The 111,418-nt window shown below is 38.5% G+C and overlaps 7 protein-coding genes across 11 annotated transcripts in view; 4 read left to right on the top strand and 3 right to left on the bottom strand.

Moving 5' to 3' along the window:
• The first annotated feature begins 6,237 nt into the window (after positions 1–6,237).
• cep70 (centrosomal protein 70) lies at positions 6,238–14,617 on the top strand. 2 transcript variants are annotated; one of them, XM_067583336.1, is made up of 17 exons: positions 6,238–6,346; positions 6,739–6,760; positions 7,218–7,317; positions 7,548–7,671; positions 9,223–9,403; positions 9,521–9,696; positions 9,932–9,991; positions 10,645–10,726; positions 10,807–10,874; positions 10,965–11,042; positions 11,477–11,576; positions 12,129–12,275; positions 12,497–12,649; positions 12,741–12,909; positions 13,026–13,134; positions 13,760–13,839; positions 14,323–14,617. In XM_067583336.1, exons 2-17 carry the CDS (start codon positions 6,752–6,754, stop codon positions 14,385–14,387), a joined length of 1,701 nt encoding a protein of 566 aa, XP_067439437.1. In that variant the 5' UTR covers positions 6,238–6,346; positions 6,739–6,751; the 3' UTR covers positions 14,388–14,617. The 2 variants fall into 2 exon arrangements, with proteins under 2 accessions (XP_067439437.1, XP_067439436.1); XM_067583335.1 differs by lacking the exons at positions 6,238–6,346; positions 6,739–6,760 and adding an exon at positions 6,804–7,110.
• A 5,355-nt stretch (positions 14,618–19,972) lies between these two features.
• LOC137177151 (ankyrin repeat domain-containing protein SOWAHC-like) lies at positions 19,973–25,211 on the top strand. Its single transcript, XM_067583280.1, has one exon. It carries the CDS (start codon positions 20,177–20,179, stop codon positions 22,043–22,045), a length of 1,869 nt encoding a protein of 622 aa, XP_067439381.1. The 5' UTR covers positions 19,973–20,176; the 3' UTR covers positions 22,046–25,211.
• Positions 25,212–27,500: 2,289 nt separating this feature from the next.
• Positions 27,501–46,983, bottom strand: dhrsx (dehydrogenase/reductase (SDR family) X-linked). Its single transcript, XM_067582934.1, has 7 exons — positions 46,865–46,983; positions 39,193–39,300; positions 38,142–38,210; positions 34,256–34,357; positions 33,918–34,125; positions 33,030–33,237; positions 27,501–30,718 (listed from the first exon to the last, which is right to left on the bottom strand). Exons 1-7 carry the CDS (start codon positions 46,962–46,964, stop codon positions 30,545–30,547), a joined length of 969 nt encoding a protein of 322 aa, XP_067439035.1. The 5' UTR covers positions 46,965–46,983; the 3' UTR covers positions 27,501–30,544.
• On the bottom strand, positions 39,691–46,989 carry LOC137176903 (E3 SUMO-protein ligase ZBED1-like). Its single transcript, XM_067582933.1, has 2 exons — positions 46,865–46,989; positions 39,691–43,453 (listed from the first exon to the last, which is right to left on the bottom strand). The coding sequence occupies exon 2, from the start codon at positions 43,402–43,404 to the stop codon at positions 41,359–41,361; it is 2,046 nt and encodes a 681-aa protein (XP_067439034.1). The 5' UTR covers positions 43,405–43,453; positions 46,865–46,989; the 3' UTR covers positions 39,691–41,358.
• Positions 46,990–62,573: 15,584 nt separating this feature from the next.
• cd99 (CD99 molecule) lies at positions 62,574–81,254 on the top strand. 4 transcript variants are annotated; one of them, XM_067582633.1, is made up of 13 exons: positions 62,606–62,885; positions 66,237–66,269; positions 66,576–66,620; positions 67,452–67,520; positions 68,349–68,438; positions 68,963–69,052; positions 69,249–69,302; positions 69,520–69,606; positions 70,693–70,713; positions 71,655–71,675; positions 77,154–77,270; positions 77,418–77,471; positions 78,370–81,254. In XM_067582633.1, the coding sequence occupies exons 1-13, from the start codon at positions 62,822–62,824 to the stop codon at positions 78,396–78,398; spliced, it is 774 nt and encodes a 257-aa protein (XP_067438734.1). In that variant the 5' UTR covers positions 62,606–62,821; the 3' UTR covers positions 78,399–81,254. The 4 variants fall into 4 exon arrangements, with proteins under 4 accessions (XP_067438735.1, XP_067438737.1, XP_067438736.1 ...); XM_067582636.1 differs by lacking the exon at positions 68,349–68,438 and having other exon boundaries at positions 62,593–62,885; XM_067582635.1 differs by lacking the exon at positions 68,963–69,052 and having other exon boundaries at positions 62,599–62,885.
• Positions 81,255–83,189: 1,935 nt separating this feature from the next.
• On the top strand, positions 83,190–99,855 carry gyg2 (glycogenin 2). The gene is made up of 9 exons (XM_067582873.1): positions 83,190–83,481; positions 85,574–85,712; positions 85,986–86,160; positions 89,285–89,447; positions 91,149–91,275; positions 92,100–92,274; positions 94,009–94,110; positions 96,385–96,504; positions 98,060–99,855. Exons 1-9 carry the CDS (start codon positions 83,475–83,477, stop codon positions 98,183–98,185), a joined length of 1,134 nt encoding a protein of 377 aa, XP_067438974.1. The 5' UTR covers positions 83,190–83,474; the 3' UTR covers positions 98,186–99,855.
• Positions 99,856–111,045: 11,190 nt separating this feature from the next.
• The window catches only part of mxra5a (matrix-remodelling associated 5a), an 18,633-nt gene continuing 18,260 nt past the window's right edge, over positions 111,046–111,418 (bottom strand). Inside the window, exon 8 of the mRNA XM_067583028.1 lies at positions 111,046–111,418. This exon is cut by the window's right edge and continues 6,644 nt beyond it. The gene's annotated coding sequence lies outside the window, so the exon portion shown is untranslated.

Genomic DNA, 111,418 nt, shown 5'->3' with positions numbered 1-111,418 from the left:
GCTTTTTATCAAGGCCACAATTCCTTCTCTGCTGCTCTGAAGTGATTTTTTTTATTACAGTTTTCCTTTTTTAGGAAAAGTGCAAGTATAAAAAAAAAGTATTTAAAAAAAGTGCTTTTTACACTCGATCAGTAGTTTTGATTTGAGGGAAAAAAAACTGACAGTGCAGTGAGATGAATGATTCTCTTTCTTTGTAAACAGAACATTCCAGCTGAAGAAGCAGTTTTGGTGCTGAGCCCGAGCCGCCCTCCCTCCATCAAACTCTCTGGCTGGGTGGCTGAAGTTGTCCATCCATTAGGACATCCTCTCATTTGTCACAGCTCGTTTCCCCGACAATCAAACCCCATTAAACACTTAATGGGCCTTTGCATGAACTTAATGTACATACAGTACGGCAGCACTCAGCAGATGGTCAGAAAAATGCTCCAACCGCAGTTTTTCTTTTTTTCTGAGATGTAAAGTGTGCTGTAAAAACACAACAAGCACTGAAAACTTCTATATATTCTAACTTTTATCAACACGTGTGCCAACATCAGTGTTTCACTTAAGTTTTCTCTTAAACAATGGTCAAATTATATTTCCCCCTATAACATGGGAGGCATTTGGTTGTCTTATTGGCCACTTCCTGTATTTATTAGCTCTGCTTTCTGGTGCACATCTTTCGCTCAGGCCTGGCAAGATGTCCTCCAGTAGTTGCCCCCTCTGTGCTCAAGAAATGAACATAAGAACATTTAAGACAACTTAACTAAACAAACTAGTGTGGTGACTTTACAAAAGTTAACTAAATGTGCGTGCTACAAAATACAGCTACTAAATTTGCTGTCAAAACCGCTAAATAAAGTATAAGTATGATGTATGAAACAAAACTTATGTGTCACGTCATTTATTTGTTTGTCATGTGCAATGTGACGTGTCTAAGATAAAGTTAACCAGATTAGGACAAAATGAACTACAAATGTAAACTATACAGACACTAAGGTGTGAGTGCCAGAGTGTTAACCATCACAGTCATAGAAGTAGAATGCTACTCCTTGGCATCGAATGTGGTAAGTTCTGACTTCTTGTCGCTTGAAGACTCTGGATAGATGTTCCGACAGTCTCATGGCATTCCACTGGGACCTGGTCTGCTGTGTTAGGGCCACTCCTTGTTCCTGTTGGCCTGGAGTCCCTCTCTTTATCCTCCTCCTCACTGATAAGATGTTGCAGCTCACTCTGTACAGGAGTGTCCTCAACTCTGATCTTTGATTTAAGTGGTGGTTGGAGTACAAATTGAGATGATAATCAGATGGAGAAGAAACAAAGTGAACCTTGTGTTTAGAATAATCACAGATATGTGTTCCCAAGGTCAAGAATGAATCTTCACACTCAGTATACAACTATTTTCACAGGCTGAGTTGTACTACCTATGACCAGTCAACTGGGCTTGTCTACCTGCTTTTGAGAATCGGATAAAACTAATACATTTAGTTCCGCTAATGTTTACAGAACTGTGGACTACATGAACAGATAGTGAAGTCTGAGCTCAGTCAGTGACAATTAAAACATAAAACCTGTTGTGGTGGCAATGAGAAATCCTTGGAATCAAATGTGGCACAGAGACGGTTAGCCTCATTAACACTGAGAGACGCCTCATTGCTGTTGGCCCTGGCAGAACCGCGGCCAGTGATCTGTTTGCTTTGAATCACTGCCCTGTAACCAATCCTTCACTTTCCCTTGGGAGGTTATTTTTTTCAAAAATTGATCCTTTTAATTCCTTCCATGTGGCTCCAGCACTGTTAATATTTTACTCTCATATGCCACATGGAAGAAATATCATGGATGACATTATCGTTAGACTCATATGTCTGCGCTGACAGTGTAATATTTTGTCACCCGGTCTTGTAAACATGGAGACAAACAGTTCTGTCTGTGGTTGATTTTGTGCCGCAATTCTTTTCACACTGAGCACCAGTTTCACCTGACTGCACACCCAATGCTGCTGCAGTACCTGCAGATCCACTGATGGCACAACACAAGATAATGAGTCGTGTGTAACGCTGTGCTCGAAGGATGAACTCATCATCTTTCTGAATAGTTTTTGATATCGTTGGCCAGTATATCATATGTTTAGGCTGAAAAACACTTAAAGACCCCCTCAAGACATATATCAAGACATATGAAAATACAATAATGTGTGTCTGATATGGTTTTTCCACAAAACAAAAGCATAACTTAAAATCAGATTTTCAATGAGCACAGAGAAATTTTCCACTTTCAGCAGATGAATGTGAAAACAGACTCTGCATGTACATCATTCTGCACAGTGACACTCAAACATCCAACGATGGGAACAAGAAGAAAAACATATTTTTGATTGCAGGTGGACTTTAAAGACTGTGCCCTAAAGCACTTCATAATAAATAAAAGAGCAGAAAGAACTGATACCCTGAAATCTCGTATTTTCCAGCTGTGGAGTGGATTGCTTTCACACCTGCTGTGACCTGCTGGAAGCAGACATCAAACCTCTGTTTTCATCAAAAACATACTTTTCTCTCCATTTTTTTTTTTTATTTGTACTACCTGTGTCAGAAACTGACCAATGGCTAGGCTTACCGCAAATCCCTTTCAATTTCAGTTAGATGCAACACAGAAGACATTGTTTTACAGAGACAGAAAGTATTAAACTTTAAAGTTACAGTTAAGTGACATCAGCATAGTCCATCTTTAACACATTATGTATCAGATGTATCACTCACCATTTATGTTCCAAAATTTACCAGTATGCATTTTTTCTCCTTTCATAATAATGGACAAACTCTGTTCATATGTTCTAAAGTTTAATTGTAATTATAATTTTCAAAAAAATTAAGTATTTGCCATTGACTTTCCAATGAAATCCATAATAATACAATCATATTCATGCATGTTGTGTGTGTGGATGCTGATCAGAATCTATTCATTTTCAAGCTGTAATAATTATGTGTATCAATATATGCAAACAAACATCATACAGAATAGCATGACACAATAGTCAATATACAACTATTAATGACTGGCCTATATTTGCCTAATGTGTCACTAACAGTTTAATAATGATTTTTACATTCAGTCAAAGACTAATAATCCATAAAAGAGGATCAAAGCAATATTATAAACACTGTTTTGAAATTGATGGTTATGAGTTGGAGCATCCACTGAGCTCAGTAGACCAGGTACCATCAAGGTGATGTAATCAGCCGCCATAAATCATACAGCGCAGGTCAATGGGACCCTCGACTCTGTTCAAGGCCTAAATTTCCATTTTAATTTTCTGCTCAGTGGAGTTGATGTATGCAGGGACACAGTGAGTAGCCAGGGCTCTTCACACCCTTCCATCCATTATTAAATGACGATGACCTTTCCTCACTGGATCTATGAAAACTAGACTCTCTCACAAGAGGAGACAGGTAAGTGTGTGTATAACAGTGAGACCAGACATTTCCTGTGCGGTGTGGAGAAATGTCAGGTTTATATTTAATTTCAGATGCTGCAGCTTGGGCTGAAATCGTGATGCTGTATGTAGTTTCCTGTGTTGACCTGGCTGTGGAATTCTAAATAAGAGCCATGTTTAATAAAGTCATTAACTCCTAACTTCCAGACAGGGTTTCACTTCACTGCAGTTCATTGTGAACCGAGATGTACTCCACCACATAGAACAGCTTTTTTGTCAGTCATGTCATGGTCCTATTGTACTGCAGCTGTGGGCAGAGACAACTTTCAAAAGAGTTGGTAGCTGATGACCTGATTCTTTTAATTGGCTGTTTGGTACTAATGATGGGAACCAATACTTCTTTTACATTCAGGGCTTGTATTGTTGTAGCCTGATAATCATATTGAATTGTCACTTCAATATTCAGTCAGGCGTGTTCATGTTAGCTGATTTCTGCTGAGAGGGAGGTTAATTTGTTTTTATTTTGCCCTAATCAGCTAGAAGCAAGTGATGTCATATTGACTCCCCCTAAAGTCATTCTCAGTCAACACAAAAGCTCTTGTCTCAACATCCAAAGAAACATGCTGATTTAAGATTGAGGCGACCTGAGCAGCTATGTCCATTTCATCCATGCTTGTTGACATTTTGTGTCCATTTTTCTGTCACTAATTTTAGCCACACTTGTGGCCTGACTCTAGGAACGACTGGTAGTTGGTTGGTTGGTCCACCACTTTGGCCCAGACTGAATTTTCTCAACAACTATTGGATGGATTCTCATGAACTTCAGTACAGACATTCATGGTCCTCAGAAGATAAATCCTACTGACTTTGCTGATCCCCTGACTTCCAAAAAACTAGTTCAGACATTTATGTGGTATTTCTATTCGAATGTGTGTGTTTAATCATTTTTAGTCTTGTTCTACATATCACAAAACAAATACAACAACAAAATGATAATAACTCTGTGTTCTTAAAATCTACTGCAATAGAAATAATACAACTGGGTTTAGACTGCAGTTTGTTAAATAGGGTTTAAGAGAACAAGTGATTGTGTTTCAGACAATAATGTTTAACCTTAAATCTTAAACTAAAGCTGAGCTAATGACAGAGCCTCGTTTGTTTCCTGCTGTCGACACAGCAGTATCACAGCCATTTATTAAAAATGATGTTCAGTTAACAAACATAAAAGATCAGTCATTTCTACACTCTGTGAATACCTGAAATGTATATATTAAAAAGTACTGATTGATCCATTAGCCTTAATCAGATATGATATTAAAAACAATAACAGGTAATATTTGCATTTGCATTGTATGTTTGACCTTTCCACCCAGTCTGATTGTCCACCGGCGGTAGAGATCCCTCCGCTTGCAAATGTTCAAGATAAAGCGGTGACATCCGTGTGTGTAATCTCAGTGACATTAGAATAGTCGACACCCATGACAAAGTCAATCAATACTGGAATATTTACTGTACCGAGGGAAGGTCTGTCAGAACTGATATGTGAGATTAATATGAGTTATTTTGACGTTTTTCTGCCTTCTACTAAGAGATGTTTGTCTGAGTACATACATATGTTAAAGTAAAATAAACATGCATACAATATTTCATAAATAACAGAAACTTCATGCTTCCACTACAGACTCCCCCTGTAATTTGAACATTAATGAGTAAAAATTAATTTTTATAAAACTGCTTGTCTGTAGTGGATAAAGGTGCAGTAAATGTTAATATAAACATGAAAACAAGCACAAGTCTGTCTAATTAATGCATCACCCAGCTCACATAATAATTAGCATGCTTTGTTTAACAGAATGTGTGACAAAAGGCAGTTCCAGTCTCTTTGGTTTTAGATATGGGGGTCTAATTAGTGTGTGAGCCCTGAGGTGACTGTTGGATGCCATCTGATATCATCTATGCATGCAATCCTGCAACCACAAAGACACAAAGACAAAGACTGACTTCATAAACTCTGCTGTTCATTAAAATAAAATAGTTTTTTCTTCAAGCATATCCTGCATTTATCATGCAGCATGCTTAGTTAAATGTTTTCAGTGGTCAGTAATTAAAGAACATTGGTGAATTGGAACAGTTTGACATTGAGTGGTGTGATATACTCTATTTGATCATTACAGACAATGTTGCATTGTGAGCAAGTGCTGAACCATATCTGCCATCTTGTGGTTGCTAATGTTTAGTACAACAACAGTTGGACTGGGACCTGCTCCTGCATGCCTTTGTGTATTGATAATACTCATCAATACTGCATAGACAGGAAACATTAATTGTAATTAAATTCATAAGTAAATATTTACATCATAATCAATATGCTTTGCTCTCAGAGTGTCTGAGTAGTTCAGGGAGATCCAACAGTTGGTACTTACAGGATCTTATTCCGTTTTTGTCCCATGCCCTATATCATTAATGTGTTATTGAACTTTTATACTCTGTTTATTGATTTTTATTTCTTGTAGATACTTCATATTACTGACATTCATTTTCTAAAAAGCACAGTATTTTAGATATGTTTTCCTAATTGTGATGGTTAGAGTTAGGCATGCTTTTTATGCTATACAAAGTCAACTGACCAAGACTTGAAAGAAATATATTTAATCATACATCCATGCTCACCAGTAAAAAACATCATGTAACTGCAAAAAATATATATATAATGTATAATGTACTATTTTTGTCTTAATTGTTGATAGAACTACAAATCTTGGACCGTTCAAACACTCAACGCTGATAGGTCAAACAACAGCCACATCCCATTGGTCTACGCCGGTGACGTAACCGCGCACTTGTTTGAATGACGGAAGGGGCGTATCGTGGAGTAAATAGTAAACTAAATAGTGAAACTACGTGCTGTGTGAGTTGAACTGTCGGAAAGGTTGGCAAGTAAGAGTGACAACAGTTTACACACTTAGTAATTAATAACGTGTCTTTCACTTCTGTTAAAATGCAAAGTCCGCTAATAGTAGAAAATACACAATACTTAGCCGTAACGCTAACATGGTTAGCTACAGAAGCTAACCGAGAACCCCAGTCAACATTTGACAGTTTAATGTAATTTTTTTATATAAAGGCCGTGGTTTGTTTATCACTTGTATGCCGAATTGACCAGAATAACTTAAAGATTTGGAAAATAGTCTTATTTGTAAAACTTATTTGTCGAATATTGTTAACGAAGGTCCAGTAGCTTTAAATTGATAGTTTTTTAAAACGGAGTTCAGGGAATTAATGCAAATCTATGGATACTAACGACGTGCATATTGTTTTATTTCTTGCAGTCTTGGTGAAACGATGGAACAGGTAAGTTACCGTAGCAGAATACTACAACAAAATATGATTTGCACCACACACAGAGGCTGGTGGGGCTTGTGGGTGTCAGAGAGATCAAACAGTGGATCATCTTTCATTCACTGTTGTGCTGCTGTAGTGGCAGCTCCTCTCAGTAGTGGGGACAGCAGAAACCTGATCAGTGGTGGGTTTTGACGGGTGCCACATCATTGAAGAAAGACAAGGACCTGAGTCCTGCAATGATTAGAACTAGTGCTGCTTTTGAGGGACTTTCAAGTCAGGACATGGACAGCAGGACCGCTCATTTTTCACAATCAAAAAATAGGACTTATGTTTATCTGTGGACCAACAGGCAGTTTCAGGTAGAACTAAAACCTCAGATATCTCCAATAGAATCACATTTTAACTGCTGCACTGTAATGTTTGTTTGACTGCATTTTTCTGATTGATTTTTTTGTTTGTGTTGTAGCAGGAGCAGGTTGAATGGGATGATGTGAATAAACTTCTGCAGCATCATGGTTTTAAACCTGTGTACTTTGCTGATCCTGTTGAGAATAAGAACCTTTTAGGTAAGGCTCAGTGGTTCCAATTCCTTGGAGAATGTTACATTTATAATGTGTTGTGGTGAGAATCAATCTTTTATATATTTTTTGGCATGAAAATGGTAAAAATTTAGTATTCAGCTTTTGCCAGGATGGAATTCCTTTTACAGGTATAAGTTAATAATGTATTTCGAGGAGCTTGCAGATGCCTTGTTTTTGAAGATACCTCTATTACATTTTCGTCCGTGTGTCCTTAGATTTAGTTCTGCTGGACAAGAAGTCAGCTGGTGAGATCAGGACGACTCTGAAGACAATGTTAACAGACTCTGAGAGGAGACAAGCCCTCATCCAGGAGCTCATCAAGTCCAACAACCAACTCAAGTAAGTCAAACAATGAAGCAGTCAATAATTCTCTTTAGATATGTAGATTTCCATGGAAGATATAGATGACATTTAAAATCAACCATATCTTATTCCAATCAGGATCTTGATTAAACTAAATAAAAAATATGTTAAATCTTGCATTGTTTACATCCATGTTTGTTAGCTTGCAGTCTTCTTCACTCCGTTGGTGAATGGCTACATTTGTTGACATGTCACTGCTTCCAGCTTTCAATCAGCAGAATTACATAAAGCCCAAATGTGGACCTGCTAGGGTCAAAAACTCCACAGGGTACCTTTAATGTCTGTGATGTCATACTTGTGCAGAACATTTATTAATCCAGATGTCCTACAGATTTGCTCTCGGGGGGACATTAAAGTTTCCAAAGTCTAATTTTAAGAATAGGGCTTTAAAGAAAAAAAAAATTCAACAAATCCCATGATCAAAAGCAACAACATGTTAGTCTGTCTCTCAATACTTTCTGACTTACCTACCCTGTCTGTGGCTCCAAGCCCAGTGGTTCTTACGGAGGATGTAAATCTTAAAAAACACAGCTCAGCAGTCAAAAGTTTGGACACCTTTCCATTCCCTTGAATGAGAAATATGTCCAAACTTTTGACTGGTACTGTATACATTTCATTTTTTAAAAAGCCGCAGTAATTCCCTGGAACAGCTGGTCACTGTACTTTTTAACAAATGTTACTGAAACAGGAGGAAATAGTGCATTTTTTGGAGACTGTTTACATTGGCAGATTAATCCACATTTTGGTGTTCTAGTGAATATTTCTGCCAGCAGGATGGTGTGTCTGGGATTGAGTCAAAGTAAACTGCAGTGTGTGTTCATGGTGGTGAAGGAACATGTCAGCCACTGTAACAGTGTGACTCAGTAGTTTTTGGACAACGGTGGAGCTTTATGGCACAGAGGAATAAGATATATCAGGCTTTTGTTGCTTGGCACATTGCCTGCAGTATGTATTACTATGGGTGTTTTGCGACTCTATCTATTCAATAATGTATATGCAGTGCCGTGCCGACCACCTGTCCTCCTGTCATCTAATATCATCAGCATCAGATGAGTATCACAGGGATACATACACCTCCTGAGCTGTATAGCTCAGTGCAGGTATGAAGTGTAAACCTGAAGATGGGCTGCAGTCAGCTGATCATCACCTCTCCAGTGACAGCTTCAGTAAAAACAACCTTTCTGTCAAAAGAAATACAACATTTTGCTGTGTTATATCAATGATAAGACTGTAGTCCTACTGTTATCTGCTTAATGCTGAAAGATTACAGTAAATGCTTGGCTTTACCTACTGTTTCATCAGATATTTTGTGATATAAGTGATGATTTTGTTAATTCTATACTAAATTCAATACCAAACTTGAATATACCTAGCCCTATTTGAGATCTACTCCCATAAAATGTTCAAATCTTGGATGAACTTTGGTAGAGGTAAAGGAATAAGTGTAAAGTGTGAGAAGGATGAAGTAGGTGAAGATAATGCACTTGTGTTGCACTTTGAGATTGAACCTTCTCTGTGTGTCCTCAGAGAGGAGGTTCAGGAGCACATGAGTCAAGCGGCTCATCAGTCTCAGAGGGCCACAGAGCTCGAGGGGCTGCTGGACGAAGTGAAGGCCAGAGTCCAGGACCTGGAGGACCGCTACCTGGGCAAGGCCGTCCAGCAGCACAGCCAGACACAACAACTGCAGCAGGAGAAACAAGACGCACAGGTAGGTCAACAGTCTTCTTCACCTGTTTCAAAGAACATTCAAGGGCACCTCAGAGGGAGTGACTTTTCAAAGCAGTCATTTTGATATTTGCTTTTTTTCCCCTTTTCATCTCTCTAGAGACGGTGTCAGGTTTTGGAGCAGAAGCTGTCTAAGCAGAGGGAGGAAGCAGCCCAGATTCAGAGGAAACTGTATTTTACCATCAAAGAAGAAGAACGACGATTAGCTCGTCAGAGTCAGACATTCCAGCACATCTGCAAGAAAGTCAGCCAGCAAACATCTGCAGCAGACCAACAGTAAGAACATGAACATTGAAAGCTTACTTAAACATTCAAGTCATAATTATAATACATTAGACTTGGTTTTTAAAGTTATAATCCTTAACAATTTTATTAAATCAAGCATTAGCAATTTTAAAGTTGGAAATCTAAAAGGAGTATTGTGGTTCAAACTGAGTATTTTAAATGGTAACTGAACATCAGCACTGTGTTGAATTCTTTGCTACATCTCTCCGTGTTCTTGTACCTGCAGGCTGCTGGATGTGATCGACTTCTATGAGACTAAGATGACTCAGCTACTGGATGAGCTCAGGTAAGATCTGCCTGACTTCACGTTCAATGTTGTTACGCTGATGAAATGTCTAATCTAGATTCTTGTAAAGGATATGACATGTGAAGTAGCTGACTGCATCGCTGGCTCAGTTTGCTCATCCAGCAGAACCTGGCAGTGTTTGATAATAGCAGAAATCTTGTCTCTTAGATGTATAGTGACAAGAATGGTAGATAAAGAGCTTTGCAAAGTGGCTGCTTTTAATTTTAAAGGATAGGAAAATCTGTCTTCATAAAATACTGACATGTCCACATGTATGATGAAATGGTTCTTGACTACAATAAAAATTCCTACTCTTCATACTGACTCTGAAGATATTCCCCTGAGCAAGACTACACTGTAAAAGATGGAGGACAGCTAGAGCTAATATGAAGCTTCGGCAATATTAAGTTTGCTAAGTCAGGATCTTTCAGTGTGGTTCTTTGCCAAGCTGTGGCGGAGGGATACATTCTGATGGTTGTGTGTAGGTTTGTTGTCGTTATCACTCAAGGTGTACTGAGGGCAAATTTCAAAGTGATTTTTTTTTCTTATTAAGACAGGTTTTAAAAAATGTAACATATCCTTTCATAAAAGAAAAATGCTCACCCTGTGCATTTGTGCCTCTGTTTATGCTACACTCTCCATTTTCACCACAGATCTGTCAAAGGAGAATCAGGAGATCAAACAAGAAGTAAAACTTCCAGCAATGCTACCCCGGCTTTCAAAACCATTCTCAAGGTGGCAAACTTCAATTGATTTTTCAGAAATGGGTTTCACTGTAGCAACAATGTAGCTAATACCTTTGCATTTCATCCCAGGCCTATGAGAAACAGCAAAAGGAAAGCAAAGCTCAAATAGAAGAGCTAAAGCAAGAGCTGGAAACAAGGTTTGTGCAAATGTATTCATTTAGTTTCCATCAGTAGACGAGCGTGTGCCGACATGTCACTAATCATGTTGATGATGTTCTTCTTTAAAGGCCCACACTGAAAGACGTGAAGTTCTACAAACACAAACTCCGCCGTTTGGAGGGATTAAACAAACACAATAACACGAGGTAGGAACACTCAATTACTTTGGAGTTTGGCTTAGTGGTCGCTATAGCCAAGGTTTGATCAGATGATTGGTGACAAAAGTCTGTTTGTGTCTTTTGTACATACAGTATGTGCTCATGTTTACTATGATCATGAGAAAGTCAGTTTGTACCCACTTACTACTTTTAATTCTGCTCGCTCCTTCCTCCCCAGCATATTTTATGGCCCTTAGAGAAAGTTTCAATTCTAAAGCAGATACATAGAAGCTAATTGTGCAGAAAAAGCAGTTTTTACATAGAATGTCATATACATGTGATGTGTGTGATTATGTGTTCAGTGCAAAAAAAACTAGTATCTATTCCAAGCATAGTGTACCCAATACTCAATCATGGTGTCATGCTGGTCAAGTCATCTTGGTATTGACCTTGTGTCAATCATGTATCAACCGTCTTTGCAGACCGCCAAAAGAAGACAACACAACTGACCTCCAGAGGTTGGAAGCTGGAAACATCAGTGACCAAGACAGAGAAGCCACTATGTGTGACCACTATCATCATGTAAGCATAATGTTTGACTCCATAATGTCCAGTAGATGCTGTCAACTGGAAATGTCTTCAGGTTGGTTCTTGATCATAGGATGTAACATAAGACCTTGATATGCCCTTTTTTATTGTGCCTTGTCAGTAAAGTAATATATTTTGTTTGTCCTTATTCCAAATATTTAAAGATCCCCTGCAGATGTATTCTAGTATGTAAAAATACTCATCATCAATCATTTGTGTCTATTGGTTTTTCCAAATTTAAATCTGGATAAACTTTACAGTGTCAGCTTTTGGTAAAATTAGCTCTCCAAACTGTTAACTCTTACCAAAATGTCTTTTTTAATGATAACGTTTTGTTTGACATGCTCCTGGTGAACATTGATTCTTTTCCTTCTTTTAAAAGCCAATAGGATTCAAGGATACAATACAATATTACATCCATTCATCATCAGAGTTGAAAAACACTGTCTGGCTAAGGTCATATTTGTATCTTAAATCCGGGTCTAAAAATAAATAAATACATACAAACATCTAATTTCCTGTCCTTTGTCCTCATCTGTATTCCAGCTGTTGAACGAGATCAGCGCCATTCTGACCAATCCCAATGCTCCGCTACGACTGCACAGACCCTCCTCTGTTGCTCTGAAGCCAGCTGAGTTCCAGGCTGTCCTCCCTACACTGGAGGCCTGGGCCCAACAGCTCCACCTGCTGAAGGTAAACACCACCACCACAAACACTGCCTGCACACTTCAGTCTCACAAACCACTGGAATTAATAAATAGTATCTTAGTGCACTCTCTCTCTAATCTTTCTCCCTAAAAACTATTGACACATCACCCAAGTCCGGTCTTAATCACCTGCTTTGATGTCAGTGAGTCAGTGAGGATGTCATGACACATGGACTGACTGGAATTGCTATGTGTGCATGTGGTTAGGACCTGCAACACAGTTTAAATAAACTGACTGCCAGACTGATGGTGGGGCAGCAGTGGGACGGTGGACGTCATGCTGCAGAAGCTGTAAAGGTGGAGGACATGATGTTGCTAGTGGACACCATGCTGGAATACACCTCTACTGATGATCAGAAGGTAGGAGCAGATAATATGAAGTGCTGTCTTTCAGATTATTTTTGTTTGTGTTGACAAAAGGAGATGTAGTAACATATTGTGTGCACGGCAGGTGCTCAGAAGCCCCACCCGCTTCACTCTGGGCTCCATGGTGTCTCACTTCCAAAAGCTGTTTGACGTGACCTCCCTCAGCGGGGTCTACCCACGTATGAACGAGGTCTACACCAGGCTGGGAGAGATGACCAACGCCATGAGGAACCTCAGAGACGTTCTAGAGCTAGGTACCCTGCAGACACGATCCACGCTTCATGTCTTCATTCTGTTTTTGTACAGTTAGGCAGGAATGAAATAAGAGAACGGACTAAAAGTGATGTTCATGTTGGTGGTGGTATGTCAGACAGCAGGGTTCCTCCTGCCGAGGTGGTGAACACGGTGGCCAGACTGGTCTCCTCCTCTGAAGACACAACTGGGATCCACAGTCTGCTGGGAGACGCCGACATTGACAGGTTCATAGATACAATATGTAGAATAAAGTGAAGCACATTTTCAAACTGGCCAAAAGTAGAGTTTCAGCGATAAGTTGGTTAATCAATTAGTTGATTGACAACTACTTTTTTCACAATAAATTAATAATTTTAGTCTTTTTGTGTGCAAAAACCCCAAACATTCTCTGTTTCAGCTTCTCATATGTAGGGATTTACTGCTTTAAACTTGAGTTGTCTTTTGTTTTTGGACTGTTGGTCGGACAAAAGACATTAGAAGTTGTCTCTGGATGATCTCTTTATTGATTTTTTTTACTGTTTTATGACATTTTATACACAATTATCAATGGAAAAAAGAGACTTTGGATTGTTTTTAAAGCGTTTCTGTCCAGAACAGCAGCCTAATACAGCTGTGTTGCTGACAGGACAGCTGCTTCAGAGATGACTGAATGAATTTATGTTTTAGTAGCATTTACGTCTCACACCAGGAGCCAGATCTCTAAAACTCTGTGTAGATTCTTGACATTCGAGCTGTGTTCACACAGAGCCAGAAATGTGCCGACTCATCTTGTTGTCAGATTCATAAAGCTGTGTGTCATCCAGATTTCTACCTGACGTGTGTTTTTCATCCTTTGCTCTTGTGTTTCAGTATCATCGTCAAGGTGAAGCAGCACGAGGAGTTCTTTCCCGCCTTTTATTCTCTCATTCTGGACATTTTACACACTCTGGGTAAATATGACACAACAAACACCAAGATCACACTGCTTGTTGGGTTGACAGCGGGCTGCATGTTGTGTGGGAATATGGCATCATACAATATGGATAATATGGACCACAATCATAGATTTTGAAATTCTTTTTCATTTTTAACTAATTTGTCATTGTGCAGCTCCACAGCCTTAACAGGCTGCTTATTGTTCTAATTCAGCTTTAGGTTACTTCTAAATAAAACCTCTGACTTTGAAGGACATTTAAGAATAATTTTCCTAATTAGAGGAAGGGAGTGATACATTCCTGGCTAGTAATGGAAAGCAGTATTAGACATACAGTGGCCTAAATCCCTTTAATTTGTGCTTTTGGGGTCAGGAGGCAGCAGAGATGGTGTCACCTCACAGCAGGCAGGTCCTGGTTTTGACTTCTGTGTTGTGTGTTTCTCTCTCATCATGTGGCTGAGAATGCTGACCCAGCACTTAATCTGTGTGTGTGTTTCAGGAGTCAGTCGTCTGGACGACATCCTTCCAGCTCTCAAGTCTTTGAAACAAACTGACAGCGACTGAAGTGTGTGCTGCAGGGTTTTATTTTTTCAATGTCATGACTGTAGAGAGGGATTTCTGTTTTTAAGAAATCATCACATGATCATGATCCACATGCGGGTAAAGCTACACAATATTGACATGACTGTTTTTTATTGTGAATAATAACTATATCAGACACTCATTGTATCAGTACTGAATCTGTTCTAACTTTTTGATATGAACGACTACAATAAAACTAGCTGAAAAACTAACTGTGAAGTTGAGAGATCACTTACTGAATTAAATGTATGGAAAATATTAAAAAAGCACTGCTGGTCTGTGATCTTTTATTTCAACATTCTTCATAAACTTGTATAAAGCTCAGTCATATTGTTGGTGGGGTTGTGAGACTTTGACTTATCAAATTCCATCATCATGGCACAATTCATACTTTAAACTTCTTCACTTCAACCCCCCCTTCACAAAAAGCTTAGCAACCTACATAACATGAAAGGAATTGAAACACATCTCCCAATAACACACACAGTAAAGTCCTCAGGATGGATGAGTTTGCAGGTTGTGGAGCGCAAAGTTTTCTTTACACCTATAAATTTATAGAGTAATACTGATAATGTATTAATAATGCTTTACTCACCAAGAAATTTCACGTACTGGCTTTTTAAAGGAAAATACTGATATTCTTTAATGTCACTGCCCTTAAATTTGACTATTAGGCAAAAAATACAATGAATGGATATTTATTTTTTTCAAACACAGCTTAGGAGGGTGGGGGGGTTACTAGCTGGGTGAATCTGGACTCCCTGATCTCAGTATTTTTAAAGTCCTGGCTGGAAACAAAGCTGCCACCACTGCTATACAGTTAAGTCACAGCAAACCTGAGTATTGACCACACAGGAATATGAGGGTCTTTGTAAGCAGATCTGTAAGAGAATAAACTAAGACACCAATTTTATCAGGTTGTCACATCACTAGACAGAAACCAGTTATGTCTTTTATGACGCCTAAATGAAGGATAGATTTACAATTTTTTAAGTGTCTTGAAACAACAAGGTTTTCCTCTCTGTAATCATTCCTCCTGTTCATACTGGCTATTAAAAGATCCCTTGAAATGTGCGTTCAATGTAAGTGATGGGGGCCAAAATCCAGAGTGTGTCCACACAGTCATGTAGCAGTCACCCATTCCTGGGACTTGCTGTTATTTCTTTGTTCCGAATTCATGTAACTGAATGTCGTAATTCCTCTGAGTTGATTGGAGGGTTATTCAGATCACCTGTTGTGCAGGGTGTGGGGACTGGCTCCCAAATAGTAATTGAGAGCAGGTGGGTGCATTCCCCTCTCGTCCAATCAGGGTATGACGACGCCCTTTTTCTGGGGTTTAAGAGAGGAGAGAATTTGCACAACTAGGTCACTCTGATCTTTCCTCAACTTACTGCATTTGAGCAGAGACTGTTAGCCAGAAGCTCTGGTCTCCTTTGCTGTCATTTGCATTTCTGATTGAGGGTGACTTTGAGCGTTCTGGAGCTTAGCTTGAGGGAATATTTAAAAAATAAACCTTTCAACGAAGTTACCTGCATTAGGGCGGAGTTTTAGTGCTATTTGTGCAAGAGATTTTGCTTGCCTAACGATAGCCTGCAGGCTTTATTTTATTATTATGTTTATTTTATAAAAACCCTCCTATATACATTATTGAAGAGGCATTTGTTATGATTGAAGAGGCATTTTTTCATTATAATTGAAGAGGCAGTTGCTGTTGTTGTTAAGGGACATTTTCCATTGTGCAGAAACTTGTTAGGTTGTTTCTCCAACTAAATGTTGTTATTATTATTATTATTTTTTTTTTTTTGTGTGGTTGGGAACTGGTTCTCAGGCTTCTTCCCAATCACCTGAGGTCTGGAGAATCAGTACCACCACAGTTGTTTTGTGCAAAAATGCATTTAAAAGTTGATGTGAAGCTTATATGAGTCTTCAGCAGTCTGAGTTAGTCATATCAAGTGGATATCTGACACATTTACAGTCTTTTTAGCATCAAATTCCCTCTTTGTGTTTCCTCGGACAGTGTTTCCCTGTTGAGCTGCGGTGGAAGTATAGTAACAAAAAGAGGAACTTTGGCACTAAAAAGACTAATGTTTCCATTTAGTGTCTGAAGTTGCATTGACTAAATAAATTGTTACAATGAGCATCTGCAGCTTTTCTAAACCTAGTATCTATTCAAGTCACAAATAGCCAGTACAGCTTTTCCACCAGTAGATGGCAACATTTTCCTGGTTAATGAACAAACTGTATCTTCACCGGGTCTGCAGCGCTCTCTGCCATGCAAGTGTATATATGTATGTATGTACATAATCAGGTGCTTAAAGATACACAGTACTTTAGTGAATGGGTTTGACCATTACAGCACTACTTCACATTACTGAGAACCATTTTCATAAGTGTGTATGTGTTTCCCATCTTCAGGCAGCCACTGACTCCTAATCATTTTACTGCAGTGTGATTGAACATGCAGAGGCTTGACACTTGACTTAGATAATCCATCACAGTTACCAACATGTCTACTTATTTATTTTTCCTTTTTCTTAACGATCAGTGGAATTCCCCAGAAGGAGAATAGAGATTTGATACTTCAAAGCTAGCATTTATTAAGAAGACATTGAGTGTCTAATTAAAGTCATTTGGATTTGAATGCACTACAAAGTATACAGAGGTGAAAAGAGGAGGCTTTACTTGAACACCCATGAACTCTGCAGAAACTGAAGCCCTTTATAACACCTTCCTCTAGCATAACAAGGGCTGCAGCTGCTATACTGGTCATTGAATATGGATGTGAACACCACTAAACATCCTGAGAACTACAAACTACAGAAAGCCAAAATAGTGCATTTTGTCCAAAAAAAAGATTATAAACTGCTGCATTTATGTACAATCTCTTCACAAAGAAGGCTGTTTTATGTCCAACTATCAAGTGTTGGTTTACCTAGCTTTTTTCTTCACTATGTTACTTTTGTACAAAAACAAAATATACATTATCAAGTCATTATCATTTGCATTTTAGCTACAATTTCTATAGTTCTAATAAAATAATGAAAGCCTTTATGTATTTGACTTTTTGGATTACTATAAGTTATCATTACCTATCTAATTAAGAAATCACTATAATTATAATATTCAGTCACTTCCATTATTTGTCTACTGATGTTGTCATTAGATCTTTCAAGCTCTGATATATACAGATACTCTCCTTTGAGAGGCCACCTGCACACTTTCAGTGAAAAACTCAGTATGTGGTGCTTTCAGAACATTGTCCATTTACTGAAAAGACACAAGGTGTTTGAATGTGGTTTCAGTGTGTACACTATCATTATGCATAAACCAACACAGTTTGTAGGGTAATGTGTTGAATATAGTTCTTATACAAAAACAAGAAGCTTAAGGGACGTCTTAGGATCAATTTCCCCATGGGGATCAATAAAGTACTTCTACAAAAACAACACAGATTCTTAAAAACCAACAAGGAAAAATTTGATCAAATTACCTCAAAATGTGTTAATGTGCAGCATTCCAAAACAGAAGGTAAGATGGATATTTACAAATGGAAGCTTTTACTGAATGTAGGCAACACGCAGACATTAATTCAACTGGCATTTGTAGGGCACAGGCTGAGGTACATGTGGGTGGGCGTCCTGCCCTGGAGGCATCTTCCCCCATCTTCCCCTTACTCAGGGGTCAGCAATTAGGTTCAACCATGGGCCAGTTGTTTTCAGGATTTTTCATTGCAGGGTTGTTGGTGCAGTGGAAAGAAAGGTCTATATTTTTTGTTTATTTCTTTTATTTCATTTAAGAATAAAATAGATTCGTAACACTGTTAATCACTACATCTGAGGGGGAAATGGCATAAACACACATTTCTGTTCGACTGCCAACCATTTGTGTTTGTGAAGAACAAATCTGTTCTGGTTGCACAGGCTAAAGTTGTGGAATTCACAGATTAAACTTTGAGTTCTAGTGGGTCTATGAGAATTAATTTCAGCACCATGCACTGTTCAAATAGAATGGCGCAACCATAGTTTTAATGCCTCCCCTCGTGTGGGGGCAGGATTAGATGTAACACGATTATATTACAATAACTGGGATTCACAGGAGCTTTGTGTTCTGCAGGGCCAGATTAGGCCCACAGGCCACTATTTGCCTACCACCGCCCTAACTCAAGGCACAGTGATTCACAGTGATAAAACAGCCAATAAGATAACCCATCAAAAACATTGCTTCATGATAACTGTGTGTTCCTGCACATGACCCAACACATCCTTTCTTTAGAAGTGAAATAGAACATTACCTGTTGGTTACCTGAGGTACCAAGCTGATTCAGCACTGCAGTGCCAGACTTGTTCAGCCCATCTTATGCAACATAGCAACCACTCCCTGTTTTCCAATAACAAACAGTTGTACACACATGATTCACCGATAATTAATAATAAAATAAATACAGCGTTCTCTTGGATATTAATATTTATACATTCATTGAATTTAGTGGAAGAAAGTAACTAGTAAGTAAGAAAGTAAGTACATTTACTCAAGTGCTGTGCTTAATTTGAGGTACTTGTACTTGAGTATTTCCATTTGATGCTACTTTATACTTCCACTCCACTACATTTATTTGACAGCTTTTCAGATGGAGATTTGACACAATGGATAATATAACAAGCTTTAAAATACAACACATTGTTAAAGATGAAACCAGTGGTTTCAAACCTTTTTGGCTTTTGAAGTCTTACAAAAAGCAGTGTGTAGTCGGGGTCACATTTCAGATGAGTTGTTAACAGCTCCACCAAATAGTGATTTTTCCCTCTAAACTTCTCACATGCTTTCATTTCAATAAATGTTCAAATGATCCAATATTTCACCAAAAATCAAATATTAGAGAAAAAGTCTAAAAATTGAAAACAGATTTGTTTTTTCTTCTTTCCTCTCCCATTAATCATCTCACCACCCCTCAGATTTATCTGCTGACCCTTTGGAGGGGCCCGACCCCTAGGTTGGGAACCACTGGACTAAACTAGCTAACTGTATATAAAGTAGTGTAAACTAGCTCCACCTCCAGCAGCTACAACAGTAACATGCTGCTCTAACACTGATGCTTCACTATTAATAATCTAATGATGTCATATATAATAATATATCAGCCAGAGGGACCAAAGCACTACTTTTACTTTAGTAGGATTTTTCATGCAGGACTTTTACATGTAATGGAGTATTTTTACATTGCTGTATTGGTATTTCTACTGAAGTAAAGGATGTGAATACTTCCACCACTGATTGAACTGATTTGTTTAAGTAGCAAATTGGATTTTTCTCAAACAGATGGCATCGCTGCAAATCTTGCAGTACGATGATGACTTTGGTCAGGACAAAACCAAAAAGAGTTGATACATTGTTATTATCAGCAATGTTTTCGAACAAAAATCACCTTTACAAGTGAATATGATTCGTTAAAAAAATACATGCTTTACAACTTTATAACTCAATGCGACATAAACTCTGTTTTTAACCAGTCAACCCCCTCATTAAATGGTACGGTCCGCAACTGCCACTTGGTTGCTAGGAGGCGGAGACGCTAGAAGTAAAACGCAGTGACTGGCTCTGCCCCACACTAGTGCCTGAGCAGCATTAATAACGGTTCTGCGTCACTCACTGCTGGGATAATTCGGTGGATAGTTCGATATGGGACGATACGGCAGGAAAGCACGTTGACATGTTTTTTATTTTTAACCGTTATCCCGCCGTTTGACAGCTGAAACTATTAAAGAATCTTATTTATGTTGTTGATAATGGCTGCCGAGTGCACTCAAGATGCAGTTCTGGACTTTCTGAAGGAGAACGGCGGCAGAGTGAAAAACGCGGATTTAATTGAACATTTTAAGGCCGTATTCCCGGAGCAGCCGGAGAAGAAAGCGGCTGTCCGGCAGAGATTTAAAAGCTACGTTGACAACATTGCTTTCGTGAAAACCGAGAGTGGAGTTAAATATGTCTGCCTGAAGAAAAAGTTTCGAGGTTCGGTGAAGAAGCAAGAAGACACGAACGTCAGTGACAACACAACCGAGCCAGGAACGGAACCATTACACGTTTTAAATCATGAGAAAGTCATTTACCGTTATCCCACCGGCTCACACCCAGCAGACAGCGGCCAGGTTGGTGCTGACGCCGCTGAGGAGGAGCCAGCACCGCCGCATGAAGTGCGACAACAAATACCACCTGGCTCAAGTTACGGAAATGACAGCCAGGTGAGAGTTCCGCATGATTTCAGTCCTGCAGCCATTTTTCCGGACAAACAAGAAGACAGAAGTAAGTGTCATGAGTTTGTTTGCATAGTCGAGCAAGTGGACAACAGCTCAGGTGAGATGGGAAACAGAGAAAGCTTTCAGAGAGAGAAGACGGACTCTAAGGACCCTAAGGTGGAGCAGGTTGGAAAAGCGCCAGACATACCTAAGATTGCAGTGATTGAAGCTTCGCCTCTCCCTGCTGAGGGCTCCATGTTCACCCTGCCTGGGCCTGTGCAAACTGGTACAACAGGACAGGTAGACACTTCTCAAGCTGGACTCAGTGCCAGAGACAGACAGGTTGAAACTGAATCTCAGTCACCAGAGGACCAGAAGGAAGCGGACCAGGTTCAAGTGGTGACCAGGCGACGAAACTCTAGAGCATCCCAGCGCAGATTTCTCTCCAGACAGACTGAGTCAGGTGACAGGGAGAATGAGGGGCAGCTGGATGCACAGAGCCTGTCCGGCAGTGAGGGTGACATCACCCCGAAAGGCAGTCGCAAACACTTCATCGAGGTCATGATGAACAGTTCTCCCCAGGTGAGGCGCAGCATGGTGTTACGCAACTCGGTCTACCTGTCGTCCAGGAGCGACAGCGACTCGGCCTCCTTGGTGTCCTGCAACCTGGACGATGACAGGACCTCTGTCGCCCTGGACCCCCTGGAGCATGAGTGGATGATGTGTGCTTCAGATGGGGAGTGGGGCAGCTTACAGCGCCTCCTCACCACAGAGCCCAGCCTGGTCCTGAGGAAGGATTTTGTGACTGGTTTCACCTGCTTGCACTGGGCCGCCAAGCACGGCAAACCTGAGCTGATAGCTCTGATTATTAACTTCGCCAAGCAGCACAACGTCCCCATCAGTGTCGACGTTCGCTCCAACACCGGCTACACACCTCTGCACATAGCTGCCATGCACAACCACATGGATGTGGTCAAGCTGTTGGTGGGCGCCTACAACGCAGACATTGAGATCAGAGACTACAGCGGGAAGAAGGCCTGCCAGTACCTCACCGATAGCGTGAGCTTGGACATACGGGACATCATAGGAGCGTACGAGCATTCTGACTCAGAGAACTCAGACCGCAGGGACGGAGGCCGCTGGAGGTTCTCCAAGGTTCTCCAGTCCAACCTGAAGGCCCACTGGCTCCTCAACCCCAACGATGGTGACTCTGTGGACGGGGACGGTCGTCCCAAAGAGAAACTCCTCAGGAGGAAGTCGTCTCTCAGCAAGATGAAGCCCGCACTGCAGAAGCTCCGCATGAGGACGTCACAGATCGTCCACAGCACTTCGTTCCGTGACGCAGAGGAGCGAGAGGGGTCTAGAAGAGGTTCCTTTAAGTCCAGACCTAAGACGCATTTCTTTGGGTGAGATCAGCACAGACAGGAAATGATACAGGGATGATGACAGTAGTTATTGCAACATTGTGGCAAAAGACATTACAGTTTTAAGACTGGGCTAAAAGTACAAATAACAGCAGTGTGGAGCTGGGGTTCAAATTTAATAATTTTCTAAATTGACTCTTGATAGGGTGGAAGATCACTAAAACTCCATTCTACCAGTATAATAAATAATCACATAAATTCATGTGTTAAGGAGAGGGAGGAAAATTATTACATTTATCTCGTTATCCAGCAAACATTTGTTGTCACAGAATGTATTGTGTATCAGAGGGTTTAATATTTGATAATGAAATACACAAAAAAGTCTTCTCTGTGACTTTGCACAGTAGAACATATCAGTGTAACCGTGAAAGAGATGCTCAGGCAGTTTGAGACTCAGGAATACAGGTGATACAGGATCTACAACCTAGATTAGGATCACTAACAGTTTGACTGTTTATGCTAGATGTTCATTTAGGCAAGTTTTCCTCTTAATTAGTTTTGTAAGAACCTTCTAGTGATAATAACGCTAACTGGCCACCACTATGTCAAATATGCATCATGTTAGCGTGGTAATCCATTTGAAAAGTTAACCTAGATTAGATGTACAAACACAGATGGTGACATTTGTTGTAATGTGACTGCAGGTCAGGCTGCTTCTCTCTATCCGTCCACAGCTCCACACTAAAGCCTCTCGACCTTGAGTCTGTAATCTGGATCACTGCGGGCAAGATTTCATGTCACAAGGTTTTAGTGTCAGACTGAGTCAGCGGCATTTACAGTATGAGGGCTCCCACTGGACTGAATTTCTAGAAAAAAATTCCACGATATTGTGAATTTTTAAAAGTATCTGTTATGGACAGACTGGGGAATTCAGACAGGTACTTTCTTAAAATAAAAAAGCTCTTTAGATGGCGCCAGTGTAGTGTGGAGGAAGTCTGATCTGTTCACACTTTACAAGACCGGAATTTAAATTTGTCCAAGCAGACAACAAACAACAGTTTGTACTTTAATTACCTCATTTTTTTTACCTCAACTCTCCTGGTTCCTCTTCAGCCTCAAATGACTGATTTCTGACAGACCTCCCCTTGATACTCATGCCATCCTGAGAGAGTTAAGTCCAATAAATTGGCTAAATCGTCTTTTTTAAAGCACTGTAAAACAAGAAAGTTTACAAATAGTTCACTTTTTAAAAAAATGGTAGATGTTTCATAATGTATTGCATGAGATAATGGATGGAAAACAGCATAAAAGAGTTTTAGAGCGTGGACTGAAGTATGGTAGTACATAGTCATGAAATTTTACATTAGTATGTCTGTGACAGCAGGGCTCTGAATCACACGCACAAAAATATTCATTTAATCCACAGCATGCTGCTTCTTGTCAGAACTTGCCTTTTACTCGCATAACTGTACAAGCTTCTCATGTCAAGATCAAGCTGTGTTCAGGTTCTTAACAAGAGGCCTGCGGAGATGACGGTCGATTGCCTGGTTTTCTGTGAACATTTAATCGATTATAATTCCCCACGATGGTGTATAAATTCAGTGATGTTTGTAAGGAAAGGCTGGTTTGTCAGTGAAGCTCAGAGGGGAAATTTCATCTTGCTTTTTTGAATCTTTTCAGTGTTTCTATATAAAGAAGCCAGACTGTGTGCTTTAATGACAGTGCACAGTCACTGTTGTCCGACCACAAGTTTAAACTCTCACCATTTTCACTGTGCACTTGAAGTATCTACTCACCACTGTTCATTGACTCATACGCTATTTTGATTTTATGTTGTTTCCTTTCCTTTGGACTGCACACAACAGTTTGTCTGAGTTGTCTCCAGCAGAGCTTGACTGATAATTGTCCAATTTTAGCTTGTATCTGCTATATCACTATCAGTGTTTATGTCAGCTTGGGCTGCAACTAACAATTATTTTCATTATCAATCATTTTGTTTATAAGATGTCAGAAGATACTGGAAAAGGCTTGGTATAATTTCCCAGAGTCAAAAGTGGCATCTTCAAATGTGTTTTGTCTGACTAAAACCCAAATGCAGTTTACTATCATGTGTGACAAAGAAAATCATTACATCATTACATTTGAGATGCTTAAACCTGCACATTTTTGCATCTTTGCTTAAAAAACGATTGAAACAATTATTTGATTATCAAAATAGTTAATTTTCAGTTCTATCAAATAATCTTAATTGTTGCAGCTCTGATATCAGCTGATAAGTAATAAGACATGTCAGTAGAGAAATGTCAAAGCTGTTCAAGGTAATATATAAATTTCCTCCATTCCATAGTCTGTCCACCAGAGGGTGCTGACAAGCTTATTTTTACACTGTATAATATCCTGCAAACTACAGACTTTGCTCACTATTCTTTTAGGACAACATTAAAGGAATCCTTATCAAAAATGTTATGTTTATGTTAAACAAATGTCTACTGATATATCTTCAAACATCTTTATTTGTATTGGCCTCAAACATCCAGAGTCAATCAGGCTGGTCCTTTTTAACTGTTCAGATCATTTGTTTTTAGACAGGCCGTAGTGTACTGCATGAAAACCCATCCCTGCCAGTGTTCATTAGTTATTGGTAAGATGAAAAGTTTATAGTAATATAACAGTATGTTCTGATTACAGTATGAACTCTAGAGGATGTATATTTTCATCATTCCTAACTTTTTATTTGCTTATTTTGTTTTGCATACTTGAGCTTCCATACCTGAGACTATTAAGTGGTTCTTAAAGACCACTAGTGTTTTGTCCACCAGAAAGTTCTGACTGCTCTGATTGTATTTAAGTTGTAAAATGAACAAATGCAGTGTGACATGGTATTTGGACATAGTTTACTGTAGGTTCTTGTTGCCACTTCTACATATCTGAGATTCATTTAACATTGAAATGTCTTCTTTTGAATCTAGCAAAAACCTTCTTTGACTCAATGGCACCTTTTACTTACCATTCATTACATCCTTTGCACATTTTAACAAAACAGCTCTTGGATTTGTATTTGCACGTTATGATTTGTTACATAACACTACATCTTTTAAAGGGCTAGAGCAATCGTAAATATGTACCTTAGGTGCCTGTAACTGGTTATGGGGATTATTTTGATTGTTTCTTTTTACTATGATTCAATAAATAATACAGTATTGCACTATAAAGGACTGTGTCTGATTTCTTTGCTCTTGGTAGGTGTAAAGTGAAAAAATAGTTGCTATTTTATGTCAACTAAGAATAGTTAATAAAAAGGGAGGGCATTGTAGGGGTCTTGAGGGGGTCCCAGTGGTCCTTGAGGGGGTTTTGTGGGGTCTCCAGGAAAAAGAACATGTTCTATGATCTGTAATCTGACTCTTCTTCCAATTAGAAAATTGTAGTTTGACAAAATATGTTTTTAGTCACATCTTACAGTCTTCATTAGTGAGTTGTGACATGCATCAGAAAGCTCTAGAAAAGGCTACAATAAACCTCAGTTTTCACCACTATTATCTACTTGATAAGATGAAATTTGATGTGATCCTCAGCCTCAAGAAGTTATGAGTTGAGCCACTAGATGGCACTATATTAAAGGCCGGACTGCAGCAGAAGCCTCCTCTTCTCACTGTGTCATTGTGACTCACCAGAGTTGGATCGTACAGACTGGATTCTCCACAGGGAGCGGAGGATAATCAGTGGCTTCTGCACATAATGACAGTTTTTGTTGAATGAATGCTTTCCACTGTGTCCAAAATTCTCCCGCAAGGAGGTAAATTCCCAGAAATCTGAGAAAGATTACGTATCATGCCTGCTAAATGTTTTTGTGTGTGTTTTGACTATCAGCAGGGTCAGAGGTGTGTGTCTTAGAGAAAAAGAGCCTGGTTTGTCTTTTTAGCCTACCCAGACACAAAAAGGATTGAAGTGTCTCCTCAAATGTCTCTCTGTCACTCATGATGTATCACTCTGCTCTCAGGATTAGCCTCTGCACCAAATCCTATTTTCCTGTCCAGAGAGGCTGTTTTGAAACATCCGCCGGGCCATGCTCAATTTAAGAGAGAAACGCACAGATTTGTCAGGGTTATTTCTCTGCATTAGGTTGTTTTACACGCTGGCCATGTTGCTTAACAATGGGAAGATCAAGCTGCAGTCAGCTGAACCCCCCCATCCCCCACCCCCAATCTCAAATTTTATCATTATTGCTCAATGCCAACAGGACAAAGCATTACCTGATTAACCCACTAGGTTGAGCCCTGAGCACCTGTTCAGTCCCCCGGTTCCCAACTTAGTTTGTTTTTAAGTTCATTTAATATCTGAGAATATGCACCATATAAGCATAATATCAACATAACTGTACTAAAGGTATTAAAACTTAAGTGTGACAAAGGGCCTCTCTATAAAACAAGGCTTTAAGATTAGTTAAAAATACAGGAACTGCCTTGAGGCCTTTTTAATTTCGGTTTGTATGATTCAAATGAACACAAACTAATGACCTTGTTGTAAATCTGGGGCCTATGGGGCCCCCCATGGTCTCAATAATGAGAGGAGAGCTCATAATCCAGCCTTGGAGCTAAGAGTGAAAATAATGTTTTTTGTGATTTTGGTGAGCTTCAACTTAGTGGTTCTCAACCTGGGATTGGGATCTCTTCAACGAGTCACAAGGTAAATCGGAGGAGTCAGGTGATGATAAACTGGATAGAAACAAAGACAAAAATGGTGCAGCTAGGCTACAATGTAAAATCCCTCCCTGACTAAGGCATATGCACCCTGTGACAAGGGCTTACAAGTAAAACATCGCTTTATTTAAAAAATGTTGAGCAATGCTTCTTTAACTCTTAAACCCTCTGTGTTTTTCCCTGAATCCACTTTAAATACTAATCTATAGGTCAAAGAGGCCTCATCATTGTTGTATTTCAGTTTCATGTTCACATCTAAATCTAACACACAGCTACAACATTAACATTTCTCATTGTGCTCCTTGCTCAAATGACAGGCCATCACGTGTCTACTTTGAATGTAATTTTACAATAATCACTTTGTCCCCATTTCAATCTAATCACTACAATTCATCACCCTGTTCTCTCTGTCCTTGTTAAAAAGAACAACATCTCATGATGTGTTCAGGTTACAGGATCACTCATCTGTGTGTGATACAGCTGATGATGAGAGCTCCTCTCATCGTGGAGTACAGGAGGAGGACTTAATGCTGCCTATTTCAGTGATGGAGACTAATCACTGCAATCTAACACACTCAACCTGGCCAAGTACAAACACTCTAATGTATGGAAGCCCAGGGCCGCTGATCCTGGTAATGTCTTTTGATGGTTAAAATATTTACATTATAATATGATGTATATGTGTTTAATATGTGGAGTTTTGTTGTTTTATGTGCTTAAAATAATTTTGAAATTAATAATAATTAAAAAATAAAAATAATAACTGGTTACAGACCTGGAGTCAGTGATAAAACGACAGGTGGCTCAGTCTCTCAGAGGCAGTTTATTTATTAGTGATTAACATGTTCTTGTCACAAGTGGGACATCTTTCTCAATCTGTAGATACAATAAAGTTTAAGAGACTAACTTCACATGATTAAAGTAAAACGCACTTTAAAAAGGCGTTGCAATACATTCACTGTGACCATGGTAAATCATTGGTGCAACACAATCAATAAATTGGACATTTGCATGGAATAGTTTCCAACTGAAGTGTATATGACACATTGCACAAGGTAGAGCTGACCGAACAATAACATGTTTATAGAAATACCAACGATATGTCTTATGATAACACTTTTTATACAAATATAAAGTAAAACATCGTCATTCTGGACAACATGGTCATTAACACCTACAAGTGCTGGATGAATGAAGTCAAATTTAACATTGACAGCAGTCTGGCTGATGACTTTGGGAAGTCTTTTGGTCATTTTGGCATATAAAGCTATTAATTAAAAGGGGAACTTCACCAGTTTTTGTATTTTGTACTTTCTTTGTTTCCACGTATTGGTGAGTACGACTGCAAATTTGAAAAAAGCAGTATAAAGCCTTTTGTGTCTCCAGAGGGAGCTGTGTGAAATCTCCCTCAAGTGATGTCACTTGAGTCAGCTGAAGACTACAAGTTTGAAAATGAAAGAAATCTGGGGGTGTGGAGTTCATCTCTGCTTGAGGCTAGCTGCTTAAAGCTACATTAGCTGCTACCACCATAACACACCAGAATCACCGACTAAACTGTTGGTGGCCAAGTTGCACTGTGGGTAATGTAGGTGCCAGGTTTTGACAAGGAATAAAAAGACAATCTGTTCTGCTGCATCAAGGCACTGCACCTTTAAATATAAGGACCAATCAAACTGTGTCAGCTTGCAGTAGATTAGCTAGACTACATGGAAAGATAGGCAATTCCTGATAATTCCATGTATAAATAAGAAAAAATATATTTTTCTTAGATTTCAGCAACCACTGAGCCACACAACACTAAGATTAATATATATTATACTTATTGGTTGGAAAATTCTCATCCAAAATTCATTAGCTGTTATGAGTAATTATCTGAAAGATACTTCTATACATACATGACTTCACACTTTTTCATAAAATATTAGTTTCACAGTGAATAAGAGGTGGCACAACGTTTTTAGCAAACATTTTGGATGGATTGGATGGACATTGCACTAAAAATGTTAAAAAAGTAAGACTTATTAGACAAATATAGTGCTTATCTTATCAGATCTGGTCCACACAGTACCACTTAATTCTAGCATAGAAATAAACACATTAAAAACTTATTTACACTTAATTTCAAAAATATGCTTTTTGATCAAAAGTGTAAATGAAGTCAATCTCAATGAAAAATCACCAAGATGTTTGATTGATTTGTTCATCTTGAACTTAACGTCCATGGTTACAGTATTATACACATTACATTATATCATACACAATCACAATTATGGAAACATACAGTACATGGAGACAGTGCAGGAATATTTAAAAAAAATCAAAACAGATCAATACTGCTAAGGCATTTAGGTTCCACATGTGCTTAGATTGTCTGTGATTATTTAACATAAAGTTGAAAGACATCAACACTTAAAGAAACTCAGTCAGTTAACTGATTAAATATCAGGCACCAAAGTCATCCACCATCGCCTGACCATCATCTAAAACATAAAATACAAATGTGGAGCAAAGCTAGAGGCAACGTAAACTTAACAGAATAATTTGACATCTTGGGAAATATGCCTATATGAAAACTAATTAGATGAGAACAACCACCACAACAACAAAAACAAAATTAAACACAAAAACCAAAGTGTAGCAACGGCAATTTGCCGTTTAATGGCTAAGTTGAGTTAAAATGGCAAATTGTCATTTTTACACTTGGGTTTTTGTACAGATTATGAAATGAGATATGACATGTTTTAATTAATGAGCTTTTTGTTAGAGGCACTGGGAGGCAGATTCTGTTACCTTTGGACAAAACCAGGCTACTGTTTCCCCTGGTTTCCAGTCTTTATGCTAAACTAGGCTAAGCTGCTGCTGGCTTCAGCTTCATATTGACAGTACAGCCATTAAAATGATATCAATCTTCTCATCTAACTCTTGTATTTCCCAAAATGCCCAACTACTCCTTTGACGGCTCATGGTTCGAGTCAGTATGAGCACACCTTAAGTGAGGATGATTTTGTGTGTCCATGTTTATTCACCCCTAACAACCAATGTAACAACTGTAGTTAGTTGTGGTTAGCTAACCCTGCAGGTTCATTAAGTGGATAAATCCTCAGGATGTTGTGTGATGTTTTCACTCAAGTAGAAACATTTTAAACTTAACTGGAACCCAGTTCTGCTCGAGGTTTCTTCCCATTATTCATGGGGGAATGTTGGGTCTCTGTAAATTAAGGAGTACGGTCTTCCTGCTCTACGTGAAAAGTACCCTGAGATAACTTCTGTTGCGATTTGGTGCGATATAAATAAAACTGACTTGACTTGAACTTCTGTTACTCAGAGCAAGCTGTATCTATTTGCATCTTTGCATCTTATAAAGCACTCCTAGTGCAACCTCTAAGCTTCACTTTGCCTTCAGTCTGAACACACCTTTACTTTAGCTGTTTTAGTAACCTACAATCACTCAACCTGGTGATAAACCTGATATTATCACTACATATTAGGGGTGTAACGATTCTCCAAATCCATAGTTCGGTTCAGATCTCAATTTTTGAGCCACGGTTCAGTTCATACCTCTGTTTTTTTGGGCGAGCGAGGTCGGGGAGAAAGATGTGGTCTAATAAACGATAGAATCAAGTTGCATTGTGGGAAATGTAGGAAGTAAAAGATATCTCAGCCTCTGCTGCTTTGATTTTGATCATTCTTTTTTTAATCTGTCACTTGCATTGCAACTTTATGGAATTGCAATATGAAATTGCTGGAGTAACCCTTTTATCTATGTGGCTTCTGCTGCTGTGAAAAACTGAAAAAGTGTGATGGAACTATTCCACCTGTGAGGGTCATAGCCCGGTATGTCATGCTGCCTACAGGCCTACAAGCTCACAGCTCTTTTTCCACATCTCAGCTTGTAGCTCAGAGTCGTAGGAGCTGTCAGAGGACTTTGTCTTCTGGCCATTGTACAGGTAACAGCCACCGACCCCCTCCATCTCAGAGGCAGTTGCAGCATAGACGCTTATGGAGGCTCCCTCTGCTGGAGTCTGAGGAGGAAATACAATGCAAACAGTAAGTATTTGGACAGTTACATATTTTTTGTTCTTCAGGCTCTGTGCTTCAGCACACTTAATTTGAAATAAAGTAATACATGCTACATTAAAGAGGCAAGTCTTAGCTTTAATTTGAGTAGGTTTTTGTTTCATCAGTCCAGAACTCTGATGCTTTCTGGCCTCTCTGTTTTAGTGGCTTACCAGGGTTGTGCATCATATTATGGTCATGAAGTCTTCTCTTGATGGTTGACAAGGAAAACTTTGTGCCTACATCCTCGAGAGCATTCTTGACTTGCTGTGCAGTCATAAAGGACTTTTTCCTTCACCATGCAAATGATGTTCCGCTCATCCACAATGCTTCTGCTCCCCAGTCTACCAGCTTGTTTTGACATTTTCTATTTCTCCTGTGTTCACCTGCTTTTATAAAAAGTACCTAATTGTTATAACCAACTACCTTTGATATCTCTCTGATAGATTTGTGCTTTTTTATCAGCCTCATTATTATCTTCTTCACTTGCATGCTCACCTCTTTACTCCTCATATTAACAGACAACTCTAACTCAATCTAAATGGCAACTCTAAATCAACTCTGAGACACGTGTGAGCTTTTTTGTGCTGAACTAATGTTGAAACGACACACAGCTGCTCAGAAACATTTAGTGGCCAAGTGTCCAAATTACATCTGAACATAGATATCAAAGGCTCATGTACACTTTCTCCACTGAGGTGCTGACCATTGCTCATATCTCCAGAACAATGATAACTGGAATCAGTCTTGGCTGCCACAGAGAAGGGAGAGTCCTCATATTGGATGAAATACAGTCTCACAAACATATTTTTAGAGGTCTGTTCCAGGGTCAAGCAGAAATTTAGTGTTAATTCTTATTGTTGACCATCTTTTATATGTTGCCCTTTTAATTCTAAGCCATTTTACATATCTCTGTTGCCAAGATCAAATGCATAAAAGCACCAAACACCTCCATCCACAGATATACTTTGCAATCATTTTGTCACACCAACAGTTCACACCCACCTCTCTGAATACCGTAATGGAGACAGTGTTATATTTGCCACCTTCTTCCAGTCTTTATGATTGCATTTCTGCCTGATTTCTTAAACAGGTTCTGGTTACTGTTTTAAGTATTTTAAGAATAATTCACATAACATTGTGGCTCTAAAAGTCAGTCTGAGATAAATTAGAGGAAGTCCAGAGGACTCCTGAGTCATTGAGACCTGCTCACAATCAGTCAGCTGCTGCAGGTAATGAGCCTTGTTGTGTTGACATTTTTGAAAAATAATTAACTTATTTAGATGGCGGTCAAATTAAAAAGGATCCAATCATCTCAACAAGAAATGGAAACAATTAGTAACACAGGAGATAATGGCCGTCAGCAGTCTGTCAGAATTATTCATCAAACCAAAAATGTGCTCTTCACACCCGAATTTGTTCAACAGAACGCAGATGGTGTTTGATGCCAGATACAATCCATTGGACAAGTCAATTTCACTTTTTTTTTCATGAAATCTGTCACAGCTTATAAAATATTATATATCTGTAATGGAAATCTATCCATCTCTCAACAAACTCTGTGCAATAACTCATCTCAGAGCTGTCTTTTATTTAAAAAATGTTAGAACAGCTGCTGCCGCTCACTTCATTGAATGTTGAACTTGACCTTGAACTTTTGTTGGAGGCACAAAAACTGCTTCTGTTCGAAAGATGTTGTTATGCATGCTGACTCTGGAGATATCTGAACTTTGGTTTAGCTGGATCTTAAGTCAGTTTTTGATACAGTCATGGGATCCACAGGAATATTTTCCTGATGATATGTCTGCTGTTGCTGTTTTGATGTCTGGAGTGCCTCAAGGCTCTATTGCTGGCCCTCTTTTATTTTCTATCAATATGCTACCACTGGGCCTTTTAATATATCTTTTCACCTTTATGCTGAGGACAAGAAAACTTTCTCAAATGAAATGGAGGATAACATAATTATTGACTCAGAGAGCGGTCAAAAGACCTTGCAGCAGTCTCTGTGACCTTTAACCTCTAATATAAAGCTGTACACTGAGAATTTAGGTGTTACATTTGACTCCTGTCTGGATTTTTCTGTTCATATTATGAAACTTTTTCCAATTAAGAAATATTAAAGATAAGACATATTTAATCTTTTGAACATGCAGAGAAAGGAATCCATGCTTTTGTATGTACACCTAAATGTATACTTACTTACTTATAGGGTAGGCCATCTTACAAATCACATGATAAAATAAAAAAACAGGACAAGTCGTGTAAGAGAAGATGTACCCTGAATAGTATCTTGGCTACTGGCTTCTTGAGCGCCTGTGCGAGGGTCCACAGGTTGTTGTACAGTGCCGTGTCCACCATGCCGGGGTCCACAGCATTGACGGTCACCAGGAAGCCGCCGGCCATCAACTGCTCCTGCAGGTGGTAGGTGAAGAGGACCAGAGCCAGTTTGCTTTGGGAATAGGCACCATGGGAACTGTAGCAGACCCTGGAGACAGGAGAGTGTGCAGGTAAACTTTGAAGTCCTGCTGCATCAAAAAAACAGCATAAATACATAGAAGCTGATATTTTACCTGCACTGTGTAGCAATTACAAGAGACTATCTACAGACACAGAATGTCTCCACTGAAAACATATTTGAATTGAGGCTGGTTTCACTGTGTCAAGTAAAATTCTCCACACCAGAGCAGACAGATTCAAAAATAACATTGACATTGATTTCATAACATTTTTATATTCATGTCCTTTAGTGCAGGTTTTAAAATACCTAAAGCAGCATGCCTCCCTGTATTCCACACATGCACAGACACACACTCATCTCCTGACATGTAGCAATGCCATTGATCAGATCTCACGGTGCAGACGAGGTGCAACACCGTGTTGCCCTTCAGCAAGGACTTCTTCTTTGTGCCATCTATGAGGCAACATCACTATGAAAAGCAATAACTTCAGGATATCCGAAGTTTGCTTTTCCAAAACACATAGACCGACTCTAAGATAGAAGAATACAATTATTATAAAGCTATTTATTATTATTTTTCCCCAGTATTTTTTACACTTTTGAAAATGTTTGGTTATATGTTATGTCGTTTTTACTTAAGGCGAGTTTAACTTAACTTAATGTGTAACAGCTTTCAACTGGCCGGTGACCTAAAGAGTTCCTCTTACCTCCTGTTTAAGTCATCCATGTCTATAACGCCGGCATAATGTGTTGCAGAGGACATGTTGACGATACGGGAGCAGCAGCCTGGTCGTCCCGACCTCTTCAGTATGTCCAGCAGCAGGTTGGTCAGCAGGAAGTGGCCGAGGTAGTTGAGACAAAAGTGGAACTCAAAGCCGTCCTCCGTCTGTCTCTCAGGAACCAGCATGGTCCCGGCTACACAAGAGACCGGAGAGCAGAACAGTTTTTAGAGTTAGCATGGAGGATGAAATCGCTCACTCACAGTCAAAAACATGACACTCATATGACCTTTCATGCATTCACAGTGATGGTAAAAGCAGCCTACCGTTGTTAACCAGAACATGGAGGGGGAGACCTCGGGCTTTGAATGTTTGAACAAACTGTCGCACAGATTTCAGCGAGGTCAGGTCCAGGAAGACAAACTCAGCTGTGACAAGGAAAACAAGTTAGCTCTGACAATGGACCAATATAAATATGATTTGTGTACAAACAAGTATATAAATTCAAATAAAGACATGATAAATATATAAATTCAACAGCTAATTGGTTAATTAGCCAAATAGTCAGTGTGTCCTGTTTTTAATGACGACTCCTGAGATGAATTTTTGCAAAAAATATCCACCAATATCCAATCTTTGAATTATGTTATATGTGCTGAACACACAATCTGCAGCTTCAAATCAATTCACTTTTGGATTCTGAGTCACTTTTAGATTAATTCAGCAACATTGGCGGCGTGTTTTGTTCAAAAATTCAACAACATTCACTGCAACTCTGATTGGCTTCTTCTCCATTGCAACAGTGGCCGATGCTCATGGGTATTGTAGTATTTAGAGACATCTGACATGCCAAAATGACTCAACATGACTTCTCAGAAACAATGTTGAAATAATTACAACTGGTGGTCATAACATTTCAAGCTAATCTAGGTGTGACTGCACATATTATAAGCATGCTTAGTATTACTGTGTAGTGCAGATCATCAACTCATTGAATATCTTTCTTAATAGCTGTTTCATCATCATGCATGATCACATATAATGGCCAGCATATAGCCAACAATGAAATGACTACCATTAGAGCTAGAGCAAACAAAGATGTCAACATAGAGATAAAGAACTTGGTTTTAAAACCTGTTTTTTTCTACTGTTTGTTCTATAACTGTGGTTGCTAAGGTTGTTGCTAAGGTTTTTCCATGTGTTGTTTGCATTGTTCACTTCCATATTTCAGATCTGGTTCTGGCTGGAACATGTACGGATGGATTTGAGAAGTTGACATTTTGAATAAAGAAGGAGAAGTATAGTTTGTTTCATGGTTGATTGTCATAGCCACCTGAGCAGCTGGAGGTCACTGGCCGCTCTGTTCTGATTGGTTAGCTTCAGGAACCAATCAGAACAGAGTGGGCTCATTGGGAGGGGGGCCTTAAAGAGACAGGAGCTAAAAACGGCCTGTCTCAGACAGAGGCTGAACTGAGGGGCTGTGTAAAGGGTCAGTATGAGATAAATAAGGAGTTTTTTAAACTGTAAATCATGCAGAGATATTCCAGTACAGCCCTAGATTAAAAATACCTGGAAATGTGGAGAATATGTCCCCTTTAACAAGCTGAATTTATTGGTTTTTGGCCACTTGGGGGCAGCGGAACAAGCTGAAAACACTAATCTGGCAGAGCAATGTTGGCATTCATTTGGAGTTTGTGTCCACCTGCTGAATGTAAGTTAGATAATTAAACCAAAACAATGAGCTGGTGATAACGCTCTGTAGCTTCATCACTACTGGTGACACCTTTCTCATTACACATTGTTAAAATAAAACTATTGTTCAGTGCAGCTTTATAGTTACTAACTAGGCCTGAATAATAACTGCACTCAATGTGGCTTGGGGATAAATTCTCTGCACAGCTTTGAATCTGGGATTTGTTCCCTCTGAACTCTGGTACAGTCACATTTCTTAGGAACTGCAGGCGTGTTATTAATGAGTCACTTGCCACTGCTTGTGGCTTTTGTGAACTGACTGCTCAAGCACCTAATTAAATCAATTAAACTCCCACATTGCAGCAATATTCTGCATTACACTAATTGAGATGCCTCACCAGAGAGAAAGTGGTGTTTTTCAAGTAACATCGTGCTACAGAGTGTCCATGTAAAGAAAAATAGCCTACTTAGGATTCAGCGAATCAGGCGTCCAATTAGTAATGTTTCTCACACACAGCCTGACTGAAACAAAGAGCTCTTTGTGTGAGCATTTTATGACTGCTGGCCTATTTATGCAACACACTCTCCTGTGTTAAAGAAGAAATCCACACCACTGATGGACAGATCCTCACTTTTTAGGACGTGTGCCTCGACATCACTTCAGTCAGTTTATGAACAGCTGGCCCACTCAATGAGCTCCCATTTAAAGCTGCTTTCATCAGCACTGTTCAGGCCCTCGGGCGCAGATCAGTGCAGTTTGGACTGTTCAGTATTTTAGAATTGGTTTTCAGAATGAAAAGAAATAGGTTAGCTCTCTGCAGACACTGGCCGACTTTCTGTTATAAGCACAAAAGAAAAGAGCTCTTTTCAGGTCAGAACAATTGAGTTCAAGCAGATGAACCTGTGTGTGTTTCCTGGAGATATTTCCCTTCGTACACACACAGTATTTTCATCTTACTGAGGTTAGTTTGTGCCACAGTAGCAAGTAATTTTGTTTGACATGTTTCTAACGTTGTTTTCATGTGTTGTTGAGAGTGGCCTGTTGGTGTTTTGTGTGTCAGATGCTTCCATATCATTTTTTGGGCAGTCTTCTACCCTGTGGATCATAAAGTTTACTAATGAGCTCCATCATTTTAAAATAACTTCTACAACTTTAATGAATTAATAATCATTTCATGGGATCCAGCATCAAAAGTCTGTTCTTGTCACATGATGACAACTGGGCAAACTCTACACTCTAAATCCCAGTTCGCTCACTCTACTTAAAAGTTTACTGGGAACAGCTTGCACTCCAAACTTTTAGTTTAGTCCAGTACAGTAACAAGAAAGTTTTGAGTACACTTGACACAAATTAACCAAATAACATGATCTTCATCTGGCTGGAAATTTCTGTCAGTTAAACAGAACTTTTTAAAACACGTAATGAAATAATTTGTGTTTTTAGAGCATAAAATTCTGTCATATTAACAGGAACTATAAATCTTATATAACATGAAATTACTAGCTTACTGAATGTTTATTTTTGTTTACTAAACACATATAAAACCATCTCTCACACTAAAAGGTTTTCTGAAAGCCAGTAAGTGGACCTTGAGTTAAGATTATTATGTCTACTATGTCATTTGGTGTTAGTTACAGGGAAAAGAGACACAGTTCTGAGAACGCACACACAGTAACTCACTTATGTCAGTTTTTAAGAAAGAAGCAAGAAATGATAAAGAATGTAACTGTTTATAAGTAGAGGAATTTCCTTGAAAGCGCTGTGAAAATCTTAATGACTGCAAGAACTGACAGATCCATATAGACCAAAATAAATATTTATTGAATGGAAACATTGTTCTCCATATTGGTTGAATAGTATACTTGTCTGCTGCTCCGTATACTGCTGTATACACTAAACATACACTAAATGACTAGCAAGTCAGTTAAATGGAGTAACAAAGATTCTCCAGTGTAACTACCAGATGAAACCCTTCCAGGAACCTTTCTATGAATTTACATACATTTGCTTGGTTTGACATTTCTGGGCTACTGTACAAACATGGCAGGCTCTGTGGAAGAGGCCTTGCTCCGTATAAAGGGCTCATTCTTAGGCAACAAAAACACAACGATTTTTATTTTCAGGTGATTATACGCTAATTAAAACATACTTATGAACATTATATTAGTGCGTTCTGCTAGATGCCACTAAATTCTACATACTGCACCTTCAAGTGCAACAGCAAGTCAGCCTCCCCCTAAAATTGTTCAACCCTAACAAAGTGCTGCTCTGAGTGCCAGAGAGGGAGAGTCCCGCAGTGGTGATGGAGTGCCAGCTGGAGGCTGCACAGTAGAACACACACATGCATGCATGCACATCTTGCTTTAATGGTTGTTAAAAAGCTGGCACCCATCTGGTTCTATGATTTACACATCGTGCATCGTGTAAAAGATTTTGTTTTAGTGCTTTGGCTGAAAAAGTTGCAAAAATGACCGAATGTGATCAAAGACAGAGAAAGATGGAGACAGACAGATTATTACCTTTCCCCTCGCTGCCTTCTTCATGAATCTTCCTGACAGCTGCTCTGCCTTCTTCTCTCTCGTTCCCAGCTGATGATGGAGATCAGAAAGGCTTGGTGGGCAGATGTCCAGCAGATATCCACTTCAACAAGACTGGCTAAAGCTCATTTCATCTTTGTTTACAGCTGTACTAATCAATCATTTATCCTGAAATTAATCTAACTGTCAAAACTGAACCTGAATCTATCGTTTACACTGCTTATACTGCAATCACAAAATAACTCCCAGTATTTGTGCATTAGCAGAAAGAGTTTTGAAAAGAAGACGATACAAATGATTAATTTTGGACTACATATGCCTTGTCCCATGTGTTTCTTTTTGTGTTATTGCTAGTGTTGGTTCTTTTTCATTAGAAAAGATCAATAGAAAACATAAAGTAGCAGCTTCTCATTTTTAGAGAACTGTCTGGTCACAATAACAGACATCCCCTGCAGCAGATTAGATCAACTACAGCTCATTAAAATGAGTTTCATAGCAGCTAAAATGAAAAGTTTGTGCTCTCTGCAGCTGGTGTCTATATTCAGACAAAGACTGTGAATTAAAACACATCAGTCTGTACTGTGAACATTAATTAAGCTGACACTAAAAACGGTTGTGTTGCTGTTTCTCAGCCAACAAAAGAAGATTAGGCATCTTTGAGCTGTAGTTATTTTAGCCTTTAGTTACTTCAAAGGTAAACCTATAAGATTCTATAAGTTGAATCAATACTGGATACAGATATGATAAAATGGTATTAAACCCATCCCAAGTTGTAGCACACATTCCTAATGTGTAGTATGCGATTGAATGGCTTTCATCCAACATGCAAACTGAGGCAAGACGCTTCAGCTACAATCTTTACAGTAAAGACTTCATTAAAACAAATTTTTTAAAATCAAAGCTAGATTTTGCAGTTATACCACAGAACAGACATTTATTTACAGTGAAAAGTCTTTATAATCTGACTGTTCAAACAGCCAGTACTCCTGTAACTGCTGACTGAGTGAAGGCATGTGATTGGACAGTAGCCTACCTATGATAACATGCATGCCAAGGCTTGCCAGGTGTCTCGCTGTCTCAAAACCCATTCCTCGGGTACCCCCAGTCACAATGGCAACCCTTCCATTTTGCTTGGGCAAGACTGTGTGGGAGGAGAGAGGGTACCACATGAGGTCATCATGCAAACTTTCTTATTCTGATTGTTTTGGAATCAGTATCAATTATGTGATTTTGTCAATATTAATAACAGGTAGTGGAATTTAAACCAACAACAGAATGGAAATCCAGTCAGTCCAGGTCAGAGTCTGTGAGTCTGCAATTAAATATGGACTTTATTAACTGTTCTACATTGGACAAACAGAGAGGTGAACCACATAGACTCTGGCAGTTGGATAGAAAGGTCTAACCTGTAATTAAGATAAGGATCCATGAATTTAAAAATCAGTTGCCCTGTCGAAGATGAACAATTACAACTGTATTAGAAAAGTTAATATTGCAATAAAAGTTTGGACATCAACCAGTCAGGCAAATGTTGAAAACAACATCTTTACTTTCATAAAGTTCTTTTACAACATCTTTAATCCCAGTGTTTTGCAGAGCATGACATTTTCAAATATCATCCATTGTTAATGTTAGCAATATCCAGACAGGTATTTACAAAAGACATCTCAAGCAAAACTAAAAAAAAAGTAAAATCAGCCAGAAAAATTAATTTAAAAATGAAACAGAAGAGTCCAAAAAGACACAGCAGAGCTGATTACACAAAGTGGTTGCTTGTAGGAGGTGTAACATGATGGACAGTTAGACACACAGATAGTGACAGACAACACAACATTACTTTTCTATAAATAAGCAAAATTATCTTTGTTTTTGATAATACATCTGTTATGATATCTGTTATGATCTAATATGAAGAGATGAGAGCTGGTTTCATATCGGCTTTGTTTATGTAAATCAGAGGTTTTCACACACTGTCAGTTTGAAATCCCGTCTTAACTCTTAATTTTCTTAGATTTTATACAAAAAAATTCCAAAGTGTTATGATAAATCTTTCTATCTGAGATTGAGATGAGAAGATTGCTATCAATCTCATGCTGGAGTCAGGACATGGTTAGCCTAGCTTAGCATTAAGACTGGAGGCAGGGGGAAACAGCTAGCCTGGCTCTGTTCAAAGTGAAAAAGCTTAGAAACACCTCAAAAGCTCACTAATAAACACAATCTGTGTCTTGTTCAACCCGTACATGAAAAGAAATATAACAAGATTGAAAGTCTCTGTCTGTCTCTGTGAGGCTGTACTTAGACACAGCAGTGATTTGAATTAAATGCTTACATCAGCATGCTAGCTTACTCACACTGACAATTCTAACATGCAGATGTTAGCAGTTATAACATTTACCATGTTCATCATCTTACTTTAGGGTATTGGCATGCTAACATTTACTAGCCTATCGCATACTTGTCGAGACATTTCACTAAAGAACAAAAATGTCAACCTGCGCTAGAAGACAAGTTAGAGGATCATCAAAGTCGTTAAGAGTCATCCTTCTGGGGATGATTGGATGTGTGTTGAAAATGTGATAATTTATCTAATAGTTACTCGGTTGTTGTTTTGGCTTGGACCAAAGTAGTGGACTGACTGACCGACTGACACTGCCACACTGTTAGGCTGGCTGGTTTGTGATTTTAGGGTGAATTACGTGTTGGAGCCATTTTTTAAGCAACAGCTCTACAGTTTTTACGTTTCTGTTTATGTACAGATTAAACATATTAGCGTTAATTACGGAGCTTAATAGGTGTTGGGAGAACGTATTAATGAAGTTTGGACAGAGGCAGGTTGGCTGTTTCCCCTGCTTCCAGTCTTAATGCAATCAAGGTTTATGTACTGGCTTTAGGTCTTTAGCTCAGACACGAGATTGATATCAATCTTCTCATCTCACTCTTGGAAAGAATAGATAAGCTTTTCCCCCTAAATGTTACACTGTTCTTGAATGGGTTAGATGGCCTAACTCTTTTCATACAGATTACAGGCCACAACTAAAAGTAAAGTTATCATAACAGGTCCATTACATTTTCACACTACTGACTGAAACACCTTCATTATACTTTTTAATGTTTCAGCTGGTCTCACATGTAGGCTACCAAGTATACAGGCAATAAAGTTGTAGAAATTCTTTGATATTTTGTGATTTTAAGCACAAAGTCACTCAAGTGGCTGACCTAGACTACGTTTTTCTTCCCAGACATTGTCCAAATCATCCACACAGGGTTCAGGCTCGTAGTAACTCCGTGAGTTCTCATACAAGAAAACTTGTTGATCTACTAGTGCTGGAGCTAAACGGTTCCTTTTCCCACACAGAACAGTCCCCGAGGAGCTGAACAGCCTGTGACAAGGGACACTTGTGGCCGGAACACACCAGTACTTCTGAAGCACCTTGGGAAGGGTGGGGAACAAGGCTGCATGACTTGACCACCAAAGTAAAGGGTCTTCATTCAGACCTAGGACTCTCTGTGATTTGTAGTTGCTTAGCTCCTCTACCACCTGAGCATGCAGCTCCTCCTGACTCTGGTCTGCATCAGACTGACAAAATATGGCAGCCAAAGGGTTGTCTTGGGTTGCGCTGCTGGTTGAAGATTCTCTCAGAGTCTGTTTTTTGCTAGGAGGCTCATCAGACACCACAGAAAAATCATCAGGGCATGGCCGCTCTGCATTCTGCTTCTCAAGGATTGCTTTTGCCTCCTCAATGATGTTACTCTCAACTTTGGAGCGTTCCTGTGTGGACAGGAAAGGCAACTTCTTGTACCGGGGATCTAGAAATGTAGCAATGTTGAGGAATGTTGAGATCTCTTGCGACAGTTGTGAATTCTGTGAGTAGGTGCTTGATAGGACCTTGGAGATTACCTCTTTGGTCATGCTGATCTCTTTGAGGTCCCCTTCTTTAACCTTAAGGGTGGTGCTCAAAAGCATATGAAGCACAGGCCTTACCATGCTAATGGTTGGGTACCTGCAAGAAGTGATCATGTTTGCCACAACTTTAAAAGGTTGGAGGACTTCAATCAAGCCCTCCAACAAGGCCCAGTCAGGACCATCAAAGCTGAAATGATGGCTGCTGGAACTCTCTATAAGCGTTGCAGTTACAGCAACCTGCTGCTCTTTCAGTCTTTGTAACATTGCCAATGTGGCCAACCAAGACCTACCCCTGTCTGTGATGAGTGCAGACTGAGCAAGGCCATGCTGCTTCTGTTTTTCTCTCAGTAGATACATTGCCGGTTCTCTGAAATGATCAACAAGTTTGCGGCAACATCCTAAAAAACTGTCTACTCGCGGCAGCTGGAAGGCTTCGTCCACTGCGCGATTGACGGTGTGTCCAAGGCAAGGCATTTCCACAGACAGTTCCAAGAGTGAGCATGCTTTCACAATATCCACTGAACCATTTGTGGTAGCACCACTGACTTTATGAATTATCCCCCACTCAACAAAGGCTTCATACATCGCTCTGGTGATATTCTCGGCCGTGTTGTCCTCTTGTACTTCAAATGTTTTAAGGCACTTGTTGGTCATAGAGAACCCAGCTGTACTATTGTAGTTAACCGAATGCATAGAGAGTGAAATATATGTTCTGTTCTGGGTTTGGCTTTGCCAAAGGTCTGTAGTAACGCCGCAGTTCACAACCCCACCAAGATCACTGAAGACCATATCCCGGGTACGGCAATACATCTGAGGAAGCATTTTAACTGCCAGGTCACTTTTGCTTGGTGGAGAGTATCCAGGATCGACTGTACTCATTAACGTCTTGAAAGTAGGTTCTTCAACTACAGATACAGGGTACAACCCCTCGCAGATGAAGTTGATGATGGCTATTGTAAGATCATTATGTCGTCTGTTTTCATAGTTCAAGCTTTGCCTTAAGTTTGTGTCCAGTGATTGCTGCACTTGTAGACCTGAGGGCTCTGTCTTTATCCTGGAGAATGCTGTGGCGAATGCCTCACGCATCTGATCTGTGTTGCTCTTCACAAACTCACTGAACTCTGCAGGATGGTTCTTTTCTAGGTGGTACGACAGATTGGAGGTATTTCCAGAGTAAGCAATTTGGCTCATACATACACGGCAGTATATCCTTTTCCAGTGTAATATGCACCCATCTGCATCTGTGTCAAAGCCAAAGTATTTCCAGACTTTGCTTTTTGCTCGTGGGTGTGCGACCAGATTGAGGCCAGAGCATGAAGGTCCTGAACTTTTACCCTCCATTGGTTCCTTTGGTAAGCAAACCACTTGGATGCCTTCACTTACTGAGTACCTAACAAGAATAGTGAAATACACATTTGAGGATGTTTGCAGGTTGTGAAAAACATTACACCTATTTGTGAACCTACAATACGATAGGATTTCATTCAGAAATCAGCTGAATCCCAACCAGTGAAATATCCCATTCACTGACTACATTTACCCTACATGCAAAGAAGAGTCCCTCTAATAAAACTGGGCAAACTGTATAAAAACCTCTATCATGATTTACATTTATTTGATATCAATATATATCATGATATAGTCAAATTTCTGATCAAAAATCAATTAAGAGACTGTTCATGGATAAAATACATGCCGGTAAAGCATATTTTTGACTAATGTAGCACATTAAATACCAGCCAAATCAAAGTACATGATCAAGATACATCATATTGATGCTAAAATTATGTGAAAATACATAATCTTAATAAAACAATTTTGCTCAGCACCTATTATGCTCTGATATACCCAGAATATTAAGGAACTAGCTACCACGATGTGTTATGGTGTCCTGGTACAAGAAAATAACAATTGTGATGGAGGCAAACAATGCTATATTGCAATGCTATATTTTTTCTATATTGCAACACCTCATAATATGGCACTCTTAAATCCAAACCATTCAAGCCAAACCTAAGTATTGAGTTATTATTAACTGAACTATTGTTTAAATAAACATGGTTTAATATGTGGCAAGAGATACTATTCAAGCATGCCTAACCAGCTGTTTCAAACAATACAATGATGAATAACACTTTACAACAGTGTGTATTAAACAGTGTTAAATAAGTCCACTTTTTTATTACCTCTAGATAATTTTAACCACTATATGAAGGTGAAAACAAAACAAGATAAATAGCCTACACAATCTGTTGTGAAGGTTGTTGAACTCTTAGGTTGTTAGAGTTACTTTCTGGTTCAGTTTTTAACACTACTTAGTTTTACAATGCAGTGGGGGATCACAACAGAGACATTACCTTTTAATGTTTATTTCTGAATAAGTGGTTTAAATAAGTGGCTCAAACTCCTGACTTGTGTAAATTTCATCCATTACCAGCAACACTAATGGCCAAAACAACAAAAACAAAAGCACAGTTGTAAAAAGCAGGATTGTTTGCTTCATGAATAATGAGCCAATCAGTCTTTATCTTTTCGTCATGGTTTGGGATATTACTTGTAAATAACAAGAATTTAGAAAATCCCCTTACATCTGGTTAAACAGCCTGCATTCTTGTCAAGATTACAAGAGTGTAAACCCCAAGACTAACCCTGTCTATAGACAGTAACCTCATTGTGTGACAGTTCAATGCATTAGTGATTTCTAACTCTACTGTCACATGCTTTAACACAAATTTTCCGTTTTGTTTTATGACTTGAAACTTGAATGAGATACACAGAACAGTAATAAATAAAACACTATCATGCAAGACTTCCAAGTGATGGTTCATTAAGAGAATTACAACAAGAGAGTTGTTTGACTCTTGATATTTCGCCTAGCAGCACCTGTTCCCTATGTTGACTGCTCTCACTTGTTATTTCCTAGACTTTTTTTTTGCTGGATGCCACCCTTAGGAAAATACTGACATTTAGTTATAAATAACCTTCTATGCCTATTAATGATGGCATGGGACTCCTTTGGCAGTTAAAAATAAAGCTGAAGGTGAAGAAAATAAACATGTGTGACATTGTATTCTTACTGTTCTTTTGAATTTTGCAGTCTAAAGAGAATATAGAGTACTCTTCCAGCAATGATGCTGTGATCATTCAACTCATGTCACAATTAGAGAATCTGCATTCTGCAGTAAAGAGTATTTACCTGTACAGTGCTAAGTTTTAGAGCTTTGACTCCATACATTTGTTTACTTATAGCTGTGATAAGCACTGCTACTAATGATCATTTTCATTACATTATTGATTACTCGCTTTCAATACAGTGAGACTGAATTATTTTGTGTGACCAATAGTCCAAAAGATATTCTATAACAGTATATAAAATATATTATGATATAACACATATAGAGCCATCAAATACTCATATTGGAGAAACCAAAAACAGCTATGGACTTGCTTTTTTTTTTTTTTGCTTCATCAAAATGATCAAAAATGCTGTAAAACGGTAAACAAAAACAAAAAAGAAAAGTAAAATAATGTCACAACCCCTGATTCATGTACAGAAAAATGTCTTCACACTCAGTGTCACTGATTCTAGTTTTTGAACGGCTATTAACTACTTCTGTAGTGCATTTGAACAGATTAACTAAGGCACACACAGCTGCTTTAATATAACAGAATTGCATTTGGAAAAGGCTAGTCTCTTATGTGTCACAAAAGGTATTTGTAACCTTACTTAGTATTATGTCATCATGAATAGAATGTAAGGATAAATGTATATTTAAAAGTCCAGGAGGAAGGTTTTATCTTCTGCTCAATATGCCAGCACTTTAAATGACTGACCTTACATTTAATATAGAATGGGCCAAACAGTGTGTGTAAAAGCAGCCACATTTTCACTCAAGTGGATATTGTGTTTGAAGCCTTATCCATAGAAAGCTAACAGTTTTCAATTCAGATTTTCCAGGCATTTACATTTACTGCTGAGGCTCGAGGGGGAACAGCTCACAGCAAATATGCAGAGATGTTTGGCTAACCATGATAAATGAAACTAATTTCAATGCAAACATCCAGTTTCCAAAGTTTGGATTTCAAAGTCACATGATGTGGAGTGAGTATGTAGTCTAAAGGTCACAGCCTTCTAGTTCACTGTGTAACAAGGAAATGTGCATGTAGAAGCAGTGAAATTTCACCTAATTTGAATGAAAAACAGTGTTATTATTGTATCATTACACTTACAGGTAGACATAATATTAGACATCACTGGAAGTTAGAGGTTTATGAAATTCTGGCCAGTTAACATTACTGACTGTCACCATAATTGTGAAAATACAGCCATGACAGACAGACAGTGACACCAAACTCCTTTCAAAATATTCCGTATTTAACGTTGCTTTGACTAGTTAGTTACATTACATTTAACAATGAGAATATGGCTTTATCTCTTTCAACAGCTGCTCCTCTAGTTAACTCCAAATACATGTGATCCTTCGGCTAACATTCTCTCTACTACAATCACATTTTCCAGATCTGGTTCACCTGCAGTTATTTTGGTGTGAAGTTATAAAGAGTGAATGATTTAAACTGGACGTGCTGTGTGTATAAGATGTATGCCGAACTCAACAAAATATGCCATTATTAAAACGTCCCAAGCCAAATTCCATCTTTTTATTTATTTTCTTATAGATTAAGGCAACATTATCAGAAATTGTCATTTTTCTAACGGAATCCTGCATTCAGCGGAAAACACCGATAAATCAGAACTTTAAAAAATACAAATATAAATGTGTGAAATAGAAGTATACCTGACCTGGTAGCGTAAAAGATCTGTTGAACATCTGATAGAGAAGGACTTTAACTCCGCATAAATACAGTTTAGCAAGAGGCACCAACACTGACAGCAGCCACATCCTTCTGCTTCCGAGTCGAGCTGTGCTTCACTCTAACGGGTCCGGGTCCGAGGCTGGAAGGGAAAAGTCTGTCTGTGGTTCCGCCCTCAAGAAGATTGCGTCACGAGAGGCCATAAAAAACACAGATTTCCTGTGATGGATATACTGTAAACTGAATATTCTTTATTCCCGTGATTTCTGTGGTCTAAACAAATATTTTTCATTTATTTTTCCATTGTATGTATTCCAAAACATTTTGGATTGATATAAAAGACTTTCCATCCAGGTAGTGATATTTTAATTTGTTTTGAAAATAACTCAATGGAGATCAATGTTAGCTTTTTAATCCATCTACTTATATTTTTTGGCAAATTCCATATACATGAAATGAACCAATAGAAAACCAAACTTATTTCTAATTGATGTTGAGCTCTATTACAATTCTGGTCAAACTGCAAAACAAAAAAGCAACAAAGACCCAAACAAATTTTAAAACATACAAAAGTATTGACTAATGTTACCTGATTATTAATCTGTACCACTTTATTTTTTTCCCTCCTCCTATGTGTTATTTTGTTTTTATTGGATGTAAAAAGCACTTTGTTTCTTGCTCTTCATACTTGTTTATATGCTACTGTTTTTTGAATTTGACTGTTTCCATTAAAGTTCAGAAAAAATGATTTACTGTTGAGGGAAGAAAGCCCATTAAAGGGCTGCCCTTTTTATTCTAATACATTTCTGAATGTATTTCTTTATTGTATTTATTTATTGAATGTATTAATTGCAGGCCAAAGCTGTGTGTTATTCCTAGAAAACTGTAGTTAGAGCTACTGGAGGGCGAACTGGAGGGTAAATCAACATAAACTTATTTACCACTCCATTTAATTTGCACAATGGAGATTATGAACATTTTAGAGACTATTATGACATGCAGCCTTGTGTCTCTACCTCTGAAATAAATCTAAACTCCCTAATAGATAATCATCTTGAAATTTAGACAGTATGGATCACGTCTTCTATGTAGGCTACAACTGTCCTCTTCCTCACCCTAACCCTTAAAATGACATCTTCTCCCTCACTGAATATTCCAGAATCTATAAATATGCAAAAATAATTAATTTCAAAGGTTGAACTGCTGGACATCAGATGTATCCCACGTCACTGAAAAGCCCGTTTTCAGTGAACATACACTGTTGGTCTGGATGAATCAATATCCACTATTGAGTCATTTTGCATGCTGTACAGTCACAAAGATACACATTCAGTCATGTTGGGAAGGGGGAAAAAGGTCTGCGGTGGAGCGGAATAATTCTCTGTCTTCAGGATATATTTGATGTTTGGGATACTCCACGGTGGAGTGGTGGTTGATGCTCAAAACTCTGTTGTTATGTCTTTGCTGGGAGCGTGAGAGGAAAATCCAGATTTCTGACTCACTCACAGGGGAATATCTGGAGAAAAGGGAATTTTTGCCCTATTGAACTGTCAGTTAGCTACATATCAGAAAACTATTAAATGCAGTATGGATGTTCAGGGTCTCCAGAGGCTGACCCTTATGATTATGGACTGCAGACTACATCAGTGACCTCCTCATAGTTTTTGTTTATGCACATCTCTGGCACCAACTTTTAAATGCATTTTTGCACTAAATGACTGTGTGGACACACTGTGGATTTTCACCTCCATCACTTACATTGAAAGCACATTTGAAGGATCTTATAATATCCAGTATGAACAGGAGGAATGATTACAGTGAGGAAAACCTCTTTCATTGTTCATATGGACACCTGACTGTTGTTTTAAGACACACTTGAAAAACTGTGAACCTGTCCCTAATTTTCCTTTCAGACTGTTAAGGGAAACTTGCTGCATATTCCATATTAGCAGATAAAAACACTTCCCGACACCAGCACTAAAAACAGCTCAAACTACACACCACCAAACTCTTAAAACCCAACTCCCTGACACAGAAACCTCCATCCATCCAGAAGAACTAAAAGCAGGAGCTGCATAATTCCACTGACAGACAATGAACACCTAAAGATTTGAGCATCTCAATGATGGAGAGATCCAACAATCCTCATGATCTGAGCCTCAACCAGTGAAGAAGAACAAGAACATCAATGCCACTACTGAACCAAACACAAATGAAACCCTCAAAGAGGTATGCAGACCCAGCGGTGTTACTACATCCAACTCTCTGGTGAGTTGGTAGGCTGATTAGCAGGATGGGACACACCTGGTCCCAGTGTGACTTATGTAGAACACTGGAGAAGCTGCCAGTTCACACTCTCTCTTCCTGCGCTGATTAGTTCTTTTTCCTTTGTTCCACCCTACAACACCCATACAGCATACACTCACTCATCCATTCCCTACACACTCACCCCACCAATTTGTTATTTTGGTTTGCTTTGATTACTTATTTTACTTTTGTAATACAGAATACCTGTGTGCCAAAGTCTAGAGCCGGGCTTCTACTAAGGAGTAATCAAAGACACATTTCCACTATACATTAGTAGTAGTGTACGAGTTGTCATACTTCCACTGAGCTTAATTGAATTCAGTTCAAACTTGACTGAACAGGGTTCTGGCTGAACTGACTGAATGCTGGGAACTCATTATCTGGGAAGCCATGTCAACAGTAATACATGCTTCTGAAAACAACATGCAAACAGTCTGGATATGGTGTTCAAGTTTAACAACTTTAAACCATTGTGACACTAAGTGATACGGAATGAATGATTCTCACAGCAGGAACTGGAACCTGCCAGGAATGATGATTTGTGCCAAATTTGTGTTTTGACCTGTTGCTCAAAACTTCTAGAAGGTTCAGTCATTGTTGGTGAGTGCTGCTTAGCAGGTATTTTTGAAAAAAGAGACCAGTTTATACATTTATTATACATCAAATCTGTGAGATGGGATGGATTCTACTCTGTCTTGTAGCCCTGTTTCATAACTTTGCCTGATGAGATGGATGTAGTTTAATGCCAACTACTTATTTTCAATCCCAATCAAGTCCCGTTATACAATACATTCATAGTGAATAACATATACGAAAACAATGTAAATAATGCAAATCTGAAATGATTTTTTATTTCTCTTCATGCCTTTTAGACAGGTGTTGTTTTACCTCTTCTAATTCTGAGTTCCTTTAGCAAATGCTTAAGAGAATCACCTCTTTATTACTTCATGACTCATGACCTCAGTGTCCCTAATTTTGTAACTTGATGCCTATAATGTGAAATGCTACATCAACTGATGAAATTATACTGAGGAAAATACTCTTTACTGCAGAATGCAGATTCTATAATTGTAACATGAGTTGAATGACAACAGCAATACAATGTCACAGATGTTTATTTCCTAAACCTTCAATTTTATTAGCAACTGCCAAACTGCCAAAGGGGTCCCATGCCAACATTAAGAGGCATAAAAGGTTATTTGTAACTGAATGTCAGGATTTTCCTAAGGGTGGCAGCCAGCTTAAAAAGTCTAGTAATTAACAACAGTGAGAACACTCAAAATAGGGAACAGGTGCTGCTAAATATCAAGAGTCAAACAACTTGCTCGTTGTAATATTAACGCATCTTCACATTGGAAGTCTTACATGATGTTTTTTTTTATTACTATTCTGTGTATCTCATTCAAGTTTCAAGTCATAAAACAAAACGGAAAGCATGTGACAGTAGAGCGGGAAATCACTAATGCATTATACTGTCACTGTCTCCTGACAGTGAAATGGGTTGGTCTTGGGGTTTATACTTATAATCTTGCCAAGAATGCAGGCCAATTTAGCAGCCCCTGTGGACAAAAGTGGTAGTGTTTTCCCGGAATGAAGCCTGCATTTCCCATGAGCACCACCGCCTCGTTTCATAAAGATCTTGGCTAGCGTGTGCATTGGTTTTGGAAGCGTGTGAAAGAAAGACAGTACTTATTTTTAAAGAGGCCAAATTATACTCCTTTTCCAGAAGTCCCACAGTTCCCTGGGGTCTTAATAAAATGTATCTGACATGCTTTGGTTTAAATACCACAAGGATCAAGCACCACTGCAGCCTTCTCATCCTGTCTAAACAGCCCTGTTCAGAACGTCCTGTTTGAGTGTAAATAAACTTAGATTTTGCTGTGATTTAATCGCAATAAACTGATCAAAAGGATACAGAAATAACTAAATTATGTTGTCAATTAATAAAAAAGCCTGAATCATTTGTCATGTCTGTCCGCAAGCAAACAATTGTTAAAATGCTTGTTTTTTGAATGGAGTTCAGATCGATCAGGGGTATGCAAACATTGTAGCTGCTCCATCCTCACTCAAAATAACGTCATCTAAAGGCATAAATACGGCAACAATGTTATTGTTTATACATATTTATTTTATTTTATTTTTTTTATTTTGTCTTTATTTAAACTCGCCAATCATTGATGGCAAAGACCTCATTAACAATGACGTTGAGCAAGAAAGAAGAAAATCAATAAAACAAACATAAAAATACAATTAATAAGCAGAATTACAACAAAATCAATTAAAAACAGGTACAAACAGAAGTTAAAAGGTTTGAGATTGTGGATCTATATAGATATCTTCATACTGTGTAACTTTAAAATTATATAATCTCACAGGCATTTAAGATGTTTATTTCTGATGACAGCAGCGGAGGTGGAGTGTGACTCTGGTATTAGCTCTGGCTAGGTTGAGAGGTGAGATTGAAGATAAATCCACTTAATCCCAAAAGTTAAAAAAATAAAGTCTTCCCGCCGGTAAACTGCTCTGGATCAGAGCAGAATCGGGTATTTTTTCCTTCAGAAGACATCAGCAGCAGCAGTGACGCAGGGCTCTTTGGCTCTGCTCCCTGGCCACCTCTCTCTTGCAGAGCTCTCCAGGCCTCAGGCCAGGCTCAGCAGGGCTCTGTCCCCCAGTCCAGCCCTGCGTTACAGGCGAATTTTTTGCCCTTGGCTTAGCTTAGCTTAGCTTAGCTTAGCATAGTTTTGCCCCATGTGACATAAAAAGGGGCATCAAATCTGAATGGCTTGTTGAATCACATGAGAGCAGGCCAGCCCACACCAAACTGACTGGGTGGTCTTATTTCACAGCTTGTGTGTTAGTAGGCTCATCAGAGACCCAAATACATACAGACAAACACTGAAAAAGTGAGTTTTTCATAATATGTCCCCTTTAATAATACTATTTTTCTCTTTAAAACACAGCTGTTTGGAGGATGCATAGCAATGATGTATCTATTCGTGGCTATAAAAGATTAAAAATTGTAATATGATGATGGTGAAGCAAAGTAACTTTGTTTTAGTGACATTCATACAGTGAGGAAATAACGTTTTATTTCTCAGATTCCTTTATTCTTGCGACACTGCCGCTCGCTCTCTTCATTCACTTTATAGCTTGCACAACCACCGCTGCTCTCTCTGCCCTCAACTTGCTCACGCTCTCTCTCTTTTTCTCTGTTTCTGTTTTTTTTTTAAAAAAAGTCAGGAAGCCGACAACAAGTCTGATTTTACTTCTAAAGTTATCTTCCCCTCATCCTAGTAACGCCTTTGTATTCCCTCATGCTACAATGCTACATGTAATGTAAACATAGCATCTTCTGATCTGCCTGCCGTAAATCGTTTTGACTGATTTCGCAGGGCAGACATTTAGAATAACTATACAGAAACAACCAATCTTCTCGCTGACGGTCTCGTTTGCTTATGTAGGTCATCTAGAGTCATCAGAGGCATCATGAGACTGTTTCATAACCAGTTAAAAGTTCATTGTAGTAACTTTAACCAGATGTAAGGGGATTTTCTAAATTCTTGTTTTTTTGTTTTTTTTACAAGTAATATCCCAAACCATGACAAAAAGATAAAGACTGACTGGCTCATTAGTCATGAAGCAAACATTCCTGCTTTTTACAACCAGGCTTTTGTTTTTGTAGTTTTGGCCATTAGTTTTGCAGAGTTCAGTGAGTTTGTGAAGAGAGAGTTTAAACTATGAAAACAGATGACACAGTGATCTTACAGTAGCCATCACCAACTTCATCCCCTCTATCTGTAGCCTAGTTGAAGAGACTACTTTCAAGACCACCCACACACACAGCTGTCACTGCCTGACTGCAGGTAAATAACGAGAACGGGGGGTCACCTGAAGGTCCGACTCTCTTCCTCCTCCTCCTCGGCCATCACATGCCGTGGTCACAGTCCACGTCCCGGCAGATGTACCATAGGATCACATAGAGGATGAGCAGGATGGCGAAGATGAAGAGAGCCACCAGGATCGCCTTGGACACGGGAGAGATGAGAGACTGCATCTCAGCTGAGGGGATCCACCGTCTGCACGCGCTGCCTGTGTCGGTGAGGCTGCAGACACGCGCGCACACAGCGGGAAGTCTTCCTGACGTCCGCAGACGCTTGTCAGCGCTGTCAGTGTACCAGCTGGTACTGCTGAGACATGTAGTCAAAATCTTTCTTTCTTTCTTTCTTTCTTTCTTTCTTTCTTTCTTTCTTTCTTTCTTTCTTTCCTTCCTTCCTAAATGGTTAGGGGAGACGAGGACTGGTTGGCACAGTTTTCTGGGCTGATAAAATCTGAAGCAGGTGTTTTTACTGAGGAGTATTTTTCTAAATTTAAGATTTAAGATTAATATGAATATCAGGGAATGTTGCCTGAACAGTTTTGGGTTTATTGGCACAACAGTTTTTAGAATACCTCAATATGCTTATATTTCTAAATTTGTCATGCTTTATGAAACCCAGAACAGTTTTAAAATGTCAATGCACATATTTTTGCAGAAGTAGGTTAGATGACACATTTGAGCTGTATGTACATATCTTAATAATGTTCATGAAACGTTTAAATGAGGATGAGAGACGGAGTCATACGCACAAATCATAAGCATCAAACATCACTCACTATTTTTTATATAATGCTGTTCTCCATATTAAAAATGGCGAATTAAGCTACATGATGAATGAATTACTGAATGTTCAGAATGTCACCAGGCCAAAGTCCCGTGGATAAACAGGGCATTTTCATTGGCTCAATAAATATATAAATATGAGGCTGCAGATCCTACTGAAGAATATGTGTGCACAGCATGACAGGACGTGTTGCCTGAGAAGCCCAGCTCAGGGCAAAAATATTAAACTTATCAAGTATGGAGCATCTCAGATGAGCTCTGCCAGTATCAACTCTTAAATCTAAATATCTAATTCCTCCTTTGTTTTATTCAACTTCCCCTTACCTATGTTTTATATGTATACTGTATTTTATTATTGACCGTTTATCAATCATAGCTTTTTATTCATTTCTTTCCCACACATCTTTCAGTGTAGTCTCTTTTGCATGTTGTAACTGTGTTCAGCAAAGTGCTCTGTAAATAAAAGTTCATAATTTTAAAAAAATATTTAAATAGTTGTAATTATATCATAGCCTATATATTAATACATATATTTACTATATGTTAATTATAGTATTGGAATGACTGGTAAATTAAAGAGAAATAATCGTTACTGCAAACATAAAAAGTTATTTCACAATAGTTTTTAAGTATTCTGTAAGACATGCAGGTATAAAGTGCCCGCTGGGAGGTTACCTGTTCTGTTGACAGACTGACATGAATCATTCTCACCACTAATTGTGCCTGATTGTACTTAATGAACCTGACAAAAACACATTACTTAAGATTTTTTGCAATGTGCTTTATGTGATGAAGCTCTGACAGGCCGACAGACACACCCAGTTTATTCTTTAAAAGGTAGGAGTCAGACTGCAGCTGCACCTGACTGCTACATCTACTGTACCGCCACTGACTTTCATTCTGACGTTTTAACTCATAGCTGTGAGACATTACAGTCAATATGAAGTTTGGCTTGAGGATCGCTTTCCTTCTATTTCTGGTTACTGGAACAGTAACAGTAAAAGGTAAGGTCATTTTTACACTGTTATTTAAAGTTGCTTGTAATGATCAGTGCATGCTTATAGTATGGATTTACCATCTGAATGTGATACCTGAAAGTCTGCAAATGCTCAGTTACTTTGCAGCAGGGTGGTATTACCTGACCTGAGATACACCTGCACACAGTTTTGCAGGTACTTGGCAGGTCGGTTGTTCTTGCATGTTGGAGAAGTTGCCACAGTTCTTCTTCTGTCTCTTCATGTAATCCCAGACTGACTCCACGATGTTGAGATCAGAGATCATCTGTTGCAGGACTCTTTGTTCTTCCTGCTGCTGAAGATAGTTCTTTATGACTCTGGCTGAATGTTTGGGCTCACTGTCATACTGCAGAATAACTTTGGGACGATCAGACGCCTCCCTGATAGTGTTGCATAATGGATAAGAATCAGAAAGCACATTGAATCTAAAATGCCTAAAACTTTTGCACAGTACTGTATATTATAACGATACCCACTATTACATAATAGTTAGTGTTCCAGTTTAAAATCCATTCAAACCAACACACTTGGAACATGATAGGTGGTGTCAATGATTTTTTTAAAAATGTATATTTATTTGAGTAGAGATTTTTGTATTATTAATGCAAAAAAATATGATTAATACTTCATTATAAAATAGAATTATCTGTGGTATTCTGATGCTTGTTTCATTAAAAACACTTTGAACAAAAGCCTTTCTTTAAGCTTGTTTTAACTCCATTTTAAGGAGCTGCGACTCTTGAAACACCAATTAACTTTAGCTTGAGAATGGAGTGAATTTACTCCATCATCAAACATGCACTCACATCTAAAAAAAGCAATTACTGGAATCAAAATCAACTTTAAAGACAAACATCGGCGTGAACAAAAATGGTCTTATTTCTGTCTGAAAGCCTGGTTGACATCTTCCGGTGATGAAAGAGCCTCCACGCTTGTAGAAATACACTCAGTCTGGCCTGTAAACACAAGATGAAGGGCTGGTAAAACAAACCAAAGAAAGGCAACGATAACTAAAACGGTGAGGATGTGCAAGACTGGGATTTGAATTAATAATGAAGGAATTATGTGTCTTCATTACAGAATAAAATGAATTCTGGTTGGGTTACTTGCGAACAGTTTTCCAACATCTTGGTTAATAAGTGGCATATGTTTCTATTGGGATACTATTTATAATAACTCATGGTATCCGAAGCATCAGTCAGTGCTACATAACAACTACAAAACTGACTGTATGACTCCCTGCAACACCCAAACAGTGAGCCCATGTTTGTATTGCTGGCTGTAGAGGTGTACTGAAGGTCACACACTGATGGACAGAATGATAACCTGATGGTGATTTCTAATGCTGGATTGTCTTCCTCATGCAGGATCTGATCTCTCTGATGCCCTGGATGACAGTGGTGAGTTACCTTCACTTTAATATCGCTGTTTAATGTTTAACACCATTAAAAGATAATATACACATATATAATATTAAAGAAATATTAGGAGTTATAGAGTTTAACTGAGTGAGGAGTTTGGTGATTCAGGACTGCTTCTTGTATATCCAGAGGTTTTCCATCCAGACCTGAGGGACTGGCTGTATAGATGAATGCATGTTCAGTAAAAGATATGGTTCTAAATAAGAACAGACAAGATACTGTATAAGGCTGTTTCATCAGCAGAACATGAAAAAACACTTGGGCCAAAAGATGAAACATGTGAAGTTCTAGGAATCCTAAAAGCGTGAACTAAAACTGTGACGTCGTGAGAGGATAGATATGAAATGAAAGGTGTGATGAGATGGTGAAATAGAGACACATCAGAGCATTAGCATGAGTCACACTGTGATATCTAACTCTGCTCCTAATGAGGATGAGGACCGGTGGACAAAGACAAGCGAGTCCAAACATGTCCTGCTTTCTGATTGAGAAATGACCGCTGATCTCATCAGACGTCTTGGTTAACACCTCTTCATTGCACCATTTGTCCTGCCACCCTGGTATTAGACATGTCACACAACTAATCACCACACCACCCTTCTATAAGGCCCCTACGCCCCAAAACTTTATTTATAGATCAGCTTTATGAATCTAGCCTCCTGCATTTTTGATTAATTTACATTGAATTCAAATACCAGTAAATATATTCTTTATATCAACCTTTTACTGCGGTTGGGAGTCATTCTTGAAACTGTATTAAAACTGAAATTGTATTCAAAAAAGATTTTAACACAGATCCCCTCTTTAAATCCACATTAGGACCTGTACCAGTTTAGTTTTTAATTGGGCATAAACATGCAGTAAAAGGCAGGTTATCAGCTCATGATTTTACACATAAATGTATTAATGCTTTGTATAATCCATAAATGCAACACGTTTAGGTTGTCAGGTTGTGGTAAATGCATTAGACTGCTTTGTACTGATACAATGATCTGTTCTCACAGATTCCAACCACCAAACTGCTGCTAACCGACCAAAGCGTTGGAGTGGTGAGTGTGCTAATGCTTGAGTTGTATCTTTTTCATACCATGATTAATAATGTAGTCGGATATAATAAAGCAAAAACATAGGAAGAAGCATGTAAGACCGACTTTATTTCTGAGGGGTTTAAAGATACATTCCCTGATTATGTCAAAGCCTTCAATAATAATCACAAATCCTGAAATATCTTCCCAGCTTAGTGTTTTAACCTCAACTCCTTCTGATGGAGTTTCACATCATGAAACTCAGTGTTGGCTGCAGGGAGGGGATCTTATTTTGTAATGGTTCTCAATGTCTTTCTCAAACAGGACTTCATTTGTTTGACTTTCTTCGTGGTGACGGTGAGTGACTTCAGATGACATTAAAATGGTAATGACAGCGTGCTCATTGAAAGTTCAGGGATGTGTTTTAAGAGTCAATCAGGACCAATTTAAAAGCCCTCTGGAGGCTTAGGTTGAGTTTTGTGACACATTTTAAGGCAGATTTTAGTTGAAGTTTCACAATTCATCAGCTACTTTAATGTTTCCAACTGTTACAAAGTTAGTTTTTATTAGCATGTTTCCTCTTTTCATTTCTCATTTATTAATATGTAACAGTTTAGTTTCTTTTTCTCTATGTTAATTGAAAAGATGGAAAACTAATTGGGAAAAATGACCAAATGTATTCATGTTTATGTGTGACCATTTTCCAAATAAAAAAAAGTCAGGATTGGACTTCTTTTAGTGATATCACTGATTTGTTATGTTATAAAACCCAATTATATGAGTCACAGGTTTGCAGGAATTAAGACACAAGGTAAAAAACTGTGAAGCTTCTATTCATGCATCTCTATATTACAGGAAACTTTAACACGTCACCTAAACCTACTTATCCCACTTCAGGTGAGTCTACAAACTTCATACTAATCCATTTCTTCCCTCTTTATCACACTTCTAGTAATTCAATTATGTAAAAGAATCAGAATCACTGCAGTACATACAGTACTGAGGTTTGGATCAACATATTGACATACTTTTCCTGTTGATCCATAGATCCCATACCTTCCAGTACTGCTGCAGGAAGTGAGTCCACACATCTTCCAACTGGTAATTTCTTGCCTCTTCTTGACATACAGATATGTGACAAACAACATGTAGTGTGAACAGCGTCAGTGTTCTCTGTCATAGATTATTATAAGTCAACTGGAGGGATGAACAGCATTCTTCCAAAACATAATCCCTGTTTCTATGTTCAACTGGGTTGAGATTTGTTGACTGTGGAGTTCACAGCATGTGGTTCACATCATTAAGTCGGTTTTTTCCTTTAATCTGTCACCTGTCTGTAGGCATTTATTGGGTTATATTTAATATAATAATAATAAAGTTTAAATAATAAAGTTTTGCCAAGAAGACATTCATTTGGAGATGTTTGGTAAAGCTAAAAAAAGTTAATTTTAAACTTTGTGACATGTTTGACTCCTAGATGACTTTGGATTCAGTCTGGACGATGCTCTGCATCCAGGTAAAGTTGTCTCATATGAAACTAGAAAAAGTTCTAATTAGGGCTTAATTTGATCATGGCCACCAAAAACAAAAGCTTTATTTCCTCTTCAATTTGATATTGTGCATCATATATTTGATATGTTTATACTGTTATTTAATATTTTTCATGCTTTTGTACTCTTATTTTATATCTAAGCATCTGATTGGAGACACAACTGCTACTTTGTTGTCACAGTTGATGATGATGAAGCTGAAACATTCCAATAATGTAGACCAGTGACTTTATCAGGGGGTTATAAAAAGTCTGGAGAGTACCTCAACTGATTGGAAATAATAGAAATTACAATGTAATTTAACAATGTTTTGTGACTGAGAGCAAATGAAAACTAGTTAGAAAGCAGGATCCATATTTCACTTACATTCTATAGGCATATAGCATTTCTGACATTTCACCTATGAAATATAATTCTTAAATAAATGTTATCTAAATTACTCACTGAAATTCTTCACATAAGCTTGTTTTGTTTGTTTTACTGTGCAGTGTCACATATAGACTCCCAATGTATTTTGGATAAACTCTATATTCCTGCACACATATAATCCCTAATCTGAACAGGGAGTTTTGTGGAGCTAGAAGGTAATAGTGGAGTCAGATTATAAAGCTGCTGCTGTGATCAGTGACGTGTTAGAACATGATGATTACAATCAGTGACTCACAGTAGCTGATTCTGGAAGTCTGAAGAAGAAAGTAATCTAGTGAAGCATAAACATACAGTATTTCACACAGATGTATCTGAAGTCTTGACCTCCCTGTTAGGGAACCACTTAGTTTGAGGATCAAGTGATTAAATTGTTGTGTGGACAGCACCACCATGTGTTTAGGTTTTGGCAAAAAAAAAAAAAAAAAAAAAAATGCTGAACCTTGAGTCAAAAGCCTTTCCTCTGACAAAGTTCACTCTAGCATTCTAGCAAATTAGAAAGAATTAGACCATGTTGAACAATTGCAACCATATTTCGACGGCTACAGTAGATGTTAAAATAATAAATTCAGAGGATCATGCTGCCACTCTGTTAATGTTCCCACAGCTGTGACACCTAGTGATGAACCCGCTGGAGGAGGTGAGTTACTGACCTCTTCTTTTCAAGCTTCAGACATTTCTGTTTCCTCTATTTTTACTTTGACTAAGGTGTAGTGTTGTAATTTCTTCCACACAATTTAAAACACATGTTGAAGCATGTTTGCTGAGTAATGTCTCTGCACATTATTATTTATTTAACATGGTATCCTTCCAACAAGCTATTTCAGGAACAAAATAAATGAAACTTTTCAAATCTCTTCCTCAGATTGCCATGGCGACATGGTCCAAAAACTGAGCACAATCATTGAAAATCAAAATCAGGAACTGCTCCTGCTGATGCAGCTGGTGGCTCACTCATTTTCACAGAATGTGCACTAAGTGACATTTCTGGGACCTCAAGGTGAGTGTGGGGATACAGCAGGAGTAAAAAATATATGATTTTCATATATATTTTCACCTTTTCATTAAATAAAACGTTTCTTGTGGCCTAAACAGATCTCTCCAGCACGGAGACAGGAAGAGGAAGGGTTGGATGATGACGACTTCCTGAATATGCCTGAACTTAATCCTATTACCTGAATATTAAACATTTACAGTCATTAAAATAATTCTTTCAGTGTGTTCAGTAATCTATTGTATTTCAAATACACGTTATGATACTCTATGTCTCCATCACATCTAAGCATAACAAAAACTTAAAGAGACACATATTGCAGGGTAATGATGGTGACTGGTGGAAGACACTCCACTCCATTTGCCACTTTTGGCAAATTAATAAAGATGATCATGAACTTTGTGTCCATTAATTTGCATTAAGCTTAATAGTGAACCATATTATTTGGGTCACCATACACTGATTTGGAATCATTGGTTCCAAACTGAGAGAGTAAGCCCCCTGGTGGGGTGCAGAGGTAACTGCAGTTCACAGCAGACATTCTGACCTGTCAAACACACATAACATTATTAATTACTGCATCTTGCTGTCATTAGTGCTGGAATATTATTTGTGTAACCTGTGCTTTTCCTACTATAAAAAGTTTATATAGTTATTTATTTAGAAAGTGAAGTACATGATGGGCAGATTTATGACAGGGACAGAAAGCTGAAGAAGCTGTTTTAGTTTCAAGGTCCTGGTGTTGTGCACGCTGGCTCACTGTCACACTATCATGACTTACTGGGACAAAATATCCGCTGCGAAAAGTCCCATTGCTGTGACTCCTTGACTCTTTCCTCTGTCTCACAACAGACTATCATAAAAATCAAATGTGAACACTCTCCAAAGGATCTCCACATTGTTTTGGTCATTAAGTGGCCCTTCCTCCTCCTCTAACCTTAGACCAAGTTATATACTTTTTATACAAAAAATGAAATTGACTTTAATGAATCTAGTTGATTTAGGTTATCTAGCTTTTTAACTGTATATGATATGAATTCATATGCAATTGAAGCTAATTCGTAATCTTTATTTTATATTTACATTTGCACAGTTTATTACATGATGAGTGGAGACGATTAATGTGAAGTAAACATGGTTTATAATCACACATATAATTTCTTTGGGAAAGGCAATGCAAGAAGTTCAGGACAGTTTTGTATATATTATCTCCATGGATATATTATTTTTTATTTGTTAGCAAAATTTACCTTCATATCACAACACCTTTGCATATATTTTCTAAATTTCTTTGCCATTTTCATCATCATCATCATCATCATCATCATCATCATCATCATCATCTAACCAAAACAAACACTTTTGCAGATAACCTGTAATAAATCTGAGGCAATAATTCCAGATGACATTAGATCCACATACACTAGATGGCACACACGTTTCAGTAGGAACTGTTAGTTTATATTAGGCCAGCTGGGCAATATGCCACACCCTTGTGCTACCCTGTTGCCATCTCCTCCCACAGACCTTTCATGCACACATTGCAATAGTTACAATGTTGCATAAACGCCCTTGAACAAAACTCCTAAAAAAAGTGATGCAAAGTTGCCATTTCTCTTTTTAGACACAATTTTGTTGATTTGTCTGATCCCATTAAGTGTTATTGTTCCTCTCAATAAGGTTTTATCATTATTATTCATTACTGTTGGGCGTTAAGTGAACGTATGAACCGTAAGCCAAATGTCGTTCAAAACTGTGTCTACTTAAGAATTCCTCGCTTGTCAGGAAAAAATGACAATGTTTTAAAATCTTTCCACTTGGTTTAATAATCAGGAGACGCTACTGGTGAATTCGGCTATAACTGAGTTCTATCAAGTAGCACTTTATTTCAACTAAAATGCAACTTTTTTCACTGATCGTTGCCGCCATAGCGACGCTGTTTAGGTCCGGACAGTGTATGAACAAAAAATGAGAATGGGATATGAAAATTGCTATTTTATCAAAATTAGAGCTTAACTAAAAGTCGAATATATGCCGAATCGAGCAAGAGATTGTACTAATTTGTATGCAAACTTATATCACGTTTTGCGAGGTTACATTTTTGTTGACAAGCAAGAAAACTATAAACGGCGTCTTTTGTGAATACAGTTCGGCGTCGCCCTAAATAAACGAAACTTTTTTTTTTGTAGCGGTGGAATAATTCAATAAAAAGTTAGCTATTGGTGGGCTTGCGTCGTCTTTATCTCTTTATGACTCTGCTCACAAATAAAGTAACACGCTTAAAGGTTAATTTATCATTCTTTAATACAAACGTAGGCTAAGATGAGAACGTCGACGCCCTCAGAGGCTGTTCTGTTCCTCACTGACAGAGTTGACTCATTGTAACTAGACACTAGACGGGCTTTGCTTTGCAGTCTGGACATAAAGCTGTGTCCACAAATACCTTTTAGCTATACGCGCTAACACGCAGCTAGAAAAGTCTAGCTGCAACACTAAAACTACTTAATTTTTTCCCCCCGGCTACAGGAAAGAAAAGTTACAGTCAACATGGAGTCTTGGTTGAGGATTGTTTTACTTCTTTTTCTTGTTAGTGGAACATTAACACAAGAGGGTAAGTGTATAATTATTTATTTTAGTATCAGAAATGAGGTTATATAAATGACGGTTATGTATTTTAGTGGTCTTTCCTTTTAAGGTAGTGGCTTCTGGCTAATTTAAGGCTTAAAGTACCCCAAGTTTTGCTAGCAGTGAGGGCATTATTATCCCACCGAGGACATGAGCTCATAAATGTAACGTTTGTATGTTTTGTAACAGCCTTCTAACCGGGAGATAAATGGTTACTAGCTAGTAGTTACCTCACAATGATGTATCTTTTCCCATTTTCCAGCTCCCCACAGCCTGAAGAGTATAGAGTTGAGAAGTTTATGAGTGAAAGTTTATTTTAACTACTCTCCTCGAATGTCACTGAAAATGCCTTTAAAAAAGTCAATAGAAAACTCCTCAAATATTGAATTAGCTAACATATACCTCACGCGCAGGTACATGAATATCCTGACAAGCTCACACCTGGATCAGGTTCTCATGGCTGCTGTGATAGATAGATAGATAGATAAAGAAACAGATGCAGGCTGTGCGGTTCATTGTGTTGGGTTTGTTGTGGTCATATAAACCGAGCAGTGAGGTGAGATTTGCAGGGACTTTTCCTTTTTTGGGTTGCTTTGGAATATTCGCCTGAAATGGAAATAAGTTGTCATGAGTGTAGCTGGTGTACAGCAGTGGAATGTAACTAAATACAAATACAAGTACTCAAGTACTAAGTATTTCTCAAAACACCAAAATGCAACCTAAAATTTTTTGTCTGACCAAGAGTCCATAACCCAAAGATACTCAGCTTACTGTCGGATAATATTTACATTTGAGAAGCTGGAAGCAGAGAATTTTTGTGTTTTTTCTACAGTGAAAGTCAAGGTTGCCTGCAATAATGAGATTTGAATAGGTTGAGATCATGAGGCGAAATGAGATAAGAGGGTGTAGTTCAAGGTATTGGAATTGGGATTCCTTGGAAACTGTTTAGAAAAGGGCAGGCACTTTCAAAAAATACTTGGCAGGTGATTAGATGAACCATCTATCTAAATCACTGCCAGTAGGATGCTGATTGGTTCGAACCACCGTGGTTTGGCCACAAGCGTATATAACTTGAAGCCTGACAAGCTGCATCACAACGGAAATAACCCATAAACATACACACGATGTGGCCTTCGGTGTATTTTTAGTCTGGGTTTTTACTTCCTGGTTTGGACCCCTTAGTTTAATGAAGAGAAACTGTCATGCTCCCACATGCTGCACAGTGATATTTTAGAGTCTATGTGTGTCCCTTTCCCCATCCAACACCTTATCACCCATCATCAGTGTCAGACCTCCCCTGATGGGAGCAACTTCCTGCAGCCAGGTTCCAACATCTGCTGGAAAGCCTGAAACCAGAAGGGTGGAAGCACATGTAGCAGTGGATCAACGCCCTAGGTGTCTGAATGTCACAGTTAAACAGGCAAAATGTTTGTGTGTCCACATAGTTTTGGCCATATAGTGTAACTTACATGATTGCTGCAGGGAAATTTTGTGAAAATTCAAAAATTGAAGTTATGCAGAAAAAGAATGAAAACACATTAAAGAAGAAAGCAATATAAAATGAAAAATATAGTATACAGAATTCCACATGACATATAAAACAAACTAAAAGACACAAAAAAAGATAAAGTCCAAATACAGATCAGATAAAGTACAAATACAAAGCACAGTTCCACTCTGCAGCTTCCTTTGTCTGTCTCTCCTCTTCCTCTGCTTCCTGTCGCTGACATGCAAATCAGATGGCACGCCGTCTATCTGGGTTAGACAGATGTATTGTAGCTTAGTCTGAGCTGGTGCTGACATTCTGCTAAATTTGACCATTTTCTTAAATATCTTATTAACTTTTCAGCAAGACTTTTCCTTTGTCCTGAAACAGCGTCTGCGTAGTACATCGTAATAACTCTCCACCGAAACCACAAACATGTGGACAAGTCTCACAAAGGAAATGACAGCGACGGCTTGAATACGAATAGCCTGTAGACATCTGTGTTGAATACAGCCCCGTTCCCTTCGCCTCGTTAATATTTGATCAGCATTTTTGTAGTTTTTCTGGAAACAAAAGGATGGAAAGATGGAGCTATCAAACATGTTTACAGCCGTGGCTTTAGTTGAATAGGTTTCTATTGAGGCGACAGCAGCTGTGTAATGAGAGTTTCTGACATTAAACGTGTGTGGAGATGGCTCGCTGGCATAAGTATGGAAGGATTATTAAAAGTTTTTGTCTGGTATTGTTTTAATGGTAGGTTTAATAAGCTTCAGCCTAAAGCTTTTCAGTCTGTAGCTGCAGTGATTTTTTTTTTATACTATGAAAATATATTGTGAAGCTTGTATGAGGATGCTTGTTGTCTGAGTGTCCTGCGTACAGTCTGTCACAGTGTAATGAGCTAAAACACAGTGTGCGGATTAGCACGTCAGGCTGCGTTTCACAGTATCAGCCAGTCTGCTGTTCTGTTGTGTTTTACAGTCTCCTGGGCAAAAGAGTGTCGACTCGGACTTTTCTGTAGGGGGAACCACTCAGTAGTGACTCATGCTTCAAAGCCGCTCGGTGTGTGTCAGTCAGCGTTGCCGTAGCAACCATCAAACACACTCCCTGCAACACCCACACACTAAACACATGTGTTGCCGCTATGGAGGCAAAAATATGGAGTCACAAGCAGCTATTCAGTCACAGTCAACCACCTATGACCAGATATTATGAAATGTGCTATGTTGGGTTTCTTCAGGCTCTAGAGACAATTACACAATCAATAACTGGTAGACAACATTTTTAAAATGAATGAATACAGACTGGAAAGACTGGAAATAGAAAATATTGCAGGAGGAATGCAAAATAAATGATTTTTTATCAATAAGAGAAGTTTAACTTGAAGTTTTACCGCAACTGTTCCAAATCTCATATCCAAAGTGGAAGAATAGTCCAAGAAAAGTCTGATATTACACCACATATTTCATATATATTTCAATATACAACCAATAAAGACAAACTTGTAGAAAACAGGAAATATACAGTAGCATAGCCTAACATTAAACAATATGCAAGGCCAGGAAATCCAAATATATAATAATAATAATGATTAGCAGAAATCCTGTCCCAGAAAACAATATTCATATAGAACCTTTAAAAAGACTTGTGTACCCTGTTGCACAAGACATGCAGGATCTACTCGATGTGTTGGTGTAAACATCAAAAGTCCCGGGTTAGAACCTTTCCTTCAGTGGAATGGAAATTAGAACAAGATGATACATCTTTCATGACGCTGTCATGATTTTACACAAACTGCTACAAATGATGAGCTGCTGTTGATTTGTAATGGTGTTCCATGTCTCCCTCATGCAGGATTCGATCTGTCCGATGCTCTCGGTGACCCAGGTGAGTAACTTTCACTGGATATTTTAAAAAACATTTTTAAACATTGAGCGTTCATAATGTAGGCGATAAACTCAATATAATCAGCTTTTAATGTGAAACAATCGTGCAGGGATCGTGGGGATCAGATCAGATAACAGGAGCTCAGTGAGGGTTCCTACTAATCAAAATATACTTATTAAAGCAATGAAGGCTTGTTTCTAATATAAGCCTGATCCTCCCTGCAGCTGAGCTACATAAAGGGCCAGTGTTTGAGAATTACAGTACTGTAGACACTTCTTAAGGAGACATTGTTTTTTCTTCCTATAGATCCGACAGATGCGCCCAAAGCCCCAGAGAAGCCTAAAATTGAAGGTTTGTATCTTTTCACATGCAGGATAACATCACACCCACTCATTATAATCCATACAGAGGTTAACAGCAAGACTGTAGGTGTGATTTCAGAAGTCTGAGTTAAGTCAACTGCATGCATATAGTTACTGCTGCTGTTGTACCGATAGTGAGAGCTGTTACAAATACCATATTTTCTGTCGTGTGAAGCCTGGAGGGCTTGGTATGATTGGTGATAAAATACCTCATTTCAGCACTTGCGATTTTGAAAGTAACGATGTCTGCAGTAAGTTTGAGAGCGTCTGTAAGGAAGCTGTGGTCGACACACTGCACGCCACAGCACATCCATCACACGCACTGTAGTGTAGTAGGAGATACCTGTAGTTTCCTACCTGAAATGTACATTCACAGGGATAAAAGTAGTTGTAACAAGGTCTGACGTTGCTAAATATTACACAGACCTAGGTTGTGATTTCCTAATTCCTTTTAATGGAACATCAGTTTAACGCTTTGTCTGGACTAATCTGTTTAAAGCTATATTTTGACCATATTGCTCACTCTAAGCTGCTCTTCTAATTAGCTTTGTTAGTTCATGTATTGCTCATAATAAATACGATGAAAAGTACACAAATGTAGAAGGTTTGATTTCATCCTTGGATTAAAAAATGCGTCAGCTGAAATAGTTTTTGTGTTATGAGTGTGAGCTGCAGTTTGAGGCCTGGCAGTTAGGCATGTTAGAGAAATGTCACATTCACCTCCCTACAGTATGTAGAATACAGACATTTAGAACAACAGCGATTGTTATAAAGATGATTTGTTGTCCTTGTCTAAATAAATCATTTTTTAATAAACCAGAGCCTGTAAAACCCAAGAAACCGTCTGGAGATGACTTCGGGCTTGATCTGGAGGATGCTCTGAAGCCAGGTAAATCTGTCAAAAACTAGAAAGTTCTAACTTAGCATCTGACCAGCATGGGTGTTTAATGGCTGATGCTTTGATGCTTTTAAAATGTTAGCTGTAACACTAGCATGTTCAGCTCACTAACTAGCCCACAGCAGTAAACTACGGTTACTTCCAGTGTTATTGTAAAAAAAAAAAAAAAAAAGCTCATCCACTGTCAGAGTAGGCTAAAGTTAAACTGTCCTACTGTCGTATTAGATGTGGGGAAGTTGAACCTAACTTGTTCAATTAGTCCTCATCTCTTGTAACGTTAATAATACTGTTAAAGCATAGATCTGACGCCTGTCTCTCATTCCATGTCTCCTACACGGATCATTAGCTGGTGAGACTTTTTAGTCAGGATGTGAGTTCTAAACAACTCCTGTTATCTGATGTGTCTTCTAACACAGTATCATGTTTGTAGCCATCAAAATTCTTTTACAGATTTAAAATGAAATTTGTATCAAAGAGACACTCATGGAGCTAGCGTTAGCTTAGCGTTAGCTCACTACAGCTGAAAAAAATCAGCCAGAAACAGTTGTCATTTCAGCTGTTTGCCTACTTATGTCTAAAAATAAAAGACCCATTGTTTTATCTATTTATTTATTATATACAGTATGATAGTATAATATAAAAGGGTAACATTATAACGGTAAAATATTAATGGACAACAAATAGTGCGGTCCAGTCCTGCAAACAAAACTGACTAGACTGTATGACTCCCTACAGTATGTAGAAAACAGGCATTTAGAACAACAGTCATTGTTATAAAGATGATTTGTTGTCCTTGTCTAAATACATATTTTTTGACAGATAAACCAGAGCCTGAAAAACCCAAGAAACCCACCTCTGGAGGTGGAGGAGGGGACTTTGACCTTGATCTGGAGGATGCTCTGAAGCCAGGTGAATCTGTTGTTATAGATGATGTTGGGGAGTTTCACTGATATGAAACAAAAAATAGTTCTGACTTAGGGTCATGTTCATGGACAACAAATAGTGTGGTCTGACTGACAGACTGTATCCTGCCCATCATATCAAAAGTGGATGAGACTGATTGTCAAGTATGCAGTTATAGATAAAACCAGTATATTCTCTGTATTATCTTGGTCATTCCTGATTTTTGGCTTCCAGCTTTGCTTTTGGCTCATTATCAGTTTAAAATGATTCAGTCTGCTATTATAACCTGCTACGTGCAAAAAACACCAGACTTTTATGCTGCACACCATAAATCATCTGCTTTCCTTTAAGTGTGAGCTGCAGTTTGAGGTTTGGCAGTGAGGAATCAGGCATGATGCTTCTGTGTTTTGGCACCTTAGACAAATCTCATACTGTACATTCAACAGCATGTAGAATACAGGCATTTAGAACAACTGTGGTTCTTATAAAGATTTTTTGTTGTCCTTGTCTAAATACATATTTTTTGACAGATAAACCAGAGCCTGCAAAACCCAAGAAACCCACCTCTGGAGGTGGAGGAGGGGACTTTGACCTTGATCTGGAGGATGCTCTGGGTCCAGGTAAATCTGTTGTTATAGATGATGTTGGGAAGTTTCTCTGACTCAGCCTCCAGATTTTCTTTTGGTTCATTATCACTTTAAAATGATTCAGTCTGATAGTATAACCCGCTACATGTAAACACTGGACTTCTATGCCACAACGTAATTGATCTGCTTTCCTTAATTATTTATGCTCATCAAGTCTTTGTACCCACAGATCCCAAAACCACACGTGCTCCTGGCAAACCTGTTAAACCAAACGCTGGAGGAGGTGAGTCTACTAATGCTTCAACTCATTTATTAACTTCACCACAGCCGCAGATGTGTGGAAAAACTATGTATAGCAACCAAAGCAGTTCTTGTTCAGAAGATGTTTAACTGAGAAAGTGGTTGTGATGTGCTATAACATTTCCCGATGTGTTGAAAAATGTAACGTACAGTTATGAATAGCATGTAAGTGGAATGACTCATTGTGTTATTTTTTAAAGGTGGTGGATCGTTCGACGACTCTGACTTGTTTGATGTTAGTGGCGGGGACTACAAGCCCGACGGAGGCCGCCACAAGCCTGACGGAGGTAAGACATCCCCCTAAACATTTTTCAGTTTTGATTTAGGTTTTGATCCCACTGCTGCTGCTCTTTTTGTCCTTGTGCTTGCTGTTCCAGCTGATTGATCAAATGTCACCTAAATACATATACATACATGTGTTGACACTGCAGGCCGTCATGGTTAAATATACACAGCACCTACACATCCCTAACAGCTGAGATTGAGGAGAATTTTGGTGATGTGTAATAAAATCAGGGATTTATTTCTGGTTTGTTGCTGATATGTTAGTCTAAGCTGTGGAACCTGTTTATTACAACACTTTGGTTGTAATTTGACTTCACTTCAGTAGCTCAGTTTTCCTTGTTTCTCCCTCTTTTCTTTGTTGTATCTTGTTGTCCTTCACTACCACTGACTCAGCCGAGATGAGTGTCTCAAGAGAATGGCTCAACATTTATTTAATGTCATGGTAACGCTTACAAATTCTGACCTGTATTAGTATTATCTATTAGCAAAGTCATTTGTGTCATTTATATGTTGTTATGGTTTGTTATGAATTCTTAATCGTTATATAACATGGAATAATCAATAGGCTTTGTTTTTGCTGATCATATTCTTTCAAAAATGTCAAAGTTATACCTCCAAACCATGAAATAAACTTTTTGCATTGTTCCGCATTTAAAAGAATCATACGAGGACGCAGAAAGCGGCCGCTGTTTTGGAATATTTGTCTTTGTGTAGTGTGAGTATGGAAGGAATTAGCTGTTCTTCTTCCAGAGGAAGGAAAAGGAATAAAAAAAAAAAGCCACAAGCTCTCCAGTGTAATTAGAGCCACATGGTTGGTTTTCAGATGGGATTGTGCGTGATCGTGTACAAGAAGCAGCAGTGTGGATATGAGCTGCACTAACCTGTTATTGACTACAGCTTACAGTACTCTGCTGGGATTTTACTCATGCTGAAGGAAAAGCAGCTTACTCAGGAGAGAGGAAGCACACTGATACTGATCTGATATATTTCGATTTACTTCTACAGTACTTTCTACTGGATGGAAAAAAATTAAAAAAAAAAAAAAACTAAACTAAAAGGTCTAATATGACTTTTTTTTTTCTTTTCAGGCTCCGGCCATGATACTCAGAGTAAGTGTTTTTTATCCTTCTTTATGTCATGTGTATTAGTTTTAGTAAATATACAAGAGCATTGCAGAAAGGTTATTCTGACAGTAAACCCAGAATAATGCTGGTCATGAGTTACGAGACTGTACTGGGACAGTTAATCTCACCAAACCATAGACGCAGCCCTCTTCCTCTTATATTTCACTTTGATGAGGACGAGCAAACGAGGCCACATTGTTTTTGCCATGTTTTAATTATAGCTCCATGTGTGAAGTTCTTCTGACACACATACACATACAGTGTGTGAAATGTATCACAATGGGGGCATCCAGTCGTGCAGTATTCACAACACAGACCAGGCCTCCAAAATAAGAGCCGAAGCAACTTTTCCAAAATGATTCACCATATAAACTTTATTGTAGTCTAAATGTAGATGAGTCATGTTTTAAAATATATTCATTGATTTTAAGAACTGTTTTTTTGGTTTTGAATAATGGATCGGTGGCCTGGCTGTTGGTAGAACTGCATTTCTAATTATAAGTGATATGACAACTGTTGCCAGCAAATTTACAAAGCTTAGCTGTGGTGCTGGCATACATGCAAACAGATACAGTGTAGCTACTACTCTGGCTGTGCAGCACTTCCCACAGCTGGAACATAAACTGGCAGGAACTACTTGAATGTGTAACAGACACACAGTGGATGCCCCTCTGCGTTAAAATGATGTAAATGGGATGATTACAAAAATATTTTTCAAGGATTTTTGAAGGATGAAGGATTTCATGCAGTTAACAGTACAGATAAACCCAGAATATTTAGTGAATAGTTCAGATTGTCTTCAGGTCTTTGGTGCTTTACTTGTCTTACAGAAATAACTAAGAGAAATACTGAAGCCCTAGACAGTTATGGAAATAAAATATAATAAAATATATATGTAGATTAATTCTGTTCTTTGTTCCTCACAGGCGATGCTGACCAGCCTCAAGGTAAATCCATCTCTGATTGTGTTCTCTCCTCTTCCAGATGTGTGTCCTGTCTTTGTCTCTGTACTCTGTCGGTGTCACTCTGGGCATCATTATGTCTCTCTGCGGAATCAATCTTTACTTAACTTCTTGTTGGGAATTTCCAGTTTCCTGACCTAGAGGAAGTTTTGTTTCCCGCTTCTGTGTGTTTGTTGGTCCAACAGTTGTTGTGTTGGTATTTTATTCATTCCACCTGCCACAGATACTGATGTGTCGTTACGCTTGTGGCTTTGAAAGCACCAAAGGATCATTACTGTGATGTATTTGTCAGAATATTCGTATCTTGAGATTAGAGCTGTCAGCTGAGTCTTTAAGACTTAAGACATTTGATCAGTTGCATTTTAAAAAGGAGTCTCTGAGGACTGATCTGGCAGTTAGTCTGAGTTTCATACTGGTATGATCTTCATATTGGTACCCCTGGTCTGCTCTCTTTGGCTAAAACGCTGCTTCGATTGTGTGTCGTTGCAGATCCAGACCTTCTGTGGGGCCAAATCCTGGAGATGCTAAATGCTAACATGCCAGAGGAATTCTTTATTTGGATGTCCAACTTAAGGCAGATGTTAGAACCTCTGATAGAGAGGGCCATGGATCTGCTGCAAGCTATACCATGAGCCTCAGTGTGCCACAGGAAGCCATCAGTCCATGTACTGTATGTTCTGATTGGCTGTCAGGTCTTAGGTTACACCCTGACCTTTCCTTTACAAATAATGGTTCAATGTCTGACAGACTTGACAAAAAATAACATAGCAGGGTGTTTGGAAAGTCAGGCATCAGAGAGGAAGCACGTTTTCCCAGATGATCAGATGGTGATCAGTGGTTTTTATTTTTCTTGCAGTTTTATAAAGTTATATTGATGGGTTTGGTTGCAGCAGTGACATTTTGGATCCAGTTTTCCCCTGTGTGCATATTTCAACTTGAGCTCTGGCCTTCAACCACAATTACAGAGTGTGGACAAAATAACAAAAACACTTCACATCATAAAAAACTTGAGTAAATAGTTATTTGTAGGATTGGATTCTTAACCGGCAATGATCGCAGTTTTGCTTCCAAGCTAAACTAAGCTCGTCTTCGCTGTGAAGCTGCTGACTAATATATACATTAATAATATGATTAATATCTGGTGCCAATGTTCAATGTTGTAACCACACATTGCCCTGACCTTTACCAAACCATAGTTGTCATGCACAGATACTTTCACAGTGTTAAAACACGTTTCTGTTATTTTGTCCACCACCTTTATGAGTGCAAAAATGACAACTAGGTGGAGACTTTGATCTAATTTCTTTTGAACCACCATCCAAAACTCTTTACCCATGCTCCCATTCATTAGATCAGTTTACAGCAGCTGGCTCATGCGTAACACTCCCCTTGGTCCTTGAACCTCTTCCTGTCTCAGCTCTTATCAGCTGCATTGTTTTGAGCTGCATAGTAAAAGTGTATGAAAGCAGCATTGACTCCCTGTGACTTACCAGACACCCTGAGTTTGGGTGTGTACATACATTCCTTTACCCTTGCACTCTTCACCCACCATTGCCTGTGTATGAAGTGCCAAGATTCATGACGTGTGTTAGTTTACAGCATAATGTTACAGTAGAGCATGTGCCTTTCTTTTGAAAATACAGTATGTAGGTTGGGTACTTTTCTGAAAATATGAGTTGTTGTTCATGTTGGATGCTTGTAGATGATTATTTACCACTAAATAAGCTTATGACAGGAAATGACTTGATGAGTTACTGAATAGACTGCTCTGACTCTTTGTCGCTGGTAATAAAAGAGATCTCAGGACTCGTACTTTCAATCTTGATCTTGCTTTTTTTTTTTTTTGCATTTGAAAAAAAACATGCATCTGTGTGAAGCAGTCCGTGTTCCCCGAGTATTTTCTGCCGTCAGCACCTCGTGTCGGGACACGCCTGATTTCAGCCTGAGAACACTCCCGTCAGTCCAACCACCTGGGATCCTCCAAAGCAGCAGTCTGAGCACATTCTTATCATAGCCAGAATTCAAAGCACTCTGCTGACACATCCAACATGCTGAGGTGCAAACCTACAAGAAGATTTTTCTTCTCATGCTGAAACATCTCATTGTCTCCGATAAACTTCACATCTAGATATTTGATCAGATGATGATTTTCTTCCCTTTGGCAGTTTCTAGCTTATGAACTGTTCTTTGTGTACTAGTTAGTAACTGGCAGCATATTTATTTTTGGTGGGGTTTTATGTATTTTAGATTCTCTTAAAGGATAAATCAGTCCTCCTCTCCATATTGGCCATGACGAGATCGCTTGACTACATCATGAGTCATGTTGGGCCGGAGTTGTATTCAAAAATACATTCTGAAGTTCAGCAATGGGAATTCAGCAATGTGAGTCCTCTCCCTGCTTGCAGTCATGTGTCAGTCCTTTCCTGTTGCTTTTTCCTGACAACAAACCTACATGTAACTACCAGGACTTCTCCCTGCACTGCTGCTCAGCAAGGAAACACTGTCTGTGTTGACACAGTTGGTACTGAGATACACTATTAATTTATGCTTTAATGATGAGGTACAATTAGTAGAGCTACAACAATATATTGTTTATGTTAATGTTAAATGACTAGTATATTCTTATCAGATGTTTTTTCATTCTTAAAATATGGGTATCAGTATCAGTCTCAAAAATCCAGTATCGCTGGGGCTATAATAATAAAATTGTCTTTTCAATTGGATTTTAGGGTATAATTAATGGATAGATTAATGAATTATAATATATGACTATATTTTTACTGGATTATCTGCACGGTTTAAGGATTTTTTTTGTAAAAACCACTTAAAATTGAGTACATGAAAATTACTGCTCACTTTGTACCTTAAGGGAGCCTTACTTTTCAATTAAGGTCTAAAATTAACTTCATAATTGAAAAGTTAAAGGTATACAATGCAGGATTTTCCTAAAAAAAAACAATGTATAGACTCATACAAAAACAATCCCTCTGGATTTATGACCCTCTAGAAGTGTGTGGCGGTGTATGTATCTACAGAGACTCTGCCTGTATTTTCTCATTTTCTTATTATTTTGCTGTGTTCAGGACCCCTCTGGGTGTCAACCTTTGGGCAGTGGGTGTGTCGCCCCCAACCAATAATAATGCACAGGGTGTGAGATATTTGCACTTTAGAACATAACCACCATGAATCAATCAGAAAATAACATTTTATTTATCTGATTCACGGCTTTGTTTTCGCCAGTGTCACTTGCTCTCTTCACTCACTCACTAGCTCGCTCAACCACCACTGCTCTCTCTCTCACATGCTCGCTCTGGTATCAAGCAGGGGAGGAGGGGCCAACTTTGAATGCTGTGTGTTTACAAACACCAACCAACAAATCTTGTATAGTATACCTTAAAGAAAAGAAAGAATAGGTTCACATTTTTTCAAGTCTATATTAAAAAAGTACTCAAATACCCTTATGAACATTGTTCCTGCTGTCCATTCTGGCCACGAAAACCTTTCGAAAGAGATTTCAGTACAAATGATGGGGGACAAAATACACAGTTACGGTAAAACAATAGCACTTTGTAAGATAGAGTACGTGTTTAAAATTAATGAAAGCCGAATTTGAGGTGTAACTACCTGAATACTGTTTGGAATATAAATCCCTTAAAATGTCATAAAAGAAATAGTTTGACAGTCTGTTTTTGTATGTATTACAAAAAAGAAATACAACATGTTAATTAGTGACATTTAAAAGGTATAATAGAGTGTTTTTTTTTAAACAATTTTTGACAGAGCCAAGCCAGCTGTTTCCCCTTGCTTCCAGTAGTTATGCTAAGCTAAGCTAAGCTAACCTGACACCAGCTCTGTACTTAACACACAGACATGAGACTGACATCAATCTGAAAGTACTTCCCAAAACTCTTCCTTTAATGTAAACCAAAATCCTAATAACTCCAAATGATTTCTTGAAATAAAACATCAAATATCTGACTTAAATGATCTTCAGCTGACAGTGACAGACACAAAGTGACTGTTTAAAAGGCTGTATGGACAGAAGAGACCATAACTCTCTGAACAGTTTGAACTTAAGAGGTGTGAGGCAAATGTTTCTCATTCTCTGTCCGTGTGAATAAAGGGTGCTTTGATCTCATGATTCAAATGGCTCAGATACTTCAGGTGTCCCACATTTACGTGGGAAAGAAGAGTTCTGTCCACGTGCTTGGCATTTTCCAGCAGTAAGTCATGCTGTACGCTGGCATCCTGTTTCAGTTTTTCTGAATGCTCAGGCAACGCCCTATTTTTGTATACTGTACCATCACAAGACACACCTCTCCCTCATGACTCACCGTGGTTTTGAAGTTGTGCCAGTTAACAAACAGAACAGCCAGGCTAATCATGCACGTTATTGTACTTTTGTGTGCTCCCCTATGTGCTGAGCCACACCCTGCCCTGGAGCTGGGGGGTGTTGGCGCTCAGTTTTTAATCCATCTTCATGGAGCTGTTCTCTGCTTTGTTCACTCAGTCTTTAAGCTTAGTACTACCACTACTGTTCTGTTTTGACTGAAGCTGAGGATACTTTGTCTTTGTGTTGCTTATACATGTCAGCTTCAGCTTTTTCTTGCAATACAAGTAGATTTTGGCATCATTAGAATCTGTTGACCGCCACCCTGTGGAATACTGAGGTGATGACAGTTCACAGTTTGTGGCCTATCAAATCAGTCAGATCCATTTTAGAAGTAAAAAAAAGTTCTTCAGTGAGATAAATGTTAGAAGTTAGAAATGATTATCAAGTGACTAACTCTTACTTACAGCAATAAATGATCAAAGCTCAGAGCAGGAATAGCCAATCAGAAACAAGAATTCATCCCAGTGCTTCATTTATGAATATCCTCCAGTATATTCTTGTTGTTGGTTTGTGCTGTTATTATTTCCACTGTACAGTGATGTTTTATGAGTAGTTTCAATCGTTTCATTTTTAAGTTATTTGATCTCCATATATGTGTTAAAACATTTCTTTCCATAGAAGATGCTCACCACCACTGGGTTTATACATTTTAAATCCTCTATATGTCCAGTTCTGCCTCTATACCACATTACTTTAGACATCTTTGAATTTTGCTGCAGAACAGCGCACCTGGAGGGTAGAGCTGAAATAAGAGAAATAATAATTCATGTCATGTCATGTCATTGTTACAAAATCTGCAGATTGGAGACTGTTCAAAACCCTGTATATGTACAAGCAGCAATTTTTTCGTGGCGAAAATTCTGTGCAGCAATTTGAATTGAAATGCTTGCATATGGAAATCTGTAGTTGTTCCATGTAACATGTTATAGACTGAAATCCATGGTAGAGGTATGTTGAAAATGCCTTTCCAACAGACCTTTATTCTTTGGAAAAATAAGATCTTTACTACAGTATATGAAAGCTCAGCCTGCTGTAACGTGTATTCTTTCTCCTCTGGTTTTGTCCTGTAGGAGCTGGATCTGGACAGATCGCAGGGATTGCCAGCGCCATCGGAGTAGCTCTTTTGGGAGCAGCTTCAAGTTACTTTGCTTACCAGAAGAAAAAACTCTGCTTCAAGCTGCAGGGAGGTCAGTGTGCTTCACTGCATATATCACAACATGATTTCTGTTTGTGAAAAATATACTAATAGACTGTCACAGAAAACAGGAGGTAGAGTACTATCATCATAACAGTTGTTGTCAAAGGGTTAAATGATGAAAATGTTCCATCTTCAGGTGCAGACCCAGAGAGTGGAAAAGGCCAGCATGGTACTCAGTCTGAACCTCAAGGTAGGTTTCTTCTTTTTTTAAACAACAAATTAAAGGCCATTTTACTGTGAAAAAGTGATATCACTTGCATTGCTAAGGTACATTAACACCTGTTATGTGACTAGAGTGTAGACAGAGTGATACAAGAGTCAGAGATCCGGTTACATTGATACACAACCACAGATACGACCAAAATTCAGAAAAAATACTGTTAGATAAAAACTTCTGATGAAGTATAAATATCATCTTCATCATTTATGCTCGTCAAATGTAATTTTTGAATGAGACATAGAAGATGCAGCTCTCTAAAACAGACTCTTGACAAACCACATGAAGGTGAGATTTACACTTTATGGGGAGTGTTTTCAGACAATAGTTTTACTTTTACATGGGAAAAGACTTTAAGGATGTGGGCCGAGTGTTTGGTTTGGTTAATGTACTGTTGGTTAACTTCCTCAGCTCCACTGAGCTGTTTTATGGGAACCATTTGGAGGCTACTTCCAACTGGCCTCTGTATTTGAAGTAAAAATTGAATAAATCATTGATTTATTTTAGTCACATTATTATTATAAAAAAAGATCAAGCACTAATACTAATTGTCTGAATCAAATCAGCTTTGAACCAAAGTGTATCAACTTGTTACAAATTTATCTGATTCATTTTTGTATCACATTGTTCACTGTGCATCTAGATATGTATCAGATGACAGCCCTAACATACAGTATGTTATTAGCATTGTTCATGTTGTTAACAGATGAATAACCAAACTAAATCCAGACCTGTGTGTAGTCTGACATCTAGTGGTGAACAGCAGGTAGTGAACTCATCATCATGCTGTGGACCTGCTCTGGGTTTGGGGTTCTGTTACTCTGTAATCCACTCACTCATTGCATTCATGTTCTGTTCTTTTCAAATTCAGTTCTCAGCAACCTGCTCAGGACGTCCTAGACAACTCTGCACTCGCACAACACAAGTCAGAACTCAACTTTATCCGACTTTCAGTAAACTGTCATGTGTCGTCTTTGGTCGTAAGAATAAGACTCTCTGAGTCTCTCGTTGATGAAGCTTCAGCCTGATGAGTGTAAAAAATGGATACAACTAAAACTTAACTTGAAAACTGTAAAATAAAAATCGGCCCTGTTTGGTTTATTTTTACGTTCACATTTTAAAAAACTACAATTAGTTATCAGAACAACTGAGTAATGATTTAAACAGATACTACTGTACACATGAACACTTTGTATAGTTTTTTTTGTCTTTTAAACCTGACTCTACCACTATAGTAACTACATATAAGTGTTTACATAGTTGCTATATGGGTGGGGTGTTTGTTACAGAATAGACTCCTTCCTGCCATCCTCTAACCTATAACTTCAGATTGTGACTGTGGCAGACCTCACCCAGCTGGCGTCTAAGAAGGATCGAACAAACCTTGTGTATTTTCATGTGTACATCCTCAAAATGGATGTACAGTATTTTCCTAAGCACCTTATATTTTAAAGGATTGGCTCACCCAAACCACAACAGAGAAAAAAACAGGGGTTGTGTTTTACTTTACCAAGTTTTTAGATATATGTGTCCTCGATGATCCCACTGTTTTTTTGCAACATTGGTGAACTGACCCTTTAATGCACACCTCAGAGTCTCCCTAAACCATAGATTGTAAATTCTCAAATAACAGCTAGAGGCGTGTCCAGCACAGATAAATAAAGGCAGTTAAAAACAATGAGTAGGGGGAGGAACTTTACTGTAAGTATATTGAATTCAGTGTTATATACATTTCTACAGCACTAATTCCATCAGTCCTGTGATACTCACTGCTACTCTCACTTTCTCTTTTATCACAAATACTGTTTTCATTCACTGTTTACCTCCGGTCGGTTCCACTTTGCCATTTTTTTGAGCACTGTTAAGTTGCAGTCAATAGGATAGAAAATCTTGCGGGTAGGTGCATCAGATCATAAACTGTGACTGTGAAAGGACCAAAAAATACAAATTTAAAAAAGTAAAGACATTCCAGTCCTCAGACCATCATCAACAATTCCTGATGAAGGTATGAGGACCGTGATGAAGTGAGTACAAGTGATCAACAATATGGAGTATTTTTGGTTCTTTCTAAGTTACAGTCAGTAAAATCAACACTTCCTGTCGGTTTCAAACTAAAAACCCATTAGGAACAGCATGGGTTATGCCTTTTGAGCAGCTGTAAGGCTTTTAATGTGAAATAGAAGTGAGTTTCATTGATGGTAGCTCAACAGTGATCGAAAGAACGACAAAGTAGAAGTGATTGGAACTGAGTAAGGGCAGTATTTCTAAAAAGTTTTTAGCAGAGTGCTGAGTATGACATGACTGATGCACTGATGGCATTAGGGCTGAGGAAATAATAATGAACTTTCGTGCTGAGTGCTGAGTTTGCATCGGCAGTAATGGCTCTGTGACAAATACAGCTCTTGTCCACTATTTGAGAATTTACAATAATCCATTCTACAGCCTAATTCAATGATGTTTCAAGTTGTTGTATTGATCTAATCATCATGTAAGTGGATTTCAGTCCAGCAGAAGGAGCTTCTCATGTAGAATGCTGATTGTGATGTCAGCAGATGGAGATTATGGAGGATAAAAATATTACATATATTTAATAAATGTACACAAGTCAGTGAGATTTATTTGACATATGTAAGTGACATTGCTTAGGATCTTTTGTGTCACATATGTAAATGTAACATACAGTAGACGGTATAATCCTTAGATTTTTGTTTGTTGTGTTGGGGATTGCTCCTAAATTTGTGCACTGCAAAATACATTTCTGTCTGTAATTTAACTCCTTAAATTCTTATTTTCTTATAAGCTGCACTAACACATATTTTCATAATAACAGTGGATCAAATGACTGTGTAATGTGAAAAGAGAATTACCACCACCTCTGCAGTTCTGCTTCTAGCTCATTGTTTTGGTTTTCTGGCCCACTCACTCTTCTTTTTAAAGTCAGACAAAGACGGCGACAACTAGCAGCTAAAGGTCAGATGTTATGTTTTTAGGTTGTTCTGCTGCCCCCAAGTGGCCAGAAACTCAACTAACGCAACTTTAAAACTCAAACAAGCAATAATTCTTCAAACAAGCTCAAATATTATCTCACTTTTTTTTAAAGAATATAGGATTTTTAGGAATCAGTCAGACAGAAATTACCTGATTTGATGGAGATTTCTGCAGTTTTGTGTATTTCTTTTTACTTATATTGCTGCTTTGTTGCTCTTTTTGCTTGCCGTAGCAGAGCAGCAGCGTTGACACACGTGCAGCACTCTGAGGCGGTGCAAATGCTGCATTTTTCCACAATTATAATCATGAATCAACATTTCTAGTTCCATTACAGTTCTCTGCACTATATTGAATTTGGTCTCCGTTCCCTCTGAAATACTCGTGTAATCAGTTTATTAGAGACACACATGAGCACATAAAAAACTATAACATCAGAACAATTACATTATGAGGTTATGATTGGAGAATTGTCGTTACGATGCTAAAATATTGAAATGAGCTGCACCCAGTGAGCTGTAAATACTTGAGAATAATGTGTATAGACACTGCTGACTCGCTTCAGGCTTGATGCTGCCTTGTGCATCGAGCTTTTCAGTATCAATCATGATCTCAAAGTGAGTTTTGAGAGATTTTTGTATTCAAACTTGTCTGAGTGTAAGAAACATAGAATATCCAGGTATATTACATATGATGATTAGATGAATGTTATTTTAGTGAGTTGATTTTAAGTGTGTGTACATGTTTTCAATAAAGTGGTGTTGTACAGTTTATTGTTGTTTTGTCCTTTTGTTAATTACTAATGTTTAGACTTGACTCTGGGATCAGTAATCAAAAATGATCTAAACTCAAGGTCCACTTGCTAGATATTCTGGATCTTTCAACCACATCTCACCATGTTCATCACCTAATGAACTGACTATCCTCATGTCATAACAAGGGTTTGAACATATAAACTAGCATGTGATTTTTCTGACTAATATTAGAATTTAAAGTCTTGACTGTAAATGAAACTCCAGGCCTGTAGTTGTGGTTTACTTTTTTATACCACAAATTGATCTTGTTTGTGTATAAGTGTTGCATATAAATGATCTCAATACTTTTAATCTTGAATAAAGATAAGGGTGACTTTGTAACGTGTCCAGGCACTAGAAATGAAAAATAGCCTCTTGGCTAACTCCGGCGCATTTACAGCAATGTTTATTAATGTGCACTGTCCCTGATGAATAAACCAATGAATAAATAAGTAAAATGAATAAATAAAGCAGCTGCTTGTTGTTGAGTTTGTCCTATGGTTATGTCTTTCAAACCAGTCTGTCAGAGAAAAGTCAACTTAACTAATTAAGTGACCAATTTAGATCGAAATATTACATTAGCAGTGTATTTATTCATATTTAGATATAATGATTGCATTTAAAAGCGGCCTATTAATGATAACAGCTACAAAATTGGCCAGTCATGGTCATTATGACAGCCTGCTGTTTTGTGAGGATGTTGTTTTATGACAGAATGAATCCAGGTTGTTGGCAGAAGTAGAGAAGCCTTCATCACTGTGGTGACCCCTCACTTGTGAACCATAATGTTTGCTTTTGCCACAAAATCTGTCCAGGAAAATGCTAAACTTTTTCAACTGAATGTGGTCCAGTGTTAACAGACGGCTAGATGTCCTTTCTATTCTGTGCTGTTATCAGCTTTTCCAACAACAAACTGTGGAAAATAAGCTTCTGCTCCATGAAAACAACTTTACTTTCATAAATCCTTATGCTTCTATCATATTCTGAGCTGCATGTGAAATAGGGACTGCCTACATGGGGCCGATGGTGAGCCGCCACCACCCCGCTGATCTGTTAGCTCGGTTTCCTGGCTGAAATTCCTCTTTTATAGCATTATGTTTTTCAGATTTATATGAATTGATGCATTTCTTCTCATTCCAGTGACAGAAATCAGGAGTTTGATGATTGAAAGTAATTCCTGCTGTGTTTAATGAGCGACTGCACATCACACTTTCACATCCAGACTGTGGAGGTCAGACAGAAGCTACATTCACTTTATTTTTTCAAGAAGACTGTGTCACAACCAATTCTTCAATTTTAAGACTGAATTACTTCCAATGACTAACCAGAACATCTCTGATTCCACTCAGTGGAAATGTTTTCAGTTCCTCTCTACTTAGGAAGGGCAGTGATGTTTGATTACTATTTTTTACTGCATGTATGCTTTATCCCACTATATAGGCAATTTGTTGTAGTAAAAACAAGCATAACAGTTCATTCTTAACCTTGAAAATAGTTGTTTAACAAAACAAACCCAACTGAAGATCAACTTACTAGCAGTTTTCTGGAGCTTTTAAACATATTTTTCATGCTTAACTTTAAGCCAACATGGATGACAAGTCCTAAAGGTTTACAGCTACTAGGCTCACATGTCAACACATCCATCTCCATGACAACTGATCAAACTGCATCCGCTGATGAAGACCATGCGATACATTTGAAAGCTCTAAAAAAAAACTAGTAAGTGAGTTGGGATTGTTTTATGAAAGTGTCCAATGAGATTGGTTCAATTAGATTTCAGTGGCTTTATGTTTTATGTGGAAAGTGAAAGTGAACACAGTGCATTATGGGCTATCAGTAGAGGGGCAGGACAACAGCTTGTGAAGGTCGAGCCTGTTGCACAACACTTGGCAAAGCTCACTTTCTACTAGTTGAATGACCAGTTGAGCAAACAGATGAGCAGCAGGCTTCTCACTCCACTCTTCAGTCTGACGTTAAAAACAGACTGGGATGTGACTGCATGCTGCAGCGTCAAACAACTGTCAGCACTCAGGAGAGCTTCCAGTGTCAGCCGGTGTGAAGATGCAACTCTTCTGGACCCTCGTGATTGACTATTGCCAGAAGACTTTATAAGAGACCTTCTGCAGAAAAGTTCGGCAAATTTCTGATAACCTTCTTCGTGGACGAGGGAAGTTTTTGAATATCAAAGACATCAAAAATGTCAGGTAGGTAAATTTATTTAACATAAAATATCTAGATTAGAAATTTTATAAGATCAAAATTTACTATTGAGCAGTAAAAGTGCTTCGGACTGCTAGTTGACCTTCTCTACAAAGGTTAAGTAACTTCAATAAATAAAACACAAGCCAACCACAAATTCAGCTCTGGACATCGGGAACACTATTGTAAATCTCTCATGTCTCCCCCCTCAGAGTTGTTAAATTATATAGAACACATTGCAGTGACCCAGTTTGACTTGAAATCAGAATAGACTCCTGCTCCTCCATACTTGTGCCAATTGAAATTAAACACTACATGCAGCAGACCAGAGATGGCTGCAGACAAAAGGTTACATAGCTCTCCATCTGACTGCAGGCCAGGAAAGTCCAGCTCTGACACAGCTGTCAGGACTTCACACTTAACGTTCCAGTTTTACAATTATAGTAAAACCTTGATGGAAATGAATTCATAAAATCAACCCTTAGAGGCCTTTGTATGAAAATGTCATTATAGATAGAGGCTCACGGAGGGAGACGGAATCTTAAAATGATCTTGTACGCAGTTCAAGACGCTGAAGTTCATGTTAAACTTTGGTAAAAATGGTGGCTTTTGAAAGGTGTAGTTCTGTTATTAAAAGTTCTTTTTTTCTAAATGAATAACAAAAATATTAATAAAATGTTATTGCCCCAAAAGAGCAGGTGGAAACCACTAAACAATATTTCTGTCATCACTGGAAAAAATGATCAAACATAATATAAATGACATCATCACAAGTCATCTTATTTTTCAGCCTGAATAAGCAGACTTGTTTCCCTTTGCGCCTTATTAAGATGCTGTTAAGTTAAGATGCTTTTAAAAGTTTTCTTACAGTTGGTGTTTCATGTTTCACATGAGCCTTCTTGGAGCAGAACCTTCAGCATCACGTCTGAGTTTGAGCATTTATGCCAGGGCTTTAAATAGCTTTAAAAAAGCAGATATGGGCAGACGTTTGGATATCACAGTCTTTAAATTTCAGCAAAGTTGTTGTTGCATGGAAACTCTGATGCAATAAACCAGTGGTTCCAAACTGTTGGGTGTCCATGACCATGACCATGACCACATCAGACATAGGTGTAATTAATAACACCTAACTACTGAGGGCTTGTGACTGGAAGGTCGCTGGTACAATCCCTGGACTGACATCACAAAACTTGTGAAGGGATTCTCTAATGGTCAGTATGAACAAAATGAATGATTACAGCAAGAACAACATTTGTCAGTGTTCATTTGGGCAGCTGACTGTTGTTTTAAGAGACCTGGAAAAAATGTGAACCTGTCCTTTAACTCAAGGTCCACTTAATGTCTTATTCCAAAGCTTGGTTGCCTAACTGAGAGAATTCCAACCACTGATGAAGACATCGAGACGTACTTGAGCCCCCAAAATGTCACAGTGGGAATTATTTTTTCTGAAGAACTTCCCTTGCAATAACTTCTGAGTGTGTCCCTATTAATGGTGTGGCCATAACCAGAGACTGTAACTGATACATAACAGATAATATTATGTCATGATACAACTCAGCCTTCCTCTGTGGATCAGACGGAATGCAAAAGTAGTAGTAGTAAATTACCACAGCGACCTTTCAGTAGCTATTAGCTTCAGTGTGGCTGTTTTTTGGAGATATTTGTAAAGTTGTTTGTGAATGGTAATGTTTCCACTATTGCATTCCTGAATTGAGTTCAGAAGTATTACAGAGCTGATTGACAGCCGCTAGGCTTTTATGCAATTTATTTATTGTGATTTATTCCATCAGACATAGTTTGTTGTGGTTTACGACTCATTTTATACTAACTGACAAAAAATGGTCCAATTAATAAACCTGGTCACAGCATGTTTACAATATAAGGATCAAAGTTTAAAATTTGCAATTCATGCCACCCAGGAATTAAATAATGACTGAACTTCTTATCAACTAAAAAAATGGAATCATAAAACACGAAGAAGATAGAACCTGAGAAGTAGAAGAAACTCTAAAAAGCTAAAACCAGAAACTGCATAAGCCTTCAATTACAATATCAGTAATATCAGTTAATCAGTCTGATCCTCCGTTCTGTCACCAGCTGCTGAGGCCTTCGTCACCTTGGCCACCACGGACACCTACTGCATGGGAGCCACAGTGGTGGCCAACAGTTTACGGCGGCATGGGACGACTCGCAGCATCGTCGTCATGATTACGACAAACGTCTCACAGGAGTGGAGGTGGATCTCTTTTCTGTCATTTGTTCCCAGAGCATTTATTTCTTATTATTTATCACAGCTCATACTCTGCTCCCATGTAATTCTAGGTGTGATAGTTATCAACTTCACAGGATTTCTGGGAACTGAAGTCCTTAACATTGTTACCTCACACTGCCATTTGGGGCTCAAAATACAAAAATTCTGTAATGAATCAGTAATAGATCTCATGTCCATCTAGATCCTCCTCACTGAGTTTGATATCGACATAATTTCATCTCCTCCTAATTTAACCAGGCTCGCCCTCGAGAACGTGTTTGATGAGGTCATCCTGGTGGACGTGATGGACAGTGAGGACCGCCTCCACCTTTCCCTGCTGGGACGTCCCGAGCTCGGTATCACCTTCACCAAGATCCACTGCTGGACCCTGACACAGTACAGTAAATGTGTATTCCTGGATGCTGACACGCTGGTGAGTTCAATGAACACACAGCAGTATGTAAAGTAGATTCTCAGTGAGAGTGAAGATCTTCAGTAGAGGATGACTGATGTCCGACACAAACTGGAAATGTCAGATCCTAAACTTAGTGGCTTTAGTGTTCCGTGTCCTGCTTGAAAAAACAAAAAAAGCCAACTGGAGTTGTACTTTTAAAACAATAATTTTAAGTATATAGTATATTTCCCGTGGATCAGATTTTGATTTGGGTTATTTTAGCCAATAATTCTTTGGTTGAACTTGCGGCATCTCTAATCATAGTAGTTTCTGAGTAAACACGATTTGAGCATCAAGTTCACAGGTTTCAAACTCACTGTTGACTCTCTTGATGCATTGACAATGTCTACTTTCTGTCTCCTGGCATCAATTGTCTAGATTTTGCTCATTTGACACTGCTACAGTATAATTAGTTTGTGCTTCATCAGGTGATGCCCCAATGATATTTGAATTTAGTTATTTGACTTCCCCGCCACTCTATCTATGCACTGAACGCTTGGTTCATGCCTTTAGCCATCCAAGTGGGAGCTGCAGGCAAATTGCTCTCTTCAAACAGAGAACAAACAGAGGCAGAGATGGTTGATGGTTGTGTTTGGTGCAGCTTGCCTGTCACGTTGAACTGCAGACAAGCAGGTGAGGCTATGCAGCAGATATCAGTGTCAGCCACTTTATACACACAACCATCCACCACATCCTTCTCCTAAAGAAGTCATCATACTTCCTCCTTTGCCTTTTGACCAACAAATGACTATTGCTGTGGTTTTTCTGATGAGGACAGTCTCAGCATCATGCACATGAAACACCTTCTCCCTCTAATGTTTGTGATCTGATAGGCTAAGAGAGAAGTTCAAGAACTTTCCAAAATGTCTGCAGGCTATTCTGTCAATCATGTTTCCTTAGAAAGGAGCTCCTCTCTTTGTATTTTGTTATTGATCCTGTTCAGTTCTGCTTCATCTAGTTAGAGAGCAATCATGACATGACCTCTGACTTGTGTCTACACTCCTGAGCACTTACTTAGAAATGTGGTACTTCTTTGTAGTGGCACCTTCTCAGAAAGCCACTTTATTTATTGCTTTATTAGAGAAGAAATGTTTATGGAATTAAGCGTGATGCCACTCACTCCAGGTTTCATGCCTCTAACAGCCAAGAACAATAAAAAGCTGCAATAATACACATAAGCTACTTACCTTAAAGAGCTTATTCAGTCATGTGTTCATTTTTTGTTTTGTTCCATGCATTACAAACCTCACTACAGCAGCTTTGATCACTTTTTAATGGAATCATTCCTAGAAAAACCCGAGTAAAGCTATGCTAAAGCAAATATTGCACAAATGACTGTATAGCACATCAACATGCTGGCTCATTGATCAAACTATAGATCACTATCACTATCACAGAGTCAACACATAGTATTGTGTCAGTCTCTTTCAAGCTCTGAACTGTTGGCTAACGTGTGTGTGCAGGTCAGTGATGTTGTTAAAGTCAGTACTCATCATGGATGTTAAAGGCATGTTTTTGAGCATGTTGTTACTGCAGCTTTGTTCTCTGTTTGGTCAGTGCAAACATGTTCTCGTGTTTGCAAGGGCACAAATGTTTGACTGAGCTGAGTAAACAGAGCGAGGTCATGCCTGCTCTGATGATACACATGTGAAATGATAGTGAGAGAAATCGGTCATTGACTATTCTGTTGTTGGAGCATCATGAAAACCTGGATGAGCTCTTGTTCGTCACTGCAACAGAAACCAGAACAATGTGTTACATAAACTCCTGACAGATTTCTGATCATGTCTATCATCTAGATGCCTCCTGCACAACTCAAGTTACATCAGTAGTCACTGAAACATCAACACTACAATAAAACTAAAAACTGGAATAACTATGTGCATGTAAATGTACTCCATGATAACCCTAACCCTAACCCTAACCCTAACCCTGGCCCTAACCCTAACCCTAACTCTTTGAACAGTCAGCTTTATCAACACACACACAGCAGCTCATTATACACACAAAAGCAAATCCTGCCGTCAGATATGAACACAACAACTCATGTGTCAATCAGACACACTGAGATAAAAACACTAACAACAGGCAGCACATGATGATCTTTTTATGGCAGTCTGTGAAGTGAAATCACTGTTTTATTGTGTATATGTAGTTTTTTAATGGTTGATAGTTTAAGAAATGTGTATATTGTGTAAATGTAAATACAGTACTATATAATACTGTAATACAGTATCAATACAGTACTTTAGAATATTGCTGAATATTATCTAATACAGAGAAAATTGTACAAAAATGCTCACAACAAAAAATACTTTACTCCATCCTGTCTGCTGCATTTGGCCACAAGTTCTCATCACCGTGACACCTAATGTTGTCTTGTGCCAAATATAGAGGAAAAAAATCTTGGCATGCAACCTGACATTAACTCTCCTTTTATATAGATGGCAACAACACTGGAAACACTTGGGTAGGTCTTCAGCTAAAATGGGAATCACCTTTGTTTTCTTTGCTCTTGTTTTTGGTGGGGGGTTGGTTGGTGGTTATGATTTAGCAGATTGCTGTCTACATGAAGCGTTTTATTGCTTTGTTTGTGTTTGAGTGAGAAAAGTATTCAGGAAATTTGAAGGCTGTAGTCACTGAATGCCTTTTTGTGTGAAAACAACACAAATGTGTCACAGTTTGCTCCATAATTGTTGCTGCTGTGTCGACTGTATGAAGAGTTTTGAAGGTGAGGTCTCAGTATTGAACCGTGCAAACATAAAAAACTGTAATGTGAATTGTGTGAGGTCAAAATGTTTTTTATCCTGGTAATTATTATTTTTGTTAGAGGCTTTTACAGGCGTTGTTACAATATTAAAAACCTGTTCCAGCATGGAATAGTCAGATGTAAAGGGACGGTTCAACAAAAACAAGAAAACATTTACAGTAGACCCACGTGGAGAGAGATGCACCCACTGAAAATGAAATTGGACAAGTGGCAGATGTGACAGTGGCTTCCCTAAGCTTTCTTATGGGAACCATCTGGGACTGTCTCATCCCAAACGGGTCTCTATGCACACACCTGCACATCGGATGAACCTGTGACCTCTTCCCTTTTCAGGTGCTGTGTAACGTGGACGAGCTGTTCGAGAGGGACGAGCTGTCAGCCGCTCCTGATCCCGGCTGGCCCGACTGCTTCAACTCAGGCGTGTTTGTCTTCAGACCGTCCCTGCAAACCCACGCCATGCTCCTGGATCACGCACAGCAGCACGGCAGCTTTGATGGTGAGACATGACTACATGTTTGAGTTCAGGCTAACAAGCAGAGAACACTGTGTGCTCCGAATACTGACAACTCGACGGAATACATTCATACAAAATTTAAAGATGAGGTGAGAGGATGTGTTTGTTCATAGCTTAGTATTCTCTCTGTGTGTCTGTCTGTCTGTCTGTCTTAGAATGAATGAAAATGATCCATTTGTTCACTGTAGACACTTGTTTTGGCAATAACACCTGGGAACATATGAAGATTGATGAACACTCATTTTTGATAACCTGTCAAAACCAGTCTGAAATTTTGACCACTTGCTTGCGGTCTGGAATATAAATCCTTTCTTCTTCCGATTAAAGAAGCACACCTCTTGCTGGTCTGTCATTTCTGACAGCACAAATGTGGAAGATGGGCTGGAAACATCAAACTTCTTTAGACTAGTTTCTTTATAAGTAACTGTAACACCAAGTGTAAAGGATTGGTCTTGTGGTTTGGAGTTTCAAAGAGTTATTGTGTGTTGCAGTCAGTGCTTGAACTGGAATTTAGAAAGAAAAGAAAGGTGTCAGTTCTTTGAATCAGCAGCACACAAAATGTGCCTTTTATATCAGATAATTCTGGTACATTACATGTGGAATCTCTTACTATATTAAAACGTAAATTCACAAGGAGCATGTAGTCAGTCAGTCGGTAAGACCTTTTTTATTTTAAAGGGGACATATTCTGCACATTTCCAGTTAATTCATTCATTAATACACACAGACACACAGCAGGGCTACAGCTACTCCACTACACACACAAACACACACTGAGTTGTATCAAATGAATTGTAACAAATGTTACGCACTTGTGCAGTGTGGCGACATGTACAACATTCCGAAATTTGGTTGCAACCCAATTCAATATTGAAGAGTCATGGCTCGATATGGGCATCAGGCCACACCTTCAAAATTTTGGTAACCAATTACAGACAAACGGTAAATGATATCCAGAAACAAACTCACAAGTTTTATTCGGGGTCATCTAAAAATGGTATGTACCAAGTTTGGTGAAGATTAGATGAAGCTAAAATGTCTTTACCAAAAAATCAGTCACAAATCAGTCTAGTCGGCATCATCCAAGGAACATTCTGTCCAAATATTGTTTTGATAGGCCTTACGGTTCATGAGTTATTAGCCAAAACATAAAAAACATAATAATTGACCACATGGTGGTGCTATAAGTTCCATGTTTTAATATGTTAAGCATTTCCGATAGAGACACCTGTCCATGAAGTATGAATACTTAGTTTTAATATTTAGAAATATATATATATATAACCACTGGAATATGCTAGAAGGAAGAAAAGTAAGAGAATAAATTTCCTTGAAGAGTTGAACATTTTGATATTTGAACGGTTTCTGTAGTTGAAAGTATGGAGAAGTAGTTAGCGATTGAAAAACATACGGAAGAACAATAAATGAATGTTTATCAGCATTCACACTAATTATACACCAGAGATTATTGAGGCAGCCCATATACATTTGTTAACTGAAATGCATGTCAATAAAACAATATGTTAACACAGTGTATCAGGGTACTACACAGGATTTCAACCCCAACTCTCTGTTGGCTTTATGGACATCATTACTTTAAGCTTTAGCAGTGGAGGCAATAATTTGTGTAAAAAAATCAATACCATAATACTTAATCTCATGTTCTGTGTGGCTTACTGTCAGGAGGAGACCAGGGCCTGTTGAACTCTTTCTTCAGTGGCTGGCCGGTGGAGGACATCAGAAAACACCTGCCGTTTATCTACAACCTCAGTGCCAACTCACTGTACAGCTACCTCCCTGCTTTCCAACAGTGAGTGTGTGTGTGTTTGCACAGTATGAGGCCATATCCTGTTACACTGAGCGGAGAGTGAATATGTCTGTTTACAGATTTGTATTTGTGGATTAGACACACACCATGAGATAAATTCATAGTCACTGTCATAGTCTCAACATATTTGTCTTAGTCAGGGTTGAAAGTTTTATTTACCAACTTATCAGTCCAGCCAGGATTTCACAGTTTTTTCTGTGGTTATTGCAGCCAAAAATGTTTGATTTTCCAGCAGCTTTTCTCAAATATTGTGATGTTTCATGTGCTCTTTCTGCATTAGATAAGACAAGACATTACACAACCAATTTCAGACTGAATAGTACTAACCATGACTGGTGAACTAAACTTAATGTGTAAAATGATGGAGTGCTTTCAATATTATATAATTATAGTAATATATATTAAGATTACAGTCCATTTTCTAGTGCACAATGTTCAATAAGTGTCTGACAGACAATCATTTCACACAATGTATGTTTTATCACTATTACAATTCACAATGTAATAGTTTTGGAAACAGTTCTCAGCTGAATTAGTTCATACAGGATGATGTCCTATAGCTAAGTATGCACTCACAGCACACTGTCCAGTCCTCTAAACTAAATGACAAAATAGCTTGTTTGTCATTCATGAGGAATGATTACAGTAAGATGTGTGTCCATGTTCATTTGGGTATGACTGTTATTTTAGGACAGACTTTCTCCCTCCAAAGAGGTTTTTAGCAGTACATCACAGTACAGCAGAAATGATTTCCACTGCCACTAAAAGTCGTCATCTCTGTACAAACATACCTTTTGTTCCTGCAGTTTTGGCCACAATGCAAAGATCATCCACTTCGTGGGAGCAGCTAAACCCTGGAGCTCGGACAGCCAGAGGGAGGACGGCCATTCACACACTATGGAGCATTTTGTCTCCCTGTGGTGGAAGGAATACCTCAGTCAAACAGCATCTCTCCCAGTGACACATCTCAGTCAAACACAAGTATGAGCACCCATGTGATCTTAGGGCTTTATCAGCTCTCTCTGATTGGTTGCAGAGTTGCTTACTTACTGCACAGCTACAGCTTTATGCTAGAATGAACATGTGATTATATCATATGCGACCACACATACAGTATAACTTAAAGGTTGTGATGACACACAGTCTGCAAATGGTTTTTAATTATTTATTCATTATGCATTACCATTTCTTTAAATTACATCAGTTCTTACAGGGGCTGAATCCGCAATAGCGACTAGTGGTGCAATGATAAGTCAGTCACTGACTTTTTCCCCCAATATATTTTCATACAAGAATCATTGTAAACACTGCAAAAGAGCTTTACCTGTCATCAATGGACATAAATGTAAGGTAAACTGATTTTTCATTCTGTTTGCTCACTTAAATAATGTATCCCTGCTATCTCATCCTCTCCAGTTCTGAATCCCAGGTGCATTTATACATCCCACAGCTTTATACAAGGCTAAGCATAAATGCAAGAAGCTCTTATACTTGAGAAGAATTTCAAATTAAGGTTTAAAACATATAAATTAAATAAAGAATATTGTGTGCGAGGTTGAATTGTTACAGGCAGTTGAATAGCAATGGGGCTAAAGAATAATGTGAATTAATACACAAAACAGAATCTGAGGGGTCAACACTTAGTAGGTATGGAAAGCCAACATGTTCAATATTACATGAATTATGATGTTATTAAATAAATGATATAAATGCAGACAAAACATATAACTAAAATTGTTAAATAAAATCTTAAATTTCACAACATCATTCCTTCCAGTGATCATATAATTTTATAATGACACTTTATCACCAAGGGGAATATCACGGTCAGAAATTACAGTCTGGGTGCAAAATTTTGAATCACCACAATTTTTCAATTTAGCTCAGTATATACTAAGATTGAATAAAGTGTTGCCAAAAATAAGTCCTGAATAAAACATGACTGTTTTGAAACATGTTGCACATGTCTGGGAGGTAATGAAGTGTAAAGTGTTTTCTGCTGCTGAACTTGGAATACTGGTTGAAGAGAAGACACTTATGGAACTGCAGGCGTGGATTCATCCCACAAGAAGTATTACTAGAATTATTAGCTTGACGTCAGCTCAACAAAAACATTAGTGATCGAATGAATTAATCAGGTCCAGCAGCTATTTGTATGAATTTCCATTCCCTCTTCCCACATTTGGTGCTGCTTAAAATACATACTGAATGAGCCCAAACAGAATTTTCAGCAGTGCTTTTCCTCTGTTTAACCAGCACTAAACCTCAGTGTTGTCCTTTGGTAAATAAGGAGAAATTTGACCGTCCCCCAAAGTGTTTCTGTAAATCAAGACAAACAGGGCAGAGCCAGTTATGTCAATTATGTGAATTAGTATGACACTACATTGTCCTTTCCAGGAGCCTTTTTTATTAATTTACAGTTATATCAGTTGCTTCTTAGGAAATTATAGTCAACCTGATTCTAAAATGTAATGTCCAGCAGTGTTATACTGCACAGAGCAGTAAGTCAAGCATGGGCCTTGTTTATTCCAAACTCCAAACACTTCAGCATGACTTCTTCCACTTTAGCTGAGCGTTTGTTAATCAGTCAAATAAGCTGCTTCAGAGTTTGGCTGCAACATAAACTTGCAGACTGGCAGCCAAACACAACACATGGCTGCTCAGGCCTGCTCTTGGTTGTAGTCCCAACACTAAACATCCTCCCTTGTTTTACAGATCCAAGAACGAGAAGCCAAGATGCTGTTAAGAGAAAACTTGGACAGTTCCAGTTCACTGCTCGCACATATTTCACTTCATCCACCTGCTGAACCACAGACGGTGAGCTGAGAAACCAAATACTGATCAGCTTAATATTTTTTTTAATCTCTTTTCACTGGACACTCCATCCCTCTCTTTACTGTATCTTTCTTTGTGTCACTGTTGGACAATACATCTCTCTAATACATGATGGAACTTTCAGTCTACTAAGAGATGCAAATGTGTATATATGTGAATAAAAACAGACATAGTACTCTACAGTTAATCTGTAAAGCACCAGAGTTCTTGCCCATTTACTGTAAAGTTCTTGCCCATTTACTGTAAATCAAATATATCACATTACAGTTAAACATTATGAAAATCACACCGCTGTATTTGAGATTTATTCCAGGCTGCCATTGATTTCCATTCATATCTGGTTGAAGGAGAGTAATTATACGCATCATCACCATCATGTAGGTGCAAAGCTATTAAAAAGCGCATCAATGAAACATGCATGCAGGTCTTCTTTTTCTATTCATATCTACACAGTGACCGCCTGGGAATGAGGAACAAGAGCATACAGCCAGGCTAGCAGCTCTGTGAGGTCACATGAATGTCTGAACCAAATTTGAATGAAATTCAATCCAATACTTGTTGAGACCACTCAAAACCACAAATGTTAGCGGATCACCAAAGTCAGTAGGATTAATCATCTAGGGACCATGAATGTCTGCACAAGATGTAGAGATATTTCACTGGATAAGCTGTTGGCGCTAGAGGTAAAGTCAGTGGATCACCAAAATGATTATGATTCATCGTCTGGGGACTATAAGTGCAGGCACCAAATTTATCCATCCAATAGTTGATATATTTCAGTCTGGAGCAAAGTGGTGGACTGAAATATACAAGCCTGTAGGCTACCTGTGTTGTTTTAAATGTTGCAAGGCTTAACAGTCAGTCAGTGTTCCCACAAACCACCTCCAACCACATGCCCCACCCCCAAATATTACTTTTTTTGTAAAAGAATATGTACAGTTCTTGAGGCAACATTAAGAAATTTATGATTATTACAATGACTATCAACTTCTTTTCCAGAGAGCCTACTTGTAGCATATTTATTGTGTGATATGCTGGTGTAATTTAGCCTCCTTGCCACTAATTATCTATATGGGGAATCACGACATTCCACTCTGGTTGACTCCTCTTTCTAGCCGCGCCCTGAGGAACACCCAGTGTGGGTTGAAACTGGATGGCATTCTCCTTTTGGTGATATTTTTTAACTTTGATATGCTCTAACAAATAAAGGCATTTTAACTACGTCCTTGGCTCAGTGCGAGTGCGCCTGAAGCAAGCCCAGAGGCTTCCCTTTGTCTATATGTAAAGGTATTTATTTGATATAATATTTTACACTGAATAAACAACTTAAATATGAATAATATGCTTAAACTTAAATCCCTGGTTTTATTTGATGAGGAATAGCATTACATATTTTATTGGAGCCAGCCATAAAAGGTATTAAAATATGGTTAATAATATAATTCTCAGGCATTATAACTTGATTAGAACAGTTTGACATTTCGGGAAGTTGTTTGTCATCAAATTCATACTCAGATAGATCTCAGTTTCATCTCAGTGTATCCAGTATCTACAGAGATAGATCCAGGACCTTTAAGCCTAGCTTAGCACAATGATAAGAGGCAAGAGGAAACTGCTAGCCTGCTTCCATTAAAAAGAAAAAAAAAAAAGTCCTTTAAAAGAGTTCATTTAAAGTCACACATTTTATGTGAAGCCAAGTAAGTAGTCATTAGAAATATTTGCTAATCAATGGCTTAATGAATGACCCTATTAGCATAGCCGGTTGTGTTTATAATATATCATGGTGATTATTATGGTGGGTTATTAGGCAGCTCAAGTGGCTCTTGTTAGTTCCAGTAGATGAGACTGTTAATTTATGAGTATTTCCGCTTGACTGCATTTGACTCCAGCAGAAAGAAGAAGAAAAAAAAAAAAGGACAGGGACACAGAATCTATTATCTGCCACAGGCCTCTGAGCTTCTCATTGCATTTCTGTCATTTGTTAAATTCATTTCAACTTGATGCATTGTGTTTATACAAGCTTGTAAGATTAGCCTGAATAGACCCCACGCCCTCCAGTACGACAGCAGCAGTGAAATTACAGTACATCAACAGTGTTATCAAGCAGCACTCACACAGTTAGACTGAGACTGAATTGAAACTGACTCATCAACTGTATGATTTCACACTTTCAGCTACACATCGTGTTGCTCCTATACAAGTGTACAGCATGCACTGTGGTACATGAAGTGTGACATAACTGTGTGGTGTTTGTAGTCTTCCCACGCAGGTAGCACACCATGGGAGGATGAGTCAAAAACACCGGAGCAGACGGGGTTCCAGGATTCACCTTTGGGTGCAGAGGGCAGCCATGCCACTGACACTGATACACACCCTGTACGTAAACCTTTCCTCTCTGACTCCTGTACCACTTTCATTCCAGTAGATGTCAATGGATGAGATTCACTACTGGATTTTGTTAAAGCATGTAATAATGGCCCCATAGTCCCCATTGCACTATAGAAACACATTCATGCACTTATCTGAAATATCGTTTTTATGCCTGTCTAAAGGTTTGAGGAAAAGTCAGCGTACTGTAGAGATACAGAAAATGCGACAAAGTGCAACGATGACAGACTTAGTGAATAAATGATGATGTACATGAAACAACTTAAACGTCACTCAAGCATCCACCGAAGAGACAAAACATCAGATCTGTGTGGAACAACGAGGAGACTGTAATGTTCCTCAAATGAATACACGAAACAAACTGAAATGATGCTCTTTTAATTATGTCAACTCGCACCGAATGACGTTTAACAGCACCGACTGGAGAATTGGCGTCACCTACTGTTTATCTTGATGAACCAACTCCTAATATTCACATAGAGGATGAAAATGAGCATTAAAGGATAGGTTCGCAGTTTTTCAAGTGTGTCCTAAAGCAACAGTTTTCCTCGCTGTAATCATTCCTCCTGTTCATACTGGCTATTACAAGATCCCTTTCAAATGTGCTGTCAATGTAAGTGATGGAGGCCAAAATCCGCAGAATGTCGACATAGTCATTTTGTGAAAAATGCATTTCAAAGTTACATAGTCAGTGACTATGAATGCTTGAACTGAACAAAGTGATTCTTTACTCCACGTCTATTCTGTACTGTTGGTTTCAAAACATCAGAGGTGAACTGGGAAGATGTTTAGGGATTTGGGGATCTATTAAATCAGGCAGACTTAGGTTCACTCAGGGTCAACTCCCAACTCAGCAGAACTGCCTTTTCACGCACAGCAGACTGGACTTCTATTACAAGCCTTCATCTGGAGACGGTGTGCCATCATGTCAAGATTGTGACAGAACCTGAATTTTTTCTCTTATGAAAAATTTGAAAAGGCTGAATTCCTCATATGTGACTTGCATTTAATGAAACACTTGCTAATTTTGTTATACATCGTTATATTTTGAATATGTTGAGCACTTAATAGTGAACCCAAACCCCAAACATTTCCCCAGTAACACTCTTTATAGACGATTTATAAGTTGAAACTAATGACTTGATGTACGCTAACTAAAAGATCATAAATGTCATTAATATTATTACTTATAAATGTAATGAACAAAACTGTTAGTAAATCATTTTAATCATTAAGAAACCATTCTTTATCTTTCTTCCAAGCTCAATGCTGCTGTTTTGAAACTCCATACAGTTCAGAGTTGAAAATATGATATTGAATGTGATACTAGTAAGACACAGGTTAGTTGAATGAGTTTAAGATGAGCAAAAAGGAATGAAAAAAATCTACCAATTCTCAAATTTGATATGCTCAACTGCACATTGTATTTGTGCATAAAGATGAGAGCTTGAAACTAAAATCCAGACTGAAAAGAGAGTGTGATTTTTCTAGAGATAAATTCTTTTGAAGATTGATTTTTTATTCTTCTACTTCATCATGGCAGACGGCTGCTGAAACGGAGGCGGTGCGGATGGAGCACCGCAGGCAGTGGGAGGCAGGACAGGCCGAGTACCTGGGCAGAGACTCCTTCCAGAATATCCAGAGGATGCTGGACCGCTTCCTGGATTAGAAAACCTCTGTAACTTAAACAGACCCATGACCTTTATTAACTGGCATCTACTGATACTGATACTGATACATCTACTGATGATTTGAGAGTTAAAAAAAGTATTCTGAATACATTTTTTAAACATAGCACATAACTTAAACACACTTTTGATAAGGATCCCTTAAAGCTGATATTAAAGTCACCCTCCACTCCAAAATTGTACACTAGAAGAGTGTTTTCACATTCATGTGCTGAAGGGAGAGAGTTTCTCTGAGCTCAGCGTAAACCTGCAGTGTGGAACTTTTACATATAAATGAGCGTCTGTTACATTCAAGCCCTTGCCAAATGAGTTCATACAATGCTGATTAAGCCTTTCGCCTCCAGGTAAATCCCTTTGTATTTCCCAGAATACAGAGTTTTTAATCTGGTGTCAGGTTTGACATGCCACGGTGCTGGCTGGATGAATGCATACTGCACATGCTATATGGGCAGAGCACACTAGAGACTTCTGCCGCCTGAGCAGCTAACTTCCAGATAGCTCTCTGCTAGCTTGAATGGGGATAAAACAATTTAAGTGCGGCTCTTCTAGACTTTCCAAATGTTATTGGACCGAATGGATCCAATTCTGATAGTGAAATTAGTCATTTCATGGGGGTTGTATGATGCTCAAAACAATTTATCCACCGTTTTACAGCCGCAACAGTAGAGAAGGACTAGGCTACGGCAGAGCCTATGATGTAAGCACCGCTCGACAGTTTTTGTAATTCCTGTCACTGCCAAAAGGGGGAGACAAAAGTCCCACACTCTAGCTTTAAATCTGAGTTTAAGGAGTGTGCATGATTTGTGACATCACAACTAGTCTGGAGCCAATCCTGATTTAGTATGCAACTTACACAAGTGTGATGTGGAAAGTTGGACTTACTGCATATCTTGAAACATGTCTGGAGGGAATCTTTAAGGTATTGAGACCAAGATGTGTACAGTGTAAAAAATAAACTCATCTTGGTGGACAAACTATATACTGTAGACTCTAGCCCCTTTTACGCAGCCTGTTCAAGGCCGGAATGTTGCGCTGTTAGTCCGCCTCGCTGTTCTGGATAAAAGGTGTGAACATGGAATGGGGGGGCATTGTTATTCCATCATTAAGCTGGTGGCAGAAGTAATCACATTGCTGGATCAATGTCTGTGTAAAATGGACAGCCAGCATGGTGGGACTACACACACTGGACACCGACGCTGTAACATGTCACACCCCTGATTCCAGGACGCCAGCATGCTATCTAAAATCACACATAGGGGCACCATTATGCCGGCTCTGTTCGGTTCAGTGTAAAAAAGCAAGGGTCTTCTTTACAGCAATTTTGCGGGATCTCTGTATAAAAGTGGCTTCTGTTCATAAAGCCCCTGTCAGACATGGCCCTCTTTATCTTAATCTGGTGGCAATTTAACATGTCAGTCTGAATAAGCACCTCCATGGTCACTTTTATGTAAAACTCAGGGCATTTCAAAATTCCTATATCACTTTCAATCCGACACAAATCTGAAGACAATGCGGTCAGTTTAATGTAAAGACCACAGCAGCACTTGTTTCACTCTCTAACATCACTGTAATAAATGTAATATTTCAATAATCTTTTATGCATAAAATTGGTTTAATAAACTGGGAAACTCTGTGAAAGAGACTATTTTAATGCTTTGAGGAGATCAAGCTTCTTGTATCAGTTCAGTCTATATAATTATATTAATATCAGCTGTTGAATAAGTGAATATCCAGCAAAACACTTTACATACAGCATGTGAGCTAACTGGAATCAAACTGAATATCCTGTTATCTACATGAATGCACAAGTGGGACTTTATAAAACAGGCAGCAGAATTGATTTGCTATCTAATAATATTAAATGATGAAATTGATGTGAAAATGTATCAGTGGATTCACTGGTGTTAAACTCTCTCCCTGCTCAGTTGCAATTCCCAAAACATCAACTGTGAGCTGAAAGGAAATATGAGAGCACTGTAATAAAATCAGACAGTGTTCCTGCTGAGAGTTCCATGGGATATAACTGTAAATTTAATTTTACAGACCTGCAGTTTGTTTGTTTTTAAAGCAGAAATAACACCAGTTAACATCCATCCAGCTTAATGACTTTAAGTAGAACTGTAGCATCTCTCAAATGACTCATGGCGTTGGCTTTATTTTGTAGAAAAATCCTGGTGGAATTGGCCAATCTATGTGTTATGTGTATGTGCTGACAGCCATTCTCCAATTCTCCAGTGCAGTGACAGGAACACTGTGCTGTAGGAGATGCCGTCCTTCAGATGAGACGTTAAGCCGAGGTCCTGACTCACTGTGGTCATTAAAGATCTCATGGTGCTTATTGCTCAGAGTAGGGGGTTCCCCAGTGTCCTGGCAAAATTTCCAACTTGGCTCTCTCCATCTGGCCATCTAATCATCCCCCAGTGTAACTGGCTCAGTGATTCCCTCCCTCTCCACCTCAAGATGATGTGTGGTGAGCTCTCTGGCACAAAAATGGCTGCCGTGCATCACCCTGGTGGGTGCTACACATCGGTGATGGTTGAGGTGAGTTTCCCCCCTTCACTGTGAAGTGCTTTAGGTATCAAGATAAAGTGCTATATAAATGTAATCCATTATTATTATTATTATTATTGTTATTATTATTATTATTATTATTATTATTATTATTATTATTATTATTATTATTATTATTATCAGAAGTTTATCTGAAGCTAATATGAAGCTTCAGCGTCCAATAGAGTCAAATCAAGTAGATATCTTTCAACGTTACAGTTTTTTTAGTGCCAAAGTCCCTCTTTTTGTTACTTTACTTCCACCACAGCTCAATAGGGAAACACTGTCTGAGGAAACATAAAGAGGGAATTTGATGCTAAAAATGTGGCAGATATCCACTTGATATGACTAACTCAGACTGCTGAAGCCTCATATAAGCATCAGATACACTTTTAAATGCATTCTTGCACAAAATGACTGTGTGGACACACTGTGGATTTTGGCCGCCATCACTTACATTGAAAGCACATTTGAAGGATCTTTTAATAGCCAGTATGAACAGGAGGAATGATTACAGCCAGGAAAACATCTTTCACTGTTCATATGGACACCTGACTGTTGTTTTAAGACACACTTGAAAAATTAGAGCTAACCAAATTAGAACTGAGTAGGAGTTCAGCTATGGATTCCACTATGATGTGAACAACCATAAAACAAAGGTGAGTAAAATATTCTCTAGTGATCAGCTAAATAGCACATGAGCTAATAGATAGAAAACCCCTCAAACAAATCCATCAGAGGAAAAGTTGCTCAGAACCAGTGCATCCCATAAAGAGGATTTACATGTATCACTTGGACATTAACAAGGTAAACACAAGACATTAGCTCAACAGCTACATGAACCTAATTTATCATGCATAGCAATGCAATGAATAAAGATACACCGCAAATGAATACTCAGATAACACTCAGACTCAGCAGCAAACTGAGCAGCCAGCAGCAGAACATCACCACCTGCAAGCATGTGGGAGTCATAAATGGCAATAATTCATCTCATCACAAACTGAATCTGAACAATACAACAGCGACGCTAAACCCAAAACACGCCAACAACAAAGCAGCCTCATAGCTGACTAGCAGTGTCACCAGGCAAACAGAGCCTGCACTGAGCCACAGCATGCACATCACTAGTGTAACAGATGTGTACTCTTGCTTGTGTTGTATGATGAATGAGGCACAAACTGTCACTTCTGGCACCCATCCAGCATTATTGTTTGGAAAAGATGTTGCTTTTCTGGAGGGAAATACAAACGTGAGTTCACATAGATAGATTGTGTTCTTGTGACTTCAGATTTCTTAAATTTGTGTGTTAAATTTACCACCAGGGGGCACTGTGGCTCTTCCTTCACAACTCTGCCCATCATGGCAGCAGGAACACAGATTAATAGATGCCTGACTGCAGTCAACGGTATGCTGTGTGATCCTTATCCACTGGGCACACGGTGCATGTCATTTTCATAGGCATTCCTCCCATAATGTTGTGACACAGCGATGGAAGATACTGTGGTGAATACAAAGCAAATGGCAGGAGGTGAGCTCAGGCTGAGACTGTGCTGTCAGTGAAAAGGCCTTATGATGATTGCTTTGAAAGACAACCTGGCACATGGCTGAGCGGCTCCCGCTTGACTCTGATTCATCAAGATTAAAGTGTGAGCACCAATCTGGGATAAGTTTCTGGTTCCCCTTGACCGCCTCATTCATTAAGCTCTGAAAATGCAAAAGGAATCACAGATCAGTTCCTGCAGATGCTGACATTTTTGAAATAACGCTGTTAAACACAGCCTCTAACCCAGGATAACTGACAACAGAAGAAACAGTGATATCTTTATTTGGGGGTTCTACTGTGTGCTAGAGTTGCAGAGAGTTTCTATTCCAGCAAAAAAAAAAAAAAAAAAAAGCAGCTGAGTCGACTGTTCAGCTCTCCTCTCAGGTTGAATCTGTGAAATCAGCTCCTGTAATGATTAGCTGGCAGGCTGGAGTCTAATCCTGCCTTCATGTCGTGTGTGATTTAGCGTAAATATGACCTGTCAACAGGGAGAAGTCACTTATGTCAGCCACCCGGTGGTAATTACAAGTAGGGATTGATGAAGTGTGTCAACACATGCAGCAAAAATGGATTTTAATTAACCAATGTGGCAGTCCAAAATAATCAAAGGCCAAATGATAAGTTACACATAATCACAGAAATAAGTACAATAAGTCTGGTACAGTTCATTTAGGGTTCAAAAAAATTAACTTTTAAAAAAAATATTTTGGATATACTTGCAACATGTCGATGTGGGCCGCATATGGGTTGATATGCACTACATGGATTTAAAATGGGTAAACTGGGCCCCGATTTCACCTTGTCCACTTGGCCAATAATTTATAGCCTATTGGAAACATTTCATCAAGGGCTAGAATTGCTAAATTTAAAACATGAGACAGTTATATCCAGGCATATGCAGTACGGGGACTGACATGAGTTCAAGGTTAAAGGTGCAGTGTGTAGAATTTAGTGGCATCTAAGTGGAATGGACTTGGCAGAAATGGAATATAATATTCATAAGTATGTTTGAAGTAGTGTATAATCCAAAGAAAATAAGAAATGTTGTGTTTTCATTACCTTAGAATGAGCCCTTTATATCACTGGCTCTACCGAGGGCCTTTCGCAAGTTTTGTGGCCACCATAGGTTCTCCTTCACGCTTGGAAGGGGACGGTGAAGGGATGGGTATTCATTTCGTTGCAATCTGCAATGTCACCATTAGATGCTTCTAAATATTACACACTGGTCCTTTAATTGACGGCAGTATCTCTCCACCTAGATTATATGTATATAAATGGCACACACACCAATTTTTCATACATAATATTTCGATCTCATATGCCCAGTGATGTTTGTTCCAGTAAGACATGACTGCAGTTTGTTCAATCGTTTTAGAGAAACAGCTGCTCTGGAGGCAGAAATAATCTTATTGGAAATCAAAGCAGCAGAAGCTGATATTTCCAGATGCTTAGTTGTTTGTATGTGTCAAGATCCAAAAATGCCTGAGCCTACATTTCCCATAATGTAACTCATTATGTCTTACGTGAGACTCGCTCTGGCTAGTAAACGGCCACATCTTTCAAACTCCACTCTCCAGTTTGAAACACAGGCTCTCTGTCATGAATTTGTAGTCTCTGAGCGAGTGACCCTTTAACAAACCGTCTGACTCTGCACTCCCCACTACTATCTTAAGTGGTGTTCCATTACTCTAAAAAAATCTAATTTTGCAAGATCGACCTTTCAATAACGGAGGACTGAGTGTCTGATGTACACCTGCATCATTTCCTCTGCACAAAAAAGATCATGTTATATCTTTCCTGCATTTGTTGTTGATGTACAGTGATTAGAGTTATAAAGCGCTGAGTTGGGGGGGGGGCTGTGCTTTTGCTATTAAGTGAAAAGTGAAAAGAAATCAGTCACACATGACTGCAACATTGATGGAGTGTCTACAGTTAAGGTGGCAGCTTTGTGAAGCTGTTCTCAGGCACAGTGGCCCTTTGAACAAAGTGCTAACATCAGCATGCTAACATTTGCATGCAAATGTTTACAATATTATACTCTTTACCTGATGTTTAACAGGTATAATGTTGTTAGTTGTTGTTAGAGTCACAAGGACTCATAATCTGACAACCACAAATGTCTGTACTAATTTGGTGCTAGCCCATCTGGTAGATGATGAAATATTTCACAACATAAGTCACAACATAAGTCATGGCCTGCTAGTAGCGCTAGATAAAACATCAGGGGAATACCAAAGCCACAGGCTGTGGGAACATGTAATAAACTGTTTCTTTTACTCTCCCCTCCAAGTTGAACTCATCAACCAATGACAATTTCTACTTACAGAGCAACTCAGAGAAACATTAACAGAAAATCTGCAGTTTGTTTGAATTAAATCTTTCATATAACTCACTGAGAGCCATTGTGACTTTAGCCTTACTTATGTAACCGGTAAAGGCATCACACTGACCCCGCAAAGAATTTCACCATGCTGCCCCAGTCTATTTGTTTTGACAGTGTGGGACTGACACCCATATGTGCTTCCAAGAAATTCCACCTTTGTCGGGCACATCAGCGCAAAACTCAAGGAAGATGAAGCTGAACACCACGCTTGGTCAAATAACCAGTATCTCCAGGCGCTGTGTTCTCTAGATTGGTGAAGCACCTGGGTTCTATCCCCCCCACACTTGTTTATTCTGTTTTTTTAAAAAAAGTGTTTTCCCCTCTCCCACTTCTTTTAGTTTGTTTAGATGAAAAAGTAGTCCTGATAATGTTCCCATCTGGAGCGCCTCTGTGGCTTGATGAGTACACTAGCATTCTGCTTCATTGAGTAATTGTGATTCATGGATGATTGGGGATGTGTGTGTGTGTGTGTGTGTGCATGAGAGAGAGAGAGAGAACAGAGGAAAAGGAAAGAGCAAAATGGCAAATGTGAGCATACAGGTATAGGCTACATGTCCATGCCAGTCAGCCCCAGTTCTTATTTAAGCCATGCTGCCTTCAGACACACACACTGTGGACAAGAAGGAAATGTGATAACTGTCAGACAATCCTAAGCACCTCCATATGTTTTGGGTTAACTTCTTTGAACCGCTTTCTCCGCTCATCATGTGTGGTAGCCGTCACATGACTGTTTTGATTCATGCGCAAAGCTGCGCAGTTAATTTGATCAGTGGTTCGACCAACAGCTTTGGATTCTAATGACCCACAATTTCTATGACCAGGCTAATGGAGGATTGGGAGACTAATGACAGTCAGCTGTGGAGGGGAATGTTTGAAGGCATCCGATGGGGTGGAGCAGCTGGGTGGAGTTGGTCCTTGCAGGGGCAGGCTGCCGACTGAAAACTGGGCCACAAACCAAATCAAATTACCACAATTAGACAAGTAAGTACTCTGCAATTCAATGGACAGATGCATCATCAGGAACATTCAAGGTCAAGTGGTTACATCTTGACTTGCTGAGATACATTTTTTAGAGAACTCATAAAAGAGGACTAGAGGATTTCACAATTGGTGCTACTTGAGTCCAGGACTTTTAAATTAGACATCAATTCTGTGAATTCTATCTTACCCAGGCAGAATAAATAAAAAACAATCAGAATAATATTGACCTACAGGCATGTCCACATCTTCCTGTAGAATTACACTAATTCCCAGAGTGGGAGATGATCCAAAAGTCCAAAGTTTACCTCACAGCTGCTGGAACCTGAGAGATTCTTTGTGAAGGTCCTGTATCTGTTATATGGCTGACAGAAAGCAGAGGGTTAAATAGTCAACATGGATTCACAGCTTACCCACCAGCACCCAGAGGAAAACTTTGTGAGCATAGAATTCTAAAGTTTTATAATTTTTTTAAAAATGTGACCACAAAAAGTTCTTAAAAGCTCAACAAAACCATTCAAAACACCATTCATAGATGGTTATTGGATTCTTGGCTTTTTAATCAGAACAAAAGAGTGGAAGTTTCTCCTTGGGCAATACTGCTTCAACCAGTTATCTTTTCAAATATATGAGCACAAAAACAAATTCTTAAACACCAGCACAAAAGCATAAAACAACATTCCAGTTGATTTGTTTAGCGTTTGATAATCTGACTGCGCTTGTTTCATGCCCCATTCAACCTACTTTTAGCAATGTGGGCGCATTCCAAGATTGCAGCCATTACTTTGCTGAGTACAGTGTTATCATAATTGCTATAAAAATAAAACACAAGTTGTAATAAACCATGGTTTTCATTTAAGGGCAACACATAGTGGTGGCATCTGACACACTTCAAAACACCAATGTTTTAGTGTTGCACATGGCAGTGTCTTAGTGTGGCATTTTTATCACACTAAATCCCTGGATTGGCACATTCTGGCTACCATACCTTGATGACTACTTCCTTAATTACTGTGCATCAAGTAATGCACCACACTGTCACAGATCAGGAAATATTCTGGAAATATCTAATCAAAGAATAAGTAATCAAGACTAAGAATCTGACCACGACAGTTTTCAATTCTCAGTGCTACAGATCCATTTTGATCCATACTTAAAAAGTATTGAGGTTTGATATTCACCCCTATTGTAACTATCAGTATAATACTATATTTGGTACCTTGAAAATACTTGTGTGAGAGATTCTAATGTCAAGTCAAGTCAAGTCACGTCAAAATTTATTTGTATAGCACATTTAAAACAACCACAGTTGACCAAAGTACTGACCAAGCTTAAAATACCAAAATAAATGAATATAAAAGTAAATACCAAATAAGCATAAAAGAAAACAATAAACATAATATCAATAAAAGAATTGCAGCACAATAGAAGGTGAAGTCAAGGTGTGAAACTCAACTCTAATTGAATGTCAATGAGAAGAGATGGGTCTTCAGCAGCAACTTAAAAGTTTCTAGGGTCTTAGCAGTTTTTATATGAATAGGTAAGCTGTTCCAGAGATTTGGGGCAGTCACCACAAAGGCCCAGTCACCTCTTTTTTTGTGTCTGGATCTTGGAACATCCAAGACCATCTGGTTGGATCGTCTTCAGTGCTTTAACTGGAGTATGATGATGCAAGAGTTCTGTTAGGTAACATGGCACCAGCCCATTCAAAACCTTAAAAACAAGCAGTAAAATCTTAAAATCAATCCTAAAACAGACAGGAAGCCAGTGGAGAAGGCCAATACTGGCGTTATGTGATCACGCTTTCTTTTTCCAGTTAGAAGATGGGTGGCTACATTTTGTACTAACTGCAAATGGCGAAGAGATCACTAGAGTCTTAACTGATAAAAAAGGCTAGTTTTAACAACTGAATTAATCTGTTTATCAAATTTGAAGGAGCTGTCAAAAATCACACCAAGATTCTTAACAAAAGATCAATGTAAAAAGCTAAAGGGCCACGATATAATGTTATATAAGGGGAAAGTGGGCTATGGGCCACTGTGTATCCACTGTGTCACTGTGTGTATCTGTGTTTTTCATACCTCTTGTCCTCAGCTTTTTGACAACTGATTTTGGACCTTGGACTATCTGCACCAGAGATTTGGCCTTGACCATAGCCTGGATTGTGACGGTGATTCTGGAACAAGGATTGAAAAACTGACGATGGTGAGCTTGCTAGCCAGCTTGGCTAGTTAGCTTGGCTGTTTCACAGCCTGTGGTGGCTGCTGCAACTAACGTTATACCTACTATGCCTGGTCTTCTAGGCATATATTGCACAAACAAACAAAATGCCACCAAAGAGGAACTGTGCAATTACAGACGAGGAAATAGAGGAGACAAAGAAAATGCTCGACTTTCTGTCAGAAGAGATTGCAACTGTCTCTAAGCAGCAGAAAATGATAATGGATTTGATGGGTGAAATCAAGAAACTTAAAAGACAAAATGCAGAGAAGGATAAGAGTATTGCCCTCTTAGAGTGCTGAGTGGCAGACCTGGAGTAGTATACCCAAATAAATGACATTTTTGTTAGTGTGTTGGATACAAAGGCCAGGTCATATGTGAAGGCTGTGGCGCCGATGGAGGGAGAGACCATCGAGCCCGATCTGGACTCCCTCAAGAAACAGGTGATCACTTTCTTTAACAGCAAGGTAATATCAGCAGACTGCAATGATATTGAGGCATGCCATCCTCTCCCCCGAAAAAACACAAGCGAGAAACTGGCCATAATTATTCATTTTGTGAACAGGAAACTAAAACAGGCACTGCTCAGGCAGGGGAAAAAAACTGAAAGCAAGCAACGTTTTTGTCAATGAGCACCCGACTAAGAAAAACACTGACATTGCCAGACAGGCAAGCTTTCTGAGGAAACAAAACAAAATCCAATCCACGTGGACAACAAACTGTGAAGTGTTCATAAAACTGAATGGATCACCAGAGGAGGATAAAGTGCTTGTCATTAAGGAGATCACTAACCTGGACAAGTACCAGTGATGGCAACTCCTGGGAGAGCAGGGACCAAGGTAATGAAACTATCTCTTGAACCTGAACTCAGGTCAGCTCGCAAAGACACTAAATGCAACCTTGACAAGTTTTGACAGATGTCATTCATCTCCATCTGAAAATAATGAACAACAAACAACACAAATAACAGAATATAAAAAACTGGGACTGAAAACATTTGAATACACAGAACATAAATTACAAGATATGGACAATGATATTGACCCTGAAATTTCATTAACAACAATTGCTGTTACTATACAGATGATCAGTTCAACATGAAAGTCAAGTCAGATCATAAAATGTCAATTATTCACTTTTACAGGTCTAGACTGTAAAGAGTACGGTGTAGCCCTGCTCTATGTGAAAAGTGCCCTGAAATGACTTTTTTTGTGATTTGGTGCCGCCATATAAATAAAATTGAATTGAATTGAATTAACAGCAGAAGTCTATATGCAAACTTTCAAAACATCAGAGAATACCGAAGTCAATTTAAGAAACCATTCAATATAATACTTATATCTGAGACTTGGCTCAACTCTGAGAAAGGTATGGATTTTGAGTTGAATACATATGAATTGACTTCCATTAATAGGAAGAACAGAAAAGGAGTGGATGTGGTTCTGTATGTGGATTAAAGCTTCAATTATAAGGTAGTGGAAAGTATGACTAGTATTGATGATGTGCTGGAATGTATTACCATAGAAATCTGTATGGAAAAAAAGAAAAATGTAATAGTTAACTGTGTATATAGAACACCTGGATCTAACATTGAAGTATTTAAGGATAGCATGGAGGGATTGTTTGCTAAGACAAATAAGTTTGTGCTCATTTGTGGTGATTTCAATATAGACCTCTTAAACCTAAATAAGCACAGAATTACTTAAGAGTTTATCAATACAACATATAGTATGAGTTTATATCCAGTAAACACTAGACCTGCTAGAATAACATCACACTGTGCCACTCTAATAGATAATATTCACTAATGTTATGGAGGACAATACAATGGGCGAGCTAATTAACAAATGACATCAGTGACCGTTTACCAGTTTGTGTAGTTTATGACTGTAATTATAAGAAGGGTAAGGATGCCAATAACTTTAGATACAAACGAGTGAGAACAGAAGAATCTATGAATGCATTTAGAAGTGAATTACTAACACAAAACTGGAAAATAATATATGAAAAAGAAGAGTATATGTTATTTTTTAGATACTTGCAAATGAGGAGTTATGTTCATTCTATTCCCCGCTATAAAATGAAGGCTGAGTTTAGTTTTCCTGAAGATTTGCTGATCAAATCTATCTCTGTGTGTAAAAAAACATTAAGTTATTTGTATGGGGAAGATGTAAAATAGGAGAAGATTGATACTAACATCAGTAGATGTTCCTGCGAATCAGATTTTGGGACCACGATAAGTAAAGAAATATGGGAAACTGTTTTATTAAATGTAAAAGAGATAAGTTGCTAAAGTGTGTCTCATTCATAAACTGCATGTTACCCGGTTTATTGGATCCAAGTATGATCCTGTTTGTCCTATAATATGTCCAAAATGTAATACTGGCAAAGCTACATACTCTCATGCTTTCTGGAAATGCCCAAATATTGTGAAATTTTGGAAAAACATTAAAAGGAAAATGATGGTATGCTCAGATCAGTATTAAACCCAGGTGTCTGTTTTTTAGGATTAGATGATGCAGCAAAGCATGCTGTTAAGTATAAATATGTTTTGAGAATTTGTTGCTATGCTGCGAGGTTATGTATTCTTCAAAGGAGGATTGGTGATAAACCACCTGATGCTACCCTTTTGTTTGAAAAATTCCTGAATTTAATTCCACTCGAACGATATCATACATGACTAAAAACAGATTGGACCAATTCCTCCATACCTGGAAGCTAGTCTTAATTAGTATAGAAGATGAATTACAAATTGGGCTTCAGAAGTATATGAATGTATCAATATTGAATCATGACTACTTATAATATATGTATGTATGTATGTATATAAATTTATGTAAGATTTAACTTGCAGATCTGTGACTATTATTAGCACTAAGATATGTATTACAGCTGCTTCCCGTGAGTGAGTGTGAGAGTGTAAGTGTGAGTGTGTGTATGTAGGTGTCATATGTATTATATATGTGTCCCTCAGGGTGGGTGGGGGGTGCGGGGGTTGCGGGGGTGGGATAATGTAGTGTATGATCATTACTGAATAAGAGGAAGAATGGTGTATATATATGTATTCATTATTTACAGTTAATTCTTGAGTTTGCAAATGTGTACGCTTAACGATGCAATAATACCAGTAATAATAAAAATATTGAGCAAACAAAACCAGTAACTCATATTTCTTATATTTGTAACTTTATATAAAGCTGGGGATAGACACCACTTTACAAATTACAGGCATGTTTCTTTATTTTCCCAATTCTCTAAGATACTGGAAAAAAAAGAAAAACCCTTTATTTAAAGATCAGACATTTTCATTAAGAAGCACAATTTGCCGACTAACAGTCTGTACGGATTTAGAACAAAGAGATCAACATCTTTGGTGCTAATTGAATTAATAGAAGAAATTACCAATTGTATAGACCAAAAAAGTATGCAGTGGGAGTATTGATAGATCTAAAAAAAGCCTTTGACACCATTGACCATGATATGCAGTTTTACTGGATAAATTAGAAGGGTATAGTATCAGTGGGGTTGTGCTGAATT

The sequence above is a fragment of the Thunnus thynnus genome, chromosome 24 (genome assembly GCF_963924715.1).
Source record: "Thunnus thynnus chromosome 24, fThuThy2.1, whole genome shotgun sequence".
Classification (NCBI taxonomy): Eukaryota; Metazoa; Chordata; class Actinopteri; order Scombriformes; family Scombridae; genus Thunnus; species Thunnus thynnus.
This window is presented reverse-complemented; position numbering and strand designations above follow the sequence as displayed.

Bases quoted from the DNA above. Each gene is read 5' to 3' on its own strand.
- cep70 (XM_067583335.1), top strand. From the start codon at position 6,988: ATGATTAGAACTAGTGCTGCTTTTGAGGGACTTTCAAGTCAGGACATG. The intron at 10,727-10,806 runs GTGGCAAACTTC...ATTTCATCCCAG, and splicing joins CTTTCAAAACCATTCTCAAG to GCCTATGAGAAACAGCAAAA. The intron at 12,276-12,496 runs GTAAACACCACC...GCATGTGGTTAG, and splicing joins AACAGCTCCACCTGCTGAAG to GACCTGCAACACAGTTTAAA.
- LOC137177151 (XM_067583280.1), top strand. From the start codon at position 20,177: ATGTTGTTGATAATGGCTGCCGAGTGCACTCAAGATGCAGTTCTGGAC.
- LOC137176903 (XM_067582933.1), bottom strand. From the start codon at position 43,404: ATGGAGGGTAAAAGTTCAGGACCTTCATGCTCTGGCCTCAATCTGGTC.
- dhrsx (XM_067582934.1), bottom strand. From the start codon at position 46,964: ATGTGGCTGCTGTCAGTGTTGGTGCCTCTTGCTAAACTGTATTTATGC. The intron at 38,211-39,192 runs GTAGGCTACTGT...CTCCATCATCAG, and splicing joins TGGCATGCATGTTATCATAG to CTGGGAACGAGAGAGAAGAA. The intron at 30,719-33,029 runs GTACATCTTCTC...TTTCCTCCTCAG, and splicing joins TAGCCAAGATACTATTCAGG to ACTCCAGCAGAGGGAGCCTC.
- cd99 (XM_067582633.1), top strand. From the start codon at position 62,822: ATGGAGTCTTGGTTGAGGATTGTTTTACTTCTTTTTCTTGTTAGTGGA. The intron at 71,676-77,153 runs GTAAATCCATCT...TTTGTCCTGTAG, and splicing joins CGATGCTGACCAGCCTCAAG to GAGCTGGATCTGGACAGATC. The intron at 77,472-78,369 runs GTAGGTTTCTTC...TTTCAAATTCAG, and splicing joins TACTCAGTCTGAACCTCAAG to TTCTCAGCAACCTGCTCAGG.
- gyg2 (XM_067582873.1), top strand. The intron at 86,161-89,284 runs GTGAGTTCAATG...TTCCCTTTTCAG, and splicing joins TCCTGGATGCTGACACGCTG to GTGCTGTGTAACGTGGACGA. The intron at 89,448-91,148 runs GTGAGACATGAC...GCTTACTGTCAG, and splicing joins GCAGCACGGCAGCTTTGATG to GAGGAGACCAGGGCCTGTTG.